Source organism: Abramis brama (genome assembly GCF_963993115.1).
Source record: "Abramis brama genome assembly, chromosome: 2".
Taxonomy (NCBI): domain Eukaryota; kingdom Metazoa; phylum Chordata; class Actinopteri; order Cypriniformes; family Leuciscidae; genus Abramis; species Abramis brama.
This window is the reverse complement of record NC_139964.1, coordinates 45341206-45485384: the sequence shown is the minus strand read 5'-3', so window position 1 is coordinate 45485384 and position 144179 is coordinate 45341206. Positions and strand designations below refer to the sequence as shown.

The 144179-nt window shown below is 41.6% G+C and overlaps 3 protein-coding genes and 1 long non-coding RNA gene across 7 annotated transcripts; 3 read left to right on the top strand and 1 right to left on the bottom strand.

Moving 5' to 3' along the window:
- Window positions 1–46690: 46690 nt before the first annotated feature.
- Window positions 46691–48286, top strand: tceanc (transcription elongation factor A N-terminal and central domain containing). 2 transcript variants are annotated; one of them, XM_084107185.1, is made up of 2 exons: window positions 46691–46793; window positions 47099–48286. In XM_084107185.1, the coding sequence occupies exons 1-2, from the start codon at window positions 46760–46762 to the stop codon at window positions 48172–48174; spliced, it is 1110 nt and encodes a 369-aa protein (XP_083963311.1). In that variant the 5' UTR covers window positions 46691–46759; the 3' UTR covers window positions 48175–48286. The 2 variants fall into 2 exon arrangements, with proteins under 2 accessions (XP_083963311.1, XP_083963310.1); XM_084107184.1 differs by lacking the exon at window positions 46691–46793 and having other exon boundaries at window positions 46839–48286.
- A 1464-nt stretch (window positions 48287–49750) lies between these two features.
- LOC311078412 (ras-related protein Rab-9A-like) lies at window positions 49751–53207 on the top strand. Its single transcript, XM_084107183.1, has 2 exons — window positions 49751–50653; window positions 51697–53207. The coding sequence occupies exon 2, from the start codon at window positions 51725–51727 to the stop codon at window positions 52328–52330; it is 606 nt and encodes a 201-aa protein (XP_083963309.1). The 5' UTR covers window positions 49751–50653; window positions 51697–51724; the 3' UTR covers window positions 52331–53207.
- A 246-nt stretch (window positions 53208–53453) lies between these two features.
- Window positions 53454–108075, bottom strand: gpm6ba (glycoprotein M6Ba). Of its 3 annotated transcripts, XR_014605164.1 has the most exons (8): window positions 107718–108075; window positions 71592–71778; window positions 62721–62877; window positions 61609–61777; window positions 61238–61311; window positions 58665–58730; window positions 58142–58357; window positions 57118–57748 (listed from the first exon to the last, which is right to left on the bottom strand). XR_014605164.1 is itself a non-coding variant. In XM_084107181.1 (7 exons), the coding sequence occupies exons 1-7, from the start codon at window positions 107779–107781 to the stop codon at window positions 55311–55313; spliced, it is 870 nt and encodes a 289-aa protein (XP_083963307.1). In that variant the 5' UTR covers window positions 107782–108049; the 3' UTR covers window positions 53454–55310. The 3 variants fall into 3 exon arrangements, 2 of the variants coding, with proteins under 2 accessions (XP_083963307.1, XP_083963308.1); XM_084107181.1 differs by lacking the exons at window positions 57118–57748; window positions 58142–58357 and adding an exon at window positions 53454–55463 and having other exon boundaries at window positions 107718–108049; XM_084107182.1 differs by having other exon boundaries at window positions 57112–58357.
- Window positions 107166–132772, top strand: LOC311078413. Its single transcript, XR_014605165.1, has 4 exons — window positions 107166–107281; window positions 107368–107455; window positions 129122–129812; window positions 132512–132772. It is a non-coding gene; the product is annotated as an uncharacterized lncRNA (long non-coding RNA).
- Window positions 132773–144179: the final 11407 nt, after the last annotated feature.

Here is a 144179-nt window from a genome sequence, read left to right as displayed (position 1 = left end):
GAGAAACTAACGATATAAAGCTGATCCACATGAACTCATAATGACAGAAACCTTGATGACCAAGGAGTGGCGGGAAAATGAACAAAGGGAGACAGAAACTAGTGAATGCAAGCTAAAAGTCCATGATAACTAAAGAAAATGAACAATAGTGACAGTACTCCCGCTCCACGCGGTAAATGAAGAATGAGCAGAGAGAGGGATGTGGCGAAGGGATGTTGATGGCAGGACAACGAGACCCCGATGGTGAAGGAAGCCCGATGGCGCAGACCCAGAGCTCCAGAGAGCCGACACCCCACGGCGGAGACGAAGGCGGGAGGAGCCAAGATGTAGTAGCTAGGTGTTGCTGCCGACATCTGATGATCGTCAAACTGACTATCTGGTTTTCAGATCTGACTATCTGGTTTTCAATTGTGTGGATTGTCCTTTGCTCAATCTTCCATCCTGTGTATCCGCTCTATCACTACTCGGCAGCGGAATTGTTGCAGCTACGCGTGCACTACGGCGAGCCTCCGTCTGCTTTAAAACTACATCAGGATATTGCTTTTACACCACACCATAAATATGTTCATCGTGGATCTCGCCGGAGTTTTAAAGTTGTCTCTCCAAGTGGAATTCCTTCCATTTGGTCTACGAACCCTCGTCCTCCAAGGAAACATGTTCGGACTATTGATCACAGTGTCTTAGTCAAGCCAACTAAGATGATCACCTCTGTCAGCGGTAAGAACGATCTTTCATTTGGACTATGGAATATTCGATCAATCTCTGATAAAGGTCCTTTCGTGAATGATCTGCTGCTTGATCGTAAGTTCGACTTTCTTTGTCTTACTGAGACTTGGCAAAAAAGTAATGACTTTTACCATTTGAACCATTCTGTTCCTCCTGGATATGCTTTTATCTATAAACCACGCACTGTTGGCCGGGGCGGGGGGCTTGCAGTACTATATAAGGAAAAATGGAAAGTTACAACTCTTCCTGAAACTGATTATACTTCCTTTGAATCTGTTGCTTTGCAAATCAATGGATTCATACCAACTATCATTGCTATTGTATACAGGCCTCCGAAGGCAAATTCTGTATTCCAACAGGAATTTTCAACATTTTTAACTTCTCTTTGTTCATTGTCTCCAAACGTGGTTTTGGTTGGTGATTTTAATATCCATGTGGATAATACAGAAAATTCATGTTCTAGAGAGTTTTTATCATGCCTAGATAGTTTTGGACTACAGCAATTTATCATTGTCCCAACTCATTCAAAAGGTCATACTCTTGATTTGGTCTGCTGTTCAGGTGTGATTCCTGGAAATTGCACTACTTCTGACTTATCACTGTCAGACCACTTGCTGGTGTCTTTCAATGTCTCTTTATCTGTGTTTAAGCCTAATTTGAGTCGTACAATTACATTTCGTAATATTAAGAACATTGATCCCTCAATTCTTGGGGAATGTTTGTCCACACTTCCCTACAAAGACCATTCAGGGAATCTTGATGATTTAATCCAGCATTACAATGACAATCTTCAAATGATCCTTGACACTTGTGCCCCATTGAAAACCAGGAATGTTTCGTTTGTCAACTCTGCACCCTGGTTTAGTCAAGGGGCGTCGTTTAGAACGCTTGTATTCCAAGACTGGACTTGTAGTTCATAAAGATTTGGATGCTGATCACATGCAAGTTTATAAGACTGCACTTTCCACAGCGAAATCAGATTATTATGCAGGTTTAATTGGATCTGGTGTAGGAAACCAAAATCTCTATTCTCTGTGGTTAACACTATTTTAAAGCCACCTGAGTGTTCTAACTAGCATATAAACTCTACAGAATTGTGTGAAGCATTTATGATCTTTTTTAATAAGAAAATTGAACACATCCACCAGCAATTGGTTTCACCAAACCCTGATCGGAACATAACTCATTCTAGCTTTGCGCCATCTCCCTTATTTTCATTTTCTGCTTTTAAAATTCCAACAGTTGAGGACATTTGTTCCATTGTACAAAAATCGAAATCTGTCACATGTCAACTGGATCCATTACCGACTCACTTGGTTAAAGCTGGTTAGGGCCCGAGCACCGATGGTGAGAGGACCCTATTGTTTTTGCTCCGTTTATTTATCATTTCTTTCCTCTTTAATCACTGATATTATGCATACATCACTTCTTACTGGTACTGTCCCTACTGCACTTAAAACTGCTGTTATAACACCTATTCTTAATAAACCTGGGACAGACACAAAGAATTTTGCTAATTTGCGACCTATTTCAAATCTGCCGTTTTTGTCAAAAATCCTGGAAAAAATTGTTGCTCTTCAGCTCCGCGAACATCTCTCTTGCAATAGTTTATATGAGCAGTTACAATCAGGGTTTCGTGCTTTTCACAGTGTTGAAACTGCACTTGTAAAGATTTCTAATGATCTATTACTAGCGGCTGATGCTAGGTCTTCTATCAATACTTATACTTCTTGACCTTAGTGCAGCATTTGACACCATTTCACATCCCATACTTTTGAGCAGGCTGGAATCTATTGGAATTACTGGTATGGCTTTAAGCTGATTTCGCTCTTATCTCACAGATCACATTCAATTTGTACAACTTAAACAGTTTAAATCAAAACCCACTTATGTTGTCACTGGTGTTCCCCAGGGCTCTGTTTTAGGACCTCTTCTGTTTATTATTTATCTTTTACCTATTGGCAGCATTTTTAGGACTCTGTCTTTTGAATCTCACATTAATAGAGTTACCCGTTCTGCATTTTTCCATATTCGCAATATAAATCGTCTGCGTCCTGTCCTTTCACTCAAGAGTACTGCTACGCTTGTGCATGCTCTTGTAACATTAAGAATCGACTATTGTAATGCTTTGTTTTATGGGCTTCCTTCCAAATCTCTTCATAAATTACAGTTAGTACAAAATGCTGCAGCTCGAGTCATTACCAAAACTTCCACTTTTGAACACGTTTCTCCTGTTTTACAGAAGTTGCATTGTATTGGCTCCCAGTTAAATTCTGTGTGAATTTTAAAATTTTACTTTTAACTTACAAAGCACTTAACAATTTGGCTCCTTCATATCTTCAAGATCTTCTTCATATACACACTCCTTCCCGCACTCTAAGATCTGCTTCTGCACTTTCACTTGTTCTGCCACGCACTCGGACAACTTCTATGGGGTCACAAGCTTTTGGCTATGCTGCTCCCCATTTATGGAACTCTCTTCCTGTAGAAGTTCGCAACAGTTCTAGTCTCTCAGTTTTTAAATCTCGTCTTAAAACGTATCTGTTTAGGCAGGCTTTTATGTGATTTAATGTTTGTTGCTGTACTGGTTTGATTGTTTAATGTCTTTTTTATGAATTTTGTAAGGTGTCCTTGAGTGCCATGAAAGGCGCCTTTAAATAAAATGTATTATTATTATTATTATTATTATCTGAGGGACAACCAATGGAGACGAGGTCCCAGGATCCGATGACGCAGACGGAGGACCAGTGGAGCTGAGCGATATTGCTGGTGCTGGAGACCCAGGCGATGCCGTGGCGATGAGCGTCGGAGGACAGAGGTGATGCCAAAGGGAAGGAGGAACCCGCTGCTGCCATAGGGGTGGAGAGATGGAGCGGATGGTCTGTATGTCCGTGGTGGAGTAGAACGACGGTAGAGTAGAGCAGAGCCGGTGGGACGAGGGAACCCGGTGATGCTGCAAGGCAGAGGGTCTCCGGTGGAGCTGTGAAGGTGGGGCCGTTAGGTCGATGGGCCGAGATGGAGCGAAGTTATCCGAGGCCAGAGGCGGAGCCACAGGATTCACTCTCACTGGTGCTGCTGGTGGTTGTACAACCTAAGTTTCAAAGTCAGGGCATCCCCAGAGACGGCGAAGGGCTGCAAGCTTCCAGCAGTGGTGGGGCTGGAGGACTGGCTGAGCTCTGTGGTGATGGAGGTGACAAGACTGGACAGTATGAAGGCGAGTAAGACAGTCCACACAGATCAATCAATTGAGCATGCGATGAAGGCACAACAGAAGAATTATTGTTCAGGTAGTTCCTAGTGCGGTCTTTAAACAACGATGAAGAATTAGATGCTGGGTGGGCTAGGGTGGGAGTCGATCCTTCGTCACTGACGTCCCTCGGCTTCTGGTGTCGCTGGCTCACACCCCTGGTTAGACTCGTTAGGGGGCTCCACTTCCGGGGCAATGGTGAGCACTGTCATCTTGTCCTCAGGCTCTGTCTCACTCGTCACAGCGGGTGGTCCCTCAACATCTGTGGGGGGCTTCCGTGAATTCTCTGCTGTCGAAGGTGGTAAATCTGGCTCTGGGCCTGGCTGTGTTCTGAATCAGGGCCGGACGCTCTGGGAGGTCTATGAGGTGGTGAAAGTTCACCCCGATTCAGAACAAGGTCTTCAGGGTCTCGTCGTCGAGTGGGCTGGTGACGGCAAGACAAAAAAACAGCAGTGAATGAGAAAAAAAATCGTGACTTTCCTTAACCATTGCAATAAATTGCGCTCTTAAATCCATTTTTTGAGGCCCGGTCATCTATTACGGGTGCGTGCTGGCAGGCAGACGAAGACACAGAAGATTAAGTTTCCAACACAAAGTTGACGTTGACTAATCCAAACGGGTAGTGATCCAAACAGGTAGCAGAAATATACACACACATAGGTATAAACGTGACCAGACACTGAATGACGGTGAAGGAAAAACTTAAGTAGACTAATGAATACAAACAAGGTAATTAATGATATCCAGCTGATACACATGAACTCATAATGACAGAATCCATGACGACCAAGAAGTAGTGGAAAATGAACAAAGGGAGACAGAAACTAGTGAATGTAAACTAAAAATCCATGATAACTAATGCTGGGGCCACACCACAAGATGTTCGGGCCGATTTCTCCGCTTCCGACAATCCTAAGTGAAGTCCTGATTATCTTGATGGTTCTACAAATGATCTAATCAGATTTTCCTGTGGTGTGAGGTGTGTTAATAGTGACCGAACCTGCTCGGAAGAATGTCGGAGTCGCCCCGAACATAAAAATTCAACTTGTTGAATGTTTACGATCAGAAATCCTGATGTGTGGGGGGAACCCCGAGGATTAACTCTGTTAATTTTTAGGTGGAATGATACCCAATCAGAAAGCGAGCTGACAGAAGACGGAAGCATAACAACCGCAGTCATGGCACATTATGTAAAGTCCATGCTCCCGCCATATCCACGTCTCCACGAATTCACCCAAACCCTTTTCTTTTTTCTCTCTATGAATGTTCTGTCAAAAGCATTCCAAACACTAGCAATTTCTTTCTGCCTATCATCCGCCATGTTTATTCTGAAGTCTCGAGAGATTTTGCGAGATTTCCCGTGTTCACAGTCGGGACTCTGGTTGAAAATCTGTTTGTGTGGTGTGTTTTCTTCTTCACATCACCACACACTATAGGAGCAAAAGTGTCAAATCTAAGTTTTTTTTGACCTCGTGTTTGTGGTCTCTCACATTTTGAAAATCTTATAAGATTTTAAATATATGTGTGGCCCCAGCATAAACAAACTGAACATAATGGTGACATTTACGACTTATGACCTTATTAAGTTTATATTAAAAATGATCATAACATCAATACTCTAACTAGTTAATATAAGGTAAAATATAAAGTGATATAATGTAAATGTAACATTGTGTATATAAAATGTATATAAAGTATGTTTATTGCTCTCCAACAAATAACAATTCATTTCAGCTGAATATCAATATAGGTACTTTATAGATTAGATTAGATTAGATTAGATTCAACTTTATTGTCATTACGCAAGTACAGGTACAAGGCAACGAAATGCAGTTTAGGTCTAACCAGAAGTGCAATAGCAGCAAGTGCAGGATATACAGTGGTTCCATAAGTGCAGAACATGGATATGTACTGAATAAATATAGAGTTGAATACTATTATAAACAAAAATTTACAGATAGATTGTCCTATGAATATAATATACAGATAACTATTACTGTGAACAGAATTTACAGCTAGATATGTACTGAATATAATATACAGATGGCTGTTACTATAAACAGAATTTTACAGATAGATATGTACTATGAATATATATACAGATGGCTGTTACTATAAACAGAATGTGAGCATAATATACAGATGGCTATTACTATAAACAGAATTTTACAAATAGATATATGTATAAGTTAGGCTAAAATGAGCAGTATAACAATGGATTTAAAGTAGTGCAAATTAAGTTGGACAGAAGCTATCCGAGTGAAAGTGCAGTGGAAAGTAATTGCAAATTACAGTTAAAGTACGGTATTGCAATGTATATATAACAGTCGGTACTGTAATAAACAGTCGGCAGTGCAAATTGAGCATATTCCAGTCAAGGTAGTAGTGCAAGATGCATATGTAAACAGTTGTTACTATAATAACAGTCAGCAGTGCAAATGAACATTATAGTATTGCAAATAACAAAATGGAGGCAGGTGTGAGGAGGGAGAGGAGAGTCAATCAGTATATGAGGGGAGAGGAGAGTCAATCAGTATATGAGGGGAGTGGGATCAATGAGGGTTAGAGTTTAATAAAGAGACAGCTCTGGGGAAAAAACTGTTCTTTAGTCTGCTGGTCCTGGTCCGGAGGCACCTGAAACGCCTGCCGGAGGGCAGGAGAGAAAACAGTCTGTGGGCTGGGTGAGAGGAGTCCTTAAGAATGCTGCGAGCTCGATGCAGACAGCGTTTCCTCTGGATGTGCTCGATGGCAGGTAGTGGAGTCCCAGTGATGCGCTGGGCGGTTTTCACCACCCGCTGCAGTGCCTTGCGCTCTGCAACAGAACAGCTCCCATACCACACTGTAGCACAGTTGGTCAGGATGCTTTCTATTGCACAGCGATAGAAGTTCACCAGGATAGTGGAGGAAAGCTGATTCTTCCTCAGTGTCCTCAGGAAGAAAAGGCGCTGGTGAGCCTTCTTGACCAGGCTGGAGGTGTTGGTTGTCCAGGTCATGTCCGCCGAGATGTGGATCCCCAGGAACTTGAAACTGGAGACACGCTCAACAGCCATTCCATTGATGTGGATGGTGTCTTGTGTGCCTCTTGACACTTTCCTGAAGTCCACGATGAGCTCCTTCGTTTTGGTGGTGTTGAGGAGCTGGTTATTTTCAGTGCACCATGTGGCCAGGTGCTTGATCTCCTCCCTGTAGGCAGTCTCATCGTTGTTGCTGATGAGACCAATCACCGTAGTGTCGTCCGCAAACTTGACGATGGAATTAGATCCATACACAGGCTTGCAGTCGGAGGTGAAGAGGGAGTAGAGAAACGGGCTTAGCACACAGCCCTGTGGTACACCAGTGTTGAGTGTGATGGACGAGGAGCAGTTGGAGCCTGATCGAACATTCTGGGGTCTGTTGGTCAAAAAGTCCAAAATCCAGTTGCACATGGAGGTGTTGATGCCCAGGTCTCCAAGTTTCGCTATTAACTTAGTTGGGATGACAGTGTTGAATGCTGAGCTGAAGTCAACAAACAGCATGCGTGCATAAGTGTTCTTATTGTCCAGATGTGTGAGTACAGAGTGCAGTGCCATGGAAACTGCATCCTCTGTGCTCCTATTGCTACGGTAGGCAAACTGGTGTGAGTCCAATGTGGATGGAAGAGAGTCTTTTAGGTGTGCCAGGACCAGCCGCTCAAAGCACTTCATTACGATGGGTGTGAGTGCTACAGGGCGGTAGTCATTAAGGCACTTCGGGCTGGAGTGTTTTGGCACTGGCACAATGGAAGTGCATTTAAAGCATGTTGGTACAGCTGCTTGGGCAAGAGACAGGTTGAAAATGTCTGTAAAAACCCCAGCGAGCTGCTCCGCACATGCCCGGAGTACGCGTCCAGGGATGTTGTCTGGTCCAGCAGCCTTGTGCGCGCTGATCCTGCTCAGTGCATTGCAGACATCTGTGGAGGAGAGTGTGATCGGTGGGTGGTCAGCTGAGGATTTGAGCTTGGTGGCAGTTTCTCTGTTGTCTCTTTCAAAGCGAGCATAAAAGTCATTTAGCTCGTTCAGGAAGTTGACATCAGTGGCTGCGGGGGTGGAGTGAGAGGGTTTGTAGTCACTGATGGCCTGAATGCCCTGCCACATGCGCCGAGGGTCAGCGTTGGAAAAGTGTCCCTCTATCTTAAGCTTGTAGCAGTGCTTGGCCTCTTTGATGCCCCTTTTCAGATTTGCTCTGGATGTGCTATAGGCTTGTGCATCTCCTGATCTGAAGGCAGTATTGCGTGTCTTCAATAGGAGTCGCACTTCCCTGTTCATCCATGGCTTCTGATTTGGGTATGTGGTGATCTGCTTCTGGGTTGTAACACTGTCAATGGTGGTATTAATATAATCCAGTACAGAGGAGGTGTAGCAGTCAATGTCCGTGTGAGAGCCACTGGTGGCTTGAGAAGCAAACATACTCCAGTCTGTGTGTAGAAACCTTTCCTGGAGTGAGAAATCTGCCCCCGCAGGCCACACCTTGATGGTCTTCACTGATGGCTTCACGCGATTGATCAGAGGTGCATATTTGGGGGTGAGGAACAAAGAAAGGTGATCTGACTGTCCCAGGTGGGGGAGGGGTGTCGCGACGTAAGCTCCAGCCATGTTTGTGTAAACATGGTCTAAGGTTTTGTTTCCTCTGGTGTGACAGGAAACATGCTGGTGAAATTTCGGTAGCACTGACTTTAAGTTTGAATGATTAAAATCACCCGCCACAATAAACGCAGCTTCCGGGTGAACGGTCTGTTGTTTACTGATGGCTGCGTGAAGTTCTTTCATAGCAAACTTGGCATCAGCATCCGGGGGAATATAGGCTGCAGTTATAATAGTGGAAGTGAACTCCCGCGGTAGATAAAACGGTCTACATTTAACCATGAGAAACTCAAGGTTAGCTGAACAATGTCTCCCAACAATAGCAGAGTTTGTGCACCAAGCTTTGTTAATGTAAATGCACAATCCACCACCTCTAGTCTTACCGGAGCCATCTAATGTTCTATCCGCCCGGAATGTATGGCGTCCCGCTAGCTCAATAGCGTTGTCCGGTATTCCGCTGTTTAACCATGTTTCCGTGAAAATTAGAACATTACAGTTCAAAAGTCTCTTGCTGTATGTGATGTTGAGTCGAATCTCCTCCATTTTGTTCAACAGCGACCGTACATTGGCAAGGAAAATGCTGGGTAAAGAGAGCCGGTGTGGTGTTAGCTTTAGCTTAGCTCTTAGTCCTCCGCGCTTCCCCCGCCTTTGTTTACGATCTCGCCGCCGCCTGCGAGCACTTCCGCCCGGCCGGGCAGAGTGCATAGCCTCGGGTGATCTGGCGATCTCAGGAAGGAGTCGAAGGTTGTCCATAAAACTGTCGGAAATTCGCAAACCAATATCCAAAAGCTCACCTTGGGTGTACGATGTTAAGGCACAACTGTTCTGGACGAACAGACCCGAAATGAGCAAGAAAAATACTGCTAAATTACAGAATCTGGAGAGACCGCGAGCCTCGCGATGTACTCGCGCCGCCATCTTGGATCTACAGTTCATACAAAATTATATAATTTGTATGAGAAAATTATTTGTATGAAACACATGATTTAAATTAGAGCCATTTTCCATTACAGATTTCGGTTCTCTGCACATTTTTATGTTAGCTGTTTGGATAACAAGAAGTTTCAGTCAAGCCAAACCTGGACCCAGACAACTCAGTGCTGAAGTGCCAACTAGTCTCTCCCTATGGAGGATCCCTTTACCACTCTACAGATAAAGCGTTGTCGGGAAAATTGTGACAAAATAAAATAAAATTCTGTATCAAAATTTATAAGGAAAGACCAGTACTTTGTTTAGGCTTGGTTTGTAGGGAATTACAAATCTGCACACATATATTCAAACGCACATAACTATAGAACCAATTCTTAATGCGCATGTGAACGCCATCAGCGTTTATCACAGGTTCGCGTTTAAAGTCTGTGTAGAGAGAATGGTGTCGTCTTAGCGGCCCCTAATTTAACAACAAATGATCATTGCGACGGAAGCAAATCAATTAAAACTAACTTTAGCTGGAAAATAACTTTATTAAAAAACCGCTATAAAGCCAAAACAATCTCTGTTACCTTAAATTATACATTTATCTCTGTAAAGCTGCTTTGAAACAATCTACATTGTTAAAAGCACTATATAAATGAAGATGACTTGACTTGACTAAACCTGTCTGCCCTTTCAAAATGAAAGTACATCCATTCCTTACTTCTCCTTCGGTGTCTAATTTTGTAGAACAAGATGAAACTTGCTCTCTGTTAAATTCTAAAAACTGTTCTGATCTGCAGAGGTTTTACGTTAATAAGACACTCTAAGCACAGTGCTGGCCCTAAGAAATCACCCTCAAAACAATTCCCTTCAGTAGACTTAGCTTTTATTGTTGCCTTTAAAGCAGGAAGTGTGCATGGATTGAATTGATTGCACTTCCTGTTTTGCTCAGCATTCTTTGGCAGCTGAACAGTCTACAGTTCTTATTTTTTTCCTTTCCTGCTAAGCAGTATATCAAAGGTGAGGCTGAGATAAAAATGTGTGTAGCATTTTTAACCATAAAATTGTGTGAGAATGTGAGGGTTTAATTAAGACACATCTAACCATCTTTTGTGAGTTGGTAATTTTGTTCCCCTTACAGAAAAAAAAACAGTATATATGCAGGTTCATTTTTAAATTCATTCATATATTAATTTTCATATAAGTTTCATTTTGCAGCTGGTTTATAAATAGAATCTAATGAAAAAGCACCCACCAATAGCAGCTGCTCACCCACTAAGAGAAAAACATTTCTGGAGAGATGAGGACACAGCTCTGCCTTGTGTCCTCTTCTGTCCATTGTTCACTTTCCACAAAGAAGAGTCCATTAACCACACGTGTGTCTGTCTGAATGCCCAGAACAAATATGAAAAGAAGTACACACACAGAAGATTGCTTTCAATCTTGCTTGGCTCATCGCCCAGTTCTTTGCCCATTCCTGCCTTCTATCCTTCTACCATTGGCACATGCCCGGCAAAGGCATCTAAAACCTGCTGTGTGCCCACTCTACTTGCTAGCTGAGTCTATTATGCCTTCATCAAGTAAAAGATGACTGATATATGTTCAACCAGAGTCTAACTGTTATCTTAATGGGCTGCTTGTAAATAATTTAACATTGACGTTACATTAAATTTTGTTTCATCTTAAAAAATTATTTATGCATTACTGATTAAAAAGTCAGTCTAAAAATAATAACAAGGCATTAAACTACTTTTATTTGGTCTGACCTGTAACAATGAAAACACACAATTGCTTTAAAGGGGAACAATAATGCAAAAATCACTTTTCCATGGTGTTTGTACATAAATGTGTTTGTACAGCAAAGTGTGTACACAACCACCCTATAATGGTAAAAATCCACCAACTCCTATTTTTTTAATCCCCATAAATCATAAGCAGTGTTTTAGAACAAGCCATTTGCAGATTCTAGCTTTTGATATCACAAATGCTTAGGCCCCGCCCACGATTGCTGACAGACTCTACCCTATTGGCATAGACCCCGCCCTGAGTGAGCTGTACAGTCCGCCATGTTTATCTCTTCTCCAGAGCATTTAACAGCAGCATTCAAGTAAGAAATGAATTCTTATTAAAGCTACTAAAGTTATTCAAGAGCGTTTGATTCATATTAACAGAATATATAGCAGTAGGTACTGTATACTGTAAACACAGATTTAATATGCGATTTCTTTACTTGCTGTTTACATTCGCAGAAATAATCGACTGTGTATACTTTTTTTGTGTTTTTGACATAACCTTGTATTTAACAGTTTAAGTGCAATAAGACGTGAAAGTGAACTTAGTTTAATACTCATGGGACAAGCCTTTTGACATCCAGCTTTCTGTGTACCTGCTTCAGATGCATGCGCTCAGAAAAGCATCAGAAGTTTAGACTGATATGGCTTTAAAACACATGCATATAATAAACTTAATGATGAAGAGCTGCAATGTCACTTGAGCGTGACCGCCATAGAGATGATAATCAAAACCAAACAGATGTTTTAGTTTTTGGCAGAGTATTCCAAGACAAGAGCTGTAAAGGCTTAGCCTTCTTCTGGAAAGGGAGGCGGGGAGCAGCAGCTCATTTTCATTTAAAGAAACATGCATGAAAAGAGCATGTTTTTCCTTCCACTCAAAAATATGCATTTACAACATGGTATAATAAATGATCTGTGGGGCATTTTGAGCTGAAACTTCAAGACAAATTCTGGGGACACCTGGGACTTCACATCTTGTAAAAAGGGGCATAATAGGTCCCCTTTAAGGAAGTTTGAAATCTGCGTCCTTTGCACCTTTAGGTGGTATATAGGGATCAATTTGGAAGTGAATGGAATACCAGAACAACCAAAACAAAACAGCATTTCATCAAGAAATTAAAGGCATTTTTTTTTTACTAGTTGCAATAGAATGGAGTGATTCCAGAATCTTGATTTTGCATTACTTCTGGTTATAAACATCAAAATGTAACTGAAAACATTTAGAAAAAAAAATAAACATAAAAATAGAGACATGCACACAGGGGAATTTATTTCAGTGCAAGAAGAGTGTTGAAAGTTGCTCCCTTAAATTTTTAAGTACAACCAACTTGGTGTCACAAGATGAAGATGAAGGGTTCAAAAAGATTTCCATAGACAAAGGGGTTATTTAAATGAAAACAAACTCAGATAATCCATGAAGAGGAAGGCAAAGTAACAGTGTGTGCAACACACAAACAACAACCAACAAACACAGAGTGAAGGTGAGGAACTTAAATAGAAAGTGATAATGAGGAGATGACGAACAGGTGTGATTGTGTTGACTGCCGGGAAAACTCAAACAAAGGAACACTGAACACTGACTGATGAAAACAAAACTGTCCATGAAAGTAAAACTAAAGATGAATGAGTCCAGATAACTGTGACACTTGGATGTTTAAGTCATTTAAACTTATATTAGGCCTACATTAAACTGACTTTAAAAATGAGTTGAATCTTGTATAACTTGTAAAAAAAAAAAAAAAAAGATGAAAATTGCTTAACTTATTTTGATGAGTTAAAGCTATGTAAAAACATGTCATAACTTATTGATCAAAAGATTTTTTTACAGTGTACGTATTCTGTCAGGAAATTTTAATATAAGATTAAAATCTAACAATTACCTTTGTGATAGGACGTTTGGATTGACAACAGAGTGCAAGTACTTTTTGCTCCGACAGAAACTCTGAAAGGAAATACCAATGGATTATGAGAGAATGAAAGTGTGAGGAAGGGAGATGGTGGACCCTCTCCAAATTCTCTACAGCCTTCCTTTCTTGCCTTCAGACAGGGGTCAAATTGAAGGCTATTTTCTGGAGGCCAGAGCAACTACACACAGAGTTTCAATACAAAGCTTTATAAATATCCAGGTACTCCTGTTGGACATGTGTCAACTTGGCATCTGTTTTGGTTTATATCCTTACATGACTCATACTTTATCTTGGTGAGCAAAGTATCAAAATAATATTCATATTGCCTGTAATTCAGGTCAACATAAATCAGGTCAAAAAAGTTACACAGAGACAATGTTAAAGGAGGGTTGACAATTCCGTGCTTGGCAGTTTTTTAGGTGTTTTATAGCTGTTGTTTGTCTGATTGTGTGTGAATTTGCTTTATTTCTACAGTACACTAAAAGGACCGGAAAGACTGGTGGGTGTGGTGTGAAGTCAAATTCCTATGCTAACTAATGACTTAAAGCAGGGGTCACCAAACTTTTTTCTCTTGGGGCCACATAATCGTTCCTGACTGTGATGGGGGGGCCGGGGCCAGGTCAGCTATATAACATAGAATTGTATGACCCAGACCAAAATGACCACCAGCAGGCCTCATTGTGTAGTAGAGATTACTAGCCTGGCACAGCCATCCCCACTACTATATCCACACTACTATATCAACACTTGATTCATGGCACATATTTGTTTATCTTTACTAGTGGTTTGCAAAAGTAGTAATCAAGTCTTCACACTTTGTTTTAATCTGAAATACCACAGATATTCCATTTATTTATTTTCTAATAAAAATAACATCAAAGCTGTCAAGGTAAGAAACATTTAATGCTAGCCATTTTGCTGTCCTGAACACTGATAGTTCTCTGCATGTGCGTTGTCTGTCACTGCTTGATCTCGAGCATGTCGGGTGACAAAAATTCGGCAAATATAGGTCATTTTATAACTAAATATCTTTTTTTTTTACTGAAAAAAAATCAACAAAATACCAGATGCAGACATGTTATTATTTTCCAAAAAGCAATTTAAAAAAATAGGCCAGGATGACTTTGGGGGATTGCCTCATAGGGCCGGTTCAAGTAGTGGGGGGCAGAGGGGCTGGGGGGCCAGTCAAAGGGGAGTGGCGGGCCTGAGTCGGCCCGCGGGCCTTAGTTTGGTGACCCATGACTTAAAGGAACCGTATGCAAGATTGTGGCCAAAACTGGTACTGCAATCACTTTCAAATTACTGTAGAGCGGTGTATCCCCTCCCCCTTTGGGTTGCCAGTTAGGCTGCAGGATCCAGCAGGAACGTAGGCTGCTACAAGGAGCTTCCAGTGGCAAGTGACGAGTCCTACACAGTAAGTTTTTTTTCTGTTAATAATGTTTATGTTTCATGAGAGATGTTTTGCGAAGTAATTATGTAACGCAAAAATTTACTAATGGCGATTAGCCAAATATAATCGTAAAGATGTACGCTCATATGTGACAGTACATTGTTAGAACAGTAGCTGTTAGTCTAACTTGCATCTCCTATACAAATCCTTGTTTTATTTTGGACTTTGTCACAACGTATTTCGGATTCATAACGAGGTCTTTTAGGTTTCGTAACGTTAGACATTTTTTATCCGACACGTTTGTAGCTGCAGCTGTGGTAACTAGAGCAGAGCTGGCAACCCGGATGCCGAAACGCTACTGACTTTTTTGATTAGTAGATAGGTGGAGGGTGGGGCATCAGGCCAAAACACAACATGACAACATCAACATCAGTTGAGGGCTGCAACTTCACTTTTAAATGACAATATCCTGGCCGGACTACTGTTGTCAGTGATATAAGTATTTGAAATTAACATGATTTCTTAATGTCTAGTGACATATCAGGGCCATTTTATGATTAATTGAAATACATTTCTTACATACGGTTCCTTTAATGGATATAATTGTTAACCCTGGCCTTGTTTGAGATTATGAGAGTATTTGCAATTTCATTCTAAAAATACATCTATTTAAAGACATTTTTGTGGTATGATGATGCTTTAAGAAGTTATTTAGGATATTATTTTTCTTATCCCAAAACAACTTAAGATATATTTAGTACAGGCACAGTCCTTCAGGAGCATCCAGGTTAGGTTCCCTGCTTAAGTGGAACATTTTGATAAGGGATTTCATCCAATTAATGAATTTCTGACCTCTAAATCTTTAGCCACACCCCAAATCTTTAACCACATTCCAGTTATCACAAGTACATAAATTATATTAAATTTTTTGGGGTGACCTTTTCAACACCTTTCAAAACCAATCTGTGTGCACCTAAACCTGGTTGTAAGACTAAACTTGACATAAACTGTAAACTTGTCCCTCAAATTGATTGGTTGATTGGAATGTTGTTCCAGGATCAACAAAGCAGGAACATGTTGCACTTGGTGAAATCAGGTTCTGCGTCAGGACCCTGTCACCGAACTAAACACATAACCAACCAAAGTGACTGGATCCTGACATATTATCTACCCACCATGAGAATACGTTTAGATGCATAAACCTGATGAGAAGCATGCAAATATGTCTGTCAATTTAATCAAATAATTTGTGATTAATCTTCAAAACCAAGATTTCAAACCAGTATTTAGTAAAAAAAAAAAAAAGAAAAAAATATTGGGTTTTTTTTAGACAATTTTTTTTTATGCAGGTTGCCTGCTCTTGAAGCACCAATTATGCATGAGACTGATGCCCTTTTTTTTCTTCTTTACAAACAAGTGTTATATGATCAGGCATAGCTTTGATTCGATGAAATAATTCAAATAGACCAATCCATGTTTGGTGATTGTGACAAGAGATGGTCAGTGCAGTAGCTGGATTCTCATGCATGAGGAGGTAGAATTTGGTGCACTAACATGCTTCAGAGTGGTGTAAATATGGCAGACATTGTTGTTACCACGCTGTTAGCAGTGTGTTTGTTGTTACTTCTTGTTAAACAAGAGATCACATGTTTACTTGCATCTTGGAGGACAAGTTCACTTTTCTGGTGCCCTGCCCCCTGATTATCTTAATCCTCACTTGCCCATGTGATAGGTAGTCCATTCATGAGCTTTAATGTTGTTGATGACTCAGGATAGAAATGTCAAGTTAGATTAGCCTACAATCAATTTGAAGGCAGGTGTGAAAAAGCTTTCAGAAATGTGGTCAGTCAGTGTCACATTCTAAAAGCTCAAAATAAACTTTCATATCAGCCTTTATCCCTGCTAAAGTGATTTGTGTGTGTATGGAGAAAGTAATAGCAAAGAATTGACATTTATAGCTTAGAGGTGCCTTAAAAATATTAGGCTACATGGCTACACATTGTTATGGTCATGAACATGATGACCTCACTCCTTAGAACTGCATCTTTATACATTCACTAACACACACACAGTAAGTGCTGCTGATGGGCTTCACTGCTTTCTCACCTCATCCTTATTTGATCTTGTCACAGTGAGAATGCAGAAGTGTGTGTGTTGGCGTAATTGTACTATGCTGAAACATGCAGAGCCAGCCTCCAGGCCCATCATTCCTGTTCTGCAGATCTTGACTAAGGTTGACATGATTTGGTTATGCAATAATCACAACAGATCCAAAAACCTTGCAGGCCTAGCACATGCACGCACACCAAATACTCAAATATCAAACCACTTTTCTAACCTTTTCCGAGAGATACTGTAACTGTAAGGATTATGTTTTGTTCTGCTTATTTTCATTATGTTTTGACTTGGTTCTGTTCTGTTTCTGTTCCCTGCATTTGTATGTTGACCTATGGGTGCATCTCATTCAGCTCCATTGCTTCGGTTGTGAATCATATATATCTATATCTATATATCTATCTATATATATCTATATCTATATATCTATATATCTATATCTATATCTATATATATATATATATATATATATATATATATATATATATATACATATATACACACACATATCCTGTACATGAATTCAGGCACTGGCAAGGACGGTAAAGGACACTGGCTCACTACACATTGGGACACTTGGACACTTTTTCTTAGCTACATGACAATGTCGTCATTGTACAACATGATTACTGGTATTTTTGAACAACAGAAGAACTGATATCTTTATGACATTATTTTTTAATGTTATTTGAAGTACATTATTATAAATACTTTGCTTTTTACAAATACGCACAACATTTAAGCTGTAAATAAATTTTAAATGTTAGCTAGATTATGTTCATTACCTGCATAACGATGAATGTTTATGCTGAAATATAATAAAATAATGGTTTGTATTTTAAAAAACATCAATCGTGTGTTGTTATGTGTAGTGAGTTTGCTCACGTGATTTATGTTTTGCACTTCAGAACTTATGTAAAGGGAACATAGTGAGCATCGATTCTCCCTGGTTTTCACAGTGTATTGTGGGGCTTTTTAGGGAGCGAATGTTTCAGTGCACTAGTAGGATTTTGAAATTGAGACAGCCCTTAAAATAGCCGACTCCCTGATCAGTGCCTACTTAACTAGGGGGCTGATTAAGATGCACCCCATGTTTCCTTGTGTGTGCCAGTTATTCACTAATTAAGTTCACCTGTTGCTCATTTACTTTCCTGCGGAGCTCTCCGGCATCCGGCAAAAATAGAAGCTCTGCGTATCTGCTCCGGAGGGCTGCGGATCGCCGGAGTCGGAACGCAGCCATTCCGCAGTCAGTGAAAATACACACATTGACTTTAATGGAAGCCTATTGACTCCGCCGCCGTTCCGGAGCGGATCCACAGCCGTTCCGCAGAAATTAGGGGTCAGTCGTGTTATTTAAACTTTGATTTTGCTGCGATTAGATCCTCTTCCTCGACTTTGCTGCTACCTATGTGACAATAACAGAATATCTTCATTTATACCCAGAGGGCCAACTTTTGGTCTATAATAAAAAAAAAAAAAGAAATAAAAAAAAAGGAGAGACAGAAAGTTTGAAAAGAGAAAAAAAATGTGTGACACCTGCAACACTTTTTGCTTATTCCATATGATACATATTCAAAATAGTTTTTTTATTATTGTAAATAATTAATAATTGTGGTTCTAAGCAAATTACAGAAAGAAAAATGTTTTTTTTTTTTGTTTTTTTATCATTAAAGCACACAGTAGTGACAGTTAAAAGCATGAAGCTCAAGGAAGGAACAAAAGTGCTACTGAACAACCATCTTTATTGAGCAATTCTGTAATTTGTCAATTGGCTCTCTTTTTTGTCTAGAGCCCTGAACAGTGAAATGTTCTATAAATAAGAGCCCTGAAATACTAATAGCAGATCCAAATGTTGACCAAATGTATGTGATATTATAACTGCACACAGGTAGGCTATACATAACAGAGCAAGGTATTTGCTTATTTATCCCATTCCATTGCTTTTAAAATGATCCAATAGATTAGTCTGGATTTGGTCCTTTATGAATACAATAAAATGTCATCCTATGATTTATGAATCTTTGCTTAAGCTTTGTTCAAACATGGTGAAAAGGCACTCAGAAATTCCCCTGGAGTTCTAAGACGAGAAGAAAGAAAAGCAAGATGATGGAAAGATAATCTACTCTTGTACAGTCTTGAGAATCCACTTTTATGAGGAAGCTTTGGAAATATCGTACATCTGTTGTTAAGGAGCACTATTATCTTTACAGTCTCAGAGAAGGAGAGAAAATATGCTTTTAAAATGTTTTACTTAGTTTTAGTAATGGAATGCAGAAACATGTTCTGTGTGCATGGCCCCTTCAAGATTTCAGTTAGAAACAAAAAGGGTTTACAGTCTGATGTCACAGAAAAACCTTCCCACAAAGAACATTTAATCTCTAGAAACAAACGTGTGCTTTCAAACACCCCTACATTGGCCTGAATAACTTGCAATGAAACATCAAGTATGTTTTGATGAAACCATTTTAAAGATCATTTCTTTTCAAGAGTATAGCCATGTGGTGCACATGATAAAATTATGTTTTTTAATGTCTTGTTGTCTTCATATTATTGTAAATGGAGGAAAACAAGCTGATGGCTCCTTGCAAAAGTTCAGAAATAGCATTTATATTAATTTAATCTTCCTTCTGAGGTTTAAATGCCAGATATCTGCATCGTATATGTGACCCTGGACATGGGTCATTTTTTTGAAATTGAGATGTATACATCACCTGAAAGCTGAATAAATAAGCTTTCCATTGATGTATGGTATGTTAGGATATGACAATATTTCTCTGAGATACAACGATTTGAAAATCTGAAATCTGAGGGTGCAAAAAAATCAAAACATTGAGAAAATCGCCTTTAAAATTGTCCATTTATGTTTGCGATTGTGATGCATTCACTCACAAAAATAAATGTTTTATATATTTATGGTAGGAAATTTACAAAATATCTTCATAGAACATGATCTTTACTTAATATCCTAATGATTTTTGCCATAAAAGAAAAATCGATAATTTTGACCCATACAATATTGGCTATTGCCACAAATATACCCGTGCGACTTGTGACTGGTTTTGTGATCCAGGGTCACATGTAACAATGCAACAAGATATTGTGGTCCATAGTGTTTAGTACTAGCCTTGAAAGCTTCATTCAAAGATGAACAAAAAAACGCTTTTAAAGCCCTATACACACTGAAGCTGAGGGCTGCACCCACGAAATCTACACACAAATATGCTCAGACTTGTCCACTGTAATCTCCCACTTTGTTTTGACATGCAAAGAATGCCAGCAATGCTGAGAGCTGTATATTGACCAAAGTCTGTCAGAAGGTCAGAGCTGACGACATAGACAAGCATTATATAGTATTAGTGTGTTTATGAGTGTATTAAAGCTGCCGTCTGCAACATTTTTTTGATCATATTCAGTGAAATCGACACTATAATCCGACAGAACAACATAAATAAGGTGGTTTTAGAAAAAACCCCGAGCTTCTAACTCCACCTGGAGCGTGTTATTTGTTTTGCTCCCGGATCATCGGGTCCAATCAGCGCAGGGGGGGGTGAGATCTGACTGTCAATCACAGGTCGTGCACACGCCACAGCAGATCCCCCCTCCTTCGCGCACGTTATCATATGCACGCGACACGCCTGAAGTTCGCCTGAAGATTGTACGAAGCGTGATGGATGGCGGAGAGAAAATCTACTAACAAGCTTCCAATTCCTCGGTTATTGCTATCTATGGATAGATTAGCCAGGGCAGCCTTCCTCCGAGTCCATGGTGTTGATCGATGCTGAAGAGACGGACGCGTTCACAGAAAATCAGGTACACATGCGCTGACGAGCACGACCTCGATGGGAGGGTGCTCGCTGGTAGTGGGGGAGGGGCATGAGAGTTGTAAACATTCAAAATTTTGGCTAAGTCGATCCAATCTGCCAGACTTGCCGACTGCAGCTTTAAGATTTATGTAGATATAGTGGAATGCCATCGGTAGAAAGAAACTAGTGCACAGTCTGTGCATTGCAAGCTGAAAATGCATTGTGTTGATGACGCTATTGGGGAACAAAGTACAATCCCACCATGCTGAGGGGAGTGCATGCCAATTATGGCTCATGACAAAATGTCAGAACTGGCAGTTCAACCTGAAACGCCAAGAAAACACTCCTCCTTCAGGTCACATACAGGCTGTCCGTGACATTATTCCCCACGGTCACTGCCCAATCTATAAGCCTCAAAGAGGCCTCCGAACAACTGAAGGCCTACCAAGGCCGCTCAAAGGCTTGGAACCAACAGCTTAAAGAACCAACAGGGGTTTCTTTAAGGGAGTATGGCCAGGGGGTCCGAAAGGAATCCCGTCCAGTCACTTTCTGAGGGGGACATAGAGTCAACCCCACATGCCACCAGGGAGGCTGACCTGATCAAATCTACTGACCTAGTCTTGCCAACAACCTGTCTGTTTTCCCAAACAAAGTCTCTCACAATAACCAATAGTGAAACCGGAACATAGAGACGGGCATCCTGGAGAGTAGAACTTTGCATAGCACTTTATAACCCTTGCAAACGAGGGGAGTAACTCTACTCAATCCTGGATCTACACAGTACTTTAAACATTGTGGAGGCTGGGCACTCTACCAAGGGACCCTAGATAAGGGGAGCGCCTCCAGCTCTAGGGCTGATCTAGCAGGGAGGCCTCGTGAGAGTCCTTCAACCTTTTAACCAGACTTAGGGTAGCTAGGAAAATTATATATATATTTGACCAGGCTCTGGGCTAGAATCAGGGAGGCTCAAAGGGAGCCTACAACGTGATGATCTTATTTATTGCTAAAATCCCACAAGATAGTGGAACCACCTCCACCTGTGAAGGCCTACTACTTGATAGTGATACTTGTTAGCAGAACTAGCCTCAGATATCATAGGTGTACTCATAAGCCCTATTCGGACGGGATTAACTTTACAAGGGTAGATGGAGTAATGTATTTTTACCACAGGACGTCTGTAATAGTAATGGCCAATTCGCACGGGATAATATATCTCAGTAAAACTAGAAGAAGTGGGAGGGGTAACTTGATTTGTGCATCGCCGTCACTCTCCTGTCATCATGTGCGCATTACGTTGCTTCCTGATATCACGTGCGCAAACACATATAACCTATATTTATATATATATAAAACAGTTATGTCCGGTTGAACGATGTATTAATTAACTTCAGATTGGATTGTGTTGGTAATAGGCACTTACCTAACGCTGAAAGATGTTTTGTGCCTCTTAACAAGTGCTTTCAGTCTTCTTTCTGATCTGAATGGTTTGTGGAAAACACTTGAGTTTTGCCACAGAATTGTCCCAGCGTCTAGAATGCAACTGCATGCTTTTTCAAGCGTCTCCATACTTGAAAAACCACGGAAAACTACTTTTAAACAGGAAATGACAAAATATTTACGTATATATTTACAGCGGGTCTATTCGCACAGGATTAGTATTATCTGAGGTAATTTTTCCGGACCTTTTTACTGAAGGTAAAAGTCGCCGTAATCTTTACTGACATTGTCCGTAATGATCACTGAGATGGCACATTCGGACGGGACTAAAATCAATGAGAAGCTCTGGTAATTATTACTTTACCCCACCTCTCCATGTTAAACTAGTCCCGTCCGAATAGGGCTATAGAAATACTATAGGCCCAGTTTTTCCTACTTTACATTGCCAATGGATAGTGTACTCAGCTAGAGCGCTATCGACCCTTTAAACAAGGGGAGTACAATCTTACGTTACCTGACTATCGAGGAGGCCTATAGAAAGGCCTACAACTTCAATTATCATGGCATGCTTAGGCTCTAAGGGAGTGTACTCAAACTCATCCCAATGGGAGGGAGTACTAAAAAGAGCCCCAGTGATGCAGGGTGAATAGACTAGAGCTGTGGGTAGCCAAAAAAACACTAAGCCCAAGGGAAATGGAGGCCTCAGCTATGAGGCCAACGACATTTTCAGCTTATGACTTGAAACCAATTCAAGGGGCCTAGATATCCATCCTAAAGACTAGCTTGGAAATTCTAGCTACAATATACAGCTCTGAAAACGGAGTCCTCAGCAGAATGCTTCCAACTCTCTTGTCCCAGAGAGAGACAGGTCTGACAACGCCAAGAATATATCTGCATGGGAGGCTTAGTAATAGCCTGCTACCTATGATGCTATTTATTCTACCCTTAACATCCACTAGCATAATCGCGTAATGCAGAGGCGGGCCTAGGCTATACGACTCTTGTAGAAAGAGGAGGCCAGTACCAGGAAAAAAACTAGACCTTACGTGCTGGATCACCTCCCTCAGATCCCTCTTCTTCCTTGAGTCGCGCCTTCTCTGCAACCTAGGCTGAATCCCAATTCTCTGTCTTACCCCTTAGATTTGCATGTTCACGTGAGAATAAGGGCTATCCCAATTCTCATTTTGATCTAGGGGTAGGGCTAAGGGGAAGGGGTAGATACCCCTTAAAACCAAGAATTTTCGCGAGCTTACTTGAAACCAAGGGGTACCCAGAATGCACTGCGCAACCGGCAACAATGGCGGCAACAAATACCATCAAGAGAGTCCCATAAATGTAAGTATTTTCGGCTTAAATGATTGAATGAAAAATTATGACAGTCTTGTTTTATGCTCTACACAGTCATATACATATATATTTGCAACCATGTTGTTAATTGAAATGTTTTTAAACGTTTTTAAAAATCGCTAGTCTGCTACGCTAGGCTATGCTAACGATACATTGCTGGTTTGCACAATCAGTCCGGCATTTCTCTGACTAGCCTTGAATGGACTCCATGCATGTCTACAGTTTTAACTAAACTCCATAAGCAGTGAATTTTCTTTTCTCCGGACATGTCCGGCCAGGATTTCGAGATCGCCCAAAATGTCCGGGATTCGGATTTTGCTTTCTACACTCGCCATTCATTATGTGTACATTATTTGACATTGACACGTATGTGCCAGCTTTGCAGGTCATGCATTCAGCTTCAAACGGATCCCGACCGAGACGAAAACACAGGAATTTAAGCAATGCTAAAACGCACATAAACCGATCACTTGTTTAGCGTTCATGTACGTTAAACACTACATTCAGATTCACCGATTTGAATGAATTCAGTCCGATTGAAACAACACCTTGTGCATGTGAACATAATGAATAGCGACGGCAAAAAGCAAAAGCCGAATCCCGGACATTTTGGGTGATCCCGAAATCCAGGCGACATGGCCGGGAAAAAGAGGACGTTGCATGGTCACCCTGGAGACATCGATACGTGCTTTACATATACTGTCCTGTATCACACAGGGACGCAGGAGGAAACCCGGCAGCTGATCCACTTTCGGGATGAAAACGAGCTGAAGTTTCTAAGATCAAAATATGATCTGATTTTTTTGCCTGTTATGTTTACTTTATTGGGCAATAAAGACAGATTTTTGTTAACACAGAAAGTGTTTCTGAACATCAGTGACATTTAAAACAGTGATAACTGAAACAGATATACAAAACACCATGCAGTGTGTATAAAAATATTAGTAACGATGTATGATGACATAACCAAATGGCGTCTCATTTCATAGGGGTATGTTTTCACCCCTAGCGCTTACCACTCGGTTTCGAGGGACAAGGGCTAGGGGTAAGACGAAGGGGGAGGGGAACTCTCTTACCCAGAGAGGGGTAAGACAGAGAATTGGGATTCAGCCCTACTCCTTGTAGGAGGAGGAGCGCGAGCGGCGACGCTGAACCTCTGATCCTGTCTCCGATCCTCAAACCGGGATGGGCCAGGCCCCCCTGGCTGTCTGGGCGTGGATTCGGACCGCAGTGGAATGCATGATTTAATGCAGACGAGCGCGCCTTAGCCTCTCTGAACTTTTCTACCATCGTCTCAATGGAGGCGCCGAAAAGTTCAGATGGCAAAACCGGGGCATCGAGGAGAAAATCATTTTCTTTCTCCCCGATGTCAGCCAGGTTCAGCCACAGATGTCTCTCCGTGGCCACCATCGCTGGCATCAACCTTCCAATCGAGGCAGTGGTTTGTCTGGTGGCCTGAAGAGCCAGATCTGTGGTGCGTCACAGCTCATCCGGTGAGAGACCCTGCCCCTGATCCAGTTCCTTCACCAGGTCGGCTTGGTATGCCTGTAACACTGACATAGTGTGTAAGGCAGCCCCAGTCTGACCTGCTGCCGCCCTGCCATTTAAACGAGATGTCATCTTGAGTGGCTTAGAAGGCAGGGCTGGAGCTTTTAGTGCCGATGCCTTTCCAGTAGCAAGATAGTTTGTGAACGTCTCGTCAATTGGGGGCATCGACACATACCCATGTTCACGCATCCTCTCGACATCAGCGAAGTTTGCTCGCTGCTGATGATGGATGCATGCAGAATATGGGTTCTTCCATGCCTTCTTGATCTCAGTATGTAGATCAGGAAGGAATGGAAGGCTCACAGGAGCTGGGGAGTTATGGCCAGAAAGGAACCGCTCATCCAGCCTGCCGCGAACGGCTCCTTCCTTCACGTGCTCCCACAGCAGCTGTACCTCTTCTTCACCCTCATCAGCCATCTCCTGCTCTCTTGGGCTGGGTGCCAGCAGAGCACTTGCTGCTGGATCAGAGGATGGAAGAGACCTCATCCAGCAACTCACCCTCGCGAGCTTCTGATGGGCGTGAGAGAGAAACACCTCTCTCAAACTCATCAGCAAGCTCCATCTGGGAATCCCATGATCCGAGTCTCCGCAGTGCCTCAATAAACAATAAACGCACAGGTTGTGTGTGTCATCTGGTGTCAGAAACCTGAGACACGGATCCACACACTTCTTGAAACGCTTGTCACCATAATTGTTCTTACCTTTTTCAGGTGATTGCAAATCAGACAATCGGTTCACGTAGAGGGCATTCTTCAATTGTGTCATCAATGCAGCGCCTTTCAAAAGGGAAATACATGGTGAATGAGTTACTGCACACCAAAACATTTTAATTCTTCATATGAAATCTCAGTCATTTTACATGCTTAAGTTAAATCAACCAACAGAGCATTTGCTTGCCTCTTAAAAGTGATACATCTTCCAGTGGTTAAATGTTCTTGTTACTTGTGCTGGAACACATTCTTAGAGGAACAACTGACAGCCTTCCAAAATACTCCAAATTCCAAGATCACCATCAGTTTGGCCAAAATGACGCTGTCTGACACTTACAGGCTTGAAAGCTAAACCAACAGTCAGAACTGTGGTTACATAATAGAGGCCCTGAGATATTATCCTGTGAAAATGTTCAAATCCAGAACAGAGCTGCTGCCAGAATTGAAGTTGGAGCCAGTGCTGACTATAATTACAAACATTCTTCAAGTGAGTCCTGCATATTATAGAGACAGAGCATTCCATTGACGTCAACTCTACCTTCTCTCTTGTTCACACTCAAGAGCTGGGTGTCGGCCAGCGTGTGAGTGGGCTCTTACAATCCTCTCTATGATTATGTCACAAAACTTAATTTCCATCATATGTATAGAGATTATAAACCAGTAATCCTTCCATTACAACAAAATGCCATCAAGTAACACTTCTTGTTTGTTAGTTTTAAACAAATACCGTTTGGACCGTGTGGAATATGTTTCTCTTATTTTCAAAATTTTTCTCTTTCTACTTTTCCCTGTTGCTGTTGGGAAAACAGTAACATTTTACAATATGGGTTCAATTTATTAGCATTGAGCATCACAAACTTACAATGAACAGTATTTTGAGCATTTATTAATCTAGGTTACTGCTAATTTATAAAAATACTATCGTTCACTGTTAATTAGTAGCTTCAAAAATACATATAGAAATTAAAATTAACCTAGATTAATAAATGGTAAGTATTATTGCTTTTTAGCTCGTTATACCTGATGCATTAACTAATGGTGCTACAACAAATTGCACCTTATTTAAAAGTGTAATCGCAGAAAAATGGTCACATGTTTACCAATATTAATGTAAGTTAAAGCAATAGTCTGTCTCTGTGTTTTTTAAGGGGAGAGAGAGAGAAAGAGAGAGAGAGAGAGAGAGAGAGGTGTGAACAAGAAAAAAATGACTGAAGAGAGCAGATGTCTATAAATGTCTTGACAAAAATGCAAAGCCCTTTCTGGCACCATCCCGACAAACACAAAGTATGCAACAGATGGGCTATACACACAGAACACACATTTAAGAGATTCCGCTTTTCAACGTTCTTTCAGCATTATTGTGGCTCTTTAACAATACTACTGGGGGCCCTGTGCTAGCTGAATTGTGAGATGTAAAAGTAGGAGAGTGGATTTTTGGATTCTTGTCTGTGGGAGGTCCGCTTTCTGCGCTCATAAACTGCATATCCAAAAGAAAAGTGACCCTACATTAGTAACATCTTTTCTTCACTGCTAGATCAGTGCTATATAAGGATGTGAGAAACCATTAAAGGGCACCTATTATGACTCTTTTCACAAGATGTAAAATAAGTCTCTGATGTCCCCAGAGTATGTATGTGAAGTTTTAGCTCAAAATACCCAACAGATAATTTTTTACAGCATGTTTAAATTGTCATTTTGGGGGGCTCAGAAAAACGCGCTGTTTTAGTGTGTGCCCTTTAAATGCAAATGAACTGCTGCTGGACGGCACAGGGGGCGGAGCCTCACGAGCTCGCGCTTCAGAGCCAGGACAATAGCTGTGTCTGAAACCGCTCACTCGTTCACTCATTCACTAATCCCTACATAGTGAATGGCAGTTGAGTGCACAACATCAGCAAAGAGTGAACGAAAATGAGTGAGCGAATTCGAACGCTGACATAATTATCACGCGCCAGAGAGCTCGGACAATTTCGTCATAAACACTACCTACCCATCTTTAATATTTCCTTTTTTGGCTGTATGAATTGTATGTAACAATTGTATGGATGTATTTTTGGCGTTTATTGCGTTATTTGATAAAAAAAAAAGATAATAAAAACACTTGCTTATCATATTTATTTACTTTTTACATTTATATTTGAAAATAAAAGAGAACAAAACAATACACAGCACATTTGTTTATTCAAATATAGATATAACGGTATATATATAAATAAATAACCAGGCGTCTGGTCTTATGGTCATAGAAATGATTGTTTTCTATCTCGCGTGCGCCGTTGCCATGGTGACATTTTTGTTTATTTTTCATTCGCGCTCTATCACCTTATTGTGTTGGATTGTGGGAAATAGTGTCTCAGCAAGTGTACATCGGATGTACACTCGAATTCAGAGAGGATTGTGGGTAAAAGTAGTGAACGAATGTAGGGAATGATGTCGTTCACTCAAAATTCGGACACCACTACAAAATGGCCGACACCCTAAATAGTGCACTATATAGTGGATAGGGAGCGATTTCAGACACAGCTAATCTCATCTGATAATGTCATAACAGAAACTCTCAGTTGCGGTGTTAATTTCGACTCGGAGTCGGACAATAATGCCCACAGAGCCAGAGAATATATGCTGTATGGAGATAGAACAGGTAGAGTTTAGTTTAATTATGGTTATAACTTATTTGTCATCTGCTTATTTGTCATTTGTCATCTGCTAGCCTGCTGTAGCATACCCCGTCCGAATGATGACCAAAATACTGATGATGAGTTCAGTGAAGTTTATTGTACATCACACAAAAGATGAGCGTTAGTTTTACTCCAGAGAATCACTGTAAGAGCTGAATAAACACAGTATAAGAAGTGAGCATTAAAGTTTTATCCATAGACTCTCTCTCTCTCCCTTTCATTATCAACAACATACACAGCGAAGTACACAAAACAACTAACAGTAAACAAATATAAACACACCTTTTCAGTGGGTGCTAAATAAACTGGTAAACCTTATATCCGTAAAACGACTCGATGAGCTGTCATAAAGTGTGCGCTCTCACTTTCATTTCTGCCGTGATCAGTAACGTTAGTCCTGTCGCTCTGAAGACCGTAAGCTGGATCACGAACAGTACAGATCCATCCTCGAGTAACAAAGGGAGTAAATGAAGACTGCTATGTTCATTCTTACATCCAACAACAAAACACCTCAATCGCTTAGGAGACATTCTTGTCTACAGCTGCTCAAGCGTCGAAACAATGGCGGACTCTGTGTCCAGCTCACTCAGGGCGGGGCTATGCTCAAACTGCAGTGTCACTCAACAGTCGTGGGAGGGGCCTGTGCAATTCTACATCACATTGCACTGAATCTGAGAAAAGCTCATTCTGAGACAGTGCTTATGATTTATGGAGATTGTAAAAAAACCACTGGGTGGATTTTTATCATTCTAGGGTGGTTTTGCTCACACACTGCCAACACACATTTATGTTCAAACACCATGTAAAAGTGAATTTTGCATAATAGGTGCCCTTTAAGTTTTTTTTGTTCTGAAATTCCTCTATTCATTCTTATCAACTTTACTCACTGATAACAGGTCCTTTTTCAAAGTGACAGCTGGACACCAAACACAAGAGTGCATTTGTGGGAACTATTTTGTATGTGTATGTGTGTGTTTTGCATTCTTGTGCAGCTCAACAAACGTAATGTTATGTGTTTTGGTTGTGATTACAAAGTGAGATCATGGTTGTTTCTAAGATATAGGCCCCTGAAAAACTATACACAATAATGTTTGTTGTTTGGCCATTAGTTTTAATGAGGAAGTTTTTCACAGAACAGATAATTACACTGACTCAACCAAAACCACTGAATTTGTGTTTTTCATCTTCATATAGGCCTTCGACAAAACACGCAATGTTCATCAATTTTCTTACATTTATCCAAAAAGCAACACTACAATGCCTTTCAAACAAAACTTCAATGAAAAGTTGAACAACTTTTTGGTGTCACAATGCTAATAATAGCTTACGCAAAGAGAGTTAAAATCAGTATAATGTAATTTTAAAGAAAAAAAACTAAAAATTTCCCACCCCACTGAGACAGACCCCAGTCTTTATTCAAATGGCAACTTCAGCGACAAAGAATGCTGGTCTCATTTAGTTCCTGTAAAGAATCTCTCTGTTTTCAGGCAGAACAGGGACATATTATTGCCACAAACTCTGAATATTATTGAGTTACTGCATGTGGACATCAAAATAGTGTCAGTACTGTAACAGTGCAAACTGAAGCAACAGAAGAGGAAGAAAGATACACAGTACCAAAAGAGTTCTTCTTCTAGTGAGTCAGTGTATCTTCAGTCACAAGGTTTGCTGAGAGTCGTACACTTCTGCAATAATCTCTTGAAAAGGGAAGTGTAAGCTTATGTATACAATTAGCAAAACTGTGTTTTAGCACTGATATGAGTTTTAAAGCCTCACTATAGTGGTTAAGAAATAGTCCCAGGCCAGTGTAAAATGGGGCCTGTTTCTCATTCATTTAAATGTGAAAATCAACACTGAACTGACTTCAGCTGAACAACAGCCAAAATGCATTATTTTCCTGTTATCACTGTAAAGCTGCTTTGATACAATCTGTATTAAAGTGCTATATGACTTGACTATAATTGACTTAAATAGCATGTGATTATTTGTCAAGCTCAACAAGTGTCTTGTACAGCCTTCTAGCAATTTTTTATTTATTGTTTTACATATTTTCAAAAAACATGTTTTTATTTAACCGTTTCATAGCAGCATGTATGTTTAAAAACTGTGTGTGGACATGGATAGAAATGTGTGTACTCGACCACCAGAATCTAGGTTTAGTCTAATAATGAATCCAAGTCTAATACTTTGTTTCACTCTCTATGATACTGTCACGGATTGGCCAGGTTCATCCACCACAATCACCCAGCGATCACAGTCACCTGAGTATTAACAAGTCACACCTGCACCCCATCAATCACCACTGCTTCATAAGCACACCTCACGCACTCCTCACTGTCCGGGCTCGTTAATCGAAGCGGACTCTAGTGCTTCTCTCTGCGAGTTTCACTACTAAACTTACCTGTGTTTACTTCCCAGTTCTCTACGAAGTTTCCAGTCTGTTCCAGTCTGTTCAGATCTCATCCCGAGTGGTGTATTAGCCGTAAGCCCGACTGTGTCATCCTGTGGTGCGTGAGTGTGTGCTGTCACCTGTCATCGTCTCCGTCCAAAGTTCATCTCCACTCTGAAGTCTCATCCTGCCGTTCCTGCAAAGACACTACTTTCAGTCATCACGAATTACATTCCAGAACTCTCAACTTCTGAACTCTGATACTCACCTAAATCCAGCTCGTTGATCCTTCTTGACATTCAGTTGTTCTAATAAACATTACAGCTTCACTTACCTTGTTGTCCGTCTGCTTCCGTAACAGTAAGCCCGGACCATAACAGACAGCGGCAGCATGAGTGTTCAAGATCCCTTTCAAGAGCTGGTGGATTCGTTGAAGCGGGTATTATCACTCAATCCAACCATCACGCCTACTTCAACCTTCACATCTTCCGCACCACCAGCGCCACCACCATCGAGCACTTCTTCGACCACCGCATCATCCAGTCCCATGGCCCGACCATGGCGGGGGAGTGCAACGGTTTTCTACTTCAATGTTCTCTCATCTTTACCATGCAGCCCACATTATATCCCACCGACCAGTCGAAAATTGCTTTTATTACGTCCCTTCTCACCGGTCCAGCTCTCCAATGGGCAGAAACAATCTGGAAGCAAGCCGGTCCTGCCATCAGTTCCATACAAGCCTTTGTCACCCACTTCAAAGAGGTTTTCGGCCGAACGGATGGAGAGATATCAGCCGGTGAGCAACTCTATCATTTGTCTCAAGGAAAGATGTCTACTCATGAATATGCCCTTCGTTTTCGCACTCTAGCGGCAGCCAGTGGATGGAACGAGCGGTCTTTACTGACCACCTACCGGCTTGGTCTCACACCCCAACTCCGTCTACAGTTGGCCGCATTGGACGATAATATGGGGCTCGAAAGATTCATCCAACAATCCATCAGGTGCTCAGACCGTATACAATCTTATCTGTCCCATTCTGATTCCACTGCACTCCTCCGCCCATCTGAAACCACCAGCCCTCCAGAACCAGAACCCATGATTTTAGAATCTGGTAAACTTACCGCCGCTGAGCGACAGAGGAGGCTGACCCAGGGTCTCTGCCTGTATTGCGGAGTTAGTGGACATGTTCGGTTGAACTGTCCCACTCGTCCCATACGTACATCGGTGAGTTTATTCCATATTGATGAAGAGAAAATGCAACCACTCACTTCTTGTGTCCAGTTAACCACCCAAACATCCTCTGTTTCAGTTCACGCCCTCATCGACTCCGGGTCAGCTGGAAATTTCATCTCGGGGACCCTCTGTCGCCAGCTCCAGCTCCGTACCGAAGCCTCGTCCATCGTTTACCAGATCCAACCCATAACCAAATTCATCACTGTGCGTCCACGTATTCATCGGAAATGTGAACCCATTATACTTCAAGTCGGAGCCCTTCACAAAGAGGAGATCCAGCTACTGGTTCTGGAGGGAGCAAATGCAGATATCATCCTGGGCCGTCCGTGGCTGGTGAAGCATGATCCCATCATCTCTTGGGGCTCTGGGGAAGTGATGAAATGGGGAAAAGATTGTACTCCAAGATGTTTTCCAGTTCTTCCACATCCTGTTCTGAATCCTGTTCCAGTTTATGTCACGTCAGTCGAAAGTCCAGTCGAGAAACAGTCCACGAAGATTCCTGATATCTACTCATCTTTCCAAGACATCTTCTGCCCCAAGAGAGCTTCCCAGCTACCACCTCATCGGCCATGGGACTGCGCCATAGACCTGTTCCCTGATGCTTCATTGCCCAGAGGTAAGATCTACCCGTTGTCACTTCCAGAGACCAAGGCCATGGAGGAGTACATCCAGGAAGCTCTCGATCAAGGATACATCCGGCATTCGACATCTCCCGCAGCATCCAGCTTCTTTTTCGTGGCTAAAAAGGATGGAGGGCTGCGGCCATGTATTGCTTACTGGACACTTAACCAAGGCACCGTCAAGTTCAAGTATCCCCTTCCTCTCGTCCCTGCGGCCCTCGAACAAATCTTCACGAAGTTGGACCTCCGCAGCGCTTACAACCTGGTGAGAATACGAGAAGGGGATGAATGGAAAACCGCTTTTGTGACCCCTACTGGCCACTATGAATATCTGGTTATGCCCTATGGTCTGGTCAACGCCCCTTCCGTGTTTCAAAACTTCATCCATGAGGTCCTCCGGGAGTTCCTGCATCGCTTCGTGGTCGTCTATATAGATGACATCCTCATCTACTCCCGGAGCGAAGTCGAACACCGTCACCACATTGCGGAGGTCCTTCATACACTCAGAGCTCATCATCTCTTCCTGAAGGCCGAGAAATGTTCCTTCCATCTCCCATCAGTCCAGTTCCTAGGATACCTCATTGACCGTCAGGGGGTCCGCATGGACGAGAGGAAAGTCACTGCAGTTACCACCTGGCCAGAACCCACCACGATCAAAGAGCTCCAGAGATTCCTTGGTTTTGCCAACTTTTACAGACGTTTCATACGAGGTTACAGCATCATCACCACTCCACTTACCAACTTGCTCAAAGGAAAACCCAAAAGTCTCCTCTGGACTCCTGTAGCGGCCGCAGCCTTCCAATCCCTTAAGTCTGCCTTCACTCAAGCACCTCTCCTGACTCATCCTGATCCTGAGCTTCCTTTTGTCGTGGAGGTGGATGCCTCAACCTCCGGAGTTGGAGCCGTCCTTTCTCAACTTCATGGGACACCGAAATTACTCCATCCATGTGCCTACTTCTCTCAGAAGCTCAGCCCGGCGGAGAGGAACTACGACATCGGAAACCGTGAACTCCTGGCCATTAAGCTCGCCCTGGAAGAGTGGCGACATTGGCTGGAGGGCGCCATCCACCCATTCCAAGTCATCACAGACCATAAAAATCTTCAGTACCTCCGTGATGCAAAACGTCTCTGTCCCCGTCAGGCCCGATGGTCACTATTCTTCTCGAGATTCCACTTCACCATTACCTACCGTCCTGGTCCAAAGAATGTCCGAGCCGATGTCCAGACTACATGATACTCCTGAGACTCCCGAGAAAACCACCAACATTCTACCATCTGAGGTCCCCGCAGTGGATTACTGGTTCCGGGAGAGCGAGAGAGTCTGGGACGAAGCTCACCATCACCTGCAGAGGGCAGTTCGCAGATCCAAGACAGTCGCTGATCGGAGGAGGATTTCGGGTCCAGTCTACGTCCCAGGAGACAAGGTTTGGCTCTCCACTCGCGATATTCGTCTGCGACTGCCCTCCAAAAAACTGAGTCCCAGGTTTGTTGGCCCCTTCACCATCTTGGAACAGGTCAATCCCGTCACGTACAAACTCCAGTTGCCACCTCAGTACCGAATTCATCCCACATTTCACGTCTCATTACTCAAACCCTTTCACGAACCTCTTGTTCCCTCCACAGAACCTGGCCATGAAGAGGAACCTCCTCCCCCCTTGATGTTGGAAGAAGGGTCCATCTACTCCGTCCGTGAAATCCTGCAGTCCCGACGTCGTGGTGGTCAGTTGGAATATCTGGTCGATTGGGAAGGATACGGACCAGAGGAGAGATCATGGGTCCGAAGAGTCGACATCCTTGATCCCACGCTCATGGAAGAGTTCCATTCCAGTCATCCGCAGTACCCTGGACCTCGTGGACGAGGGAGACCACCACGGCGTCGGAGATATCGGCCCTCAGGAGCGGGCCCTGGGGAGGGGGGTAGTGTCACGGATTGGCCAGGTTCATCCACCACAATCACCCAGCGATCACAGTCACCTGAGTATTAACAAGTCACACCTGCACCCCATCAATCACCACTGCTTCATAAGCAGACCTCACGCACTCCTCACTGTCCGGGCTCGTTAATCGAAGCGGACTCTAGTGCTTCTCTCTGCGAGTTTCACTACTAAACTTACCTGTGTTTACTTACCAGTTCTCTACGAAGTTTCCAGTCTGTTCCAGTCTGTTCAGATCTCATCCCGAGTGGTGTATTAGCCGTAAGCCCGACTGTGTCATCCTGTGGTGCGTGAGTGTGTGCTGTCACCTGTCATCGTCTCCGTCCAAAGTTCATCTCCACTCTGAAGTCTCATCCTGCCGTTCCTGCAAAGACACTACTTTCAGTCATCACGAATTACATTCCAGAACTCTCAACTTCTGAACTCTGATACTCACCTAAATCCAGCTCGTTGATCCTTCTTGACATTCAGTTGTTCTAATAAACATTACAGCTTCACTTACCTTGTTGTCCGTCTGCTTCCGTAACAGATACATTTTTGGTTCTTTTAGACTTCACTTTATAGTTTCACTTTATCTGTATATATATATATATATATACACAATAGACAATAGAGGTCATGGCTGACACAATAGATACAGTAAGTAGAGGTCATGGCTGGTATTCTCATGATTCAGCATTGGCTTTATAAAAATATTTTGTGGAATTTTACCTCAAATCCCTTTCCTTCGTAATTTCTGCCAATCTGCCACACTCCTAAATATGGCTAACATCTTGCTACATCAGCTGAAATATAAACATATATAAATATATGTATCAAAAAGTATAGTTACAGTAATTCTGCATGTCCTTCAATGGCTTTTTTGTGTGAGAAAATGCAAAGTGTTTGATCAAACTGCCAAGAAATGACATCATCTCTCCCTCTTCTTATTTGTTTCTTTCCTTTTTTTTTTTTACTTCCATCCCCCACCTCCATTAAATGAAAAAGAAATTCAGGCAGGTCAAACCAACAGGGAATCATTTACTATGAAGGTGGAAAAAAGTACTTCCTCCACAGCTCTGGAGCCAGCCGTAGGCCTACATTTAATCAGTGGGGCCTACTTTGAATCTATGAGTTTAGATAGAAGTGCATTACAACAATAAATATAAGTTATGTTATTTAATTCACAATGGTGCTGGATGTTATCGTGACACCATGATAATGATGTACTGAAAATAATCATGAAGACTTCTGATCAGGTCATAAATCCAGCACTACCTTAGATATATAAATGACCTGCATATCAGATGTCATTTTACATGCTGATAATGTGACTGAATGTCTGCCTTTCACTGACAGGCTTTGTTACAAATAGGTTATGAGAAAATCAGTCAAATAGAAAAATCTGAATAAACTGTGTCACTCTCTTCCTCTCATCTCTCACACACACTCATCAGAGTCTTTCCTCACCCTCTTTGCTGCTCTTTCTCTGTTTCTCTCTCTCTCCTTTTCTCCGTATTTCACTTTTCCACTCTCAGAGTGAAGTAACTAATTCTGACATGTCTAATAACTCACTGATCAGACAAGACACAGACGAGGGAGGGGAGAAGGAGACGTGCAGACTGTTGTGAAATCTGGAGGAGGGGGGGAGACATCAGCCCGTTTAGAGAGCAAAGTGTCTGAAAGAATGTAAGATTTCACACTTATACGAATGAAAAATATTAATGCATACTGAATAAATAAAGGGCCTTAAAGATACCGATTGAGACAGATATAGACAAAATTCAGTTTTTCTGACCCAGTGCAAATACAGCCTCCTTTTCTGAACTTTGCTATATATCAGTGCACCTGATCACAATCTTTTACTACCAGGTAATTAACCCGGCTTCAGAAAAGTAAACATCCCATCCTCCCTGTGTTTTGTAATTTTTTGTTAGAGGAAGACTGTTTTGGGTGGAGCACATGTACTTGTATGCTCGAAAATCATGTCTCACAGTCTGCACAGTTTAGATGTTGAGTTTACAATGTATGTTATTACTAACCTAAACTATTACTATTTTCTATTATATAAATAACCTCGTAAATAAACGATGCACCTACACATTTATGTGATAAACATGAAACAATATAGCATACAGATTACAGAACTCAAAAATAAGTATATTTTGGATGCAATACCCCTTACTAGATGTATGCAAAATTAAAATATGCAAATAGCCTGAAAAGAGAAATAATGGATAACATGCTGAATAATGACAACAACCGTGGAATTAGCATGAAATATTTGCACCAAATTTCATGATTGCTCAATTCCCTATCAACCCAAACCTAAACAAGACTTTGTCCAGTCAAAACAAACAGGGTTTTCCCTTGCTGAGGGTTTAGACAGAATGTTCATTTGGAAGAATGCGTTTATGTTTTTGTTAGATGTTATGTTTTTCTGCAGGATAAACAGTACAGATACAAGCATGGACAACCATTTGAGATAGACCTTTATAAAGGCAGGGAATGGCATTATAAACCATACGAGTACAAATATCAGGCTAACAGTAGCCAACAGTTATAACTATTGTCATTCACTGGGCCCAAAGCCTGAGCAATGAGTTGAGTAACTTGCAGCATTTTTTTTTCTCTTTCACTCAAGGTCACACTCACAGCAGCAGGGCTTCAGCCCACCCCCTCCGCCTGCAGAGAGTAACCCTGTCTCATTCCGTCCGCTGTGGAGAGTCTTACGCTGTCTCACTTTATCTGCCTGCGAGAGTCTAACCTTGTCTCACTCTGTCTGCCTGAAGGAGCAGAAGCCTGTCTCTCTGTGTCTGCCTGTGAAGATTTTTAAACCTCATCGTCTTCCGCCTGGCCCTGTCTTGCTCTCACTTAAAGGGACAGGTCACCCAAAAATAAAAATTCTGTCATCATTTACTTACCCTCATGTCATTACATACCTGTATGCATTTATTTCTTCAGGTACACTTTATTTTGAGATGTTCTTGTTACAGTGTAATTAATTACACAAATGAGTAGCCTACTGACTGATTAATATTAATTAACAACATGTACTTACTATAAGATTAGGGTTTGGGCTAATTATGCATAAGCACACTGTAAAATGAAGTGTTACCCTATCTTTTTTTGGGGAAAAAGAAAGAAAATATTTTGAAGAATGTTGGTAACCAAAAAGTGTTGGTGACCATTGATTTGATAAACAGTTTTTCCAATTGGAAAAGAGGCTGTGGAACGTTGATGTTGTAATCTGTGAGACTGTTTAGAGGGGTATCCATGTTCTCACACATAACAGCATCAACTTCAACAATGGATTTTCCCTGGTCTTAATCAGACACAAAATCTAGGGCTAACTGGGATAAATTAGTCTTATCTCACTTAATAAGTTTAAAGTCCACAGCATTTTTCCACCACATAGATGTGTAAGCACACTCTTATAGTCATTTATAATATTGGGACAGAGACATAAAATACACCTAAACTGTGTAATGCAAAACTAGTAATTGGTCACTTTATTTGTTTATGGCATCATATTTAGAAAAATGACAAGACAAGATGAATAGAATGGATGCTATTTACAATACAGTGGAATAAAAACAATTTTATAGATAATGTAAGAATAATATTTTCTCATAAATATTTGTGGTTATAAAACATAAAAATAAAAAAATAAAAAATGAAATGAAATGTACATCAAAGACCCAAATAGCTAGACCCAGGAGGAAATGAAACCAGTGTTAAAATAATCTGCAGGAAATAAATGGTTTGCTCTTTTGTCTGAACATTGCTGCAGAATGTAACTCGAGGGAAAGGTCATGCCATTTCATAGCTGTACGAATATATGTAATTCTGCAAGTGCAGGCGTGTCAATACATGCTAACCTTTGTAGTGGAATGTACAACAGCTTTGTTGATATCAGCATAGAATTTAGTTTGTAGACATCTGGTCCTAGATCACTTATAAACCAATCTCTGCCTGGAATACCACATGAGAGCAAGCAGGAAATGACAGTATTTATTTTATTTCCTTCTGATTCAGAACACAGAACCATGGACAAAAGCTAAGGTTTGATCCCCCTCTTGTGGTATATGAACTAAATAACAGAACAAAGCTCTGTAAATTTCCATTCAGTCTCTAGAAATCAAAGTTGAGTTTAAGTAAATAAATACCAACAACAGTGGGACCCCATTTTGTAATTTGTTAAGGAACCTCAGAATTAAGAAGACTCTCCCTCTCTATAGGCAGATTTGGAATGCCTGGGAGTTAGTGCAGCCCCACCCAAAAGTCTAAATAGATAGGAACACTGGGTGGGAAGTAACAAAGAAAACAAGTTTAAAAAGGCTTCAAATTCTTCGTTTTAAAGCTTTGTACTCTCAGGTTACACCTGTTGTAGGAATAATTTGTGGCTATGAACCAAAAGACTGTCCTATCCTATTACGTGAGCACCCAGTTCTGAGCCATTCCGGATATCACAAAACCTCCTGTGAGAGTTTTCATTACTTTTTTTTTGGTGGCCTGTGACCATTTTGTGAAAAGAATACGCTTAATCATATATAAGGTGAATGGTGTCAAAGAAAACATATATCGTAGAGAACAGTTATAAGGGTGAATGCATTTGATGCAGCATGCAGTTATAACATACACATATTTACAAAATGCGTAAAGAGAAGAGCATTCCACATCTCTTTTAGACAGAGCCACAAGTTAAAATCTTGTTAGTTAATCTATTTTAATAAACGGGGTGAAAATGACCCTGTAAAGAGTAAAGTCCTGTGTAGCTGTTCCATCAGATCTAAGCCAGTCATTAAGCCTACATCTTGATTATACAAGCGTATGGTGGTGAGAATTTTTTGGAACACCCAATTTATGATAAGCTTGGACTAGCAAACTACCGTTTTAGACTAGCTTAAACCAGATAACATATTACATACATATGAGACACAAATACTGGTGTGGGACCATGGATGAGAGTAACTGTCACCGTCCCGCTATTGGGATGCTTGTCGCATTTTTTATTGCCTTTTTTTCCGTATCAAATAGGCCTATTTTAGTACTCATCAAAATTAGATATCATTCAAAAGCTTAAACACTCAAAATCATGTGAAAATCGTTAGGAAAATGGAAATTGCACTACCATGGAAACTGTAGGCCTACTGTAAAAAAAAAAAAATCTTGTTCTAATCTTGACAAAATACATATTGCCGGAAATGTCTGAGATACACAGCTGTTTTGTGATAGAAGTGATGTTGTGACAGAAATGTATTAATTTGTTACAGGAGAACGCATCAAAAAAACATTCAATGGAATGTAGATGACACATGGTGGCTATTTTTGGTATAGCGCCTATATACAATCTCATAGGAGCTTCCAGTGTGATTTCAACTTCAAATTTGGGGCACACCTTGGTTAGACATATGGCTTTGATTTTATAGCAATGTTTTGTATAAAATATAAAATGTTTAGTACAGTATGCTTAACTGTAAACATAAACTTCTATAACTTTTTTACACCTTTATATGTTTCATATTGTTTTCACTTAAGCAATAATCTGCTGAGTGTCTTCTATAAAAAGAGACCAACCTTAGGTTTGTAGTCCAAAGCATTCATGAATTACTTACAGTACAACCATTTAATTTTTGGTCATTGCAAAAAAAAAGTGAAGGGGTTAATAAAATGTTCTCAGGCTTTATGCAACTCCCGGAAATGATAATAAACTTGCAGTCCAAAAAGCATCAAAGGCCCGACTTTCATCTGAGAAATATCTGCCTTCATTGATGTGTTATAACAAAATAGACTTATCTATTCCTATACAAAGGCCATTTATCAGAAACATAAATAGCCTAATCCAAGCATATTTGTTTTTAAATGTAATATTCTTTTAACTTAGTGAAGAACGGGAGAGGTAGGTCTACAGCAGACATTTTTACGTTACCATTTGCTCCTCTAGCAGAAAAATAAAAACATAGCATTTACAGAATTTTCCAAAAGAGGGGGCAAACCAAACAAATAGATTACGGTAGTGAGAAAAGAGAAAGATAAATCCATCAAAAACCCTCAGCTTTGTTTTAGAAACTCCCATTAGCCTACCTTTGTAATTTAATGCCAATGTAGACTACAATACATATAGTCTAGATGGAAATAGGGGTCCACGTGCACCCCCCGGCTTTTTCTATGCCACCTGATTTTTTAAAATCCTTTAAGTTTCTATCTTCAGAATCTGCCAGGTACCAAGCTGAAATAATGTCCCAAAGGCTTAATTTTTAACCCTTTGCTGCACTTGACCGGAACCCGAAAAATCAAAAAATGATATAGAAAGTGGCATAACATTTGAAGTAAACAACATACAGAGACAAATGGACACATTTTCCCATACAATTCTGACCCCAGGAATTTAATGGAATGGTTATTTTTGACATTTGACAACATATTGACCCTATTTCTGGACAAAAATAGCAAAAAATGGCCAAAGCAGTGGAGGATCAACTATATTTTCGTTTTCTCAAGCACATAGGGTGATTTTTTTTTTCACAACCTGTTATTTCTTTATCATTCAAGTGTCTATTTTAAGATTAAATTGGGTACCAAGATGAAATAATGTCCAAAATGCTTTATTTTTAACCCTTTGCACCAAACACGAAAAATCTAAATATGATATAAAGTGGCAGAACTTTTGATGTAAACAGCTCACAGAGACAAATGGACACATTTTTCTATACAATTCTGACCCAGGGAAATTGTTATTTGTTATATTTTACAACATCTTGACCATCTATGGTCAAAAACAGCAAAAAAAGCTAATTTGACTCATTTGTTTTTATTATACTAATAGAAGCCTGAAATGGGGTTTATTTTAACCTTTTACTGCACCTATCCTGAACTTGAAGAAATTGAAAATAGCTTGAAAATAGCTTTACTTTTGAATTAAACAAAACAAAGCAAATTAACTTTGTTATTTGTTATATTTTACAACATCTTGACCATCTATGTTCAAAAACAGCAAAAAAAAAGCTAATTTGACAATGTTTTTATTATACTAATAGCAGCCTGAAATGGGGTTTATTTTAACCTTTTACTGCACATATCCTGAACTTGAAGAAATTGAAAATAGCTTTACTTTTGAAGTAAACAAAACAAAGCAAATTAACTTAAAAAAAAAAAAAACCTACAGAAAAAAATCCCAAAAGGTCCAAAAAGTTGACTAACTGCCAGTTTGTGAATGTTGGGGCTTTGCAGTTGGCAGTTGGTGGCCTTCGGTTGGTACCTGCAGAATGCCATCTCCCACTGCTCTCTCTTTTGGAACAATTTCAGTAAGTATTTGAAACTATAATTAAGATATACCTTTGTAGTCATAACTTAAAGTAATTTTTCAACAGTTTTTTACTATAATCACAGGCTTTCGGAAAGCGAGAAGCTATCATATCTACACAGTATCCAAGATATGAGACTCTGAAGCAGCCAGTTCACCATACCGCATGATGGATATCTGTGAACAGATTCCATTAACATTAGAAGACTTGCCTTTGGAAACAATTGGCTATCACCAATACTGCTATAAAAGCTTTACAGGGAAAATAGATCGTTTACAAGTGTCAAAGGCTTCTACATCTGGTGAATCATCATCATTGAAAAAGGACTCTCTGAATCTGAAGGAGCTCCAAGAAGGTGTTCCTTCTTGTTTCCCAATCAGTACATTTTCTGTGACAAAGCAAAATCCAAGTTCAAGGGCAAGACTGAGCTTACAAAGTTTCAGAGTTGGAAACACAAGGAACCAGCCTGGAAAGTTATTGAACCTAGGGCACAGGAATTAAAGAAAGAGGCTCTATCGCAAGGTGCAGGACGAGGACCTTTTTGCAATTAAAGCTAAGTATCATCCATCATGCAGAAACAACTTCAACACAGAGTACCAAACCCATGAGCGTGGAAGGGAGGGGGCAGAAAAGGCAGCAGACAACATTGACAGCCTGCAGACCCAGAAGATAGCAGCACATAACAAGTCGTATTGTGTGGTAAAGGATTACATTCTTTGGAATGTGATTGAATGCAAAGAGGTTGTCCAGCTAAGACCCATGTGCAACTTGTAAATGAAGACATTGGAAAATCAACGTTCCCTTTCGAGAACGGTCACTTCGTATTGCGTAGCTAATATGCAGTGGGAAACTCCTTTCCTCGAGAATATTGAAGCTGATAATTTAAAACACAGTGCAGCTGTACAGCGAACACAGCAGAGCGTCTAGCTCGCCCATTGGCTATGCTGCACAACCTATGGCCAAGCACCTCTGACGCACGACCCAATCAGATGACTTGGCGCCCAACACGTCAGAGTGCGCCTAAATGGGCGTGGCCTTAGTCTATAAAGGAAGCCCATTCTGGCCAAATAGCAGATTTTCTCTCCTTCAGCGACTCTTCACGTTTCTGACCTCCTCTGAAGCTTTTGCCGTCGTAACAAGCCAGAACAGCTAGAGCAAGCCTTGCATACAGCAGACAGCGCCTTCAACTCACCTCAAAGCCGCTTCTCTTCTGTCGCTGCTCTCCTGAGGCCATCCGGCGAGAAAAACGCTATATCCTTTTACTGCTACTGTTGTGTTCGCTGCTGCTTCGTTCTAAAAGAGTCAAATTTAGCGAACGTTGTTTCAAATGTCTCGCCCCTCGTGCACCTCGTGCGGAGTACGCATACACGAGGAAGATGGGCACTCGGAGTGTGCCACGTGCTGGGACCCACCCACGCTGAAGCTGCACTCTCTGCTGCGGGCTGCTCTCACTGTGAGAGCCTGCCCATCTCAACGGCTAGCTCTCTTTCGAGACGGCGACACCCCTCCTCCTGCACTTCCCTTTCCGGCACTACTTCAGGCGCGGCAGAAGAAGTGCCACAGCCAACGACAGCCCGAGCACATGGAATTAAGCGAGCCCACGCCGGCTACATCCCCTCGTGCCTCACTTTCTCCATTTCAGTCTACTTCGCCGGTCCTGTTCACTCAGGCAGACTAACGCCCCTCTCCCTTCAAGCGGCAAGTCTCGTCTCCTTCGGCGGATCGCACGAAGAACACGACGACAGCCTCTCCATTGCTACGTCTGAGGAAGAGTAGACGGGCTCGGTTGACCCCGCCCTCTCACAGTCTGGTGCTAGCGCTGCTGCTACCGGAACTAATTTGGACGCTGAGATGCTGTGTATCCTCACTGCGGCCGTTTCAGACCTCGAATGGGCCTTGCCTGAGGAGCCACCTAGAAGCCGGCTGGATGGATGGTTTCTGACCTGGGCGCCAGCAGGCCCCATCACAAGCCAGCGCCTTTTTTCCCTGACGTCTGCAACCAACTCACAAAAACATGGCGTGCGCCATACTCAGCACGCATGAGCGCTTCTACTTCCACCATGCTCTCCTCTGTTGACGGTGCAGCGGAAAAGGGTTATGAGAAGCTGCCTCCACTCGAAGAAGCAGTTGCCACCCATCTATGCCCGCCCACTGCTGTTGGCTGGAGATCCAGAGCGGTTCACCCTTCTAAGCCCTGCCGAAACACTTCAGCTCTCGCTTGACGCACCTTTTCTGCTTCCGGTCAGGCTGCATCGGCTCTACACACCATGGTGGTGTTACAGGTATTTCAGGCCAAGCTTCTCCAGGCAATGGACGAGTCTGGCCCTAACCTTGAGGCGTTCCGTGACCTGCGCAGTGCTAGGTCTGTGGCAAAGGCTACAAAGGCTACCGCCCAAGCGATCGGCAGAGGTATGGCTAACCTCGTCGTGCTCGAGCGCCATCTGTGGCTGAACCTCACGGACATTAAGGAGGCGGATAAAGCGGCTTTCCTCGATTCCCCTATCTCCAGCACCGGTCTCTTTGGCCCGGCTGTGAAAGGCTTTTCTGAGAGATTCACCTAGGCACAGAAATCTTCTCAAGCTATGAAGCACTTCCTGCCTAAGCGCTCCAGCTCTGCCTCAAGCTGCCACAAGAGCACGCCGCCTCCTCAGCCAGCAAAACCAGCGCCTCGGGTCTCTCAGCCCTGCCCTGCGGCTGATACCCGTCATTGCTCAAGACCAACTAAGCACTGCCCCGGCGCCAAGGCCCGCAACCTTGTGTTGTGTTGGATCCCGAGCCGCAGAATCCCTCCTTGCCACAGGAGGGAAGAGAGAAGGTCTGAGTCTCGCTCTAGCCGGACCACCCTCGAAAAGAGCTCATTTAAATCTCGCAGCTCTCTGTTCAGTTCAGGCGGCTGGAGATTTTTATGTTGTAGTCAATGGACCCGTTGCACGGCACGCACCTATACAAACAAACACTGTTTTCACAGTGACCCAAATAAAGCACAAAAAGAGTATGTTTCACACACACAACACACGGGTAATCAGTCCCCCTTCACTAGGCGGCCCCACCTGTTGTCACTCTATCTCTGTGTCGGGCCTGTCCCAGCCCAGAAGAGAAAATGTGCACAAAACATAACACAAGGGTATTAGGTCCCCCTATGCTAGGCGGCCCAGCCCCAATGTATATTCAAACCCTATCCACAAGGGCCCAGGTCTGGCAAGCCATCCCTGGAGTGTCGAAATGGGCTAAACTATCTCGACGATTGGCTCATTATGTCTCAGTCGAAGACCAAATTATTGACACACAGATCCATGCTCCTCAGCTATTTGGAATGCCTGGGGCTCAGGGTCAATTTTTGAGCTCAGGGTCAATCTTAAGAGCAAACTGTTACCCAGCCATAACGTAATCTTTCTGGGCACAGTTATCGAGTCTACAATGTTGAGAGCGCGACTCACACCAGAGTGTGCTCTCTCAATTCTACAGCTGTTAGCCTCCTTCAGGATAGGTGTGTGCACACCCCTCAGGAAGTTTCAGAGGCTTCTCGGTCTCATGGCCGCTGCATCGTCAGTACTCCTATTACTGTCCATTAGCACAATTGTCCTGGGACTTATGTTTGGAGCGAGCCTGGCTCTTATACTCCAGCCCCTTATTCATGAAACCTGACTCACGTCTGGTTACTGTCACTATGTTAGGGTTTGTTATGGCTTGTTTCTGTGAGCCTCGGGGTGCCTCCCTAGGCTCCAGTTGTATGCAGCCAGTTGCTAATAGTGCGGCGTTTTACATTGTGTTCCCACTGTGTATTAGCTACGTAATACGAAGTGACCGTTCTCGAAAGGGAACGTACTCGGTTACTAACGTAACCTCGGTTCCCTGAGAGTAAGGGAACAAGTATTGCGTAGCCTGCCGCACTATTGCAATCTGTCGGGATTTGTCGCTTCAGTCGATTTAAACCTGCTATTTGGCCAGAATGGGCTTCAATTATAGACTAAGGCCACGCCCATTTAGGCACGCTCTGACGTGTTGGGCGCCAAGTCATCTGATTGGGTCGCGTGTCAGAGGCGCTTGGCAATTTCTTCAAGTTCAGGATAGGTGCAGTAAAAGGTTAAAATAAACCCAATTTCAGGCTGCTATTAGTATAATAAAAACATTGTCAAATGAGCTTTTTTTTTTTTTTTTTGCTGTTTTTGACTATAGATGGTCAAGATGTTGTAAAATATAACAAATTCAACAATTTCCCTGGGTCAGAATTGTATAGAAAAATGTGTCCATTTGTCTCTGTGAGTTGTTTACATCAAAAGTTCTGCCACTTTATATCATATTTAGATTTTTCTGGTTTGGTGCAAAGGGTTAAAAATAAAGCATTTTGGACATTATTTCAGCTTGGTACCCAATTTAATCTTAAAATAGACACTTGAATGATAAAGAAATAACAGGTTGTGGGGAAAAAATCATCCTCTATGATCCTCTATACATCTTTGGCCATTTTTTTGCTATTTTTGTCCAGAAATAGGGTCAATATGTTGTCAAATGTCAAAAATAACCATTCCATTAAATTCCTGGGGTCAGAATTGTATGGGAAAATGTGTTCATTTGTCACTGTATGTTGTTAACTTCAAATGTTATGCCACTTTCTACATCATTTTTTAATTTTCGGGTTCTGGTCGGGTGCAGCAAAGGGTTAAAAATTAAGCCTTTGGGACATTATTTCAGCTTGGTACCTGGCAGATTCTGAAAATAGACACTTTAAGGATTTAAAAAAATCAGGTGGCATAAAAAAGCCGGGGGGTGCGCGTGGACCCTTATTTCCATCCAGACTAATAAGTATAGTGTTATAAATGTAGCTACATTTAAAAAATAAAAATAAAAATGTAAAAGTTTTTTTTTTTTTTTTTTAATACGACGTTAATAGGCTAAGTAACTGTGGAAAAGTGTCCACTGAATGTGTTTCTTGACTGCAGTTTAAATGGCAAAATGTTATATTGAAAAAAGTTGAGCAACTACGCCCTCTATAGGACGGTTTTGCTATGTGTACAATGTTCTTGGATTATTTCGGACATGGCGGAAGGAGTGCGAATTCTCCCTTTTAAAAGGCGTTTACTGCTGAATGTTTCACCAAGAAGATACGTGTTTGGTTGAAGGTGAATGCGTTGTGTTTGTCTACTATTTAGAAATTGATTACTGTATTCATATTTTGCAGCAGTTCATTCTTATAAACGAATGCGTGCATGTAGGTTAAACGCTGTTGAAGCCATTTGTTTTGTTTGTTTTTGCACTAGTTTTAAGTAATTTCCCTTGCTTACTTGTTAGTTTAATATATAAGAGACCATGAATACTAAAGAGATAATTCATTATGCTATACAAATAGAAAAGTTGCACAATGATGGCAGCTATGAAGATATTGTATCATTACTGTCAGATCTGAATAACATTTCTGTCACTTTAGAGCAGATTCAGACTACAGAAATTGTGAAGGTTCTTTATAAGCTACTTAATTTCTGTCCAGTTGTGAGTGCTAAAACAATAGCAAAGAGCTTGCTTTCAAAATGGAAGAAGTTGTACAAGCTGTCACCTATGCTGAAAAATAATAACAAAGACACACGGGAGAACAAGGAACTAGAGACACATAACCTGCCTAATGTTGAGGAGTGTTTGGAAATTCCCTCTGTTACGAGTGGATCTGAGCACTTAAATGAAAGGGGGAAAGAGAATCAAGCATGTACATGCAACACAGAGCAACATGATATAACAAAGGATGTAAAACAAGACAAATGTGAAGACAGTAGTGTGTGCTCAGATAAGTTGTCTTCTGAAAAGCTTTGTCCAGCAAATTACGCTGCAGAATCTGTTCAGCTACAACATGAGGAAGAAAGATTCACTCCAGCCATAGCGTCACATAGATCTGACCGAGAGGAAGATTTTAGAACCTCAGTTCCTCAAAACACAAATCAGCCCAGCACTTCCTCTGACTCCACAGCATTGAGATGCAAATGTATCTTGCTGATTCTCCAGGCTCTTACCCCAAATCAGCAAAAAGACTCAGATCATATGGACAAACACAAAGCCCTTGCTCAGGACATTGAAGCACATGTTCATGCTCTTTATGGAAGAAACCAGCTTAAGTACAAGTCCTGCATCAGGAGCAAGGTGGCCAACCTAAAGAACCCAAAGAACCCTCATCTACGCCAAGGTCTTATGTCAGGACACCTGACTTCAGAGGCATTTGTCCAGATGTCTGCAGAGGAAATGGCAGGGGCAGAACTTCAACAGCTCAGGGACGGTTACACCACTTTGGGCATCAGTGAGCATCAGTTACCAGAGTTGGTGGAAGGGACACCCACCAGTAAAGTTCGCTGCAGGCGCTGTGGCAGTTTGGACTGCAGAGTGACACAGATCTCACGAGGGATGCTGTTCTTGCCGTCGTGGGTACAGAGTGGCAGTGCAGATAATGATTCAATGACTTATATGACCTGTGCTAATTGTGGAGAGCAGTGGTATCACAGCAACTGGGTTTGCCTTTGAGCAAGTGTATATGTATTGATAACTGTAATAATGATGAATAGCAGTATTGTTCTGCACTATTTGAGCTTTCAGTGGACAGTTAAATCAAGTAAAGATTTTTCAGTCAGATTAACTTTCTTGTGGCTTTCAGTTTGGTGCAATGAATCCTCATAATGCATCCGGGTCTGTTTTGATTTGGAAAATATTTTTTGAAAAGATTAAGAGATATTAGCCATTAAAACAAAGTAAGACCTTGTGTGCATGTCCATTTTGACCCTGGATTTAGTTATTTTTTTCTCAAAAATACTTTTAGGTCATCCTGTGTCACCTCAACCAGAGGTCCTTGGCTATTTTTTTTTTTTTTTTTGATAAAATCTTCTGGTATAAGAAATACATAAACGAAGAAGAAAGCCAAAATATTAAATGTCATGGATGCATATTAACTGAGTAATCTGATGTTTTGCAGAGGGGGGTTGTTTTGCACCTGAAATTTGGAGCCAGATTACAGGGGTGTAAAATTACTTTAGAAAGATGACAGTATCATTATTTTATTTTTACACAGAGATTGGTAGGTCTGTTAGTAAATTCTGTTAACTTTAGCAATCTTTGTTGCATCATATGCCAACATATTCTTGTTCCTATATGAAACTTTTTTTTTGGAATCTTAATTTTTATGGCCCTATATGGTTCAATCACAGAGAAATTGGGATGTCAGTGCGATAACATGTAGTTATGATACTGCGTATTTGAACTCTTGGAAGCTTCAGAAGCTATTAAAATGAACAATATCCCTTCTTAAAAATTTTCCTGAAACAGATTCAAATAGATTGTTATAAATACACTTTTGAGCAAATTAATGTGCCTCAACTTGACCATTTCAGTAGACGGGCACTAAGACGGGTATGTTTTATGCAATAGTTTTGACAGAGGGAAACAAGATGCATTTCTAGTTTCAACATTATATATTCTTCTGACATTCCCCTTTAAATGCAATATCAGCTGTGTGCAAAGTGACTCACATTTGTTTTTCGAACCATTGAATATAGGTAAAATTCAACAATATACCATAGGCCTTGAAAATATAGATAAAAGAAAAGTTTGTTAAATATATATATATATATATATATATATATATATATATATATATATATATATATATAAGGATATTAAGAGATATTTGATACTTCTTGAGGCATGCAAACTTCAGGCAAAAAACACAGGAAGTGTTTTTTCTCATTTTTAACTGTATCCATTGGCATACAGTATAATGCAACAAAGATTGCTAAAGTCAACAGATTTGACTAATAAACCTACTAATAATACAATAATGATGCATCTTTTTAAAGTCATTTTTACAACCCTGCAATTTGGCTCTAAATTTTCAAATGTTAGCAAAATCAAAAATTTGAGCTGGGTAAGTTTCTGAAATTTGGTTAATTTGACACAGAATGGAGAAGCACAACGAATGCAGTATGAATTAAATGTGTTCTTGGTCTAAGCTCAGCAAACATGTGACAGAAAGTGTGCCGCATGCAGAGAGCATGTGACCTGTTAATCTGCCCAAGATAAGGTCCAAAGGCTAAAGGCTGAATGTTTCAGTCAAAAAAAGAAGAAGAAAAAAGCAGTCAGATATCTCACTTAAAAACATTGTTAATCTAAGTGTTGTTTTTTGGTTTAAATCATGTACACATTTGTAATTAAATAGACAGGTCTTGAATGTGGAAAGATTCACATGGAAATTATTTTTTTTTTTTATAGCCTATTGTATATGTTGTAAGCCCTTTTTTTTCTTTCATTTTTTTTACAGCTATTTATCAACAGGAATTGACTATTGATATGTTTTAAGAACTAGCTAATTACAGATTTAACCTCATCTTAAACTTTCTATTTGGTTTTGTGATTCAAACAAGTTAGACATTTAACTTACGGTAAATGTTATCAGAGTAGCCTATGTGTAAAGCTGTTCATCGCAACATTCCATGATGTGGCAAACATTGATTGTAATATTTAAGATTGCATTATGTCCTCTTGCACAAGTTCTAACAAGCTCAAAAGCTCCAAGCTTGATGATGTAATGACATATGTTGATTTAATATTGCTGTGCGTTTGTGATCAAGTGACAGAGAATGTGTGCTGTAGAACTAGCAGGGATATATTTGGTTAGTAACTCGGTGATAATGCTGTCGTCAATCAAAGACAGTTAATAATTAATGAGGGAAAAGGCACTTCAAAGAGAATATTTAGTTTACACTGAAGGATTTTTACTGTATCAGGCTGTCCTCAGCCAATTCAATTCATTTCCGTGTTGTTTTATTAATTGATTTCATGTTAAATGTCTTATAAATGAGCACTCGGTCATATGAGCTTCAGCAGCTTGTTTGGCCAGCTTAGGGGCGCCATGTCTTGAGAAGCTCCATACAGTGGAGGATGCTGCTTGAACTACTTTAAGGAATGGCGCTGCTAACACAGCACTTCGACACTCATTGCTGAATTCTCAACGGTATGTATCCTAACTGTCTGTTCCTCGCGCAACACGTTTTAAATGTACGAAATACCAAGTGTAGAATTTGACAGGACCTTTAAAGCAATGATGGCGTTGTTAAGAGCGTCCCAATCTGCCGGTTTGATCATGCGATTGAATGGAATGCCACCACTTAAATTTCTCTTACAATAAAGCGACGTCTTGCCACAATATTACGTTTCCTTTGATCATTTGCTTTATGACGAGAAAACAGTCGCTTGTAACAGTCCCTCATTTTGCCATTGATTAACTTCGATATCGAGTAAAAATGGGCTTGACTTCTTGAACCTACGTCGTAGGCTATTCTAAGAGGTTTTCTGTTGTAAATGCATTGAGCAGCGCTGTCGTTTTTAAAAAAAAATGATTGCTATGAAAACACGTCACGAATAGCCCATGATTGCCTTTCGTTTAGCTTTACACTGTAAAAGATGTATTTACTACAGTTCTTCAAAATGTTCAGACCTGTTCGTTTTCAGACTCATGTGATTCTGTTATCAAAAGTATACGGTTATAGGAATGTAACCTTGCATTATTAGTTCGATTTTTGTCTTTATTTTTCATATAGCCTACTAGGCTAAGTTATGAAGTCAGGATGATCCGTGAAGATATGTCTCACATGATCGGCGCTTCCGGGACTGAATGCACTTCTGTCACAGGACAGTAGGCTAGCCTAGTAGCCAACGAAAATAACTATTTTTTGACGAACAATGTCTAAAGGGTTCGTCAGAACTTCCATTATGAAGATACCATTATGTATGACTCGAGCTTTGCTTATTTTAAGTCACACTGGCGTTCAAATGTATTTCTATTTAGGCCAGAAGTCTACTCTGAAAATGAAGCAGAACCAGCTCTACACATACCTCACCTCTCTCTCTCTCTCTCTCTCTCTCAAAAAAACCCTTTAACAAAAACTGATCTATTCAGACTGTTAACTTCCAATATGTTACATTTTCTTATATATTCAAAGTGAGAAGTTGTGCTGCTTTTTTTTAAAAGCTTGCTAATTCTGATTTTCATTGTAGGTGAGGTAACCTATGAAAGTTCTTGATAATGACCACCAAATCATCTTTGCTGAAGGTGATTCTGCTGGGGGATGGTGGCGTGGGAAAGTCATCCCTCATGAACCGCTATGTCTCCAACAAGTTTGATTCACACTTATTCCACACAATCGGTGTGGAGTTTCTTAACAAAGAGCTGGAGGTGGACGGTCACATGGTTACCCTACAGATCTGGGACACAGCAGGCCAGGAGAGGTTCCGTAGTCTCCGAACGCCCTTTTACCGTGGCTCTGACTGCTGTCTGCTTACATTTAGTGTGGACGATAATCAAAGTTTCCTGAACCTCAACAACTGGACGAAAGAGTTTGCATTCTATGCAGATGTCAGGAACCCAGAGAAATTTCCTTTTGTTGTTCTAGGAAATAAAGTAGATGTGACGGAGCGTCAGGTGTCAATGGAAGAAGCTCAAAGGTGGTGTCAAGAGAATGGTGGATATCCATACTTTGAAACAAGCGCAAAAGATGCCACTAATGTCTCAGCTGCTTTTGAGGAAGCAGTTAGGCGTGTGCTTGCATCTGAAGATCGCGTAGAACATCTGCTGCCCACAGACACCATCGACATACGCAGAAAGCCGCGTTCTAGCGGCTCGTGTTGTTGATGCTTTTTAATGAAATGGACACAACTGAAGTACTCCTTGTTATGTGCTAGCAAATAAATGTATACTCTTCAACTCTAAACAGCAGATGCCAGAAATAACTTATTGTGTGCAGTATGCTTACTTTGGTACAGCAGAGCTATATAATCTCAAACACAGCTCTGAACAATGAACATAAATGAAAAGGCTTTTAGAATTATATGCCTTGTTTAGTTTAAAATAATCTCTTTGGTTCACATTCCTTTTGTCATCCCTTCAAAGCACTGGATTACCTTCCCTTTGTGATTTTAGGTGGTCTAAATGATCAATGTTGGTAAACCAAACCGGCATCAGTGAGATCCTCCAGGCAACGAATTATAATACAGTTAACAGTTGAGAAATAAACATCAGCTATTACACTCGTGAACACTAGAATGTGTTTTTATCTAATTTTCCGTGTGCACGATGTAATGTACGCGCTGTGTTACTTTAAGTGCCTTTAGCACAGGTTTGTTTGTTTGTCTTATTTAACAATCGTGCATAATAAGACGTTTTGGAATGTCTTCATAGTCATGAAGTGTGATTTTTTTTGTATAATAAACAGAGCAATTCCAATAGGGTCCTCACACCATCAGTGCTCGGGCCCTAATTAATTATCATTTTAGTTTGAATGGGCTAACAATTTATTTTTTTAATATGCCTGAACGTGAAAACTTATACCATTCCAAGACATTTAGGTGTGAATTTCCTTTTACATGGATCAGACATCTGTGCATAATTTCTGCCACAAAATGATTCTCATAATGATCCTGCATGCTCATCCGAATTTGCTTTTTTTTTTTTTTTTTGTATTTGTTCATATTTTACTGAACTATTACTGAATTAAAAGTATTTGATTATAGATTATCGTTTTTATTGTGTTTTACCAAGGTTTTTTTTTTTTTTTTTTTTCTCTCTATGAAAAGTTAAGGGTAATGTTGAGATATTTTTAATAATAAAAATAAGGGCACAATGTTCTCATTCCTACACCAGGTGGCGCAATTACGACAAAATACACATTTTATATGCACAAACTGCAGAAGGACTTAATAGAAATGATGATAGTTACCTTGCAATGCAGTGAAGTAATAAGACAGTATATCAAATATATGAAGGTGCTCCTCTATCTTTTGCACAGGTGTTTTTTTTTTTTTTTATAACACAATAGTTCATATAGATCATAGAAAATGTTTTACTAGAGAAGGTTACAAAAATCACTATACAGGATTCATAAAACATCTGACTTCAAATAAAATGGACTATGAAACATCTAAGACTACAATTTCCATCAAGATACAGTGAATTGTTTTGGGGGAGGACACTCAATTGTAGTTCATTAGAACAATGGACTACACATCACTTAAAGTACTGCAAAACAAAATGAAATATCTTTCCTTCATGCAATAATGAGGGAACAATAGAACATCCAGGCACACCTTTTCTTTTTCAAAACCAGGGTAAATAGATTAATGGACATTAATGGATCTATTAATAAATAATGTACATTAATAGATTAATTCTCGAAAGCTCGCATTAACAAAATTTAACATACAGCAAGAAATGGCATATAATTGGTAGTAAAACAATTGTATATGTGGACAATACTAACATGCTTATATTTACAGAGACATTACAGAGAAGAATTATTTCAGTTAAAAGAGAGATCAATAAAAAGAGAGTCATATTGTAAAAGTAGTAATAGAAAGAGAGAGAAACCAGTTAGGAAAAAGATACACTTGCAAGAACAAGGTGGCGTTATTTGACTGTAAATTCAAACCATTTTCAGAGTTCCACGTCCATAGCAATAACTCACACAGAGGAGTCACAACCATTTCATAAATATCATGGTAAACATTGATCTTGCCATATTAACAAATTCTAGAAGACTGGAAAATACCTAGATTTAGCAACGAAACTGAAGGAATGTATTAAACCTGTATGGCTGATGAGGGCAGTTTCTGTTATACATTAAGAGGAAATCATTTTATTTATTTTTTCATAAAACAAAGACATATAAATTGTTCTGCCTCACAGATATATATCAGTCAGATACTGTTTTCTGGATATAATTTTGAGGGTTGAGTACTAGATAATACCCAAGACTGACAGGTTTGAGAAAATGTCCTTCAGAGAAATATTTTTACTGGTGTATGTGTGTGTTAATATACCTGCTTTCTATTACAAGATTAGTGCAATTTGTCAAGAACCGGCATTATTCCCCCAACCCTCAAAAAAAAAAAAAAAAAAAAAAAATTAGGAGCTGGAAAAAGAGGTGAATTCAGATATCTAAGATAGAGAGAGCCCAGAGAAAGATTCTAAATAAACAGACATTTTCAATACACAACCTGGCACCCATAATAATAATTTAAAAAACAACAAAATTCATTCACTTTCACACATTTATATATATTTATATATGTATAAAACACCAAAAAGGAAGTTCCTGTAAAATGTTTGTGAGGAGTTAGTGCAGATAATCTATCATGTAATTAGTACTTCACCAAGACAATGCATCATAATTTCAAATATAACCCAGTTATAACCATGACTCTACACTTGAACATACACTTTCTACCAATTCAAAAAATTGTCAATTCAAAATGACAGTACAATACTAGTATACATACACTTTTATACTAGTGGTCTTTTATACCATGAAGTGGATGAGCAAAACACATCATATCACTATTAACTGTATCATGGATGATTCCACTTATCATTTGTTACAGATGTTAAACAACTTGCCTAAACGTGTTTCATCATGATTATAGCCAACTTATACCACACTGTTATGATGTATAGTCAGGATAGCGCACCACTTAGCAGTGTTAGTTTGTGCAATGTTCCATCTGAAAGTGGCAGGTCATTGCAGCGGCTGTGTGTTTGTGTATGGGTGTTTTTGGTGTGGTCTAGAGAGCAGGTTAGGTAGAGGTGGGGTAGAACAGAGCAGAGCAGAGAGAACTGTTTATGAGTACGAGTTTAGACCCTCCTTGGAGCGTGACTGCACATCCTGCAATTCTTGATCATCCCTGGTCTTGATGTCCTGGTAGTCATGAGTCTGCTGACATGCTCCCTTTAGGTAGGCCCAGTTTGCTGCCAGGATCATCAGGTAGTGGATCTGTGAACAGTAGAGATGGAAAAGAAGACAAACAAAATAGACAGAGAGATGGAGAGGGAGCAAGACAGATGAAGAAACAGGTGGAGGGAAGGATTAGTCATGAGTGGGTTAGTGAGCCAAAGCCAGCTATAAGAGTTAAGACAGTATTAATTGGTTGCTCTAAGAACCTATTAAGTAACTTAATCTCAGTGAATTATTATAGCTGCACCACACAGAAATCACTATTAGTTGATCAGAATACACTGAAAAAATATATTTTAACTGTCACTGTAATGTGTAGTTCTGTGTCTGTTTTGTTTCATTGTGTTTTGGTTCTGTTTTCCCTGTTCTGGTTTGCCTGAGTTCCCTGTGCTTATTAGTTTCCATAGTTCCTAATTTTCCTTTGATTACTCAGTCTATTTAAGCCTTCAGGTCATTCAGTTCTTTGTTCGGCCTCGTTTACGTCTTTATGTGGTTGTTATACTATACTCCTGAAATCTCTTGTTGGATTATTATTAAAGACTGTTTTTGTTGTTTGCTCTATCGTGCGCTTTATTGCAGCCACTTCACCCATTGAAGTTACAGCTAAATTTATATTGTTTTCTCAAATTATTTTTATGGTTTGGTTCAAACCTTCAATTTTTATGTAATATTAGAGCGGCATGATTCTGGATAAATTGAAAATATGTTTTTTTTTTTGTTGTTGTTTTTTAAAGAGAGATCATGATTCTCCCACAATTCTGAACAAAATTATGTACTAGAGGTTCTGACAAAATGTTAATTGCAGCATACAAATATTTAATTATTATCAATAAATATTTTTTTTTTAAATCTGTTTAAAAAAATAATGATTCAATGACTAACTCAAAAAGACTTGGATGAATCAGCGTTTTTGAACAAATCTCTTGAATGACTGATTCAATGACATACATTTTTTTTTAAAGTCACTTGTTGCCACTTACTGGTGTATTGATGTAATAATTGTGATAATTTGCATTATTGTAACAAATAATGATATTGTGTATTTGAAAAGACTGTGAAGCTGTTTCATACCTATACATGACAGCTGTTCTCTCTGGGTCAGCAACAGCGTCAATGCAGATTTAAATGTTTCGCTGTGATCATACTTGTCAAAGGTTTAATAGACAAAGCTGAATCGTTGTCATTTAAGAATAAGATAGCCAGGGAGTTTAAATCGAGATTGTGATATTTTAACGATAAAACGTGCTCTATTTATTAATCAAAAATATTTATTTTCCCAAAACAAAAACATGCAAAGTTTGATTTGAAAAAATGTATAAAACCCACAATAATTTCAGCAGTCAGTAAAGCTAGCCAGAACGTTTTCTGCACATCAATACACGAAAATACTATTTAAACAAAATTGTGTCTTTTAATTGTTTTATGGGTAGTCTTATTTGCTTTTAGACAAACCGAACGAAACAGGTTTAAACCCAGAAACCATGATTTTCGATTAGACCAATATTGAAATGCACTTTAAATAAACTTTTTTCAGTGTATCCAGCATCACATTAAATATTATTATTTCATGTGTTAGCATTTAGCAAATAAAAGATGATGTAAGAGCTACTGGTGGTATCCAAAGAAAGGTAAAAAAAAAAAAAAAAAAAAAAAAAAAGATGAGCTGATCTATCAAATAAAAAGAAATGAATTTCTCAACAATAATTGTTTATTTCTTCTTTCAGAAAACAGGAACTATACTGGTTTGAGAATTATACAAAAGGCACAGAATCTATATACTGTAATTCTATAATAAACAGAATACTAAAGTAAGTAGTTGGATGAATGTAACAATAAAGGCTCTGAAAGATATTGCCATTTTTTTTGTCATTTCCATGAATGCAAAACATCACATGAGGAGTTAAAAAGTACAGTCACACCCTTCACAGGTACATGTACAGTAGCAAGTAAAAGTTTCATTTTTGAGCATTAATCTATATCTGACTGAATTATGGACCACTGGTGCCTCAGGGTGAATATAATCCAATGGAAACATAATTATCAAATACTATGTTTTTAGTTTTAATCCTGTCCATTAGGTGTTGTTGGACTGACAGAAGAGTTACATTCTCACTAAGCCTACTTAAATGTCATTTTCTCATTAACTGTAAATAAGATACATTATTCTGGATTGTAAAATAGGTGTTGATTAAATAGGTCCTAGATTAACACAGGTAAAAATGTATGGAAAACATTAAGTGAGTGAAATGTATTGTCCTTGTTTTGTCAAAAGATCACACTTTGTCAAACTAGTACAGAAACATTAGACAATAACATTAAAGGTGCTATAAGCGATCTCACGCGTTTTTTAGGCCAACAAATTTTTTTTCACATACCGCAAACATCTCCTCACTATCTGCTAGCTGCATGTCCCCTGAACACACTGTAAAAAAACACGGTCTCTGCAGACAGCCCAGGCTCCACAAACTGCAGCAAAAACAAACTGAGCAACAAACAGAGCGACCCGCAGCACGAAACATAACAAACTGTTCCAGCCAATAACCGACAAGAATGATGTGGGGTTCGGGGGGTTAGTGCGCGGATGAGGAGGAGGGAGGGTCTAGCTAGCCTCCGTTTTGTTTGATAATAATTCAAACATCAACAAGAGGTTACGCCAACCGAGATCGCTTATAGCACCTTTAATATGCACTACATTGTCTATACAATAAGTCCAATGCTATTAGAATGAACAATTCTCTATTTATTCTCTACCTTATCTTTTTCCTGACCTCTTTTATACTCTATCTCTTTTTCTCTCTATCTTTGAGAACAACTTTCACAGACTTTGCAGTTGCCCTCGTACAAAGAGCTCAAAATTTAGTGGTGTGACTGTGGTCGTAGCTCTTAAACTTCAACACAGCAAAGTTATACGTTGTGGCCATCACATAGATGAGCTGAATGGAAGAGAGACAAACCAGTGGGTGAGACCAAACATTGTTTTAGATGTACAGTAGCAACTTTACAACAGAAGTTGCACCACTTCCCCATAAAAGCATGTACGCTAGGTCATTCTGTGCCTAAAGATCCTGAATTGATGACAGAATATTGCAAAATAGTACCATGGCACTATATTGTACCATTTTCTCTACACATCAACGCAATTCTTTACTAAGCAATTTTAGACCATTTTCAACTATTATTCTTGATATAAACAAGTTACTTAAGAAAACAATTAAATTAACATTTAACATGAAATCTTACCAGCGCGATCACAGTGGCACCAGCTCCAGCACAGGCAACAATATAAAGATGGTAGGACAGATAGAACTGCAATGAAATGTTATGCAATCCATTACTAGCATTACTATGAAAAAACATAACAAACACAAGACAACAGACCAAGCCGCACAAAATGTGATATTACTCATTTAAAATAAAATTACATTGCCTGAGAAATTTACCTTTTTCTTTAAAAAATAAACAATCCTTAAGGCAGCACACAAATGTCAGGCTTTTACCCTTTAGGCTACTATGAATCCTAATTTATAGTATCTTTTTGCTGTGAAAACTTTAATGATTTTTATGAAGTAAATGTAATAATAAACAACTTCATGTTAAAAATGTATACTGTATCAAATGATTCAACAGGCTTCTAAGGAATGTACATTCCTGTACATATATAATTTTTACATCTCTTAAACATTGTTGTATTGTATTGTAAACAATACAATTAAAAACAATAAAAACGACCGAGCTTTGATCTTAAAATTAAGCATTTAAATATCATCTTACTAAAAGACTATTAGATTATTGTAAGATATTAGAGCTGCACAATTGACCCTTCGCTAAGCCACGCCCGAAAACCGCCACAGGCCAATCGTGGCTTAGCAACCGTAACTAGGCGCGGGAGGTCTGGCAAGCTTTCGAGCGAGGGAAACATGCCGAAGCGTTGTGCGTATGGATTGTGCAAATCTGATACCCGGTATCCTAAAAGTTTGGACGGGGTGGTGGATTTTGTTCCCTTCCCGAAACCTAAAACCCAAGGGGAGAAATGCCAGGCGTCATCTTCATTTATATAGCGCTTTTAACAATGTAGATTGTTCCAAAGCAGCTTTACATTGATAATAGGAAATTAAAAGTAAAGTGTTTTGGCTTTATAGCAGCTCTAGAATAAAGTTATTGTCCAGCTCGTGGATCAAGCAGTGTGATTAAAGGCAAGACGGAGGCTCACTGACATAACTTGCGTTACTTAAAAATATATTTCAACATTTTGTTAATCGACGGCCAAACCGTTACCCCAATCCGATCGCGACTCTCCCGTTAGTTCTAGTAAAAGTAAAAGGTACAGTAGTTAGTAAAAGGAGGGAATATCACGGGGCTTGCCGGAGATCTCCAAGGAAAAGGTTGGTATGCAAACTTAATCAGTTCATAACAGTAAGTTAGTCCGACGTGTGAGCAGTAACGTTAGCCTGGCGTGCTAAAAATATAAGCGGGAGAATGTTATCATTGCAAAGTGGTCAGGCTAATGTCTTGTGTTTATTCCACAATACATATGGATAAGCTGTTTGTTTTATAAATATTAGAATATTTTCAAATTTCACTTACCCTGCTGGGCATGCACATAGCTGTTCCTCAAATTTGTGTGTTTCCCATTTGAATGGTCAGCATATGAGGCGGTTGCTGCTTGCGCTGGGACCTAACGTTATGCTTTAACTTCAATTTTGATGAAATTATTCTCTAATCGTTTGCATATTATGTCGTGGATATAGCCCTCGAATGCATACTGCAGTATTGCACTCTCATATTTTCACCTGTTTGCCAAAAATGACTAATTATCTCCTTAGGAATGTCTGAAACCAGTGCATACATACTGTAATAGACGTGCCAGGCGCAAAAGCTTGACAGGCGTAGCAACAGTAACTAAGGAGGGCGGGGCTTAGCGAAGGGTCAATTCTGGATAAATTGAGAATCACTTTTTTTTTTTTTTCAAACAGAGATCACGATTCTTCTGAACAGACAATTAAACAAAATAACATGTAATTTACTAGAGGTTCTGACAAAATGTTAATTGCTGCAGTCTATTTAGAATGTTTAATTAATCTGAATGAATTATTTATTTATTATAAATCCGTTTGAATGAATGATTCAATGACTCACTCATAAATACTTCACTTGTTTCATTACTGAAAGAGTTTTCAGAGTTTTTGAACAAATCTCTTGAATGAATGATTCAATAACAAATACATTTGTTTAGAAGTCCTATAACAATGTAATCTTTACAATTGCTGAAGCGTAAAGTTACTTTCAAAAGGTGATTTGCTCTATTTTTATCGCTTCCATAGACATCAGTGTTTATATCCAACCTATAATCTTAGTACTTTTGTGATAATATTAATATTTATAACACAGAAATATGAATAAATTATCAGGACATTTTAATTCTGAAGTGAAGTAATCCTTTAATAGAGACAGGCGAATCACTGTCATTTAGGAATGAGATCATGATTTTTTTAATGATGAATCGTGCAGCTCTAGGATATATACAGTAGTGACAACTGATATTTACATGCATTTTATGTCAGTAGTCTGCTATACTGTAATAAAAAAAAAATCTCATTAATTTACATTACAGGCTATCAGAATTTCATCTTATTTTGGCCATAGCCTATAAATAACAGCAACTGCATTTTTTTTTTTTTTTTTTTTCAGTAAACAGTTAAAAAAAAATTAACAACTTTTCTGACTATTATTTCATGTCAGGCTTCACAGGGTTAAATAACTTCCTTCCAGTACATGTGTGATGATCTTCAGGGACAAATGAGGTAAATCTTTACCTCACTAGTATTGCAGATGTCGCTTAGTGTGGACCCACAGGCTTTACCAGGGCTAGCGTTCCATGGGATGATTCCTGAAAATGATTACATGTATTACATACATTCGTCTAAAAATTATAAAGAATACCAAAGCAATACACTTGAATAATTACATATTATTAAATGGAATGAATGGTTATATAGTTTTCCACTGGTAGGGCTTTCAGTAAATGCCAGGGAAGGAAATGGCTGATTGTATTTTTAAAAGGAAGTGTACACTAGTTAACATTCTATTAAAATCACTTACTTCTTACACTGTAAATTGATGTTGATTTTGCAAATCAATATAACCAAGTATTATCTAATGATTCAATCTCAAGGTTTTTTTTTACCATACTGCCGCACATCGACACAGATGTTGTCCACAGAGGTGAGATTGGCAATAGGGGACTTCATGGCACCACACGTGGTCCACATGTTATAAAAGAGGAAAACAGGCACCGCAGAGAAGCCAAAGATGCCTAGCCATCCCAATCCCAGAATGTAGGTGAGGAACACAAACTTCAAAAAAGAAAAAAGAGAAGTCTTGTTTAGGTTGTTGCAGTTAAACTCTCATGCTAAATATCCACTCAATATCCATATATCTAATATCATAATGACTAGAATAATCTCATAGTTTTGATCCTGTTTAAATCCTGCAGTGTATACAGAATGTGACCCAGAATGATGACCTATTTACCGCTGAATCACCTTGGATCTCTCGCCACTAGATTATCACAATCACTCATGTGAACATACACACATGATTCCCAGCTTAAAAAACATCACAAATACTACACATACATACAAAGACACATCTATGGCCTGAAGGCTTTAAAGATGAATCCTACTGGACATCTGCAGCAATTATAGGAATTCGGGTACACTGCACTGATCGCGCCAGATCTGTCCTCAAGAGTTTAATGTTTAAGGAGGGGGGTAAATGTATTTGAATGGGCTCGTATATGTTTATGGAAAGCGTATTTGCCAACCCACACTCATTGGGAAACCTTACCTGTGGCGACATTTCCGCAAAATGTTATTACGTTGCTTCTTGCCCGTTTCATGACACATTTCACAAAGTGAAATGTCTAATGAGTACCGCTAAAAGTGCATTCAGTTTTATCTGAAACTGATGATGTGAATCTGGCAGCCTTGTCTTTCATTGGTTGGGTCTATATCACAGCAGTTCGGAAATTAATTGTCTGGTGAGTGGCACTAAAAGGTTAATGCTCTATCAAGTGGGGCTGGTTATGTTATGCAAACATCAAAATGTATTAGTCTACAAATCATGCACTATGGCAAAAGTGTTTTGAGGTCAAAACATAGTATTGTCCAAGGAACGCTGGAAACTGAAACTCAATTTTATGTATGGGTACGTCTTTGGAGTTTTGCAGGTAGAGGCATGTTTTTCTACTGTGCCTTGTTTTGTATGTCCATGTTTTTATGTGCGTGCTGGCATTACCATGGCACTGATGCAGCGTCCACACACAGTCGTCTTGAACTCGCTGTGCATCTCTTTGACAGCACTGGTGGTGTAGAAGCCCTCAGCCAACAGGATGATGCCATATAGGAAGAAGAAGCAGGCGATTCCATAGATGATGTACTGCAAAATCTGAACCCTTCATAACAAAGGAAACATTTATCTATATTGAATGTGTTAATGTAAGAGGTGGGCAACAATCCCTCAAAATTGTCAAATATTTATATAGAGAAACGCCTCGGTTACGTATGTAACCCTCGGAGACGTTACGTTGTGGCGGCGAATGGGGTTTCGCTTAGAAAGCCTCTCACCTTCGAGTATTACAAAACGAGCCAATGACAAGGAAATGCCATGGGTCTGGGGAATTTGCATAGCGTAACTCCCCCCCACCTCGTGGGTATATAAGGAAGCACGCTGGCAACATGCAGATATGTTGAGGTGAGGAGCCAAGACTGAACTCAGGCGTTCCAGCGGTACAGCGGAAGTGGCAGGGAGACGAAACAACTCAGGGAACGAGGGTTACATACGTAACCGAGACGTTCCCTTTCGTGGTCACTACGAGTTACGTCGTGACGATGAATGGGGTTCCCAGTCTAATCACGCCACCTCAGCTGTCTCAGTGGAAATATGCAAGTAGGGGGGAGGGGGACTTACAGAATACACATATGACCCACGAGCAGGCTGCATATGGAGAAACACTGGGGTGTCAACCTCAAATGTTTCAACCTCAAGGGGGGCAAGGTGGCTTGCCAAGGGAAAGACACATGCTCATAGAGGCTTACAGTGGAAATACACATGTGGGGGTCGCCCAAGGGGGGAAACATGCACATGGAGACACCTAGCCAACGCGAAAGCTGCTGGTGGCATAACTTTGGTGTTGATGTCAACAGCGCTGGAGGAACTCAGGGCTTCTCGGGGAAGCTGATCTGAGGAGAATATCGCACGTATCCAGTCCGAGGAGTGGAATGGCGAGCAAGCGAAGACACCTGAGCAGATCCTAGTACCGGCTAGTTGAAGCGAGTACACGAGAGGACACTGGCTCCACTTGGAGATTGTAGAATCTCGCGAGTGTTTTGGGTGTCGCTCTGCAGATGTCTGTTAGCGAGGCGCCATGCGCTAGAGCCCAAGAGGAAGCCACACTCTGGGTGGAGTGTGCCTTCACACCAAGCATGGTCGACCTTGCTGCTGGTATGCCAAAGCAATGGCATCCACTATCCAGTGAGACAACCTTTGCTTGGAGAGAGCCTTTGCCTTCAGCTTCCCACCATAACAGACAAAGAGCTGGTCTGAGGTCCTGAAACACTGCGTTCTGTCTACGTAAGCACGGAGGGCGTGTACTGGACAGAGCAGTGCCAAGGCTGGGTCTGCCTCCTCCAAGGGCAGCGCTTGCAGGTTCACCACCTGGTCTCGAAAAGGAGTGGTGGGAACCTTGGGCACGTATCCAGGCCGGGGTCTCAGCATCACATGACAGGCCGGCCCGAATTCCAGGCACGCTCCGTCAACCAAATATGCCTGCAGGTACCCTATCCTCTTGATGGAGGCCAATGCAACCAGGAGCGCTGTCTTCGTTGACAGGAACTTAAGCTCGACTGATTGCAAAGGCTCAAAGGGAGCACTCTGCAGGGCGGATAGAACCACTGCGAGGTCCCAAGAGGGTACGAGAGGAGAGCGAGGTGGATTTAGTCTCCTCGCTCCTCTCAGGAACCTGATGACCAGGTCGTGCTTTCCCATGGACTTACCTTCGACTGCATCATGATGTGCGGAGATAGCAGCAACATACACCTTAAGGGTGGAGGGAGACAGCCTTCGCTCCAACCCATCTTGCAGGAAGGAAAGCACAACACTGATCGGGCATTTTCTGGGGTCTTCTCAGCGAGAAGAGCATCAGGTGACAAAGAGTTTTCACTTCAACGCGTAGGCATGTCTCGTGGACGATGCTCTAGCGGAAGTGATGGTAGCCACCACCGGTGGTGGTAAGGTACTCAAATCTGCCTCGTCCCATCCAGGAGCCACACGTGGAGGTTCCACAGATCGGGACAAGGGTGCCATAGGGTGCCCCGTCTCTGAAAAAGGAGTTCCTTCCTCCGAGGAACTGGCCAAGGGAGGTGCTGTTGCGAGGAGTACTAGTTCGGAGAACCAGGTCCGGGTGGGCCAATGAGGCGCAACCAGAATGACCTGCTCCTCGTCCTCCCTGATCTTGCACAGGGTCTGTGCAAGAAGGCTCACTGGGGGAAACATATACTTGCAGAGGCCCCGAGGCCAGCTGTGTGCCAGTGCGTCCGTGCATGCCCTCGGTCAGGGAGTAAAACAGGCTGCAATGGGAAGTTGTGGGAGGCAAACAGATCTATCTGTGCGTCGCCGAACTGTTCCCAAATTAGCTGAACCGTCTGGGGATGGAATCTCCATTCTATGGGAAGAGGCTGAAACCGTGAGAGCTCGTCAGCTGCACGGTTCAGGTCTCCTGGGATTTAAATGGCTCGAAGCAACCTCAGATGCTTCTGACTCCATAGGAGGCGGTGGCGGTTGAGTTGCGACATACGGCGGGAGCGTAGACCACCTTGTCGGTTGATGTATGCTACTGTCGCGGTATTGTCTGAGCGGACTAGTAGATTAGATTGTTTATTAGATTGTTTATTTAGCCACACGACAATGCCAGTGGAATTTGTTTTCGGTACAGTATGTTTAAGCTCTACATCATCATACATTACAAACAACAAATAGACAATACACTTCACAACATGTAAAAATACAAGATACAGTTGGTAAATGACCATGCGTAGTGTATGAGAGGACAAACTAAACTAAAGAAAGGAGTTCGGAGTCCTGATGGCTATGGGGAAAAAGCTGTTTGTGAAGCGATTGGTCTTGGTAGAGTGTGACCTGTAGCGCCTCCCTGAGGGAAGGAGCTGAAAGAGGTGGTTCGCTGGATGTGAGGGGTCGGAGATGATTTTCTTTGCTTGCTTTACAGTCCGATGTGTATAGTGGGAATCGACTGAAGGCAGTGGTTTTCCATATTGATCTAGAGCTGCTTGATGAAAATTGTTGTTCCAGTTTCGTTGCTCTCCTTATTGCAGCTCGTAGTTTATATTTGGCAATTCTGTATTGACTCTTGTCTCCACTTTTGTACGCACAGTTCTTTTCTTTGCGTAAGAGATGTAAGTCTTTGGAGAACCATGGTTTTTTATTGCCATAGAATGTCACTGTTTTGGTGGGGATGCATATTTCCTCGCAGAACTTGACGTATGACGTCACAGTATCAGTAAGTTCGTCGAGGGAGTCACAAGCTGCACTGAATATGTCCCAATTCGTGCATTCGAAACACCCTCAAAGTGTTTCAATGGCATCTATGGACCAGAACCTGACAGATTTGGATGTTTTCTTAATGGATTTAAGCTTTTGTCTGTACTTCGGAATGAGGAGCAACACAGCATGGTCAGACCTCCCCAGTGGAGCCCTCGGGAATGCCTGGTAAGCATCTGAAACAGAGATGTAGCAGTGATCCAGTGTTTTGCTTTCTCTGCTGTGGCAAGTGACTTGTTGCTTGTAGTTTGGGAGTTCAGATGACAGGTTTGTGTGGTTGAAATCACCTAACACGATGACAGACGTATCAGGGTTGGAGTTTTCAACAGACGAGATGTGTTGGGAGAGATCGCTAATGGCTGTGTTAGCGTTAGCTTGTGGTGGAACGTAAACGCCAATTAGTATAATTGAGGCGAATTCTCTCGGGAGGTAATATGGTCTGCATTTCAAACTGATGAATTCAAGATCGGGAGAGCAGTGACGATGAAGGATTGCTGAATTGTTACACCAGCGCTGATTTACCATGAGAGAAATACCCCCTCCTTTAGATTTGAGGGATAATTTGACTGACCTGTCGGCTCTGAAGATAGTGAAGCCAGGGGGGGTTACCGCCTCGTCTCGTCAGTACGTGCTGGTTCTTGAGAAATGCATGGAAGCAGTACAGAGCCAAACGTACCGCCAGCAACTCGAGGCAATTGACATGTCAAAGGCGCTGGTGTCCTGTCCAGGAGCCCGCGGCAGCATGTCCATTGCACATGGCACCCCAGCCCGTGGTGGAGGCATCTGTTGAGACAACAACATGCCTGGAAACTTGTTCTAAGGGCACTCCGGCCCGTAGAAAGCTGAGGTTCGTCCACGGGGTGAAGGTCTGACGGCAGGTCAGAGTAACTGGTACTTGGAGCGTGCCTTGTTGCCATGCCCACCTCGGGACTCGACGGCGAAACCAGAGCTGAAGCGGCCTCATATGAAGCAATCCGAGCGGCGTAGCTGTGGCTGCGGATGCCATATGCCCCAGGAGCCTCTGAAATAACTTCAGTGGTACTGCACTCTTGCCCTCGAACTGTCTCAGGCAAGTCAGCAGTGACTGCGTGAGCTCGCTCATAAGCTGCGCGCACATGGCGACCAAGTCGATTTCCATACCGGGAAATGAGATCCTTTGCTCTTTTCCCAGTTGACCCGAATGCCCAGACGAGCTAGGTGCCGGAGCACTAGGTCCCTGTATTCGCAAACCTGGTCTTGAGAGTGAGCTAGGATCAGCCAGTCATCTAAATAGTTCAGGATGCGAATGGCAGAATATGTTTTATCACCTCAGTCTGCTTCTGGGTGGTCGAGAACTGTTGGGCGAAGTCCTCGACCGCGCCGCCGAAAAGGCCTGTGTCGGATATGGGAGTGTCGAGGAAGCGGGTTCGCTCGGCATCTTGCATATCGGCCAGGTTGAGCCAGAGGTGTCTCTCCTGGACCACGTTTGTGGACATCACCTGGCCCAGGGAGCGTGCAGCCACCTTCGTCGCTCGGAGAGCGAGGTTGGTGGCGGCACGCAGCTCATCAAAGAGCCCCAGTGTACCCTTTGGCAGCGGTCCCGTCGAGGGGAGGAAAGGCGGAGAAGGTCACCTAGCGATCGCGGGAAGTCAATAGTGGACGGGACAATGGTTCCACTCATGCCCGATGCTCGCGGCTGCCCGGGAAAGCATGCGATGGACATGGTTTCCTCGTCTGGAGCTTAAAATTTTAAAATGTACTTTTTTCCAGCATCATCATGATCAGAATCACATGATCCTTCAGAAATCATTCTAATATGCTGATTTGCTGCTCAATTATTATTGGTGCTCAGTTATTAATAATGGTTCTTATATTATCAATGTTGAAAACAGTTTTTGCTGCTTAAAATTTTTGTTGAAACCGTGAGCATATTAGAATGATTTCTGAAGGATTATGTAACACTGAAAACACTTACTTTAAATTGTAATAATACAATCCACAATATTACTGTTTTTACTGTTTACTAAAAATAAATGCAGTCTTTGTGAGCATAAGAGATGCTCAGTCATCATGTGTAGTTATATCTGTGATATGTTCAACATTTAGTTCTCTAAAAGTGATTGTCTGTAAAATATAATAAGCCAAACACATACTATAATTTAAACATTTTACATTTTACTGTAATATAAATGGATGAGGGGACTCTCCCTCTAACGAGGCCATTGAGTCTCGACCGCAGTGTCACGATGGTCATGTTCCCACAGTGAGAACATGATTCATCAACAAAGGCTGCCTTAGCGTGATCTACGCAAGGCAGCGCCCATCAATTGTGCCCATCAATTGTGCTTGGAAACAGTCCGACTGCAACCAGAAGTGCATGGGCGAGACATCATTAAAAAGACGTGCCACGCACAAGCTCTTTTGTGAGAGGAAAAAATTCTGCAGAGTGTTGAAGTGACCAGGGAGAAACACACACTGGCAGATCACTGCACAGATCAGCAGGTAGGGTGACCAGATGAGATTGGCTGAAATTCGGGACGGTGTTCAGGGGGGCTACTATGGTATCATAGTCCTACTATAATATTAGACTACATAGCCTATAATAAACTCAAATGTCATTGAAAAAAAACAAAAAACAATGACTGTTGACCAATCAATCACTCCCTTTCGACTGGCTGGCAGAGACGTTTTTGCTTTTTAGCGGCGTGTTGGGATTCTGGTACACCAGCCATGTCAACAAAGAATGAATGAAAATTAGCTTATCAATGCATATCTAAATTCACGCCTAGGTATCTTTGTAGAACTTCAAAAAAGAAAGAAAAAAGTTGCTGCAGCCAATGAGCAGCCGGCGGGGGCTGGCTGCAGGACGACTCAACCTCCACGGACAGTTTTTAATGTTTTATCAGACAATAAATACTCAAGATTTTGCTTTAGTATAATTTTCGGCACAATTAGGGCTCAGATTTCGTGACTGTCCCGAATTTTTCGGGACGTCTGGTCACCCTAACAGCAGGCAATGTGCACTCCCTGGAAATCGCTGTCACACCAACACCTGGAGAGAAGCTCATCTCGAAGAGTGAAGAGAATGAAGATCTCAGGATGGCTTGTGGAGTGAAGAGTGGATCTTGGCTCCGAAGCGAAAAACATATTTGCATGTTGCCAGCGTACTTCCTTATATACCCACGAGTTGGGGCGGAGTTACGCTATGCAAATTCCGCAGACCCATGGCATTTCCTTGTCATTGGCTCGTTTTGTAATACTCGAAGGTGAGAGGCTTTCTAAGCGAAACCCCATTCGTCGCCACAACGTAACGTCTCCGAGGGTTACATACGTAACCGAGGCGTTTCTCCATATAAATATTTAACAATTTTGAGGGATTGTTGCCCACCTCTTACATTAACACATTCAATATAGATAAATGTTTCCTTTGTTTCTAAGCAAAACCCTATTCGTTGTCACGACGTAACTCGTAGTGACCACAAAAGGGAACCGAGATTATTCAATTTCAACTTCTTAGTTCTAACTCGCATGCATGAAAACAGATCAGTTTAGATAGAATGATACCAAAACATAAAGGCATGGTTTATTTAAAATCACATTTGCCAGAGTTCCTGCTCTGTAAACGATTGTGGCAATGATTAATTGTATTTTGATGTGGGGGCTGCACATGAACTCTTGGCAGATTTTAGGTACTGTGTTTACTGTACACTGTATGTACACAGGAAATCAAAGGCCATTTGCTCCCAGTAAAGCTCAAGATGACATGATGGTACAGAAAGTACAGCCAGTTATTTGCTGGCACTCTAGAGGTCGTTTCTCACCACATACTCACTCTTGAGCATGTCACTGTGTTCTAACATGTGGACATGAATTTAAACAGGTAGAAAATTATAAACTATAACACTACAATAAAGTTGTGCTAGTTAACGCATAGACCTAAGGTTGGTCTCTTTTTAAATAAGACACTCAGCAGATTCTTGAAGAAGTTAAAGCAAAAATTCAAAAGTTCAAGTGAAAAAAAAGTTATAAAAATATACTTTAAAGCAAATGTACTGAACTAAATGAACTTTATACAAAATATATATTTTACATAATAATTTGGACTCTTTTTCTGGAAAATCAAAGGCATATGTCTAACCAATGTTGCATTCCAAATTTGAAGTTGATATCACAAAAAAAATTTGTCTGCTAAAAGGATTTAAAATACCATTTTCAAGGTAAAGCAATGTCCAATTTCAAAACGGTTTTTACAGGATGAAAGTATTTAAAGGTGCTCTAAGCGATGTTGGGTGAAGTCACTTCTTGTTGACGTTCAAAGTATTGTCAAACAAAATGGAGGCTAGCTCGACCCTCCCTCCTCCTCATCCAGTCCCCTCCCCCTCCCTTCCGTGCTTCCTGAAACAGTCATGAACCATTTAGAAAAACCAAACTGGATTTACCCACCTGTCCAGCAAAAACAGAGCCACCTGAATGTTGGATTGGAAGCCCTTCTGCCGGCGGAGTTCTCACCACCTTTTGAACACTTTTCCGATGTAAATCCGGGACTTTGCGCGTTCCTTCTCCTTTTCCCTATTCTTTGTTATTTGTTCATTGGAACGTCATGTGTCGGCCATATCAAAATTCTCAAGAATACATTTTTTTAACGTTAGTCATTGTCCTTGCTAGGACATCTCTCCACTAGCTAACTTCCCTCTTCATGCTTCTCTCTCCTCCACTCCCCACACACCCCCCTTCATGTGCACGCGCACTAACCCCCCCACCCCCACCCCCACCCCCAAGTCATTCTTGTCGTTTATTGGCTGGAACACTGTTTGTTATGTTTCGTGGTCCAGGTTGGGCCAGTTTGTTTTTCTTGCCATTTGTGGAGCCTGGGCTGTCTACAGAGACCGCTTTTTTTTTACAGTGTGTTCAGGGGACAGGCAGCTAGCGGATAATGAGGAGATGTTTGCTGTATGTGACAAAAAATGTTTTGGCCTAAAAAATGTGTGACATCGCTTAGAGCACCTTTAAGTTTTCAAATGATATCTAATTCATGATGATTACTAAAATACATGACATGGGAAAAAAAGGCAATAAAAAGCACACAGAGTGTCCCGCTACCGAAACACTGACAGTTGACGGGCTATCTAACATGAACTAACAATGAGCAATACATTTTGACAGTATTTTTTAATCTTTGTTCAAGTAAAAGTTTAGAAAAACAATTGTTCATTGAAAAATCATGGTAGCTAGGGTCCATTAAATAATATTAACAGATACAACTTTCGATTCTAATAATGTATAAGTAAATGTTGAAATGAACATTAACTACGATTAATAAATGTTTTAGAAGTATTTTTAATTGTTAGTTTATATGTTAACTAATATTAACAAATGGAACCTTATTGTAAAGTGTTACCAGATAAACGAGATCAAGATTTGCTTTCTTTCATCTCTTTATACCCCTAATGTAACAATTATAACATCTCAAGCACCTCACAGTAGCACTCTAAATAAATGGACACAGCTATCATTGGGGAATTACTGTATCTGTGGTATTTGAATTATCATGGCCATTTATACGAGCACACTTACACATCAATGAGGGTAGCATGGTCGGAGGTGATGCGAGAAAAGTGGTTTTCCACCATGGTCACAGTGCCCGTAAGTGCCACATGCCCACAGCCGCAGAACAGAGCCACACCCGAAAAGCACAAGATGGTGGCCACCAAAGAGGCATAGGGGACACCGCCCAGACACTTGATGCAACACTCGAAGCAGCCTGTAGGGGGAGAAAAAGAAATTTTGTGTTTTGTCGGAATTCGCTCCAGCAAATGCTATGTGTTAACTTTGAATTGTTTTTTGCTGTGCTTATTAATCACGCATATATTTTAAGTATTGTTTTTGAACACTGAACATATTGAGTGTGGGTTGTATTACTCTTACTGATACAGATTTAGATTTCTAAGACCATATGAAATATATCAGACAGATAATTTTTTATATATTTTATATTGCTTTAGCGACATTTCCTTTGACACCAGAGAGGAGTAAGTTCATGTATTTGGTGTTTTGACACCTCATTGAGACAAAATCATGTCATTTAAATCAGATGCCCATCGGTGACAATCCATCTTCACGCTCAGGTCATATGACATACAGTAGTTACTGTAAGATGAAGAGTTTAATTACAGACACTTCCAAATGCATTTCAATGAATAGATTTTAGCCAAAATTGAATGGAAATTTGAAAATACTAGTATTTGTATCTATAGTGGCACTTAGAACAGGCGAAATACAACATTTAGAATGAGGATTCTGGAAATTGTAATTCTCTTCTATCTTAAGCACTGCCCTTTAGTGATCGGCTGATATTGATTTATTTGATGTCCGAAATCACATGCATAACACTTGCTCAAATAAAATTTATATTTATTTTACTTAATATTTACTGAATTGGAAATAAATAAAATCTGTAAAAAAACAAAAAAAACTGAAATAAAATAAGTTTGTGCATACTGGAAGTCATCATATTTAATGGAATATATTAATATCATATATTCAAAAGGAAGACAAGGGAACACTTAATTTTACATACAGTACACAGTGAACATGACATGAATAGGATATAGTGGCCAACTGGACAGAAAGATAGATAGCAGTTTGAAATCAAGGATTTAAAGATTGTCTTAAACTCTCCTGTCCGCATCCAATTTAAGCTATTTTTAAGGTCCAAAACAACCTTATTTTAAATTATCTTATTTATCTCAATTATTATTAGTCAACATAATGCAAAAGGAAAAACAATACTTATATCATACAGTAATGACATATACACTCAAAAAATAATCTGTTGAACGAACTTAATTAAATTAAGGAAAGGTTTTCCACGAAATTGAATTACATTTTTCCAACAAAATCAAGTTAGTTTGAAATAATTTGTTGTAATCTTGTTGAATGAATTTAAATTAATTTAGTCATTCCTGCTAGATAAAGTTTTGTCAGGTTAACTACATTTAGTTTTTGTCCTGCCTTAAATCACCAACATTATAATTTTAGTTAATTTGTCACTTCTAATGATAGACACTACTAGTGTTCAATTGAATTTAAACCATTTTTTACATAGTAATATAATATTACTTGTGCAGGTCTGCGAGTGAGGTTTATACATAGTGTATACTGAGTGCCCACAGCCTGAACATGAGGTTTAACGCACATATAGCGTAATACTGAGCCCACAGCCTAAACAGCCACTCTTCTGCATAATGGTAACCACAAAATTCAAAAACATTACAGAAAGTCCTCTAAGTTTCTAACATAACTGAACATTAAACACTAACATTAACTAACAACATCTTTCCATTTACTGAAAAACTGTCATGAAGATGAAGATAGACGAACCCAAAAGCAGACTGAATGCTCACACAATTTATTGAAGACAAAACCCACGAGGGGGCAAAACAAGACTAGAGGCAATAAGCAAGACTAAGACTAGATGATAAATAAAGACTTGAACTTGACTAGACAGGAACAAAAACCAAAACTCACAATACATTAAACTGGATTCTAGACAAAGTACTCACAGAAGTGCACCAGAGAGAGAGAGAGAGAGAGAGAGAGAGAGAGAGAGAGAGAGAGAGAGAGAGAGAGAGAGAGAGAGAGAGAGAGAGAGAGAGAGAGAGAGACACACACACACACACACACACACACACACCTAGCTAAAGGCCATGTGTGTGAACATAAAACATGGGTCTGTCATGATCCTGCCTCAAGACCAGGGAAAATCAAAGACTAGAAGGCAGAATCATGACAAAAACACATAAAATAACACTTTTTCCCTAAATTGACCCTCTTAATGCAGTCCCTTGCAAAGCATGCTGGGAACTACAGATCCACTGCCCAGTTAGATGTCAACAACGATTCATGTAGTTTTCACACAAATGAATTAGGTTGATTGAACACAATTAAATTAAGTTGTGACAATATTAAACAATCGTGTTACTTTTGCTTATTTTAATTAATTATTTTAACAAGAGGCCAAAATTCCTTTTTTGACATCCAGTTAAGACGAACGAAAAATATTCATGTTGACTCAATTAAAAAAAATTTGGTAAACCAAATTTTTTTTAAATTACATTGATTACATTTAATGAAATTAAGCTGGAATCATTTCTATGAAGGGTTGTGTCGTATATGCTCATTTTAATTAATGAAATTGAACAAAGAGCTAAAATAATTTTTTTGAGTGTAATATGTATAATAACGTGTAATATAATAACTTATAAGACAGAACTGTTAAACAGAGAATGTAAATTAAAGAAGACGGAGAATAGGAGTACTGTGTCCTCAGGCGCTGGCATTCTCAGGGCTGTCAAAATAAAAGTTCCACTTCTGACACATTGGCCAAACAGAAAAACGTATCAGTCGATGGTGATAATAAGCAAATGTCAAATATCAGCCGATATAGTGGCCTTGGCGAGATATATCGGTCGACCACAACTGCCCTTTTAATACGTGAACATGTAATGTTTCATGCTCTATTCATATCTTCTGAAGAGGATTCTGTGCACAGTGAAGTCCCTGCCGATTAATTTTGTTTTCTGCCTATGTATCTTCTTCCGAAGACATTAAACAACTCAAACTCCCCCACATACATTAAGAATGCATCATCTCATGTTTAAGAGATGGACTGCAACTTATGATCTGTAGACATCTATGTTATGCAAAAAAAAGAGTGTTGAGTGTGTGCCTGAGAAACTACATTTCATTCCCCAGTGGTACCCGATGGTAATATTTTAATGAATCAATAATTAATTAATTTACATAGAAATGTTTACAGTTATACTTTTGATATATACCATAGTACTGAATGTTTACCATATTAATGTACCATATTACCATAGTATTTGTTCAGAACCCTTTTTTTCCTGACATCAATGGGCCTTCTGACCCTCCTGTCACACACTCACATTAGAGATGCTAATTCCTTTTTACAGTGAATAAAACTTGTCTGAATATGCATAACCATCTGTTCCACACTGCACACTGCTATTCCTACTACAACAGCTGCTGCTCAGATCATAACAGACCATTTAAAGAGAGGTAAAACAGTTTCTCAACATGAAGAGGATGATTGTAGCAGTTATCTGACAGCAATATGAAATTTAATTTAATGTGTGCCATGGTTAGATAAGGAGCGGTCGTAAAAGAACATATGGCTACTGTAGTTAAGTTTGTGAATGAGACATGCCAGGTTAAGATAGGAACAATTATTTTAATCTCTTTAACCCTTATCTTTCCCAGGCTTTATTAGGAAACAGTGCCACTTATTTGTGTTCTCATGCTTTACTGCTGATTTTGTCAACAACAAAAAATCACAGATACTAAATTTTAAAATAAAATAACAGTTTTTCATTGTCATTTCTGGCAACCTGACATGATGTGACATTCATGGCATAACATTCCTAACATTATACTTTAATGACATTAAACTACTTAATGAATTATACCAGAGTTTTACTTTTAATTAAATTAAATTAAAATGCTTTCACTGAAGTTTTTGTTCTCTGAAAAGGCAAAAAAAAAAAAAAAAAAATCCCCCACTTTCTGTTCACTGTTATAATTGCTACACTTTCCTGCCTTTTAAAGGAATAGTTCAAAAACGAGAGTTCTGTCATTGTTATGACGTTCCAAAGCTGTATGACATTCTTTGGAACATAAAAGAAGAGATTAAAAGATTTAAAGACATAAAAGATTTTTTTGTCCATACTTTTTTTGTCCATTTTCAATGGTCACTAAAACTGTTTGGTTGCTGACATTTTTTAAAAATATCTACTGAAGAAAGAAATGCATACAGGTTTGCCACAACATGCAGGTGAATAAATGATCACAGAAATTAAATTTTTGTGTGAATCTCTTTAACAACAATCTTTCTAACATTAGATTTGTGGGTGTGACATAAAAGTCTATGGTCCAAACATGAATATTGACTTATGATGGGACAATCACAGTCTCTAGAGTGATTTTTTTTATTTATAGATTTTATTTCTTGACACAAGGTTCAAAAACATAATGTTGAATGGTGTGGTAATATTTGCTTGGTTTAATTTTGTTTTGTTTTTAAAAATATATCTTTTTTGAGGGTTGTCCATTTCATGGGTTATTACCTTGTTTGTGTGATTTATTATGAGCCAGAATTTACCTCAGACTTTACCCAGTACATATTAAAATAATGATTGGTATTTTGAATTCAGGATTGGTGGTAATAGTCAATGGAGAGAAAACAAAAGAAGCTCATCTCAACATTTGTTGAGTCTCTCTGTGGTCTGTGGACACACCACAGTGTCATTGTCAGGGTTATGTTTATGTCTGTTTAGTTGTGTTTTGGTTTCATTTCCATTGTGTTCCCTGTCCCTATTAGACTGAGCGCTGTTCACTAGCTTGTTCCCTAAGTACGTTCACCTGTTGTTAATTATTTCCCTCGTTATCTGTGTATATTTAAGCCCTTGGGTTCCTCTGTTCTTGGTTTGATATGGAAAGTAAGGGTCTTTTTTCAGCGTATCAGTCTGGATTTCGTAAGGGTAGGGGGACAATGGACTCTATTTTGTGCTTAGAAGCAGAAGTTAAGAAAGCACAAACTAATAAGGAAAGTGTAATTGCTGTGTTCTTTGACGTCGAAAAAGCGTATGATATGCTGTGGAAGGATGGACTACTTATAAAACTTAACAGATTAGGAATAAAAGGTAAATTATTCGGGTGGGTATTAGACTTCCTAGACAGAAGAACAATAGAAGTTAAGGTTGGTACAGAGTATCAAAGTAGGCATATTGTGGAAAATGGTACACCACAAGGTAGTGTTTGCAGCCCTATACTATTTAATATTATGATAAATGACATTTTTGATCAGGTAAGCAGAAGTGTAGGTAAGTCACTTTATGCAGATGATGGAGCACTCTGGGTTAGGGGTCGAAATGTAGAATATCTAAGGAAAAAAATGCAAAATGCAATAGAGAAAGTTGAACAATGGACTTATAAATGGGGATTTAAACTCTCAATCTTAAAAACTCAAGTTATATGTTTCTATAAGCGCCATAAAGTAGTGCCACTGAAATTGTATGGACAAGATTTGGAACAGGTTAAGGTGGTGAGGTTTTTAGGAGTTCTCTTTGATGAGAGGATGACTTGGTGTCAACATATTGATATGGTCAGAAATAAATGTAAGAAGATCAATAATGTGTTGAGATGTCTATCAGGGCGTGACTGGGGAGCGAGTAGAGCATCGCTAATAAACATTTATCAGGCTCTCATGAGAACTGCCTCTGATTATGGTTGCTTAGCGTATCTGTCAGCATCGGATACTAACCTTAAAAAGCTTGATGTGGAACAGGCACTTCGGATTTGTACTAGAGCATTTAAAACATCACCAGTAACTGCAATACAGGTGGAGGCAGGAGAGATGCCGCTACGTATTAGGAGGGTCAAGATCATGTTGGCGTATTGGACTAATTTACAAGGACATCGTATGGAGCACCCCACAAAAACTGTCTTGCAGGAATGCGCAGAGCATAGTAAAAGCAATTTTTACAGCTTCGGATGGGTGGGGAATGCTAAGGCTCAAAATGTAGGTATCAGTCAAATAGGATCCTTGCAAATAGGATCCACTGTGGCAATATCAACAAAACCACCCTGGAAATTTATAACACCATCTGTGAATATAAGCTTACAACAAATACTAAAAGAAAACTCAAAAATAATGCCAGAGTGGATAATAGTTCAAAACTATGTAAAACAGTATCAAGAGGAATTATTTATATTTACGGATGGATCAAAGCAGACAGAAACAGGCCGTACTGGTGCAGCCTTTTTTATTCCTCGGTATGAAGTAGCAGTCAAAAAGACAACAGATTACCTGTCAGTTTACACGGTGGAGTTAGTAGCAATTTTACTAGCGTTAGGGTGGGTGGAAGAAAATAGTCAGGACCAAGGTGTCGTTATAGCCTCAGACAGTTTATCAGCATTATTAAGTATTCAATCTGGGAGAGCATCATGTAAACAAGACCTCATTCATCAAATACTTCACTTGCTTCTTCATAATAAAAGAATAGCTGTCTCCTTCCTTTGGGTTCCTGCTCATGTAGGGGTGGAAGGAAATGAAGCTGTAGATATGCTAGCAAAAAACTCTATAAAGCATGAAACAGTAGATGTGTGTATACCAATATGTAGAGTAGAGGTTAAAACCATCATAAAGCAATATTCACTTAAAAAATGGCAGGAATATTGGAGCACAGCGGATACAGGACGTCATTTATACAGTATTCAAAATCAAGTAGTCACAAGCATGAGGAAGGGCAGAAGCCCAAGGGAAGAGATGTTAGTTTCACGTCTTAGAATGGGTCACACTGGTTTAAATACAACATTGTACAGAATAGGAAAACACCCCACTGGACTATGCACTTATTGTAATGTACAAGAGACAGTGAAGCATATATTGTTAGACTGCAAAAAATATGAAAAAGATAGGGTAGAATTGAAGACACAAATGGATGAACAAAGCATTACACTTGAACATTTATTAGGGAAAACATCTGGGAAAATACACAAATTATTAATTTTGTTTTTGAAAAACACTGGGTTAAGCGAAAGTTGTCATTGTCTCCTTTGTTGTCATTATAATGCCCACACTCCAGTCTAGTAGGTGGCGGTAATGCACCTTTGAGATGAGTTGCCAACCGCCATTAAAAACCTGAAAGAAGAAGAAGATGTTCTTGGTTTGGTCTTGTTTATGTTTGATGGATGCATTCTATGAGTTTCTCCTTTGATTTATTATTAAATACTGTTTGTTTCTCTGAATCTCCTGCTTCTTGCATAATACTGCAGCCAAACGTTACAGTCCATGGTTACCATCATATTTGGGCATAAGCAAAAATATAATGAATTTTCAAAATAATAATAATGAAAATTCTTGATAATTTCAGGCATAAATGGCACTTTTCCCTGATAATGGGAAATGTTACACATGCAAGTTTAGTTGCATCAGCCAAATATTTGGATATGTAATATTCTTCAACCAATCACATTTGTTATTATTTTCAGTGCTCATGCAAACTCATTTCTATGAGTTAACTGCTTAATTAAACAGTAGTGTTAGTCGTACGTCAGGTAAACTTGGAGAACAGAGACAATAGATAAAGGGAAGATACAAGCTGCTTGTGACTTACAGTGCTTATATAATGATTGTTAAAAATAGCACACACACACAGAGAGAGAGAGGAAAAAAGAAGACCGTAAAATTGCATGCTCTTGCATGTGCCACTGGTGTTTCCATGGCAACCTTGTGCAATTGGTCTCCTCAACACCTCATAATTGCAGCCATGTGAAAATCTTTGGGATATCTAACTGCTTTAGAAATCTTCTCCATAAAATAAAAAAAAAACTGCAAAATCCTTTCCTTTTCTTTCCAAAAAAAGAGAGAGTTTTTGGTTCACTGACTTACTTCTTTGTATTTTGTATGCAATGTACACTGTTACTGATTATTCCATTGCAGTTATCAAAACCATTTACACTATAGTAATAATTCTGAGTATGCCTATCAAATATACAAATGTAAATGGTCTGTTTTGACAGTCAGCTCAAACCTGGAGGTTCTGCAGAAATGCGTTGGTCAGGAACGTATTTCTGGTTTGCCAGGGAGTTCTGAAAGAGGAGATAAAGCTCTGAGAGAAGCAGCTGCGCAATCGTGTTGCATAATAAATCTATTCCATTAATATTAATGAGCTAATGACTCAGCCCAGAGGTGTTGAGATGCTGCCTGACACTGTAGATAAATTCTGGACTACACTAATGCTTCTAGTGGTGCTGACAGAAGCTTCAGTATGACAGTATGACAAAAGTACTAAGTGAACCACCAAAGCTTTTGACTTTTCAAAATTCACTGGGCTAAAAAAGTGCACTCACTCAGAGCTTCTTGAGAGCCTGTGTTGAGGACCTCCAGTGGGCATCTATGACAGTGCCCGAACCATTCTCCATTTATCAACAGTGTTTAAGAGCTTTAATGGGCCATAGACAGGCAAAACAGGGTAGCCATAAAGGAAATCAATGAGCTATTCATTAGTGTAAAATTCAGAACGCAAAGATTACGCAGGTCATCGCTCTCCTTCTCTCCACTTATCTTTCTACCTCATCTCAGAAAATAAATTTTACAACTTCATACAAAAGTCATAAAGCTTTGCACAACATCATTTTATTGTGTTTGACTAACATTGCAAACATGTAACTTAAAAAATAAAAACGGTAGCAGCTGGAAATTCGAGAACCCTGCATGATGAAACTGAAAGATCTATGATGTTCTATTGAGATGAGCTCCTTACTGATAAAAAAAAAAATATTCTTTGGACCAACTTACTGTAATTTGTTAGGGGGCAAAGATATTACTCAAATTATATTTTTGTTTTTGTTCAAACCTTAAATTAAAATCTGATTTAATATTCATCATACATATTTATTTTCCAAAAGACAATAACATTCATACAAAGTAAAACTATTATTTATTATAAAGACCTACCATGCTTAATCAATATATTTTCTTAAGTTATCAGCCAAAATGTTACTTAATGTAGGTCAATAAAATACTTTTTGGATTTTTAAAACTTAACTTCACCATGAACAAAAGCTAATTTAGCTATAAATATAATCTTTATTAAAACTAAAAACATTTTGTAAGTCCATGTTTAATGGAGAGAGAAAGAGAGAGAGAGAGAGAGAGAGAGAGAGAGAGAGAAAGGCAGGAGTTTCACAAGTTGAACAGACCTAGATAGACCTGGTTTGGAATTGCTTTGGTCCACCCCCACCTCATCGGCCACACCACTGCCAGATGCAGCTGCTATGACTGCAATTTGTTATATGAATTTATACATGTAGCTGGAAGGCAGCAACAGCTGTTAAAAACCGAGACTGGCCCTACATGATAGGCTTCAAATGTAAAACCAGCCAAACCTTGATGTGTATATGGTCCACCAATAATAAATCAGTAAATGATTAGAAAGTGGCTTAATGCAGTGTTGCTCTTTCTGAGCATGCAATCACATCAAATCCATGAATTATTCCATTAGGGTAAATAAGTTTTACCCCCTTTTCCCAGAAATGTCCAAAGATGCAAAATACATTACAATGTGATATACAATTAAAGATAAAGCTGCAAACCACTACATAGTTTCAGGATAAAACAAAAGGCTCTCTGCTCTGCAAAACGTACTCGGTTACCTAATGTAACCTCGGTTCTCTCTAGAAGAGGGAACGAGTATTGCGTAAGTTGCTTAAAGTCATCTTTTCTCGAGATATGAAGCCAAAAAATTATCCTTAATTTTTGTATTTATTGTCAACGCAGTGCAGCAGCTAGCAGACCTAGAGCGAGCTGTCTAACGCGCTCATAGGCTGCCCTGCGGCAACTGCAGCAGCCTACCGCTCGCGCCCTCACGCGTCAGAGCCCGCCAGAATGGGAGTGGCTTAGCGTATATAAGGAAGGGCTCGGGGGCTGCTTCCCTGGTTTTCATCGACTGAAGCGAAATCAGGTCGTGGCGCGAGCACGGCAGGTTACGCAATACTCGTTCCCTCTTCTAGAGAGAACCGAGGTTACATTAGGTAACTGAGTACGTTCTCTTACAAGAGGTTCTCTCGTATTGCGTAAGTTGCTTACGCTACGGGAACCCCTTGTCAACGCCGTGCGCACCAAGCATCCACTACATGAGTCCCAGGGGAAGCCCGGGGAACACAGATAAGTGGGAATCAGGCGGCCAGCAACGCGGGCCGGCGCATGTACATAAGCACACCGTAGGGGGATACAGAGCGGCACTGCCGGTCTATATTAAAGAATATCAACCCTTATAGTGCAGCTCAACCAGGAGAGCTAAAGTCACTTATCGCCCCCGCTACCGGATGCTGGCAGAGCCGATAGAGAGATGACCTGCGCTCTGAAGGGAGTGCCAATCACCTTGGGGACATAACCATGTCTCGGTTTGAGGATGACTTTAGAGTCATTTGGTCCAAACTCGAGACACACGGCGCTAACAGACAGCGCGTGTAGAAAAACGGTTTTGAGCGAGAGGTATTTTAGATCCACGGAATCTAATGGTTCAAAGGGATGTGTTTTCAGGGCCTTTAGGACCAAAGAAAGATTCCAAATAGGAACCGACGGGGGCCACGGGGGATTCATCCTCCTGGCTCCTCTAAGGAAGCGGATGATGAGCTCGTTCCTTCCTATTGACTGGCCGAGCGTCGACTCTGCGAACGCTGCAATAGCTGCAACATACACTTTGAGCGTGGAGGGGGATCTGCCCTCGTCCAACAGCTCTTGAAGGAATCAAAGCACCCACGAGACCCCACAAGTTCGTGGTTCTAGATTTTTGTCGGCGCACCATGAGGAGAACACAGACCATTTAGACGCGTATAGCCTTCTCGTAGAAGGAGCTCTAGACTGCGTGATCGTGTTCACAACCCCCTCTGGCAAGGCAACAGGTATCCGTTGATTATCCATGCATGCAGAGACCAGCGCTCTGAATGGGGATGCCAAATTGAACCGCCAGCTTGAGAGAGAAGATCTCTCCTCACCGGAATCGGCCATGGGGCCACGTGTGACAGCCGCATCAGCTCTGGGAACCAGGTTTGGTTCTCCCATCGCGGGGCTATGAGGAGCACTGAGTGGCATGCCTCCCTGATTCTCTTGATTACCTGTGGTAACAGCGAGATCGGAGGGAAAGCATACAGTGGGAGGCTGGGCCAGGTTTGGGCCAGCGCATCCTCGTTCTTTGAAAAGAACCTTGGGCAATGAGCGTTGTCTTTTGACGCGAAAAGGACGACTTCCGCTTTGCCGAAAAGGCGCCATAGTAACTGGACTGTCTGAGGATGCAGGGACCATTCTCCCGAGGGAATGTTGTCCCTGGACAGTCTGACTGGGCCGTCGTTCAGGTGGCCCGGCACATGTGCGGCTCTCAGGGAGCGTAGCGAGTGCTGAGCCCAAATGAGGAGGCGTTCTGCTAGATCACAGAGATTCCTGGATCTGACACCGCCCTGGCGGTTCACGTAGGACACCACAGACGGACACACCATACGGACTAGAACGTGGTGGCCCCGTATGTATGGGAGGAAACGCTTCAGCGCGTTCTCGACCGCTATCATCTCCAGACAGTTTATATGAAGGCGTTTCTCTCGGTCTGACCACAGGCCAAAGACCGGTCTGCCCTCGAAGAGAGCGCCCCAACCTAAGTTGGAGGCATCTGTCGAGATGACCTTTCGGTACGAGACAGCTCCCATCGTCACTCCTCGCTGGTACCAGTCGGCCGCTAACCAGGGCTCCAGGGCTGAAACGCAGCTCTGGGTCACCCTGATTCGTATGCCGCCGGAAGCCCAGGCTCGGTGAGGCACTCGAGCGTTCAGCCAGCGTTGCAGCGGGCGCATACGCAGTAAGCCCAGCTGAAGCACTGCTGCAGCTGACGCCATACAGCCCAGCATTCTCTGAAATGTTTTCAGAGGAGCGATGCTGCCCTTCTGGAAAGACGCGGCCAGGTGTCGACAAACGGGCCGTCATAGCCACAGAGTCCAGCTCTATTCCCAGAAAAGAAACTGACTGACTGGGCAGTAATGAGCTCTTGGTCCAGTTGACCGTAAGACCCAGGCTTTCCAGATGGCTGAGAAGCACTGTTCTGTGAGATATAAGTTCTATCTCTGACTGTTCCAGAATCAGCCAATCGTCCAGATAGTTCAAAATCTGCATACCCCGATTTCTCAGGGGAGCGAGGGCCATGCACTTCGTGAATGTACGGGGTGCTAAAGACAGGCCGAACGTAAGGACGGTGTATTGATATACCTGACCGTTGAAGGCAAATCTCAAGAATGGCCTGTGATGGGGTATTATCTGAATCTGAAAGTACGCATCTTTCAGATAGAGAGAAATAAACAAGTCCCTCGGGCGAATTTGCGCGAGTATCTGTCTGGTTGTGAGCATTTTGAACGGTCTCCTCATGAGAGCTTTGTTCAAATATCTCAGATCTAAGATAGGTCTTAGAGCTCCGTCCTTCTTGGGCACGAGGAAGTAACGGCTTTAAAAGCCTGACTCGATCAGAGAAGGAGGTACCGGTTCTATGGCCTACTTCCATATGCTACTTCCATATTCACTCTCGTCTCAGTCCATGCTCGAAAGTGCGGGGGACGGCAAGCGAACTGCAGCAAATAGCCCTGTTTTACTGTGCTCAGCACCCATTCTGACACACCTGGAACAGCTTCCCATGCTTCTGCATGTACAGCTAAGGGCAGAATGGCCTCCAGGTTTCGATCGCCACACTTCGTGGGGTCGAGAACCTGAATCAGAGGCATGGGCGCGGAGCGCGCGCTCTCTGTGCTTGAATACGGCGACTCGCTGACAGCGATGGCTGGTCGTTTTACACACGATGTCCCGGTTGCTTTGGACGGGGAGCATTTTGTGGGAAAACCGGGACGCGCGAGCAGCGCCAGGGGTAAAGTGTTTGTCAGTAAGTGTGAGCGCTCGAGAGCGGGCACAGGACTTACATTCATAACATGACCGGTAAGAGGTAACTTTGGCCGTGTAACAGAGCGGGCAGTGAGTAGGTGTGGGCACAGGTTCGTGGGCACATTTCCTACTTTTAACACTCGAGCGGCATTTGCCAGCTTTATGAGAGTGGGCTCTGTGAGAGACACGGGGGGTATCGTGCTTGTGTGTAGGGGTGAACACTGAGACGTGGGCACATTTTCCACACTTAAAACGCCAACGGCATGAGCTGGATAACCAGGCATTACACTCTTTTTGAGATTTCTCTGGGTCGCCGTGAAAACGGCGGTTGCGTGCAGGCGAGCGGATAATATTACCGGCTCGTTGGCTGCAAAATACACTTCTGCAGTAGCCTTTCTTAAGGGGACTGACAAAGCGGGACATTTCGGCGGTGGTCCGGCCGCGGCGGGACTCAACCGGACTCAGCCTGAGCAGCGGATTTAGTAGCGTGGAGGGAGAGATCCGTCGCGCTTCATAAATCCGTGATGGCAGTCGGGTCCGGGCCTTTCTCGTCCATCACACAGAGGAGATCGGCCTGGAGGATCTGCAGGACTGCCATGGAGTGCGGGGCGGATGCAGCCTGTCCGGCAGCTGAGAAAGCGCGGCCGACGAGAGCTGATGTGGTCCGGCAGGCTTTGGACGGGAGGGCAGCCTTTGAGCGCCATCCCGCAGAGGTGCACTGCTACCGCCTCCTCCACTGGGGGGATAGTGTTGTATCCCTTCTCGGCGGCGCCGTCAACCTGGGAGAGCGCCGAGGAGACATGTGAGTGGAGTCTCGCGAAGAATGGTGCATTCCACGACTTAGAAAGCTCCGCGTGGAGCTCCGGCAGGAAGGGTGCAGACCTGGATGCGGGCGCTTGGCGGCGGCGATGCAGAAAACAGCCGTCGAGTCTGTTAGGCGCGGGCTCCTTAGGCGGTGACCACTCAAGGCCAAGCTGGTCGACGGGGGGGTGGAGAAGGAGAGAGAGAAGCTCGAGGGAAGGGTTCCGGCGAGCTCTTAAATGCCACATCAGACTCCGGTGGCCTCTGGGAGCGGCGCTTCTTCTTGCGTGGTCCAGCAGAGACGGGCGGAGTGACAGCTTCGGCGTCGAACATTTCAAGTCGACATTGAAAGCTCTTTGTAATGGCCTACCGAAGAGAGAGCGAGGGCTGCGTGTTCTCGACCCAGGCAGAGAGCGCAGATCACGTGGCGGTCTCCGGCACTGAGCGGGGCTCGGCAAGAGCCACAGGAACTGCGAGGCATTTTCAGAAAAACGCCTTGCGCTCTTTTAGACAGAAAAGCGTGTGTCGCAGCGGCGAACACACACATAGAAATAAAGGATACTCGTCGCCGGATAGCGCGGCAGGCACGGATGGCTGAAGGCGGCGAAGACGACCGGCTTCCTCAGACGCTTTCCTCTGCTTGCTAGTCGCTGAATTCAACGGCGGCGGCTTCTCTCAGGATTCAGTGATGCGTAGAGCTTCGCTGAAGAGATGAAAATCAGGGAAGCAGCCCCCGAGCCCTTCCTTAAATACGCTAAGCTACTCCCATTCTGGTGGGCTCTGACGCGTGAGGGCGCTCGCGGGGCTCAGTGGTAGGCTGCTGCAGTTGCCGCAGGGCAGCCTATGAGCGCGTTAGACAGCTCGCTCTAGGTCTGCTAGCTGCTGCACTGCGTTGACAATAAATACAAAAATTAAGGATAATTTTTTGGCTTCATATCTCGAGAAAAGATGACTTTACCCGTAGCGTAAGCAACTTACGCAATACGAGAGAACCTCTCGTAAGAGAACATGCATATGTATGTGTAGTGAATGTGTTGTTGCTCCTCTGTGAGATGTTCTGCACTGATGAGCAATCAGAGTGAGCGCTTTCCTCACAACCTCTTTTCAGAACAGTACAGTAGATCCTCTGCCAGAGAGTTTAGTAAGGTTTTCTCAAATGAAACAGGGAGTGAGAGAGACGGAAAGATAGAAGACAGAGAACACATTTTTTTGGCCCAGGGGCTGGTGAAAAGTGGTTGCTATGGCAGCATGCTACCCACGACCCAGTTGAGTGCACCCACATCTGACTGTCTCCGCAATGCCACGGTTTCTACACGCTTCCCACTCATACACTACCCTAGGGGAAAGTGTGTGTGTGTGTGTGTGTGTGTGTGTGTGTGCGCGTGTGTGTGTGTGTGTGTGAATAACCCTGACCTGAACTGTGATTACTGTTTTTGTCACAACATTTGAACCTCACTGGCTTTCATTGTATGAACAAAAATCACTGAGATGACCCCACCCCCCGCCCCCCACCATCCACCCCCCACAACCACCACCACCACCACCACACACTCTGTCTCCTTTTCTGTTAAATGTGGAATATAGCCAACAAAGTCATACAGGAAGAGCTACAGCCCATGCTTTGTAATGTATTAAACAGTGCTTTCCTAAATTCAACTGCTCTTTAAACAGCACAGCAACTTAGTTGAAATGTAATCTTAATATTTAAGCATTGATATCCCAAGTATATTAATTAACAACACATTGTGTGAAAAAACTGTGCAAGAATCCGAATATCTTTATTTAAACATTGGTGAATATTTAAAGGGTCATGTGCAAATTTCTGCTATAGGCCATTCCTTTTTAGGAGTGGCATATTAATTTGTAGGCCAATTTTCTGTGCACTGAACACACTGACACAATGTCAGTTTCGGTAGAGACACAGCCGATCTATTCAAGCTGTTGGAGCCCTGCCATCTCTCTCTGCCCTTATGGCTCATTATACATTTCTCTTTAATGTTTGCCACTGGCAAAATGTCCCATCTTTGCCCCATGTGCAAAGACTATATACTGTACGCCTGTATATTCACTCACTGCATTATGATCTTTAGATCGAATGATGCACATGCTCAAACAAAGCACCACAGAACAGATCTGTCATGTTATAACTTGAATAACAATAAGCTTAAGGTTACACATAATTCCAGGTCCTTTCAGTTAGAATCCTTCATAAAACCAGGTATTAATGTAGAATTTAAGTGTAGTTAAATATCATTATATTTCATATTCGGATCACATTAATGACCAGGCAAAGTTGTATTTACAATTGGGAAACTATGGATTTTAGATGATACAGGTTGTGATGTGGAAAGAGAGTGTTGTTGATATAAAACACGAATATAAAACAGTGGTGTTGTGATTGGTCAACCACTTCAATCGTGTTTTAGAATGCCCCTTACCATAACCACGAGTTTCAACAAACTACTAACGCAACTCAACCATGCCTTGTCCTTGTCCTTTTTCTTTTTCTTTTTTTTTGAGTGGGAATTTATTAAATGAGGAATATTGTGATATGTACATTCCCAGAAGAAACCTCAAGACTACAATCAAGGCGTTTCAGGGAGTTGAGAAACAGTGCTTACTGATAATAACTCACTTTTGAGTGGACTTTGTGCTTTGTAATTTCACAGACCATTTTCATGCTCAAACAGCAATGTTACACACTAAAGATAGTTAAAAATGTAAAAAAAAACAAACAAACATAATAGGACCCCTATAATGCTGGACAATATTTTGGCTTGATTGCACAGTATACCATAATAACGAATGCACTTAGAAGTAGAAAGCCCTTAAAGGAAGCATAAGAACATCCAGGTTAACAGAGTAACTAATGAAAATGCTGTTCCAATGGACAGACACCTCACACAACCAATTACATTGTCTATAATTATTTACATTTATACAGCGCTTTTCTTGTTACTCAAAGCGCTTCACATATGGAAGGGGGGAATCTCCTCAACCACCACCAATGTGCAGCATCCACCTGGATGATGCGAAGGCAGCCATATTGCGTCAGAACGCCCACCACACACCAGCTTACTGGTGGAGAGGAGAGAGTGATGAAGCCAATCAGTAAATGGGGATGATTAGGAGGCCATGATGGACAGAGGCCAATGGGCACATTTTGGTCAGGATCTAGGATTATATGAATTAAATTTGCAAAGCCACTGTCAAAAAAGTATCATCTCCCACACATATTCACTCTTCTACCAACCTATTTTGTGGGATACAGTTTGAATTGAGCTTGTTTTAGTGACTGATCAGAAATCAGTTTAGATATCTTATGATAGTTAAGCAATGATTTTTGAGTGGAGGAGGTTAGGTGGGATTGCTGTGAGACCCTGCTGAGAGACAGACAGTGTTTAGTGTGAGTAAATGGCCATTATTAAGTGGACAGCTTTTAAGGTTGTCCCTCCTCTCAGCACCAACAGACTGTGTTGATCAATACTCGATGCTGTGAGTTTTAGACCCAGCTGAGTGTGAGTGTATGTGTTTTTGTGTGTATGTGTGGTAACTGACTGTCCATTTACATCCATCAGGGATGCCTGAAATGAAAAGAATTCAAGTGTAGCGTTTTGCCTTGACCTCACCCGTCATTTTTAACAAACTCGAATGCTCGTGTACACATATACAAACATTCACACAAACACATAAAACATATAGATGGCACACATTTTCACTCATAGCACACACCCACTCTGAACTCAAGCCTACACTACTACGATTATAATGTGAACTCAACAGTTACAACAAACATAACAGCTTGTCTGTTCTTGAGCATACAGGATGAGAAAGAAATTTACTGTTCAGTGATGCTTTACTTTACAGTGGTACTGTACATATTACACGTTACTATAATTAATTAAAATACTAATAACAAGAACTAAAGATGCGTTCGAGCCATGTCGTAATTACTGTAATGATTCTGAACTGTAAAAAGCTTTCACGTGCCTGTAGAATTTGTAATTTTTCTGAGAGCTACGATCTGTACCACGTGGCCGCTGTACCACCTGACCACTGCAGATTTAAGGTGTGTTCGACTTGAAGTGGCATCGATCGATTGGTGTATGACATTAAAGTACGGGAGAATGATTTGAAAGCATACAGAGCTTTATTTACGGTAATTACAACATAATCTCCGCCGTATAGGAGGAGCGGACTATAACCTGATCGACCTGTGGTCCGCGGATCCAAGTCCCCAAACACACATCATCTTCTTCGCCGGTCCCGTCCAGAAGTCTTCCGTCCTCATCCCTGCCTGTCATCCTTATCGCTGGTCATGACCAGCCCCCTGGATCGGCTCGGCTATAGGCAGTAGGCTATAGACTCTATAGGAGAGTCCTCTGCTGCACCTCGGGCCTCCAGGCCCACACCACCACCTCGTCCTGTCAGCCCGTCACCCTCACCTCGACCTACCACTCTTTCATCACCTCCGCGGTCCGTCTGCCCGGAAGCTCCGCTGGGCTCGATCGCCACTCCAGGTCGGCCTTCAGCGGTCGACGTCCAGCTACAGCCACAAACTTCCGGGATTCGGGCTGCACCCTCACCCTGCACCCCTTCGGCACCCTGTCATCCTCCCTCACCACATCGTCACCCCAGTCATCCATCCCCATGTCACCGCCTCAGTCCTGCTGGTCAACGGCTCAGCTCCCGTCTTCCGGGTCTACAGTGTCGCCATTGTCCATCAGCCGCTCGTCAGCCACCAGGGTTCTGCTTCCGCCGATCGGCCCCAGGGTTCCATCCGCCCCCTCTGCCTGGACTCCACCCTGGTTCCTCCCCCTGTCTGCGACACCATGGTGCCCGTGACGCCTCCAGGCTCCAGTCCGTCCCCAGCTCCACGCCCTCTGCCAAAAACTCCGCCTTTTTCTGTTTTTTTTTACTTTTTGTTTTCATCACGGCGCGAGGACACGCAATTCTGAGGGGGCGTAATGTCACATTCTGTTCTGTCTTGTCTGCACCTGTTCTTGTTTAGCCCTTATTAGTTAACCTTCATCCACCTGTGTCTAGTTAGTTCTCTCGTTTACCCTGTGTATATATTCTCCCGTTCAGTTCTGTTCCGTGTCGGTTATTGTTCGTGTGTTCATGATTATGTGTACACGCTGTTACATTAAATCTTATTATCATTTGAAATAATCTTCGTCTGCCTGTTTCATCTGCCAAGCCGTGACACATTCCTTCTTAAAAATTAAAGGTTCTTTCATCAATGGTTCCATGAAGAACCTTTAACATCCATGGGATCTTTCCATTCCACAAATTAGTGGAAAAAAGAGCATTGGCTGCAACTAGATGTGAGCATTATTTCTTTGTTTAGTTCTTGTTGCATGGCAGATGGATTGTAATTGTAAATTATTTTCTCAATTTAATTAAGTTCAATGAACATATTTGTTTTTTCGTTGTATATAGATTCTGTCCAAGATGAAGCTCCTCTCATCTTCACTAGTCTGAGAGATGTCAGAGGTGGAACTCGCAATGAAACACACAGCATGGGGTCATAACATAAGAAATCAAACTGTCCTTGATCCTTTAAGGTAAATGATAAAGACAAAAGAGGTTGATGAAATATGGAGTATACTGTCAAAAATTACTCATTTTGAACTTAACGTTGCACTTCAGCAACTTCAGCACTTCCGACTTCTCTCAGGTGAATGCATCAACAATGACCATGTTTACACACTTATTGGGTGCTAACAGGATAGCTCACCCAAACATGAAAATTGTGTCATCATTCACCTTGTTCCAAACTTGCATTTCTTATCTTCTCTGGAACACAAAGAAGATATCTGGAAAAACGCTTGAGTCCAAACAACATTGGACCTCATTGATTTTATACCCCAAAACAAAATAGGAAACAAATCCAAATACCAAAGGAATTTTTTTAAATGTATTCTTTTGTGTTACATGATTAATGAATAATGAGCAAATGATGACAAATTTTTCCTTTTTGGGTGAACTCTCTCTTTAGGAAACTTACCACGCCCAATCACGGAGAGATAATAAGTAAGAAGCAGGATGGATACTATTATTCCTTAACATCAAAAGAACTAACTGAGTAACATGATGTTAAAACCTATATTCCTGGCTGATAAATCACCTGATGCTCTGTATATCTTTCTTAAGGATCCTAATGTTAGGGCGGGACAACCTGTCACTCACATGAGACTGCAGCAAAAGCAAACCATAACCAATCAATTTCCGAAGGACAAAAACAAGTCCCGCCCTACATTTTTTCTTGTTCAAGAAGCCGTTTCACTCGGATTTACGTCACAATCGGGAAGAAAAGTCTATTGCAACTTTCTTTATATGCAGGAAAATAGATGTTCATTGTTATTGTGGCTTTAAATATTCCTCTAAAACTGTGCAAAACTTTAATGCTTTAAAGTTTTATAATTTAAATTATAAATAAAGTATGAGACATCACTATGAATGTTTTCTCTCTCTGATAGAGAGATGATAAAGAAAGAATGAGAGAACAGCAGATTGCGCACCAGTGGGCAGAGTGGACAAGATCCATATACAGGAGGATGAATGGCATTATGCAGGAACAGGACATGCTGTGCCAACCTGCCTGTTAGTGTTGTTCATACCGATACACAACACACACACACACACACACATTAACACAAGCACAAGCCAATGTTCATGTCAACACACAGAAACATGCACAAGCACACTTCTACATGCTTATGAAAGCACTCACCCACACACTCTTACACAAAAGTGTCTTAACAGACTTGAGTTTGTGGTGGCAGATGGAGGCTGTCAGCATGCCCTGAGTGAGTTGTTCCAAATGAGAGGCACATGAGGTTGTCTTCCTTCTCTGTGATTACTCTCACATGCTTACAGTACTCTGCAATCTTGAGAAAGGCTAAGCTCACATATCAGTGTTTGGAATTGAGAACCGTATTATAGTAGGTCAAAAATTGAATTCAACAACACAGGAGCCTCAAGCCACTTTCTATTGTCACAATAGCTCTGAATAACACCTGCAACCACATTGACAGTAATGAAAGACTGAAGTGTCAAAATGGACTCAATGTTATTTAATAAATGGGTTCAATCCAGGTGCAAGTAAAATCCCAATTAACAGACAACATCTCTGAATGGTTCATGAAATTTTTACTACAAACCTCATGGTAGCAGCTCTGCTGGAAGACAGAGGCTGGATCTAAAACCTTCAAATAACAAACTGCTCTGTGAGCTACTGGAAGTACCTGGAACTCCAGATGAAACAACACAAAAGAGTGTATACAGTATACACTTAACAGACAACTAGTTTTGCAGTATGATTCTGTTTACACAGCATAGGATAACCTAAATTTTGTTTATTTGAACATGTGGACATGCTGAAAATTAAATTAAAATTCATTTAAATGGGGAGAGATGGAGGAAGGGATAGATAGAGAGAATGAAAGAGGGAAGTAGTGTGGGAACTAGGGGTGGGCGGTACACCGGTGTCATAGTCATCACCGGTGTGACATTGCGCCACGACATGGATTTTCTAATACCGTCAATACCGTAATAAATCAATTATGTTCCTTGAACGGCTGCATTTACATTAGGGCTGTAGTCAACCAAAGAAATGCTTAGTCGACCAAAGTCCTGTCCTGCACAACGATTTAGTCGACTAAAAAAAATAAAAATAAAAAATAAAAATAAAAAAAAGACGCGATGTTTTGCATTTTGATTGAACATTTATTAAACAATTGTCAGAGCATTTATAAAACAACAACGAAAAAACGTTTTTGTTTTTGTTTTATTGACACCTGGGATCCCCCGCGAAACGGTTCTCATTCGCGCTTGAATAAGGCCGGCGACACACTGGCTGCTGGCGTGAGAGTCTCAGCTGCGTTGGGTGTCTGTTTTTATTTCGGCTCCCATGTTAAAAGGTTGGAGTTTGCACACTGCCTGCGTGAGACACGCGTCTCAGGCGCGGCTCGAGCCACGCGGAAAACGCGTGCATGCTAGAAATAGAACCGACGCCTGAGTGTTCCTGCAACAAGAGTGTTCTCTGGCTAGAGCGCAGAACAGCGGAGTTGAAACCGAAGTGCATGCCTGAGCTTGTATTGCTGCTGTTGCTTTGACATTGTGGAAAATAGAATAAACAAAATGTATTAGACTTTTTACCCGTTATTATCAATCTAAATTAATCTCGTTTTTAATTTAGGCAAACTTAATTTCGTTTTTTCTTTATTTAAATTTCGTTTTTCTTTATTTAAATTTCATTTTTTCTTTATTTAAATTTCGTTTTTCTTTATTTAAATTCCGTTTTTCTTTATTTAAATTTCATTTTTTCTGTATTTAAATTTCGTTTTTTTCTTTATTTAAATTTCGTTTCTTTATTTAAATTTCGTTTTTTCTTTATTTAAATTTAGTTTTTCTTTAGGCCTATTTAAATTTAGTTTTTCTTTATTTAAATTTCGTTTTTCTTTATTTAAATTTCATTTTTTCTGTATTTAAATTTCGTTTTTTTCTTTATTTAAATTTCGTTTTTCTTTATTTAAATTTCGTTTTTCTTTATTTAAATCTACCCTTTACTGTGTCAGTAATTTGTTAGTCAGAAAAATATTAGACTACCTTAAAAGTATTGCTTAATTAACAGACTGTGTGCGTTTTATATCACTAGTGCAGTGTCCGTTCTCGGAGAATATAGCCGCCCTGCTCGCGTGAGGTGCGCCGCTTCCCGCTCGCGCTGTTCTGTAGTTTACTATTAATTCTGAACGTGTCGCGTCTCGCGTGTCTGTCTATATTGCACCAAATGCGACACTGCACTCCCTTGTGAAGTCGATTGGATGAACGGTTCTCGAAATAATCAAAATGCAAACGGACAGACAGACACATAGAGATTACTACCTATATTCCTTACTGAGCACGAAGCAGCAGTGCAGCCAGCCACAGGTGCGGTTCCCGAGTGTTCTACGTGGTGCGCTAAACTGTGGCGCTGTTACAAAATAGCCTAAATTAAAGCATTTAAAGTTGTGGATAAAACATAGGCTAATTATATTTAGAATACAGTAATATATAACTGCTTATAAAGGAATAAATATCAAGGAGTAAATCAATGAAAATTTCTTTATTGGTGAAAAAAAAAAGTTATACCGTGATATTATACCGTCACCGTTCAAAAGATGAAAAATACCGTGATATTAATTTTAGGTCATATCGCCCACCCCTAGTGGGAACAGAGATCAGGTTAACTGATACTGGGTAATGAAAAGCCCAGTGTATAGACTACAGACAGCACAAACACACACATCCTTCATACTCCAGAAGAATGTTGTTTAAAATACACTGGATAAAAAATAGAAAGAAGAATGACCTGAATCAGTTGGAACCAGCACCCTCAAAGTCTTATTTCAATTTGAACTTAAATATGAAAAAGGTGTGTCTATATAAATATTACCAAAAGCAAAGGGGTCTGTGTATATTTAACCAGTATAAATTGTTCAAAGTGACAATTGAACTTTTGCTGTCAAAGGTTAGCTATTTACAGTGAGGAAAATAAGTATTTGAACACCCTGCTATTTTGCAAGTTCTCCCACTTGGAAATCATGGAGGGGTCTGAAATTGTCATCGTAGGTGCATGTCCACTGTGAGAGACATAATCTAAAAAAAAAAAATCCAGAAATCACAATATATGATTTTTTAACTATTTATTTGTATGATACAGCTGCAAATAAGTATTTGAACACCTGTCTATCAGCTAGAATTCTGACCCTCAAAGACCTGTTAGTCTGCCTTTAAAATGTCCACCTCCACTCCATTTATTATCCTAAATTAGATGCACCTGTTTGAGGTCGTTAGCTGCATAAAGACACCTGTCCACCCCATACAATCAGTAAGAATCCAACTACTAACATGGCCAAGACCAAAGAGCTGTCCAAAGACACTAGAGACAAAATTGTACACCTCCACAAGGCTGGAAAGGGCTACGGGGAAATTGCCAAGCAGCTTGGTGAAAAAAGGTCCACTGTTGGAGCAATCATTAGAAAATGGAAGAAGCTAAACATGACTGTCAATCTCCCTCGGACTGGGGCTCCATGCAAGATCTCACCTCGTGGGGTCTCAATGATCCTAAGAAAGGTGAGAAATCAGCCCAGAACTACACGGGAGGAGCTGGTCAATGACCTGAAAAGAGCTGGGACCACCGTTTCCAAGGTTACTGTTGGTAATACACTAAGACGTCATGGTCTGAAATCATGCATGGCACGGAAGGTTCCCCTGCTTAAACCAGCTCATGTCAAGGCCCGTCTTAAGTTTGCCAATGACCATTTGGATGATCCAGAGGAGTCATGGGAGAAAGTCATGTGGTCAGATGAGACCAAAATATAACTTTTTGGTCATAATTCCACTAAACGTGTTTGGAGGAAGAAGAATGATGAGTACCATCCCAAGAACACCATCCCTACTGTGAAGCATGGGGGTGGTAGCATCATGCTTTGGGGGTGTTTTTCTGCACATGGGACAGGGCGACTGCACTGTATTAAGGAGAGGATGACCGGGGCCATGTATTGCGAGATTTTGGGGAACAACCTCCTTCCCTCAGTTAGAGCATTGAAGATGGGTCGAGGCTGGGTCTTCCAACATGACAATGACCCGAAGCACACAGCCAGGATAACCAAGGAGTGGCTCTGTAAGAAGCATATCAAGGTTCTGGCGTGGCCTAGCCAGTCTCCAGACCTAAACCCAATAGAGAATCTTTGGAGGGAGCTCAAACTCTGTGTTTCTCAGCGACAGCCCAGAAACCTGACTGATCTAGAGAAGATCTGTGTGGAGGAGTGGGCCAAAATCCCTCCTGCAGTGTGTGCAAACCTGGTGAAAAACTACAGGAAACGTTTGACCTCTGTAATTGCAAACAAAGGCTACTGTACCAAATATTAACATTGATTTTCTCAGGTGTTCAAATACTTATTTGCAGCTGTATCATACAAATAAATAGTTAAAAAATCATACATTGTGATTTCTGGATTTTTTTTTTTAGATTATGTCTCTCACAGTGGACATGCACCTACGATGACAATTTCAGACCCCTCCATGATTTCCAAGTGGGAGAACTTGCAAAATAGCAGGGTGTTCAAATACTTATTTTCCTCATTGTAACTGATTACGCATATACATTAGCATAAAATATTTTTGTTCTAAATTCATGTAATTGGATACAGTTACTGATTTTCAATTACATTTTAATTATATTACCTGGTTTAAAAAAATTAAAACTATTTTGTGTGTTAAATTAGATACAAATTACTTTGTAATCTATTTGTTTTGGTATACCTCTGAAATGTACGCACTTTAATGTTTGCTCCTCACAGAAAAGTTGTCGATGAAAATCTTTGACATTAGCCTGATGGTACTTCAATGGCCAGCTCTTTCTACAGTAAACCAGGTATGTATAGGTGCATTCACGCCATTTTGTAATACCATAATTATGAGATTCCAGCTTGTAAAAAAGCGCTTCGGTAGAACTCGTAATTGCAACCTGTAAACTGGGAATTTTCTGAGAGTTCCTTATTTTTACCACGTGACCGTTGTACCACCCTTCTGCTGCTGATTCATTTAGCCGTTGACAATGTTGCCTTAAAAATGCATAATTCCCAGTCAAAGAACATGAACGGCCAGTCAAAGAACGAGTAAAACGTCACATTTTATCATCTCAGAATTACAGTAATTACGACATGGCGTAAATGCAGCATATGACTTATGAGTATTTGACAACAGAATCATCTTACATGATAATATATTTTTCTATCTTTATCTTTAATCTTTTTCTTCCTCATTAGGATGCAGCTGACAAGGACTCTTATAAACTCCAGTGAGAATCCTCTGCGTTGATCAAGAAAGTCCTCAGCTAAACCCATCTAGAGTGATGATCGATTTGGAAGGATGTTTGGTGATGGATGAACTGACCAACATCATGCCTTTTGTGTCCTTTTTTCGGACTGATTTACGCCCTGCCCTGCAGTACCCTAACTGTATGAAAAACGTCTCGGTTACTGATGTAACCCTCGTTCCCTGAAGGAGGGAACGGGAGACGTAACGTAATTGGGATCACTTCAGGGAGCCCTATCAACTTCGAGTGTCTACAGAACGAGCCAATGAACGTTGGTGTGCGTGAACGCGTCACGCGCCCCCGCCCCGCCGCGCGGGTATAAACAGGAAGCGGGCGCACGCACACATTGTTTTTCGCTGAGGAGCCGAGATTTGTGACGGCCATGCAGCGATGGTCAGCAACGGTGGCGACGGAACGTTACGTCTCCCGTTCCCTCCTTCAGGGAACGAGGGTTACATCAGTAACCGAGACGTTCCCTTTCAGTCGCTCACGTTCGACGTAACGTCGACGTGACGATGTAATTAGGATCCCATGGAAAACGCCACAGTTGCTGCCACATCCAGTGCCCTACGCAGGACTCTCAGACCCCCAACTGCTGAGGCGGAAGACCTGCGTAGAGGGAGTTCAACTGCTGTTCCATTATACCCCACACAGTGGAACTCTTGGATAACACTGGGAAAGCGTACCTTTCCAGGGGAAAGGACGCTGCGGAGCCACATCCTGCCCAAAGGGAGGTAACATGTGGAGAATACACATATGGACTGGCCGAAGGGGCAGTGCGACATATGGAATGTCATAGGGATGGCTCCACCCGAAGGGGGAGACTACACCGACAGTGACGGCAGAGCAGACTCTGCCGAGGGAAGACACGGGCTCACCGCAGGGAGCTGGTCGTGGATGAATACACATATGGGATCGCCGCAGGGATCACGACATATGGAACCCAGCCTAGCACAAGTTACACAAGCATACGAGCACTAGGCCTGGCGTCGGACGCTCCGCAACGTCCGACTGCCGAAGGGGTGCGGAGGAACTCACAGGGTTCGCCAAGTGGGTAACTCGACTGGAGCAAAAAGCGCACGTATCCGTTCCTAGGAAGGGAGTGGCGCAGCAAGCCGACACTAGAGCGGGAACTTCGGTGTTACCGGCTAGTTGAAGCGAGCACACAGGAAGAAACCGGCTCAACACGTAAGCTATAAAACCTAGCGAACGTGTTAGGTGTCGCCCAGCCCGCAGCTCTACAGATGTCTGTCAGCGAGGCGCCGTGTGCCAGCGCCCAGGAAGAAGCGACACCCCTGGTGGAGTGGGCTTTCAACCCGGGCGGGCAGGGCACGCCTTGGGCTTCGTAAGCCAAGGCGATGGCATCCACTATCCAGTGGGCCAACCTCTGCTTGGAGACAGCCTTCCCTTTCTGCTTGCCTCCGTAACAGACGAAGAGCTGATCTGAGGTCCTGAGGCTTTGCGTTCTGTCCACGTACAGACGCAGAGCGCGAACGGGACAGAGAAAAGCCAGGGCTGGGTCTGCCTCCTCCGAAGGCAGCGCTTGCAGGTTCACTACCTGGTCCCGGAAGGGAGTGGTAGGAACCTTGGGCACGTATCCGGGCCGGGGTCTCAGGATCACGTGAGAGTTATCCGGGCCGAATTCTAGGCACGATTCGTCGACCGAAAATGCATGCAGGTCCCCTACCCTCTTGATAGAGGCCAATGCAACCAGGAGTACTGTCTTACAGGACAGGATTTTTAACTCAGCTGATTGCAGAAGCTCAAAGGGTGGTCTCTGAAGTGCCGAAAGGACCAGAGACAAATCCCAAGAGGGTATAGAGAGTGGGCGAGGAGGATTCAGTCTCCTCGCTCCCCTCAGGAACCTGACGATCAGGTCATGCTTTCCCAAAGACTTACCATCAACAGCATTGTGATGTGCGGCAATAGCGGCAACATACACTTTAAGGGTGGAGGGAGACAGCCTTCGCTCCAGCCCTTCTTGCAGGAAGGAAAGCACGGCTCTGATCGAGCAAGATCGGGGGTTCTCCTCGTGAGAGGAGCACCAGTCAACGAACAGGTTCCACTTCAACACATAGAGGCGCCTCGTAGAGGGGGCTCTAGCGGAAGTGATGGTGTCAACTACCGCAGGGGGTAGGTCACCTAGAACCTCCGCGTCCCGTCCAGGGACCAGACATGGAGTTTCCAGAGGTCTGGACGCGGGTGCCATAGGGTGCCCCGTCTCTGAGAGAGCAGGTCCTCTCTCAGAGGGACGGGCCAGGGAGGAGCTGTCGCGAGGAGCACTAGTTCCGGGAACCAGGTCCGGTTGGGCCAATACGGCGCAACTAACAAGACCTGCTCCTCGTCCTCCCTGACTTTGCACAAGGTCTGTGCAAGAAGGCTCACTGGGGGAAACGCATACTTGCGAAGGCCCCGGGGCCAGCTGTGTGCCAGAGCATCCGTGCCGAGGGTCCCCTCGGTCAGGGAATAGAACAACTGGCAGTGAGACGTGTCCGGGGCGGCAAACAGATCTACCTGTGCGGTCCCGAAGCGCCTGAAAATCAGCTGGACCACCTGGGGATGGAGTCGCCATTCTCCCGGTAGCACCTGCTGTCGTGAGAGCTCGTCGGCTGCACGGTTGAGCAGGCCCGGAATGTAAACGGCACGAAGCGACCTCAGATGCTTCTGACTCCAGAGGAGGAGATGGCGGGCGAGTTGTGACATGCGGCGGGAGCGTAGACCACCCTGGCGGTTGATGTACGCAACGGTCGCAGTGCTGTCCATACGGACCAGTACGTGCTTGCCTAGTAGCAGCGTTTTGAAACGGCTCAGTGCAAGACGTACTGCTAACAACTCGAGGCAGTTGATGTGCCAATGCAGTTGAGGCCCCGTCCACAGACCTGAAGCTGCATGCCCGTTGTACGTGGCCCCCCAGCCGGTGGTAGAGGCATCCGTGGAGACCACAGAGTGCCTGGACACTTGTTCCAGGGGAACACCTGCCCGCAGGAACGAAGGGTCCGACCACAAGCTGAGAGTTTGGCGACAGTGCGGAGTCACTTGGACCCGGCACGAGCCGCTCTGCCACGCGTAACCGCGGCTGCAGATGCCATATGCCCCAGGAGCCTCTGAAAAAGTTTCAGTGGTGCCGCTGTTCTGCGTCTGAGCGTACTCACGCAGTTCAACACTGACTGGACACGGGCCTCAGTGAGGCGCGCTGTCATGTTGACCGAGTCCAACTCCATACCGAGAAAAGAGATCCTCTGCCCGGGGGTGAGTTTGCTCTTTTCCCAGTTGACCCGAAGCCCTAGGTGGCTGAGGTGACTGAGCACCATGTCCCTGTGTTCGCACAACTGCTCTCTCGACTGGGCCAGAATAAGCCAGTCGTCGAGGTAGTTGAGGATGCGAACACCACGCTCGCACATGGGAGCAATGGCCGCCTCCGCGACTTTCGTGAAGACGCGGGGTGACAGGGCCAGCCCGAAGGGTAAGACCTTGTACTGATATGCCCGTCCCTCGAACGCAAAGCGAAGAAACGGTCTGTGTAGAGGGAGAATCGAGACATGAAAGTACGCGTCCTTCAGGTCGATTGCTGCAAACCAATCTTGGGAACGGATGCATTTGAAAATGCGTTTCTGCGTAAGCATCTTGAACGGTAGCCTGTGAAGGGACCGGTTCAGGACGCGCAGGTCCAAGATTGGCCGTAACCCACCACCTTTCTTGGGTACAATGAAGTACGGGCTGTAGAAGCCGGTCTTCATATCGGCTGGAGGGACCGGCTCGATCGCGTCCTTCGCCAGTAGGACTGCGATCTCTGCCCTGAGCACAGGGGCATTGTCCGCCAGAACACGGGTGAACAGGATGCCCCTGAAAGCAGGGGGATGCCGGGCGAACTGAATCGCATAGCCGAGTCTGATGGTACGGATGAGCCAGCGAGACGGGCTGGGAAGCGTTAACCAGGCTCCCAGAGACCGAGCAAGCGGGACCAAGGGCACCACAGACGTACCCGGGGTGGGGCAGCGCGGCGGAATGCAGGGACCCGACTCGGACGGCACAGCGGCCCCCGGGGTCTGAGTGTGTGGTGCAACACATACCTGCTTCCGTCGAAGGGCAGAGTGAGTGTGCGGAGGCATCAGAGCGTCCAGGACACAGCCACTGCTGCCTGCTGGCGATGAAAGAGGGGCTCGGGAGTGACAAGGCATGGCGGCGTCGTCGACTGCCAAGCGTGCCCTCTTGGGGCCCAGAGGTTTCAGAAATTGCTCTTTCTTTGAAAATGTGGGTACAGTTTCAGAACAAAAAGAAAAGGAAACAAAAGATTCTCCGCCCGGCCCTCCACCGGGGGAAGGAGTGGCGCCTTCGCCATCTCCTGAAGAGCAACTTGATCCACCTCCGGGCCGCCCGTCTCAGGGTCGTTTGCACCGTCGCTTGCCTCCTGGTTTGGCAGCGGCCTGGACGGGCGGGGTCGGCTTCCTACGGCTTGCTCCGCGCTGAGGCCTGGATGGTTGCTGCTGCTGCTGGGGTTCAGCGGGAGCGGAGGACGCCGCAGAAGGCCGACCTCGGCGACGAGTAGACGGAGGATCTGCGGCCGGCGGACGGGTGGGAGCAGCAGCGGTCTGCCGGGGCAGGATGTGTCGGATGGCCTCCGTCTGCTTCTGTGTGGCTGAGAACTGCTGGGCAAAGCTCTCGACCGCGAACAACCCAACCTGGGAAAGAGGGGCATCCAGGAACCGATATTTATCGGTGTCCCTCATATCCGCCAGGTTGAGCCAAAGGGGGCGCTCCTGGACCACCAAGGTGGACATCGCCTGACCAACTGAACGTGCGGTTTCCTTCGTCGCCCGGAGGGCAAGGTCGGTTGCCACACGGAGCTCCCGGAGGAGCTCTGGGTCAGAACCACCCTCGTTCATGTCCATGAGCGCCTGGGCCTGGTGGACCTGCAAGAGCGCCATGGCATGGAGGGCGGAAGCAGCCTGTCCACAGGCCTTGTAAGCCTTCGCCGTTAGACCGGACGAAAACTTACAGGCCTTGGACGGGAGGCGTGGATTACCCCGCCAAGAGGAAGCGGACGCCGGACACAGCTGCATCGCGACGGCCCGCTCCACTGGGGGGATATCCACATACCCCTTAGCTGCCCCGCCGTCGAGGGTGGCGAGGGGGGAGGAGCCACTAGAACGGCTTCGGGCACTATACGGTGCCTTCCACGTCCTAGAGAGCTCCTCATGCACTTCCGGAAAGAAAGGTACCAATCGTCCAACCGAGAAGGTTCGGGACGTGGTGGAGGGTTCCACGCAAGCCCAACCTTCTCGGCGGCCCGAGAAAGCATAGCCGTCCATTCTGGATCAATCTCGGACAACACTACACGCCCCGAAGGGGGCAACTCAGCCGAGTCGTCATCTCCAGAGGACTGAAGCTCCCCCTCTGATGCTGCGATCGACATCTTATCATCAGCTGGAGCCCCAAAGGAAACGGTTGGTCGTTCCGGAGAAGGACCAAGACGATCGCTAAGGGGCCCCAATGGCAACAGCGCTTGTGAGGCGTGAGGGGCCCGCGGAGGTTGACTCGACGGGGAAGCCCTCACGGTAATCCTCAGATCACCCTGGTCATGCGCCGAAGTAGGTCTATTCTGCGGGGCAGAATAAACACTAGATCGGGGCATAGGCAAGGGGACTGCACCTCCCTTGAGGTAAGCGAGTCTGGATCTAAGCGCTGAGATAGTCATATTCCCGCAATGGGAACATGAACTATCCACAAAAGCTGCCTCAGCGTGTTGAATGCCCAAACACGAGAGGCAACTACTGTGGCCATCTGCTGACGCCAGGGAACGACAGCATCCAGAAACGCACATGTTGCTCTTTTAGTAAAAATAAAAAAGATTTGGAAAAAACACTCTCTTAGTGCTGAGGCACCCAGGGGTAGCCGCAGTGTGAATGCACACACACAGGGGAAACGCCCACCGAACCGACACACACACACAGACACAAACAATAGTGCTGTGAAAACAGCAGTTGTGAGCTGCAATGCTCGTGGCCACCGCTGATCGCACCGTCACACCAACACTGCAACAGAGAGATGATCTCCTTTTGAAGTCTTCAACAGCGCTGATTCTTATAGACAGAAGTCTCATAGAAGCTCGGCTCCGAAGTGAAAGACAATGTGTGCGTGCGCCCGCTTCCTGTTTATACCCGCGCGGCGGGGCGGGGGCGCGTGACGCGTTCACGCACGCCAACGTTCATTGGCTCGTTCTGTAGACACTCGAAGTTGATAGGGCTCCCTGAAGTGATCCCAATTACGTCGTCACGTCGACGTTACGTCGAACGTGAGCGACTGAAAGGGAACTATTTTTTTTTAAATTGATTTTTTTTCAGCAGGTAATGTTTAGCCTGGGAAAAGGTGAGCTGGCACCTAAAATTAAATACTGACAATACTGTGAACTCATGAGAGTAAACATACCATATAGTTTTGGTGCAATTTGTTGTGATTGTCTTTTCATGTTTTATGAGGAAAATATATTCAGGGCATGTAAAATTCATGTTTTGTTGTATTTCAAATGAAAATGAAAATAAAACAGAATACTCAAATTTTTTAAGTAACCATTACTTAATTATTTTAGGGCAACCAGTTTGCTCACATTTTTTAAGTAGTTGGGCTAGTACATTGAACTTAAATATACTATGTGTAATAACTGCAAAGTAATTGATATTACAAAACATTTTAAGTTAAATTAACTCATTTTTTTTTAAGTTAGCATTACTTAATTATTTTAGGGCAACCAGTTTGCTCACATTTTTTAAGTAGATTCAACTTGTCCGGGCTAACAGTGTACTCAAAAACATTAACACACACAACAGCACACATACACAGGCAATGTACATGCACACAAAAACAAACAGGTTTTACAGTAAATGCTATGTTCTCTAGAATTTAAAAGTCTCACTATAGAGGTTTTAGAAATTTGAAAAATACTTGAAAAACATCTATTATTTTTTTTCTGAGTAACTTCCCCACACTGCTATTGAACACTGACACCAAATAAATGTGCCAGTCCCAAGAAAATAAATGTACATAAACCTGAGAAAAATACCTTTATCTGAGAGTATCCTTAACATCTATATCAGGCAATACTGGCCTAAAGGCTAAAAGCAGACCACAAAAAGTATTTTCTATTATTGTACAGTAGACAATAATGGGAAAAGAATGTTATTTCCATCATGTGAGCCATTACTTTACTGTTCCCAGTCCTACATATTTCCTGACTGCAAAAACAGATGTAAAAAATACAATGTCTCTAACAGTGAAAAGAGATTATTGCAATTTTCATTAATATCTCCCCCACCTGTAGTCTATATGCCCCTCCCCTTTCATGTCACAGGAATGATGTAATCCTTTTGATGTGGAAAGTGCATGAGTTATGTAAAAAGAGAAGAGTGTGCATGCCACCTCTTCTGTACATGTGAGATTAAAAATTCTCATATTCTCATATGCATATTCTCTCATCATTGGCGTATGTTATGTACTCATTGAGAAACATAAACAAGTACCCCATTAAAGGGACAATGAATTGGTCAAATGATGAACAATACTCAGAAAGCTTTGAAGGAAATTGAACAAGGTGTACAAAATAAAGAATGAATAAAATGTCTGCATAATTCTGCTCTACAAAAATATTAGCCTTGAAACCTCAGCACTGACAAGGCTTCAAAACACCTGTTGATCTGGTCTCTTCACATACACATTATTTATTTTACAGTAATGTTAGAAAATGTAGGAATTACTGCTTACTGCAAATATTATTTATTTATTTATTTGGTTCTAAAAGTTTTAAGGCATTTAATTGTGACCGAATTTACTTCTGTATTGTGACACATTTTGGAGTAAAATAACTTGAAAATTTTTACATTAAATTTAGGGTGGGACTTAATTTTATCCAATGGTTGTTGACTGGATTGTGATAAGACGGTGCTGTGTACCATTATTATGTAAAATAATTGACAATTATTTTTATGCAATATTGCAGTAGGCCTATTTATTATAAATGATTTATCTGTGCACAAAATTATTATTTTTTAATGAATGTACCCTTACAAACTTTAATCAAAATTACTTCCCCTCCCCTGCAAAAACATCTCTTCTCTTCTTTGATGATGTGTTTATGGGCAATTGCAAACCACAACGATCCAATTAATAGAGTGGTGCAGGGATGACATATTTTTGTAGGTCAAAGCCCAGAAGAGTTAGCATTTTAGCACTTCTGGTTCCATCGTCCTGAAGTTAGGTTTTTTGAATGGGTTTTTGGTTAAACGCTTGAAATAAGGTCTCTGGTGAATAAGAGCTCAAGATTTTTTCACGTTTTATTCTGCGATAAATCAGTAATTCCCTCTTTTTAAAGCTGTTACTTTTTTTTAAAAAAGTGGTTGCGAACAAGTGGCTAAATGGGACTACAGAAGTTGTCGGGGATATCAGCCGAACAGGTAAACTCATCTACTCACTAGTCCACTTTCCACAGTCTCATTGTGATTATAATGGCGTGCTTGCAAACTATTAAAACTGAAACTTTCAATGAAAATGTTTTTTTTAACAAACACTGAAAGAGTTGTCGCAAGCTTAGTGACATTGAAGTCATTTGACTGTGGTGTAGTTTGTTTATAGCCTACATATAGCTTTTTTCATTTGTGAAGATTATCTCGATGAACAAAATGTATGAATCATAAGATTTTGTTAGTCAGAGACCTTATTTTATGCAATAGTCCAAAAGCCAGTGGAAAAATCTTATTGGGTTTTTAATAAGATAAAAATCGTATTCCCGATTAACAAAAGTTCCGTCCTACATTTTTTTTTTTCTTGTTTGGGAAGCTCGGGTATGCATAACAACTTGGAAGAAAAAACTATTGCAACTTCCGTTGCATGCCGACTTTAACTGCAGAGCAGTTACATCAAAGGAAGGACAAGGAGTCACATCACAGGAAGAGCAAGTTGTGACTACTAGTGCAAAAAAGTTATATAAAAATGTTATTGCTACCTTAAATTGAGAATTCACTTTCAAATTCTTCACTATTCTACAGTTTACTATTCTTAAGTGAACAAATTATGTGTGCTCTGCCTCCAAAGCTCAACCTCTCACCGAAGGACCATAGAGCATCTGATGACCAGACAGAGACCAACAGTTCTTGGAAATGCATAACATTTTCATAAAGACTTCTTTTCTCTGCATATTTTAGTTGCAACACATATGGTACCATTAGGTCTCCCTTTCCATAATGTATTAATCTAATCATACTAGGGGCAAAATTGGTCAAAATTTTATATGAAAGAGAGGATAAGAATGCGGTAGAAAGAATAAAGGCATGGAATTATCTGCCTGAATGTCATGATTTTATGAGCAGTGAATATTAACAAAGATGGATTAGATCTCTGATCGTTCAAGGCTTGAAACATTAATGACATAACCAGTGGGTGGAGTGAAGGAGCAGCCTCCTTGTTGCTTTGATGTTTGTGGAGAACTTGGACTTAACTGCAAATCCATAACTCAGTCAACATAAAAGTATTATGCCTACACAAAAATGGTACAGAAGCATGTAAAATGTCAATTCTGGTGGGGGTCAAGTGGGAGGCAGGGATAGTCTTCTTTAGAGCACAGCTTATGATAAGATATTTTTATTATCATAAATCCTGAACCAATATCAGCTAAACTCAGAAATCACAAATAACCTGTATAATAAAGACACAATTTAGTGCAGCTTTTGATTACATGTTTTTTTTTTTTTTTTCAGGGGATCAGGTGCTGTAGGTTACACTAAAGTGCTCAGCCTTTACATATTTAAAGCATGCATTCTTTTCGTATCTGATGCTTTTATTTTCTACTATAAGCTGTAAAAAAAAAAAAAAATTGGGGGGGATTTTGTCAAAAATGTTCAGGCTATATAGCGCAAATTTAAATTTAAATTCAAATTTATTTATCAAATTAGGAAAATATAATATAAAAAACATAGGAATTCGTCCATTTGTTTTAGCAGCGAACACTACAGCGATGTAAACAGCACCTTCAATAGCCTACAATGCGACACCTCCACCTCGTCACCATCTACTATCGACACTAAGACAACACAACATTTAGAATATGCTCGAAATGTAATTATATATAGTATAGTATTTCATATGGATTAATCCATATGGTCCAAAAACAAAAAAAAATGTTCTTCTTCTTTTTTGCTTAGGGGAATTCACTAAGGTAACAGGAGCAGCTCTTATTCAAATCATCATCATCATTCGCAGCGATGGAAACGGCTCTCCAAAGACGCAGAGGTAAGATTTGACATAACCAGCGCTCCAAAGGTGCCTAGATAAAACATGCGCATTCCTTAATCGAATTAACGGCGTAAAAGCATTTTAATGATAAGTGAATGGCACGATGAGGATCACAAGCACTTCAATCAATAAAATATTCGATCCATTCACAATGAACGGCGCGCAAGCGAAGCCTTCGCAAATAGGTTAAGCCGCTCTCTATAGCACAATAATCCGAGTCGAAGTACAAAACAGAAAACGATTACACACAGTTACAAACCTTTGCTTTCTTCCCTTTCGTCTTGATTCTCCTCAGCCGTCGATTCTGGCTTCATCCCATCCATTTGGAAACGAGTATGTTGAATATATATTCCCTTTGCCTGGTCTCTCTCGCTCCAATACAGGAGTATATCACAGCCACCTCAAATATTTTGTCAGATCGGATATCGCTTAGATAATTTGTTCATAAACGATAAGAGCTCAGCCGAAGAGGGTCTCACGTAAAGGCTTAGAGAAGACTACAGCCTAAGCAGATACGCTGAGGAGAGAGGATCCGTTAGGAGAAAAACAGCCACTCCACTGCTAGTCAGGATGACATAAACAGATAGTCCCAGCTGTAAACAGTCACACATTCCCCTAACCCCCCCCCCCCCCCCCCTCTCTCTCTCTCTCTCTCTCTCTCTCTCTCTCTCTCTCTCTGTCCTTCTCCCTCTCCGAAATGATGGGAGGACAGAAATGAATACATTAGGACAGGGGGCTCAGAGATGAATTAAAAGTGATGTGTGCTAAGAGGCACAAAGACGCTTCAACAATTATTTTATTCCAAACAGTGGGTATTCTAATAATAATAAAAAAAAAACTAAAAAAACAATGGTCCAACAAAGAAATACCATCTGTCTGGAATCCTCTTAGACAGTATTAATTCTCATGCATGACTTTCTGCTGCATTCAGCTAAACAAAAGACTTGTACATACTGGTAAAATACAACTGTCTGGGAAAGAGAGCACACTAAATACCATCTATATCATTACCATTTAAGGATCGAGTCTTAAAAACCCAGAGAGTATGAGGTCGTATTTCAACAGTCCCCTTGGTAAAAAGCAGACGCTCACGAAGAGTATCACATCCTGATCCTGAAAGAGGTGGCACCCCATAGGTTATAATAATGAACGAATGCTTGCTTGGACACAACATGATTTTACTTTTGTGATATATGCAGTAAAATGACTTGACCCATAAAATGTCTCTAACTAATGATGGATTTTGATGTATCTACACACATTGCTCCTATGCTGTGTTTTGTAAACATTTAATCTTCAGTTAATGATTATTTATTTTACAGTATTTTGGAACCAAATGGTTTTAATTGTCACCTCATACTGATGTAGGACGCATTATGCTTTTAAACACTTTCCCAAACCATTACCATAAAAAAGTGAACTGAAAAAGGCGTAATAAGATTACTATCCACCCCATTCAAACACCTACCCTCCCCAGGCATCAAACACATAGCAAGTAAAGGAATGCGAGTAGTAGTGGATGTGCTGTAAACAATCTCATACTTCTGGAAGCAATTTAGAGTTCTTACCTCCTTTAAAGTAGCTAAGTTTCCAACCACTTGTCAATCGAATTATCTGAAGTTTGGTAAAAAACAACTCATGCGAATAAAGCTGGTGAAAGTGTGTTTCCATCCAACGGCTTTAAAGCGAATAAAAACCTGTGCGTAATGACGTCACATGCTGTTTTGCGATCAAATTGGTATATCGAATTGATTTGAGACATTTTAAGGTGTTTCCATTAATTTTCGCACTGAATCGCACAACATTCAAGCAAACATTTGCGAACAAAGTTTTGCTAGACAAAATGGATCGCGCCATCTACCAACAAATGATCAATATTGCACAAGTTGTAATAGTGCTTATGTGCCAGCTGATAGCGACATATCAAGCTATAATAAGAAAACAAAGACGCTATCAACACATTGCTATGATGATGCAGATGCACGTAAATGCCCGACGATATTCGGCAAATAACGTAAATAATAAAATCCGATGAGACCGAACGTATTTCATTTGAGTCGATATTCATGAAATTCAATCGAATTTTACTGTTTCCATAAGGCATTTTTCATTCGATATCACTTAATTCAGATAAAAACGTGTGGATGGAAACATAGCTAGTGTCACATTTTACAAACAATTTTAAGATGAAATAATACAGTTTGTGTTAACAAATTTGAGCCCAGAAAGTTAATCTTTAACTTCCTGGAGGGAAACAACCAACAATCCGCCAGGTTTGGTGGATGGGAAGAGAAGATCTTTATCTATGCCTCTGACTGACATAGTGTATAATGTACTGTGTTGCATTATGGGAACAAATCAGGAAATTAATTCATGTGTATTTCACATTTTCACTGAAAAATATATGCCATAACATGATTTTGTTTCAACAATAGTTTTTGAATTTGCACCAAATGTAAAATCTCAAAGGTGTCCCTTCTTTTATTTATTATATGTCATCACAAGTAACATTTAGGACTATTCGGGGGTGGAACCAAATACAATAGAAACCAATGGAACACACTGGACCTTGTCATGAGGCGGAGCTCTCTTAAGAATCTCTGTGATGGTTTTTCTCTGACATACTACAATAATCTCAAAATGTGTAGGTCACCGTCACAGATTAAGTGTTTGTCTGGTAGATGAGAGATGGTGTCTGCCACAGTTTATCTTCTTATTGCAAATAAATAAACAAACAAACAAATAATAATAATTCAGCTGTTTTTTATTTAGCAGATGGCAACCACAACACACTTTGGCCTAAGGCACTGTAATTTGCTCTGGCCCCCTTCCTGTTCGCAGGAGTGATGAGATACTTAGTAGATTGTCCTCACTCAATGGCTGGTTGTCTAAGTGGTGTCCGCAAAATAATATAGAATTCATAGACAATTGGAAAAGTTTTTGGGGCAGACCTGACCTGTTGAAAAAAGATGGTATTCATCCCTCCTGGGATGGTGCTGCTCTTCTCTCTAGTTCTCTTCTTAACTCTATTGGAGTTAGACAACATGTGTCAGGACCTACTCATTGTCGTAATCATACCCTAGCTCTAATATTATCACACGGAATCAATGTTGATGCCGTTGAAATTCTGCAGCAGAGCGATGACATCTCAGATCATTATCTTTTCCAGCACTTTAGACAGTTGCTCCGTTGCGCTTAAAGAAGATTAAAGAAAATAGTCCAACACCGTGGTACAACGAGCACACTCGGGCCCTTAAGAGAGCAGCCAGAAAAATGGAGCGCAACTGGAAGAAAACAAAACTAGAGGTATTTCGCATTTCATGGAAAGAGAGCTCGATTGCATACAGAGAGGCCTTAAAAGCTGCTAGATCTGCTTATTTTTCAACCCTATTAGAAGAAAATAAACAAAACCCTAGGTATTTATTTGAAACAGTGGCTAAACTAACGAAAAATAAAGCTTCAAGCCCAGAAGTTTCCAAGCAGCACAGCAGTAATGACTTTATGAACTTCTTCACTTATAAGATTGATAATATCAGGGGGAAAATTATAACTATGCAACCGTCTACTACAGTATCACATCAGGCAGTGCATTGTAGTGTCCCTAAGGAAAAATTTGATTCATTCATTGCTATAGAAGAGGAAGAATTCGTTAAACTTGTTAAATCATCTAAATCGACAACATGTATGTTAAACCCTATACCGACTAAACTACTGAAAGAGATGCTTCCAGAGGTCATAAATCCTCTTCTTAATATCATTAATTCATCTTTGTCATTAGGATACGTACCAAAAACTTTTAAGCTGGCTATGATTAAACCGCTTGTTAAAAAACCACAACTTGACCGTACAGAATTAGTCAATTACAGGCCGATCTCGAATCTACCTTATCTGTCAAAGATACTAGAAAAGTCGGTATCCTCACAACTATGTTCCTTTTTAGAAAGAAATTGTATCTGTGAGGATTGAGGATGAAGAGATGTCTCATCGATCACAAGTTCAGTATGTCGTACCACAAGGCTCAGTACTAGGACCGTTGCTTTTCACTCTGTACATGCTACCCTTGGGAGATATCATTAGGAAGCATGGAATTAGTTTTCACTGTTATGCCGATGATACTCAGCTCTATATTTCTTCACGCCCTGACGAAACTTACCAATTCACAAAATTAACGGGAATGTATAGGTGATATAAAAAAATGGATGACTAGTAATTTCCTACTACTTAATTCTGAAAAAACAGAGATTCTAATTATTGGACAAAAAACTTCCTCATGTAATAATCTAGAATACTGTCTAACACTTGATGGCTGCTCTGTCAAGTCTTCGTCGTCGGTTAGGAACCTGAGTCTGCTCTTTGATACCAATCTTTCATTTGAAAGTCACGTGTCTAGTATCTGTAAAACTGCATTTTTCCATCTTAAAAATATATCTAAATTACGTCATATGCTCTCATTGACAAATGCGGAACAATTAGTCCATGCGTTCATGACATCAAGGCTAGATTATTGTAATGCTATTATGGGTGGTTGCCCTGCACGCTTAATAAACAAACTACAGCTGGTCCAAAACGCAGCAGCTAGAGTTCTTACCAAAACCAGGAAGTATGACCATATTAGCCCAGTTCTGTCAACACTGGCAGTATTAAACATCGTATACATTTTAAAATATTGCTGATTACTTACAAAGCACTAAATGGTTTAGCTCCGCAGTACTTGAGCGAGCTCTTAACGCATTATAATCCTTCACGTCTATTGCGATCTCAAAATTCCGGCCAGTTGATAATACCTAGAATATCAAAATCAACTGCTGGCGGTAGATCCTTTTCCTATTTAGCACCAAAACTTTGGAGCAGTCTTCCTAACATTGTCCGGGAAGCAGACACACTCTGTCAGTTCAAAGCTAGACTAAAAACACATCTCTTTGACCTAGCATACACATAACACATTATAGACTTTTATAATTCAATGTTAGGCTGCATAGATTAGGTCAGCCGGAACCGGGAACACTTCCCATAAACCCTGATGTACTCATTACATCATAAGAAGAATGGCGTCTACGCTAATATTAGTCTCTCTGTTTATCCCGAGGTTTACCACAGTCCGCCGGATCCAGGCTGTATCCAGATCTGATGAAGGACCTGCGCCTGGACGCGACGACAGTGGAGTCCTGAAATGTCAACTAGACTTTTCCCTGTGAAGGCCTCCCTCCCCTCCCCTCCCTTTACCTATCTACAGATAAATCGTTGTCGGGATAATTCCGATTCACGTGGCTACGTGGAAGCGATAATTTTAAGGCCAGACAAGTAGTATGTTGAGGGTTGATTTGTAGGGAAGGACTACACGCCTGCGCACATATATTCAAATGCACATACAGCGGGGGAAATAAGTATTGAACACGTCATCATTTTTCTCAGTAAATATATTTCCAAAGGTGCTATTGACATGAAATTTTCACCAGATGTTGGTAACAACCCAAGTAAGCCATACATACAAAGAAACAAACAAAAATAAGTTCAGAAATTAAGTTATGTGTAATAATGTGAAATGACACAGGGAAAAAGTATTGAACACATGAAGAAAGGGAGGCGCAAAAAGGCATGGAAAGCCAAGACAACTGCTGAAAACTTGTAATTAAAAAGCAATCCAGCCCCCTGTCAGTGGAAATTAATAACAGCTAGTTCAGTCCCAAATGATGGCCTACAAAAAGGTCTCATTGCCAAGGTGTCACACAAGACACATCTCATGATGGGTAAAAGCAAAGAGCTGTCTCAAGACCTTCGCAACCTAATTGTTGCAAAACATAATGATGGCATTGGTTATAGGCGCCATTCTAAGCTTCTGAATGGTCCAGTGAGCACTTTTGGGGCCATAATACGGAAGTGGAAAGACAATAATTTCACCATAAATTTGCCTCGACCAGTGCTCCTCGCAAGATTTCTGATAGAGGAGTGAAAAGAATAATCAGAAGAGTTGTCCAAGAGCCAACACCAAGTTGTGTGGTTGTATGGCTACATTGTTAAAAGCGCTATATAAATGAAGATGACTTGACTTGACTAACTGGTCCCTAAACCATATAATTAGCACAAAATCATTAGACAGTTGCAATGATGTCACAGACATGAATAATTTTGAGTTTAACCATATTTAAATAACATAAATTACTTGATAATCATTCACAAACATAATTACATAGTTCTGGCATGAAACTCTGAATGGTGCAGGCTGATAGGTCTTTAGCTTATTGGCAGTGTATCTACTTAGCACAGCTGATTGGTTGCTGTTGCATGAGCGGCCAATGAGCTTGCTGCTCAAATATTCAAATACTTGCCATTGTTTGCTCTTAACAGTTTGCAGCATGCTTTCAGAACCCTCCCCCTTCCCCAGCTCCACCTAGTATATAGATCTGCTACAGGGTTAATTTATGTATGTTACATGTGCAGCAGCAGCAGCATGATTTACATGCTCACAGCAATGTCTGTGAATGTATTCGTAGTAGCAAGTCTCAGCAGCAGTAGCATAGCAGATCTATTCCGCCAAGACCAAAATACATTAACATTGTCATATCCATTACCATGCCATTCTCTATTACCATACCAATCTCCTGAGAGTTGTCATCACAGAATAATAATTATTTATATTCTGACCTTTTCCTTTTGGATGATGTGTTAATAGCTTTTTTAGGGGCACTTATCTCACCTTTATTAGGTAATGACAGTGAATGAGAGACAGAGATGAACTAGGACATCAAGTTGGGAATCAAACTCAAGTCACCTAATACGCTACTGCATTGTGTGTCAGAGCACTCATGAGGCTATGGCTCTGAAGTTAAAGGGTTAGTGCACCCCAAAATTTTTGTCATTAATTACTCATCCTCATGTCAACCTTAATGTTATGAAGCGATGAGAATACGTTTTGTGTGCAAAAAAAAAAAAAAACGACTTTATTCGACAATTTCTTCTCTTCTATGTCAGTCTACTACACTGTTCACACAGTAAACACAGTGCAGCGCTTCCGAGTTTGGCGTCTCACCCTTGAGCGAGCTTAATTTCTCATTCAGGGCTCGAGAGGAAGATGAAGTGTCACTCGCAGCATCGGAGGGCGGGCTTATGTCTTCTGACAAGGATGACCCGTCTGTGCTGCTGCCTTCAGGCATGACAGCATAGGCTGACGCTGAGTTGGCAGCAGTGCTCTCCTGGGCAGTCGTGAGCGTTGGGCTTGAGTGGTCTCCTCCACCCTGTCCCAAGCGTGACGTTGACTTGTTGACAAGACTTGTAAGGTTACCTTGTCTCTCACAGCGAGGGCTCATAATGCCGTTGGCCTGGCTGCATCCGCGTAGCACGCTATGCTATCCTGCAAGTTTACCAGCCGTCCAAAACATTGAAAGACCTGTATGAAGGTAGTCATGACTCGGAGGTAATGCAGGAACGGCTTTCGGCCACTGACTATGCCCTCTGGGCTACGAAGGTGATGTGCAGGCTGTTAGTGGTCCAGAAGTGCCACCTTTGGCTCATCCTGGCAGAGATGTGGGAAGTGGAGAAAGTGCGCTTTCCCAAGGCCTATTCGGCAACACTGTCGAGGACTTCTCAATGCAGTTCTCGGCAGTGAAGAAGCAGACAGAGGCGATCAAACACATCTTGCCTCGGCACAGGTTCTTTCTCTAAACCCCCGAGAGCCCAAGCTCCGTCTTCTCGTCGCCGAGGGCAGCCTGCAAAGGCTGCACCGGCCACAGAATAGCCTGGAAAGGCAGCCAGACCCAGGAGGTCCAGTTGCAGGAAGGTTGCACTGCCCATCCGTTGAATGGGCGATCCAGGAAGGAGAGGGTGCGGGCCTGTTTGCCCTGGCCAGGGCGAGCCTCACTTCCATCGTAGAGGGCAGTGAATTTTACATGGTCATTAAAAGAGCAATTTCACACACACACAATGCTCATGGCCCTCGTCTTCTCGACGGCCAGACATCGAACACTCGCACCAAAACCTCGGTGGACACAAGCAAGCATCTGCAACGGATCTGCCCACAACAGGTAAGTGTGGCAAGTACCGAGAAGGCTGGACAGTCACCAGTCACCTCCACAGCGGACCTGAGGAGCAAGGTAGGTGTTTCATCGCATTGTCCGCCATGAGTAACGAGGGATGGAGAGCCTCCTGCCGTGGGTTCCCTTGCTCCCCCTCGCTGTGAACCCACCACCTTGGGAAACACCGTATATCCTTCCTTTGGTGCTGCTTGTACTGAGTCTAAACACACGGCTAGTGCTGCCCAGCCCATCACGCTGGCTCATCAGAATGATCCGGTTCGGCTACACAATTCAGTTCTTCAGGCACCCGGTCAGGTACAGTGTAGTGTTTCCACCTCTGTACGAGGCAATAATGCTCCTGATGAACGTTCTTGCCTGGAGAGGCATCTGTCTGCCTCCACCCTTAAAGTCTACATGGCCGCAATAGCGGCTAAACAACAACTGAAGTGACTGAGAGAAAGGGAACATCTCGGTTACTAGTGAAGCCCACCTGTTGTGTCCCTCCTGCCACAACATGAACTGCCTCTGAGGAGTCTCGGCTCCTCAGAACAAACCTGAAGTGTGTGTGCAGACGGGCTACCTTATATGCCCGTATGTCCTGGCATGAAAATTACACATGCCAGTTCCATTGGCCTTTTCTGAATATGTTAGAGGTGTTTAAGGCTCTCAAGGGCGACCCCTAGTGTCATATTTCGACACAACAGCTTCATTCCCTCCATCAGGGAATGAGTTAAACTAGTAATCAAGATGATTTTCATGGAAAAATTACATTTGATGTAACTAGAAATAACACTACATTACATGGAGAGGTAAACATCGAACACTAAATCAGTGGTGTGTTTTCCAAAAGAAACGTTAGCCAACTATGGTTGCAAGTTCCGTCATTAAAAATATAGTTCAATGATTCTGCATTTCCCAAAACCATAGTTCCAAGTCAGTATTGCAGCAGAATTTACACCATAAAGAAAAAAAGTAGTTAAAAAGCACAAGGCATGAATACAAGAAGATTAACATTGAGCACTTGAAACTAAATCAGTGGTACGATTCCCAAAAGCGATGTTAGCCAATATTATTGGGTATTAACATATAACATATTTCAACGATTCTGTATTTCCCGAAACCATAGTTTCAATGAACATTAGCAAACAGCATCACAAACCTGTGTGGTTAGAATTATAGTTATAGCTCTCAACCAGTGGTTTGTATAATTTACTATTATTAATGTAGTGGGTTGGTAGTGGGGATGTATATGTGTTTTTTCTTTTAGTTTGATTGACGTCATGGCAGAATGCGTTTAGCGTAATTTCCGCTTAAGGAAGTTAAAAGAGGCGTGGCACATTATTGTGGGAGACGCACATGGTTGTTTGGCGTGGCATTGCTGTACGCGGGAAGAGCTTTTGAATCTGCATGCCGAAGTTATCGCCTGCTAGTGTATGTTGCCAATAATCCCCGGGTAGGTCATGCGATTTATTATGTATGATAAAAGCGGAGTATTGTTTGTTCCTGAGTATCCGTGTTGCATGTGTTATAGTAACAAACCTGAAATCACGGTCATTCACGTGGAGTGCACGCCTCATACTAATCAGCTTTCCTGTCCATGTTGCTGGTGACGAGGGAGGGGTAGGTTGTTTGATTTTATTACGTATAAGGGAAAATGAGCATTGTTTTAAGCATGTGTTATATGTGTTATAGTAACAAACCTGAAATCCCGGTCATTCACGTGGAGTTGTACGCCTCATATTAATCAGCTTTCTGTCCATGTTGCTGGTGACGAGGGAGGGGTAGGTTGTTCGATTTTTACTACGTACAAGAGAAAATAGAGTATTGTGTTGAGCATGTGTTGTATGTGTTATAGTAACAAACCTGAAACCACGGTCATGCACGTGGAGCTGTACGTCTCATATTAAGCAGCATCGTGTTCGTGATTTGTGACACATGGTGCAGGTAGTGAAATGTTTTATGTGGTTTTATATTTTGTATAGAGATTTATAAATGAAAGGTATAGTCTAGATGTTATTTGTATATTCCAATGTTATACAAATGTAGGTGTGTTAAACATGTATTATGTGTTGACAGATTATCCGGCAGCCGATGGCACTAAACCACTGCTTTTTCCCAGTACTTAAAGTTTGTTTTTAATTGAGTTTTTTTTTTTGTATTTGTTTTGGATCAGAAGTACTGAAACTTCGTTTTCTTTGGTTGATTGTTGTATTGTATATTGTGATTATTATTTCTTTTTTTTTTTGTTTCTTTAACTTTGCTTAGAAGTATTGTAAACTTCGTTTTCTTTGGTTGATTGTTGTATTGTATATTGTGATTATTATTTCTTTTTTTTTGTTTTCTTTATTTAACTTTGTTTGGCCATTTTAGGGGGCTGAGTAGGCTACTGGAAGCAGCTATATTTTCCATCTTAGGAGGTGGTGTGATGCAGTGATAACACTATTTTTGGATTGCTGTGGTTGTATATTTCAATCAACACGTGTGTTACAATTTTCTCGGGTTGCACTTAAATAAGTGGAGATCGTTGCTTCCAGCCCAAGACTTGTATACCTGATTCAATCTGGTCGTCCTCCTTATTATGGCCATTTCATTTGTTTGTATTGGGTGTATGATTATGATGTTTAGTATTTGCTCCCAGTAAATGTTTTAAGAGTCATTGTAGAGAAATAAAGACCGTGTACCTCACTATTGCCTATACTTTCATTTAATTGAACAACTTGAGCGAGTTTAATTCCCCACTAATTATAGACGGCAGAGGTCCGCCTTGTTACATTAATATAATAAGTACAAGTGTAACTACGTCACTAATAAAGTGTTAGCAGATGGATGTTTGTTGCCTGTGTGAAGAGGTTCATAGGAATAAAATGTTTCTAATCAAAATGTTGCCTCCAGCACATATATGTGTTTAGTTTATTCACACCGACAAAATGCAAGACACAATGCATTGGAGAGGTCTGTTTACACCAGGGATGGACCATATCAGATCAGGATATTAATTCTCCAACCAGAAGAGGGTGCCAGTTCTTGCCGAACACCATAGTAATAAAAGCATTGTAGGATTGTGCACACTAATGTGAATGTTTGCCAAAATTAGTAAAAAGAAAAGAAAAATTGACAATGAAAATTGTGTTTTCCAGTCAAAATGGGAGACCGATTATGTTTTTACTGAGTTTAGGGGGACACCAATGTAGCAAATTAGCTCATAAGGAAAATATGAATAATAATAACTTGTTATGATTAATTATGAATATTTGGATCAGTTAATTGGATTAACTTGATGTAGCTACATTAACATTACAACCAATTAATCAGTTCATCCTGTGAACCCTCAATATTGATTATTAACTGATTAATAGAAATGTTAATTTCCGGGGTTGGGAAATAACTTTCTTCCTGTACAGTGCTACAAAGATCATTTAGTCAGAATCTGGAATCATTAAATAGAATTTGTTCGCAGGGCAGATAATCAGAAACAAATACATATTGTGCACAAGTTTTATTAACTAAATCACAAATATAACTAATCTAAACACATATACACACAATCACACATACATGGGTAAAATGGTGAGTGACAGAATGAAACCGGAAGCAGGAAATGGAACTATGGAAATGATCCATTTAACTACGAAAAGAACCATCAGCTTATTATTTTCAGAGCGCCTCATTAAATGTATACTTGCATGGCCTTTGCAGTGAAAACATTTTGTGAAGTTCCTGAAGAAGGATTTTGATGGTTCCATGAGTCTCAATCAATTTCTTTTGTGTTGAATGAAGAAATTGTGATGAACTGGCATGGTTTGTTTAACTCTGTTCTGGTTGAAAGTTCTCTCTCTCTCTCTCTCTCTCTCTCTCTCTCTCTCTCTCTCTCTCTCTCTCTCTCCATGAGCATATGGCTGGAGTGCAGATTGTAGCCTGCTCGCCCTGGGCCAGAGAGGCCACGCAGAGCAACCAGGAAAAGGGAAGAAGTCGGAAGAGTTGATGGTTGGAGTTGCGTTTGACTTCTGCATTGAATGAAGAAATTGTGCCAAACTCCTGATGTTGTCCTTGATTCTGTTGTGGTTGAGAGAGTCCTCTCTCTCCTGTCACAACCATCAGTTGTGAGTCAAGGCCTGATGCCCCGGGGCCTGGTGCGGCCATGCAGGACAGCAACCCAAACATACAGAGAAGGCCAAGAGAGGGAAGGGCTTGTGTAGATGCCATATAAAGCCAATGAGAAAGGTCGAAATTCCAAACGGGAAATTCCTCTGTTGGAAGGATTTATGACTCTGTCTCAAGTGTGCTCATTTGCATGTACAGCTGGATTGGTCGCTGATGAAAAAACTATTAAAGATTATTGTAATACTAATATGTTGCACAGCTATCGACATATCATGTACACAATCATTTCGATCTTCAAAGTACCAATTTATAGAGACCAAACATGGTATAATTGAGGTTACATTGACCATTGGTTCTATCATAAAATACATAGTATCAAAGACATAATAGTATCAAAAGACACTATACAAGACAGTAAATCATTCACACAGTGTCCTGGAGTGCATGTTCATTTATAGATCAGTTCGTCTGAGAGTGAGTTTTTGGCCAAGACACTGTATTATTCTGAGTTTGGAGAGGACATTATTCTAGCCCCAGTACTATCACCCGAACCAGTCTTTCTTCTGCCTATCTCGCTGGCCCCGCTCTGCCCCCCTCTCCCACAACCTCTCCAGACAATTTCAAACGCTCTATCATTTGGGGGTTTCTGCATTGGTCTGCAGGCTCTTCCCCAGTCTCCAGCCATCAATACCACCCAGTTATCACTGTCTCCCATCAGTCCCTCTGTACCACCTCTGCCTTCTCTCAGTAGCGTGGCAGCACCACAAACCTGTCGGGAGCCATCTCCCCCTGGGCATGAGGAGCCCGATCTGCCTTGAAACGTCGCCCTGGCTCCTGCGCCTGCATTCCTTCCGCCCTCGACCTCAGTGTGGAACATCGGTCATTCCGTCTCGCCGGACTCCATCGGCACGTCGGCTACTCCTAGGTCAGACATCGCTTCGCCTCTGTGGCTTGCTCCGCTCTACCTCAGGCTTCGCCTCCACCCTCTGTTGCTCCAACTCGCCCTCAAACCTCCAGATCCCCACCTTGATCTCAGGAGGTCGTCGCTGCAGCTCCATCACAGCCGTCTAGATCATCGTCATCTCTGCACCACCTCGGTTGCATGGTAGGCTCCATCCACGCCGTCATTGCTTCCTGTCATCCCCATGGCAGCCCTCATCAGTACTCCTCCATGGCTTCTCCTTCCATCAACGCCGCTGTGGGGCACTCCCCTGGATGTGGCCTGGATGAACAGCCATCATCCCCTGCTCAAGGTCATCCCTTGGCTCACTCCACCTTCATCACCACCCTGGACTCACCTGTATATATGTTCGGTTCTGTTTCAGTTCAGGGTCCGGTGTCGTCAGTAAATGGCTGTGTTGTATGTTGCTCACTTCCTGTTCTGTTTGGATTACCTGTTGAATTTATTAAATATTATCTATTTACCTTCATCATCATTTTGAAATGTTGTGTGACGTGATTAAAAAACAAATTTCTTTGTTATAGGAGGCCTTGTGTGCAAAGATTCTGGACTTCAGCCTACATTCAGACTTCATTAATGTAGAGGCGAATGTCATTAATCTTAAGGTCCTTTCACACTGGCGATGCACGCCATTTTGATGCACGAATAATTTGCGCGATGGTTTTATTTTTTGATCAGCTGTTTGTGTAATGAGTGCTTCCACACTGAACGCGAATGTGCTGCGGCGAAAAAACGACTTTTATTTTTTTCGCTTCGATGTCGATTTTTTTTTTACTTTTGCGGCAAAACAGAAAAGGCTTCAGCCAATCGCATACTACAAGGATGATTAATACTAAATGATTGTGTGGAGTAGCATTGCCAACCAACTCGGTTATCACGACTGTGAGTATGTTGTGTGATAGTTTTAGTTGTATAGTCCTGTGCTGTGTAGGCTAGAAGGCTAAACTACATTTGGGATAGAAAGCTAACACTATTATTGTCAAAGATAGAGATAGAGACCGTGTTTACGCGGCTCATGTGAATGGTTTTGACGCGAACTATTCGCACACAAACTATTCGCTTTTTCGTTACGCATCCGGTGTGAAAGGGCCTTTATTCGAGGTGGAATTCGAGGTGCTTATTTACAGGAAGTTTACTGCCTTTTTGGATGAAGTCAGTGCTGCTTATGAGGATTTACTGATGCACACTGACATCAGATGGATGAGCCGTGGGAAGTGTCTGGAAAGATTCTTTGCGCTGCGCACCGAAATCCCTGTGTTTCTGGAGGACCATATCAAGTCAGACACAGCTTACTGCAGCAAACTACGGGATCCAGAATTTCTTTGCGACATGGCCTTCCTCATAGATATGACCGCACATCTGAATAATCTCAGTCTGTTTCAGACCTCTATGTGCATTGTGCATATGAACGCTTTTCAGTGTAAACTTTTTACAACTAATTTTCATCCGATCCAGTGAAATTGACATACTTCTGCCTGCGAGGAGATGCGCAAAGATGTTCCAGAATGCAAGATGTTTTTTGCCAAGTACAGAAAAGAAATCGAAAGTCATATTTTCACAACTGATATTAGCTGCCATACATAAAATCAAACCAACAAACCATTCACACCAGGTATATAAGCAGAAAGCTGCCGTTATGTTTTCTGCGACTTTAAATGCTTAAACTCTTTTAAGCCAGGTAGGCGATATCGTTCATCTGTGTAATTATTGTTATAGCTGTGGTGTGGACTTCCCTGTTTACTTTATCAGCGACTTATTTTTGTTACATTCTGTTCTCCTAAATTGGAAATTTATTTGGAAATCCAGACAGGGTCAGACTAGTCTAGTTAATATGAGACAGAACAACCCAGTGGACACATCTCTCCAGTAATGAGCCCATTACTGCTCTTTTATGTGCCCTGACTAGAGAGTCAATGTGGAAAAGGGGGATACAGCACACAGAAATGTTTCCTTTTGAAGTTGTTGCAGAGGGACTATTTGCTGTGTAGGCCGGGGTGGAACCCGGAACCTTTGTTTGTTATTTTGCTTCCCCCGGTCCTAGTTAAGCTGTTGCACACCGGATGTTTTGGTTGTGTTGTTGCCGTATTGCAAGCCGCTTTTCTGTACTTGCTGCTGAGTTTAGTAAAGACGATAAACAGCAATGTCTGCGTGCATCTTTAAATACTCGGGTTATCACACTGGCGACGAGGATTAAAACCGATAATAACCAAGCCAAGGTTCCAGTAAGTCAGCCGGTTCTGCAGCGAAGAAGTTGGCGCATAATTAAACAAAAGCTATGGCTGCTACTGTCGGCTCGCTCAGTGAGTTCTCCGAGAAGGATGGTGACTGGGTGGAATATGTCGAGAGACTGGAGCACTTTTTCCTGGCTAATGACATTGTGGATGAGGAGAAACAACGATCAATCCTCCTGAGTGTGTGCGGGGCTAAAACGTACAGATTGATCCGAAATCTTGCAACGCCGCAGAAACCGGGAGAGATCAGGTTCAAAGAAATTGTGGAGATGGTGCAAAATCACCTCAACCCCAAGCCCTCGGTGATTGTGCAGTGCTTCAAGTTTCACACGCATTCACGCAAGCCAGGAGTGACAGTGGCGGAGTTCGTGGCGGAGCTGAGGCAGCTATCTGAGCACTGTGAGTTCAGGGCAGTGCTGGAGGACATGTTGCGGGACAGGTTAGTCTGTGGAATTAACGATGACGTCATACAGCGCCGCTTATTGGGTGAAGCCACACTGACTTTCAAAAAGGCTTTAGACATTGCCCTAGCCATGGAGACGGCGGCAAACAACACGATTGACATAAAAAATGCAGGCGGAGGGACGCTATCAGATACTGCCCATTTTGAAGCAAAAGAAGGCAAAAGTACTTCAGGAAAACCCACAGAGTGTTATCGTTGTGGGGGTCCGCATTTTGCGAATGACTGTGGCTTTAAAGACGCCGTTTGCCATAATTGCCAGAAAAGGGGGCATATTGTAAAAAAGTGCAGGGGTGCTAAAAATAAACAGACAAAAGGATGGGGAAAAGCACCTAAGCCCAACATACATCACCTGCAGAGTGAGGATTTTGAGGAGCAGTGCTCATTCAACATGTTTAATATCCGTGGCCAGCCCCGGGCTCAGCCCATATACGCAACAATTAAGGTAAATGGCAAAGAGCTGAACATGGAAGTGGACACTGGGGCCTCAGCTTCAGTAATCAGTCAAACCACATTCAACAGGTTGTGGAGCTCAGGGGGTGCACCTGCAATGGAAGAGACAAGTATTAGGCTCAGAACGTACACGGGTGAGTGCATTCCACTCGCGGGGGCTATCAAGGTGGACATTGTATATCAGGAACAGCAGGCCGCGGTGACACTGCTTGTGGTTGAGGGGGAGGGACCGAGCTTGTTGGGGCGGGATCTCCTCCAGAAAATTCACCTGAATTGGGGACAGATCTGGGGTGAAATCAAACATACCACTGTGGTACAGGACATCATAGGGAAATATGCTGATGTCTTTAAAGAGGAACTGGGTACCCTCCGAGGGACCACAGTTAAACTGTGTGTTGACCCCAAAGCACAACCGCGTTTCTTCAAACCGCGAACAGTACCATATGCCATGAAAGCTAAGGTTGAGGCGGAGTTGGAAAGGCTGCAAAGAGCAGGGGTGATCGAGCCTGTGGAGTTTTCTGACTGGGCAGCCCCAATAGTGCCAGTGGTGAAGGAGGACGGGGAAGTGCGCATATGTGGGGATTACAAAATGACCATTAATCAGGCCTCACAGCTCGACACCTACCCCCTACCGCGAGTGGAGGACCTATTTGCTACACTAGCAGATGGAAAAACATTACCTAAACTAGACATGAGTCACGCATATCCGCAACTTTTGCTAGATGAAGACTCTAAGCAATATGTGACTATAAACACTCACAAGGGCCTATTCAAGTATAACCGCCTGGTGTTTGGCGTTGCCTCAAGCCCGGCTATTTTCCAACGCACCATGGACAATCTGTTTCAGAACATTCCCCAGGTTGCCGTCTACCTGGATGACATTCTCGTCACAGGTAAAACAGAAGAGGAACACCTGCAAAACCTTGATCTGGTGTTAAAGAGAATGTCTGAGGCTGGGCTGCGTCTGAAGTGCAGTAAGTGTGTTTTTCAAGCTCCTAGTGTCACATATCTGGGCCATCGGATTTCAGCTCAGGGCTTGTCTCCAGTCGAAGACAAAGTGAGAGCAATTAAGGAAGCCCCAACACCAAAGGACGTTGCAGAGCTCAGGTCGTTCCTGGGTATAGTGAACTATTATGGGAAGTTTTTACCAGACCTCTCGACCGTGCTGGCCCCACTCTACCAGCTACTACACAAAGGCTGTGTGTGGAGATGGCAGCAGGATCAGGACGACGCTTTCCAGCACGTAAAGGGACTGTTACCCTCAACACGACTGCTGGTACATTTTGACCCAGACAAGGAGGTCATTCTATCGTGTGATGCCTCCCCGTATGGACTGGGGGCAGTTCTTTCGCACCGCATGGAGGATGGAAGTGAAAAGCCAATCAGCTATGTGTCACGTACTCTTACTGCAGCAGAAACGGGGTACTCGCAATTAGAGAAGGAGGGCCTGGCTGTTGTTTTTGCAGTAAAGCGTTTCCACCACTACCTGTTTGGTTGCCCTTTTACCATCTTCACAGACCATAAGCCTCTAATGGGTCTGTTCAGTGAGACAAAGGGCATTCCACCCATGGCCTCAGCAAGAATACAGCGCTGGGCATTAACCCTGTCAGCATACCAGTATAGCATAGAGTACAAGGCGGGTAGCGACAATGCAAATGCTGATGCTTTTAGCCGTCTGCCTCTCCCAGACACACCACACCACACAGGCTTTCCCCCAGAGACTGTTTTTCTGATGGACAGACTGTCACAGTCTCCAGTGACAGCAAAGCAAATAAAGCTGTGGACTGAAAGAGACCCAGTGTTGTCGCAGGTGAAGAGGTGGGTGATGCAGGGGTGGCCTGCCACTGTGGAACAGGAGGGGTTCAAACCTTACGTCAAGCGCAAACTTGAATTAAGTGTCCTTGATGGCTGTCTCCTCTGGGGTTCCAGAGTGATTGTCCCACCTCCAGGGCAGGCTCAAGTGATGGATAAGCTACATGAGGCCCACCCCGGGGTTTCCTGTATGAAAAGTCTCGCCAGATCATTTGTGTGGTGGCCTGGGATGGACTGTGCTTTGGAAGAAAAGGTGAAGGTATGTTCTCAGTGTCAAAGCAACCTGAAGATGCCAGCGGCAGCGCCACTACACCCATGGCAGTGGCCCGGCCGTCCGTGGTCCAGACTCCACCTGGATTTTGCTGGCCCATTTATGGGTCGGATGTTTTTAGTGCTAGTGGACACGCACTCCAAGTGGCTCGAGGCACAGATCATGTCAAATATTACTGCACCTACTACTACAGACACACTGAGAAGCATTTTCGCAACACATGGGCTGCCAGACACAATTGTGACAGACAACGGGCCCACTTTCACCAGTGAGGTTTTCAAGGAGTTTATGGATAGAAACGGGATTCGCCATGTCTGCACTGCCCCCTATCATCCCGCGTCCAACGGCTTGGCAGAGCGGGCTGTGGAGACTTTCAAAGAGGGGTTGCGGAAGATGTCAGGACAATCTCTGGAAACCAAGCTCGCACGCTTCCTGTTTCAATACAGGATTACTCCACACACAACTACTGGAGTGTCTCCAGCTGAGATGTTGCTGGGGAGGAGACCAAAGTCTCATCTGGACCTCCTCCAGCCAGACATCAGAGCGAGGGTTGCCAGGTATCAGGAGGAGCAAAAAGCAAGGCGGGACCAACATGCCAAAGAGAGACATTTTCACCCAGGGGACAGTGTGTATGTCAAAAACTTTGCCATAGGTTCACCCTGGTTGCCAGGGGTTATCCACCGCCAGACAGGGCCAGTATCTTTTGTGGTGGAATTATGTGATGGTAGGCAGGTGCGCAGGCACCAAGATCACTTGCGGGTCCGCCATGATGGGGGAGGGAAGAGTTTTCACGGGGTTTCATGCAAAGACAGTGTGGGCTGCTCTGCAGAGGCCGTGCCAGTAGCTCCAGGGCACGCGGAAATGTCACATGAGGGTCTGTCTGAGCCCTCAGAGGAGGCACCTGATGAATTGTCGAAGCAGGCAGCTACGGCTGACCCTGCTCAGAGCCCACCTGGGGGACCAGAGCCTGCCTCCAGTTCGGAGGACACCATTCCTGAGCTTAAGAGATCTAAGAGACAACACAAGCCTCCAAACAGACTGACATGTTGAGCTACAGATATACAAACATTAAATATACCATATAAAAGAGTGTTGTTTGTTTAACAAAAATTTGATGTTCATATTGCTACCAATGTTTCTCCTGGTAGAGAGGCACTTATCTTACAGTGTGTGTATTAATGTTTTATGTTTGCACTTTAAGAGGGAGAAGTGTTGCAGAGGGTGCTGTGTAGGCCGGGGTGGAACCCGGAACCTTTGGTTGTTATTTTGCTTCCCCCGGTCCTAGTTAAGCTGTTGCACACCGGATGTTTTGGTTGTGTTGTTGCCGTTTTGCAAGCCGCTTTTCTGTACTTGCTGCTGAGTTTAGTAAAGACGATAAACAGCAATGTCTGCGTGCATCTTTAAATACTCGGGTTATCACAGAAGTCCTGTAAACAAAGAAGCAATTAAAGTCCACAGACATGGCCTAGTCCTGTCCCACTTAGGAGGGAGGTCTTCAGTGAGGGCAGAGTGACATATCCGATGTCTAGTTTAAAGATATTGCAAAATAAAACAAAGAGAATTATGAGATTAAAAGTATGTGTATTTTCGCTAGGAAGAGTGATGAATACGTTAGTGTGAAATTTTTTTGATGTTAAGATTTTGTCAGTTTTATGCAGAGCCAACTATAAGTAATCCATTGGTAAGTTGACTTCCTCCAAAAAGTGTGACTCTAAACTCTGTGGCTGTTACTTGTTACTTGTTTGAGCAGCCCAACATAGCAACACAATAGCAACAACAATGTTAGGAGAGGTTTTATTAATTGAATGTTTGAATCAACATTCTGGTATTCTATACAGTATCTATATTTTTTCAGAGTATTTTAAGGGTAGTTGAGTTTCAATAGTTCTATATGCTTTTATGATGTATTTTGTGATGTAATTGATCATGATTGAATATGATAAGTTTGTAGCTGATGCCTTAATTTAATTCAAACAGAGAGGAGGACTGACTTGTAAATTATGCGTAAAAAGTTTGTGATTTTTTATTTATTTTTATTTTTGCTTGGCAGAGTTATAATTAAGGTGAAGTGTGTAATTTTTTTATGTAAATAATACTCTCTCCTATCCCTCTCCTATCACTTCACCCCCACAAAATATCATTACTAGCATATACAGAGATACATGCACAAAATAGTATTTGTAGCTGATGCCTTAATCTAATCTAAGTGATTCAAACGGGCTAAATAGCTTGAGTGCGTCTTATTCCTTGGGAGCATCCATGTTTATGTACAACTTTACAGACTCACGCCACCCTCTGTTGTCAGTTGGGGTTCTGTCCTAACTGTCTAGTGAGACACAAAGACAAAAGAGAGCATGGTGGGAGGTATATAAAATGGCGCACTATCTTCTGTTACATCCGCATGTAGAAAAAAATAAGTTGGTCCATTTTGATATCTTTTTAATCACCAACTGTTTAATAACAACTTAATTATACAATATTATGGGGCTACCTGTGTAAAACGCAACCAGATCACAAAACAGGCCAAATTAAGTAATAATGACTATCGGTGAAGATGTTATGAAAACTACATATAGTTTTACCACAAAGTTGGCATTTATCTTTGATGCTACCAAAGTACTACCTGACAGTGCAGTACCAACAATTACAAGAAAACACACACCACAAAAATAAACAAAGAGGGACAATCGCCTCATGATCTTATGTCAGTTCAAAATTGCTGCTCAAAATTGCTGCTCTGAGAAGTGCACAGTGAGAATGAAAGAGATCATGATGGTTTAGAGTGCATCAACAATGATGGTTATGGTTATGGGTCACGACTAAGCGTTTGTTTGTGTTTGGAGCTCCGTCGAATTGATTCCTAATCCTTGATTTTCTTCTTTCACATTTATTTATAAATCAAAATGTTCTAATTTTACAAGCATGTGAACATATCTCCAATCCTATTCTTTATAAAAAACAATCAGATTGCTTTGATATCGCTACATGTATCCAACTTTCAGAACTTCCGCTACTAGCCTTAGCCCGCTAGCATTGCACGCGTGGTCTCGCCTATCGATCGTCTTATTTACACCCCTATCACTGAAAGCTATAATTCGCCATAATAGCACATCTGCTATAATGGTGAATATATCGGATGTGTGTCTAACGTTACCTTTGAGTGCAGGTGAGGACACGTTCGAGCTGCATTCGGTGCAGTTAGAGCTTGAGTCCGTGGAGAAGCAGATCCGTGACCAACTAGAGAGGCAAGCCGAGCTGCGAGATCGGCGATCCGCGCTTGAAACATCACGCGCCGATGCTCACAAGTCAGTGGTTAGTAATTTTTTGACTCTGACCTCGTCTCCTCCGTGTGTTTCTCTGCACAGGACCCGAGCACCCAGGACGCGATCATCCCTGGTTTCATTCACTCCGGCACCGACACAACACCATGGACCCTGGGTGATTCCACAGCGGAGGACGCGAGCCAGGACCAGAGCAAGGACCTCTCCGCCCCTCCCGGCCTTCGAGATCTCCACCCGGAACCGCTTCTCCCCTCTACGCGAGACGGAACGCGACACTGTGATCATCGGCAGTTCCATCGTCCAGCATGTCCACGCTACCTCAGGTAAAGGTAAGGTGCGCACTCACTGCTTTCCTGGTGCTCGTGTTCTCGATGTAGCTGCGCAGGTTCCCGAGATCCTAAACGGTGACGAGCGCATCGGAGCTGTCGTACAGCACGCGGGAACGAATGACATCAGCCTGTGGCAGACGGAGGTTCTGAAGAAGGACTACAGGAGCCTGATCGAGACGGTACGCAGCACATCGCCTGAAACAACGATCATCGTGTCTGGACCGCTTCCCACGTACCGACTAGGACATGAAAGGTTCAGTAGATTATTTGCTCTAAATGAATGGCTAATGTCATGGTGTAATGAACAGAGACTGCTCTTTGTAAATAATTGGAATCTGTTCTGGGAGCGACCTAGGCTCTTCCGTGCTGATGGCCTTCACCCAAGCAGAATCGGAGCGGCTCTTCTGTCGGACAACATCTCCAAGGCGTTACACACCATATGACTAGTAAGTCAAAGTCCAAATCACAGTCTTTGCTGTCCAAACTTAAATGATATAAGTACCAGTGTAGAACATTATATAGAAACTGTGTCTATTCCTCTTTTAGTGAGGTCAAACATTAAATCTACTGTAGGATCTAGGAAAAATCTAATTGTGATTAAGCCAGAAATTCTCAATATTAGTGAACAAAAACAATTTATAAAGCTAGGTCTTCTAAACATTAGATCGCTCACACCTACGGCGGTTATTATAAATGAAATGGTCACAGATAAAACGTCACTGGTCCCACTCATCGTCTTAATCATACGCTAGATTTAATTATATCACACGGAACCAATCCAACCGATATAGATATTATACCGCAAAGTGATGATGTCACTGATCATTACATGGTCACTTGCATACTACGTACTGCTGAAATTTGTCATGTTGCGCCATGTTATCGACCAGGCAGAACAATCCTTCCAACCACTATAGATAGATTCTCAAATAGCTTACCTGATCTATCTCAGCTGCTCAGTGAACCCAAACAAACAGATGAACTAGAGGAAATGACTAGCACTATGAACACCATTTTCTCTAGTACATTGGACATTGTTGCACCAATTAGATTAAAAAAGGTGAGAGAGAAAACTAAAGCACCATGGTACAACAGTGCTACGCATGTTATCAAGAGAGAAACTCGTAATTTAGAGCGTAAATGGAAACAAACTAATTTAGAGATCTTTAGAATCGCGTGGAAAGACAGTATGTCACATTATAAAAAGGCCCTAAAAGCAGCCAGGGCTGAGCATCTCCGCAAACTAATAGAAAATAATCCAAGGTTTTTATTTAACACCGTGGCTAGACTAACAAATAAACAGACATCACCTGAGCAAAATATTCCGTTACAGTGTAGTAGTAATGATTTTATGAATTTCTTCACTGAGAAAATAGAAAGCATCAGAAACACAATTGTAAATGTACAATCTTTAATGGTGTCTTATGATTCAGCCTCAATTAATGCCCCTCAAGAACAACTACACCGCTTTACAACTATAGGACAGGAAGAGCTAAATAAACGTATCATTGCATCTAAACCAACAACATGTTTATTAGATCCAATACCCACTAAACTACTGAAAGAAGTGTTACCTGTTAGTGGAAGAGCCTCTTCTCAATATTATTAACTCGTCTTTATCTTTAGGTCATGTTCCAAGAATATTCAAGTAGGCAGTTATAAAACCTCTCATTAAGAAACCACAATTAGATCATAATAACCTAGCAAATTACAGACCCATTTCAAATCTTCCATTTATGTCTAAAATACTAGAAAAAGTTGTGTCAGCTCAATTGTGCTCTTTCTTGCAAGAAAATGATATCTATGAAAAATTTCAGTCAGGTTTCAGGCCGCATCATAGCACAGAAACTGCGCTCGTTAAAATTACAAATGATTTACTTCTAGCTTCTGACCAAGGCTGTATCTCAATACTAGTTTTACTCAATCTTAGCGCTGCGTTCGACACTATAGATCACAAAATACTCTTAAATCGACTACAAAACTACACTGGTGTTCATGGACAGGCATTAAGCTGGTTTGGATCGTACTTATCAGACCACTACCATTTTGTCTGTTTAAATGGGGAAAAATCGAAGATAATGTCAGTAAACTATGGAGTGCCGCAAGGATCTGTGTTAGGCCCTCTGCTATTCTCAATATATATGCTGCCACTTGGTAATATTATAAGAAAACATGGAATTAATTTCCACTGTTATGCTGATGACACTCAATTATATATTTCATCACGACCAGATGAAAACACTAAATTATCTAAATTGACAGAGTGTGTTAAAGACATAAAATACTGGATGACATGTAATTTTCTGCTATTAAATTCAGATAAAACGGAGGTATTACTTATTGGTCCAAAAAACTGCCCACAAAACCTCTTACAATTCAACTTTAATTTAGAAGGATGTCCTGTTACTTTATCCACTACAGTAAAAGACCTGGGTGTTATACTAGACCGCAACTTGTCTTTCGAAAATCATATTTCATATGTTACAAGAACAGCCTTTTTCCACCTTAGAAACATTGCTAAGCTACGTAACATGCTATCTGTTTCTGATGCAGAAAAGTTAGTTCATGCATTCATGACCTCGAGACTAGATTACTGTAATGCTTTATTAGCTGGTTGTCCTGCATCCTCAATAAACAAGCTACAGTTAGTCCAAAATGCAGCTGCTAGAGTTCTTACTAGGTCAAGAAAATATGATCATATAACACCAATTCTATCATCTCTACACTGGTTACCTATTAAGTTCCGTATCAATTACAAAGTATTACTACTGACCTATAAAGCCCTAAATGGTTTAGCTCCTGGGTATTTAACGGAACTTCTATCGCCCTACAATCCATTGCGCTCTTTAAGATCACTAAATTCGAGGCTTCTGGTCATTCCTAGAATATCTAAGTCCACTAAAGGAGGGAGGGCGTTTTCACATTTAGCTCCTAAACTCTGGAATGGCCTTCCTGATATTGTTCAAGGCTCAGACTCGCTGTCCCAGTTTAAAACTAGATTAAAGACGCATCTCTTTAGCCAAGCATTCACATAATACTTATTTTTTATACTACAGTTGAATCAGATTGAATGCATTAATATTATGAACAGCAGCTATGCTAATTATTTCCAATCTGTTTTTCTGTTGTTATCTCGGGACACTAGTCCCGAGGTAAATAGAGTTCGTCAGCTCCAGTTTGTATCCAGCCTCTCATGGAAACTTCAGATGCCCCAACACCCGTGAAGAGACGACTCAACGCTTATGAAGAGACGACTCAATACTGGCGATATGTTGCCCTAAATTAATACATGATTAACTAACTGTATTTTTCTATGTACATTTCTGAAATGCACTTTCTGTAAAGCTGCTTTGAAACAATATGTATTGTGAAAAGCGCTATACAAATAAATTTGAATTGAATTGAATTGATGGTTATATATTATCTCATCAAAAGTTAATTCAGACCTGGGTAATTCCTGACATTCACCATCAGTTATCAGTTCACCTAAAAATACACCAAGAAATAAAGGTGAAATGTCTTTCTCACTCCCTCCAAATTATCTGTGTTGTTAGGTTTAAATCCCTCTTCACTAACCCATAATCCTTTTGGCCCAGATTCTCTGGGGCAGGGTCTTAGGATGACATCACAGCAGCAGGCAAGCTGTTAATTCCCAAAGTTATGTGGTAAAGGACTCTGTCTCAATTTATCAAGAAGAAATGCATCATTTAAATCACAACTTTAGAAAACTAAATATTTGCTGTCAAACAATAGAAGCAGTTTATATGTTCCATGTGCTTTCTTTCTTTCCCATAGAGATGCTTGACACTTATCTATAACCATTATGGAAACTAAATTTGAGGTTACCAGTTGTTACATTACAATAGTCATCACTATGAATTATGATTGCTGTTATGAAATTTTGGCATTATTTACTCACCCCTGTGTCATTCAAGACCCCTATGACTTCCTTACATCTATGGAACACCAAAGGGGATTTTTTTTTCCATATAATGAAAGTGAATACTTACATGTGATGTCATTGGGTTCTCAAGCCATGTAACATAGTGTACCCTCCAAAAAATACTTGTCTAATGTAGGGGTAAAGTGAATGGAACCAAACATTTTAATAAAAGCCTAAATTCAATCTGTTCATCATATAAAGCAATCTTCTCCATAACATTCATCAAAAAGATCTTCATTTGTGTTCCAAAGATGAACAAAACTCTAACGGGATTGGAACGACATGAAGGTTGTCACCAGTTTAGTTTCATTTTCATGGACTTTCAGTTTGTTTTCATTTGTCACATGTCTTCTTTGTTCAGAATTCCCATCACTCGTTAGTTTCTATGGTTACTGTCATTAGTTCTTTTTTGGTTCAGCTGTCTCGTTTATCACCTTGTTATCTTTAGTATATATGTCACTGTTATACCTATGTGTGTGTTTCTACTACCTGTTTGGATTGCTACCCGTTTGGATGATAAGTAAACTTTGTGTTGGAACCTTAATCTTCTGTCTTCGTCTGGACCGGACCAGACCAAATTAAATGGATTGAAATGCTAAGTTCATCCAGGTGGCTTAGGAGAGCACCGATTTTCCTTCCCTTCGATGCTGTTTTTTTTTTTGTCTTGCTGTCACCAGCCCACTTCGACGACGAGACCCTGAAGTGTTCTGGATCGGGGCAAACTTTAACCACCGCAGGGCTTAACTAGAGGGAGTCCTTCGTTAGGTGTCTGCTAATTTTAGTAAATTCACATTAGTTTGTTTGATTGAGTGTGTGGACAGGTGTCTTTTATACAGGTAAAGAGTTCAAACAGGTGCAGTTAATACAGGTAATGAGTGGAGAACAGGAGGGCTTCTTAAAGAAAAACTAACAGGTCTGTGAGAGCCGGAATTTTTACTGGTTTACTGGTGATCAAATACTTATGTCATGCAATAAAATGCTAATTAATTACTTAAAAATCATACAATGTGATTTTCTGGATTTTAGTTTTAGATTCCGTCACTCACAGTTGAAGAGTACTTATGATAAAAATTACAGACTTCTACATGCTTTGTAAGTGGGAAAACCTGCAAAATCGTCAGTGTATCAAATACTTGTTCTCCCCACTGTATATTGGCTTTACATCGGCCATCAGTCACCCTGCTCTCTAAGATATCGGCATCAGCCATTAAAAAAACAATATCGGTCAACCACTACCTAGTACGCTAATGGGGAACAAATGCCCACTCCGCCATGCTGAAGGAATGAGTGCTAAGATTTAATTCAATGACTTCAACGGAACTGATCCGGATTACAGTGAACTTACAGTTCACTGTCCTAGTGATACTTACCAGCGGTCATCATGACTGTATTCCCTAGGGCTTGAAACCCTGGCTACATGGGGCAGCTTAGCTCAGGGTGTGGTATAAAAAATACCTTAAAGGGGATATGACCAAGGATACTTACCAAGGAGGCTAACACTCCATATGTGCTATTCAGGCAGAGCTCTGGGGCCGAAGGCCTCAGCAGGAAGACTCTCTAAAGTGAGAGGAAGCCTAGCAAGACAGTTAACCAGGGAGGCTCCAAAAGAGAGCCTACCACCCAATCCATTTCCTCCATGGAGCTCTCAGAGGCTTCAGCATACAACCCTCTATAGTGAGGGGAAAGGGAGGGAGGCTAAACTACGCTATAGGCTAAAAGACAATCTCACCAAGGAGGCTCACAGACAGCCACACAACTTGGACAGGTTATCTAGTGTAGAGTTTTGGGGAGTAGTGGTCTCAGCATGATGACTCTCTAAAACGAGAGTAAACCTAACAACGCTTCCCTAGGGGTGGTTCCACCAGGGAGGCTCACAGAGAGCCATACAACCCGGCGTAGCCAACCCAGCCAAGCTCTAAGAATGGAGGCCTCATCAAGGCGACTCTAAAACAAGAGGAGACCTAGCTACATTCTATGCTAAGGATTGCTTACCAAGGAGGCTCAAAGGAGCCTGACAACTCGATACTGTTGTCTAGGCGAAGCCCTGGGGGTGAAGGCCTCAGCATTATGACTCTCTAGAGCGAGTGAAACCCTAGCAACACCCGTTAACCGCCTAACCATCTGAGGGAAGGAACACAATAAACACTGCCAAACAACATCATAGGTGATGTAAGTGCATGATAGAAGCCTCTAACACACCCCACCTGACCTCAGTCAGAGTGGGCGGGAGGTATGGAGGAAAAGAAGGAAGGAGGCGGACATTATTTGGCATCTGCATCCCGAGAATGCTGGGCACGTCTACTCTGGATTACTTCCCTCAAATCCTATTTTGTCGTCCTTGAGTCGTGGCTCCTCTGTGTTCTACTCCTCGAAGAAGGAGGAGGAGTTTGAGTGGCGACGCTCACCCACTGGCCCAGTTTTTGGTCTAGCCCCTAGAGGCTTGGGGTGAGGACCTGGACCACAGGTATTTAGGTCTTAAAGGACCGCAGACCGTGCCTTCGCCTCTCTGAACTTGGATGTATAAAAATGCAAGTCAGTCAGCACATTGTTTCTCCCACACACAAAAATAAGTAAAATAAAATACTATAATACCAAAATACTATAATGTGATGTTTCGAGCAAATCAGCTCTCCATCAGACTCCATCATACAGAATGAGCTCCATGATGGTGGCACAGGTCAGTTAGATGAATATGTAAATATGTGCTGTGTGCTTTCCTCTCAATAACAAAATAAACACAACAAAACTGAGAAAACAGCAAGCATTTTTTAATAAATCATAAGAAAAGCATCTGATTATCATAGCAACGTAGATATGTTTTTGCAAGAGGACTGCAATTCGGCACTAGTAAAGTCATGTCACATATATTTATAGCACTCTATACAATAGAATGCTTAAAACCAAGCAGCTTTACCGTATTAAACATGAAAAACATCTGTCTCGTTTCATCAGAAGTACAACTTAATTTTTGTACCAGAAACCATTTCCACGTTTAAGAAGGCGGAGCCTCCGCGCACACCTACCTATTACATAATAGCCACAGACCAATGGTAGTACAAAAGTGTAAAGTTCTTCGATTTCGCTTGAAATATAGCGGGGCCTTTAAGGCGCTCCTTTGGAGCTAAGTATTTCTCAGTTTAAAGGCCCGTTCACAACAATGATATTGATAAAAAATATATAACTATAACAATATCTATATTAGCATTCAGACCAACAGACAAAAACATGATGTTTATTAGAAGCGCGAGTGGCGACGCTCAGGCTTTGGGCATGGACCTGGACTGGCGAGGTATATAGGTCTTAAAGGCCACAGACTGCACCTTGGCCTCTCTGAACTTCCTGACCACCGTCTCAATGGATGTGCCTAAAAGTTCAGGTGGCAAAACCTGCCTATCAAGGAGAAAGTTTATCTCTTTCTCCCCGATGTCTGCCAGGTTCACCCAGAGATGCCTCTCTGAGGCCCCCACTGCCGTCATAGATCGGCCGATCGCGGTAGCAGTGCTCAAGGACACTAGATTGCTAGCCAGCATCTCTTCAACTGGTGGTATTGACTCATATCCATGCTCACGTATCCACTCCACTGTAAGACTGAAAATACTGGTTGGGGCCTGGTCTAAGGGACAAAATGGCCCTGCTGGCTAATTAACATTCGACCTCCCCCATACAGCCTTTTTTCCCCTCAGAAACAACAAAGAACTCACACAAGAACATGGTTTAATGTGAATGTTTATCATTGACTGTTGTGTTTTTGGTGTCATTTGAAATGTCTCAAAGTGAGTGGTACAGATATCTCATATCCAGATAGATAAAATAAAAGGTAATAAGGTTTATAGAAGTTTAGAGAAAACTGGTTAAGCCATTTGAGGGTGGTCTCCCCCATCCTGTCATCCATGTCACCTGGTCAGGAGGATAAAGGAAGGTGTGCTCCCTCTCTCTGGGCCTCTTCTTTGCTGGACACGAATGGAATAGGGTCTCTGTCTCTCTCTTCTTCTCTCTCTCTCTCTCTTTCTCTTTCTTTCCCTCTCTCTTTCTCTATCTCAGGTACAAGCTGGGTAAGATTCTTTGGTGTAACCAATGTATAATATCTAGATATTTTAATTGATTGTGGAATTGATCTCTGATATCTGAAATATTAAATTGTTACATGTGATTATTCTAACTGATCTTGACATTGTTCCTTTAATGGTTAAAAGGAATAGTCAAACATTCGCTCACTTTTAGTGAGGCACAGATATTATTAAAACTAGGGGTGTAAATCGGAGCCTTCATGACGATTCGATACGATACCGATTTCTTAAGCCAACGATTCGATTATTTTCGATACTTCAGAATTACCCGTGATACGATTCGATACGATTCAATACTAGATATTTTTATATGATATCTATTAAGTTTCAAATAAATCAACAAAAATAATAAATAATTTGCCTTTTATTGAGAATACAGAATACAATTGCATGTCACAAAGAAATTGTTTTTCCACCTCCACGAATGAGACAAGTGTTGTTCATTATGTCGCCTTGTTGAGGTAAATTGTAGTTTTCCTTGCTTTACCCCGGTCTTAAAGTAAAAAAGATGACTGTGAAAAATAGTAGAATTAAATTAAATACATTTATGGTGAGATTACTACAATTTATTTAATTAAACGCATTTATGGTGAAATTACTACATTTTCATGTCAATCTGTGTTCATTTTGACCACGAAACATGCGCTGTCACTTTAATTCAGCGCGTGCAGCACAGCAAAAATAGACTCGGTGCGGAAACGATCGCTGCACTGCTGTATACGCACCGCAACTGGAACGGATCGACGGACTGCAACCGCGTGCAGTGTGAAAGCTCTAACCTGTTAACATGGGTACGGAAAAAAATACGCACCGCATACGCACTCCAAACGGAGTATGTGTGAAACGAGCGTTACAATAAAGTGCAATCAGACAAACGGCAACATCTCTTACCACTGCTCCATCTGTTTTCCTGAAGCCAAAATACTTCCACACCCATGACTTGACGGCGACTGGAGTGTTTAACATTTCACTTTCATTGCCAGCTCGCTCTGACGGTTCCATCGCTCTTGAAAGTCAGACTCAACAATGTGTGTGAACATGGATAGACTGTGAAACGTAAGTAACGCGTGTGAAGCGGTGTGAAGTAGAAGACAATAATGAGGTTAGCGCCGCCCGCAGCTTAGTAGGTTGTACGCATATGTTGGAGCGGATGCTGAAAATAGACAGGCGGCAAAATAAACACATTAATCGATACTCTTGCGGACGCATCGATGCATCGAATCGTCGGCTGTATAATCGATGCATCGATACGAATCGATTAATATTTACACCCCTAATTAAAACCTTTCATTTATGGAGTCAGATGAATTAACGAGTAAATACATATGATTAATGTATTACAAATTTAACCAACCAATACTTTGCATGAGTGAGGACAGAACACGTGATACCTTCCCCGTGTACTGGCGAACCAGCAGATTGGACCAATATATCGGGCCTTACAAAATGGTGACCTCGAGACGTGATCTCAAAACAGATCAAAACAGTTTCACGAGAAACGTCCTTTCCAGCAAGTATTTGGGATTCTAAAATCAGCATGAGGTTTGAACATCATCTCTTTCTTCTGCCGCTATGGTAAGAACTTTTTCTGCCCTTTATAGAAGTGTTGAAGAAATGTTTGCATTGTTTACGGGTCGGAATTAAAACCCTTTGTTTAGAAGCGTGATGCGGCAGCCACATGAAGAATGAAAAACCTTGTGTATTAGATTTTAAAGATCTCCTTGTTTTGCCTAAGCAAAAGGAAATGAAACCTAAAGTGAGAATAACATCTTCCAAATAATTAATAACTCGATGAAGAACTGAAAAAGTAAAGCCTAAAAGTTTTAAAATTAGCCGCATGTTCTCTCCATTGTTGTATTGGCTTTGTTTAAACACTAGCAAAACGTGATGAGAATGAGCAAACAACAGAAAGAAAAATCTAAGTTTGCAAACGATCGGGAAACATGTAATTGGATAAACGAAGAGGCAGATCGATGCATTGTTTATGAAAAAAAAAACAAAAAAACAGGATATGATTTACAGGCTAAAATTCAAAACTCTCAAGGCTAATGCTAAATGCTATTGTCAATGCTAAGCAATGCTGCGCCCAAGGCTAATGCTAAATGCTATTGTCCATGTTGCTTTCAAAACGCTCAAGGCTAACGTTAATGCTAAATGCTAAAGCCATGCTGCGTCCAAAACGCTTAAACCTTGTTTTGTGTCACTGGTTAACTGGCAGGCCCAAAAGCCACATTGAAAACATTAATATCGATGGAATTAAATTAAGTAATTCAATTTAATTTGGCCCATTTAAGTTCCTCTGAAAAGTAAACCTCTAAAGTATTTGATCAGAATAATCTAAGTAGTCCCATTATTGTGAAATCATGTGTACTGATTATGTCCTGTTTACATTATGGGCTGAAAAGGTTGAGCCTACACTGTACAAACTCAGTAGAAAAGGTCTTAACATGGATGCTATTGACAATGAAATTTTCACTTGGTGGAAAACAGTGGGCAGTAAACAGAAGAAATCAAAACATGGTGAAATAATTGAGGCTTTAAACTTCATAAGTTATAAACGGCTAAATGAGTCAACAAAATTTCTATCTTCGCTTATGGATGCTAAATGTGAAGAAGTGCATTCTAAAAATGCAGAGGCACAAAAGTCTGAGGAAAAGATTCAAGATCTTCAAACACAGCTAGATAAATTACTAGCTGAGCTGTTAGCCCTGACTAAAAAGTGTAAAAATCACAAAGACACCATTGCAGATCTTAAGGCTAAGCTAAATGCTAAAAGCAAGTCTCCCAACAAGCTTAACAGCGATTGGGCTAAAAATGTACACTTAGATGAGGCAGCCTGCTCTAATAATCTTGTATCTTTTCAGACAGATGAAGCATGTGATAAAGTTATGAAAAGAGTGCCTGTTTCAGCCCTTAAGGTGATACAGCACCCAAACGGCACAGAGTCAACCATTCGGCGTCCTTTAACAGTAACTGAATGTAGCTTGTTTAAAGCAGAGATCGGACCATTCCCTTTGAAAGGGCCATTCGAACCATGGTGGAGACACATTGTTAGTCTAAAACATGCATTTCAGCTCGAACCAAAAGATATTTGGCAAATTGTTATCAGCTCAATTCCAGATGTTCTGATCTATAAGATACCACAGGTTTTGATGACAGGCACCATTATGCAGTCAATGCATCAAAATGAGCCTGAGAGCGAAATCTTTAATAGACTAAAACAATGCCTTCGCGAGCTGCGTGGTTGTCGTGCTGTTGGATGGGAATTGATTCTCAATCGGAAACAGAGTACTGAAGAATCGTTTGAGACATAAGCAGAAAATATGTTTGAACTTTTTGAGGAGTATTCTGGAATTGAAGGTGTTAACCACAACAATGTGATTCTCCTTGAATTCCTACTTACAAATGCAGGGCCGCGTGTACAGCAATCACTCATGTGTGGTGCTTCTCCAGCACAAAATACATTCGAAGGTATTGTTAACAGGGCAACAAGAATTGAGTCACGGAAACAAATGCATGGTGAGGTAGCTGTGTTAGAATGTCATGAAGATCCTCCATCTGCAGGAGAATTCAGAAAGCCACACTGTGGCAAACTGAACAGATTCTGTAATTCCTGTCACAAAACAGGCCATACAGAGGAAAAGTGTTGGTCACTGGGCAGAGGCAGACCTCCACCCTATTTAATAAAACGCAGACAATCCAATCTAATGATACAAACCAGCACTCTGCAAGTAAGCAAAGCTCAAATGCAGCTAAAACTCTTACTGACCTAACAACTTTGGTCACTCAAGGCCTTCAGCAATTAGCGTCATTTGCTAGTCGGGTAGCAGCCCAATAGCAAATAGCTTAATAGTTTAACATCTAAATTCATTGAACCTGTCTGCATTTTCAAAATTGTAATTGTGCATAACATATTGTTGTTTTCATAAAACACACAATAGTTGTTTGTGTTATATATACACATAGACTAATTGAGTTTATTCTTTAAACACAGGACTGCTTTGCTGTAAGTGTATTTGAAACATTTAAGCAAAGGTGATATAGATGTTGTATTCTATTGCTTTGCTGTGGGTGTATTTGGAACACTTAGGTAAAGGTTGTAGATGTTGTATTCTAGGCCATGTACCCTGTGTAAACTGAATTAAACGCGTGTGTCTATGCTAAATTTGGTGGCTATAATGTGATTCACAATGAATTTGAAAATCAGAAACAGCGAACGCATCTCATTAATCCTGAAACAAAAACCTTTTCATATTTAAGGTGTCAGAGAACGCAGTAACTCTGAACTTTGAACAAAAATCATAAATTCTTAAGTTTGAATTTATTCTGAATTACTCTGAGACTTGTTTTTCCCAAGTAGATTAATGGATCTGTATATTACCACAAGGTTGCGTCAGAGATTAGCGATGACTAATAACTGATATCAGGAAGTGTGCAGACTACTTGGATGAGAGGATGGGTTAGTTCGACTAGGATCAGCAAGATACTAATTGATCAACCTAGCTTGAACGCTTCCGATGACTTCTGTTCTAATTTAATGTTACTTTAATGTTGTGTGTGAACAATCACGGGCATGGCTAATCCAAAGCTATTAAAAAGAAGTAAAGTTGATCTACAGGCATCTTTAATGGTGGCCAAAACCTACTAAAGTAAAACGATTGAATTAAGTTCCTGAAGGACATCCAAGGGAGGCTAGATGAAAATATCTTTGATTATGCGCGTGGGATTACGGCAAATCCTAGATATTTAGCCCATTGACTCAGCTTCTGATCTTCGGGACTGACCACTTGTGTCGTGCATCCTTAGGAGAAGGATTGCAAAGCGATATAGTTTCCTTATCTATAAACGGAAAAATATAAAGTAAGAGTAAATAGAAGAATCAAATGTTATAATGGCCATTTAAAAAGACTAAATGAGAAGAAAAGGTATTTGAAACCTAGCAAAGGAAAAAAGAAAAACAGCGAATGTACATCTTGTCAGCCCTGAGCCAAAAAGCCTTTTCATATTCAAATGTATTGACATGAGAACAAGTAGAGATTTGACCATGCGTTAAGTTGTTCCAGAGACTCTTCAGAGACCGAAAACAATATAATTTGACTTGTATTGTTAAAGAATATAATTATATTATAACTTGAATTATAATAAACATTATATTACACTCGCAGAGCAGGATAATAATTGGAGAAGTGTGACTTTTGTCATTAAAATTGAATTTCTGAAACAGAATTTAATTTGTGTGCTACCCAGTGCCAAAAAAGGGGAGGGGTATGCCTTTATTTTTCACCGTTAGAAAACACGGCTAGAATTGTGGCACAGGTAATAGCAAACCAAATTGTGCAACAACTAAAATGTAATCTAATAAGAGAAGTAAATTTACGAGGAGGGTGTGAAATGCTAAACAGCAGTCAGACGAACCACAGTTTTTTTGCAGGTCGAAAAATATCTGCACAAATTAAAATGTGTGAACGACACCATAAACAGCAAATGCTGACCAGACAACCCACAGATCTTGCTGTAGTGAGAGAAAGCAATGAGCATTGCACATGCAGCGGACTGAAGGATGAACTGGAAAAGCAGCTTCAGGTGTCACAACACACTGAAACAACAGACTTGGTCAATGAAACTCGGTTTCATGTGACATCTGGAATTAAAATTGCAACTGACATGATAATGGAACAAGTAAAAGAATTCCACACATCTGAATTTAATGCTTTTGAAATATTGGAATTATCTGTGGTTCACTCTCCTCTGTTTTCTGTCTCAGGCTTACTTCTGCAAATTCCTCGGAAGACAGATGCCAGGAGGGGCAGGAGCCCACCTGGAGCAAATCCAGGACAGCGGAATTGTTAGAACATAACCTGAGACTCGGGAGATGGGTGAAAAGACATTACAAAAGGCCTTTTCACACATCACACTTTCACATTACTGCATAAATATGGCCTCCCAGTTTAGAACTGGATCGAAATTTGCAACACAATTGTTATAGATTAGATTCCACCCATCTCCTAGACATGAACACTGAACACACCCCTCCATCACTATACCCTCACAGCATCATCACCTGGGGTAGATAGAGTCTATCCAGGCTGAACACTGCACATCAGACGAAGATGTGTCATCTTCACACTAACAGATCCAGATAGCTTCACACACACAGGATGGAGCCGATCTCACGATCGTGGTCTAACAGAGACACAGAGAATAGCATACGCTATTCACAACAAACTGCCAACTAATGTAACACACATGGACAACTGAATGGCTACAGTCACAAATCAAGACAAATTCTAAGGCAGACCTGCCATTAAAATTCAAACTCTATGATTGTTGGTGGGAGTTGGAAAGTCAGAGGGCCCCTGATTTCTCAACATACCTACTAATAACAGAAACATAATTAAAATGGATAAATCTGAAGTGTGACCGCTTCAATCAATTACAAAATTTACAATTCAACTCTGTCATCGACTGTGACTTACTTAGCCAGATCAATACACACACACTCTCAAACACACTCTCTCACAGACACACACACAAACACTCTCTGTCACAGACACAGATAAACACACACTCTCTCTCACAGACAAAAACACACTCTGACATTCTAAAAAACACTCACACAAACACACAAAACCATTGATCCTACCATTTATTTGATTATTTGGTTTACACCGACCTCTTGCTGCATTTCTGAAACTTATTTTGATTTCTGCATTTTTTCCTTTGAGTAATTCAGAAAAACATTTCTGAAACTTATTTTGATTTCTGCATTTAAACTTATTTTGATTTTAATTTCTGAAACTTAT

Excerpts from the sequence above, each read along its gene's own strand:
- gpm6ba (XM_084107181.1), bottom strand. The coding sequence starts at position 107,781 with ATGGATGGGATGAAGCCAGAATCGACGGCTGAGGAGAATCAAGACGAA. Across the intron at positions 62,878-71,591 it reads CATGCTACCCTCATTGATGT|GGTTCAGATTTTGCAGTACA; the intron begins GTAAGTGTGCTC and ends TTTGTTATGAAG. Across the intron at positions 61,778-62,720 it reads GACGCTGCATCAGTGCCATG|TTTGTGTTCCTCACCTACAT; the intron begins GTAATGCCAGCA and ends TCTTTTTTGAAG.
- LOC311078412 (XM_084107183.1), top strand. The coding sequence starts at position 51,725 with ATGACCACCAAATCATCTTTGCTGAAGGTGATTCTGCTGGGGGATGGT.
- tceanc (XM_084107184.1), top strand. The coding sequence starts at position 46,981 with ATGAATACTAAAGAGATAATTCATTATGCTATACAAATAGAAAAGTTG.